At 38.5% G+C, this 144,179-nt stretch overlaps 1 pseudogene; it reads right to left on the bottom strand.

Annotated features, from left to right (window-relative positions):
- Positions 1 to 42,140: 42,140 nt before the first annotated feature.
- Positions 42,141 to 143,977, bottom strand: LOC132520263 (uncharacterized; annotated as a pseudogene).
- Positions 143,978 to 144,179: the final 202 nt, after the last annotated feature.

The raw sequence follows: 144,179 nt of genomic DNA, 5'->3' as shown, positions 1-144,179 counted from the left end.
TTGTTTCCTTAGTGCAGCAAAGGCAGGAAGACAGAAGATGAAGCTTGGACCTGGCACACATGCAGCCCGATGTTCACAGAGTTTGACAAGATCAAGCATGCTTCAGGCAATGGTGAGCACTTTATTGCCAAGAGAAGGTCAGAAGTTTCCAACAAGTATGCACTTTTCCACCTAGGAAATCCAAGGCAGACACACTCACGGTCTGCCTTCAGTGATGGAGGTTTATTCCAGGATACAAGAACACAAAGTCACACGAAAGTTACCCCACCAGCCTAAGAATCATACTGAGATTCAAATGTATAGGATATTCAGGAAGCCCATAGAAACCCAGAAAATATGTTCAACATCTGCTAGAGGACATCCTGAATACTGGGACTCTCCCAGAAGTTATACATCTCAAAATAATAGATGTCATTAGGATGGTTTGCCTTCATTATCTATCGTACACTCTTTGGGTAAGTTTTACTCCAAGCCACCCTGGAGGCCCCTGAGCTCCCTCATATGCACCCTTTACATTTACCTCATGCCTCCATCTCTAACTCAATTGTATCTCATTAGTGTACCAGAGCTATTTTTGTTAAAAAATCCATACTGCAGGAAAGAGCAGTTTCTGGCTACCTTCTCTTTCAAAGGTATTTGCATATGAAACAAGCCTTTGAGGCAACACGGCCTCCACCAGCCTGAAATACGGGACAGCACAGAATGAGAGGTGGGGAAGAATCCATGAGTTCACGAAGCAGGAGGTCACTTAGACAGAAGTCTGCCCATGGGTGACCTCATTCAATGAAACTGAAGGGAACGGGTATCACCTATCAGGAACCCAAGCAGAATCTCAGTCCTGGAAAGTGAAATGCCAAAGCCAAGGTCTTCAGTGGGGCACCAGAGCTCAGCCAGGTTATAAACAAGGTCTTGGGTAGGGAACAGTTAAATCTTCAGGGGGAAAGATGGATGAACTTAGCTGAAGAGCTGGGATGATAAAGGCAGAGGAAAAAAGATAAAATTAAAAGAAGCCAAATGGAAGAACTACAAAAACAGGTGAAAAGCTAAATAACAGTGTGAGCAATAAATCACGATTCATGGCACCAGGCTGTTACTGGTGCCCTTCAGTCCTCCTCCAGTCACTGCCACTGCCGTCACCACTGGAGCCACCATCGCAGATTAAGCTTAGGCTTAGTCATGAATGAATAGGCACTCGTCAGGCAGTGGGGGAAAAATCAATGTGACCACAGCGAAGGGTGGGCATAGCACAGTCGCAAAGATAAACCTTGTATGAAGAAACAAAAGATGAAAGTAAGTACACCACTGGAATAGACTTTCATAAAGCGTGCCTCAGCTCCATGAGACCTAGGTGATAAATTCTTACTTCATGCCCACATTTATTTGAATATTCAGTAAGAACATTCGGAAGAAATTTCATAATCACATTACATTCCTCACACTAAACTTAAAAGATACAAGAGTCTCCAGATGTAGTCAGTGTTAAGTCTGCCTTAATGAGGCAAGGCAGAGTCTGTCAACTGATGCTGAAATTGAGCACTCCCTGCCCCCCGCCCCACCAGCCAGGCATGTCAGGAAAACACTGCATTCGTTGTCTTACTTCATCAATCTAATAAATGAGTTCTCAAATGTCATTTTCCCTCCATATGCAGCAAACATTTCTCTATTATTTAGTTATGCTGTTTTAACTGGGTTAACTCTCAGTGCACCAGCACAGTTCCATCTGTGAGAGACGCTTATGCCATTTAATGTAGAGAAAGAGAGCAGCAAGAGAAAGGGGAGGACAGTTCAGAATGACATGTGGTATATGCTTGTCAGGATGGAAAAGAAGCATGCTAAATTCACATTTTTCAATTAGAGATCATAAAATCCACTGGTGATACGCCTTTTATTTCATTAAGAGAAACATTATTCATCTAGAATATCCTTCAAAGCAAAATAAGCATTTTAATTAAATCCTACAAACTGGATAGTTTCCTGGTCTATTTGCCATATGTAACAATTGTAATGGAGTTATGGAGAGCATTTGAGAAAAGAGTACAAAATGATATATGTAGGGTTTAGACCTGGGTGAAATAACTATAAGCTGGTACATGGAACTGAAGGGTAACAGAATATGCCACCACAAAATATGCTACTTTGGCATATTGATTATTTTTAGCAAAAGACAACTGAGAAGAAGCAGACATAAGAAAAGCTCTCTGCCCTTCACATATTTGCCTAAAAGCAGGACATAAATTTGTAAAGACGTTCCCCCTCCCTTCTCTACCACAAAGGATAGAAGTTAACCACTGGAGACAACTCCAGACCCTTATCAACCCAGAGGAATCTACATAACAAACCTTGATAAAACTAGCCTTTAGTTACCACTAGTTTACCCATACGTGCCTTCCCCCAAATTTGCCATCCCTAGAAACTCAAAGTCCTTTTCCTTTGTCTTGTCACCTCTCTACAAAAATTATTTTTCTTCACTAAGATGCTATGTAAGCTCAAGTGCTAACCACCCCTTTGAGTTATTCATCACTGAGTTCTCCCATGTTTATGTGCAATCCGTTATTAAACTTCTGTTTTTCTCTTGTTAATCTGCTGCGGGTTTTATTTCCAGTCTAATTTCAGGGCCCCAGACAATGAATCTAAGATGGTAGAGGAAAAATAATTTTATTCTTCCCTATGGAAACTTCTCATGTGTAGCAAAAATCCTGAACAGACACTTAAAATGATTACAAAATTAATTATTAAAACATGTGCTACTTCAGAAATGGTTAAGTCAATAGAAAAATATTTATTATTGCAATCATAAACCAAAAAACATATTCATGTAAAGAAATTTTTGCCAAGCCCCAAAATGTATTAACTTTTTAAACTTAAACATGTTGTAAATCATTTTGCTTTATCATTATGAATCTGAATCGTTTTCCCAGCACTTGGTGGCTTTTCTATACATGAGCTTAATATACCCACCACTTTCACATGTATAAGTTTTGGGTGCGTATGATTCACATGAAATGTGGATCAATCCATTCAGAATCTACACCTGACTGCAGATTGCTGACTTCTCACATAGGGACCATGGTTACCTAATCACACAATTTATGTGATTAATATAGACAGCCAAACTGAATAAAATTCACTTTAGGGATTGAATTACCTCGTTTGGCTGCCTGCATTGATCAGATTTACCGTATGATTATAAAATAGTAATTTCAATTTGCACTAGCTCAAATATATATACAACATACACAGTACATTACCTTGTTCACGAAAATTATATAATTTGTGTGCTAGAGGGAACTTAGAGCTTAACCCCTTATTTTACAGATGAAGAGACTGAGGACTCAAAATTTGCCCAGTTCAATTAACGTAGCTAAATCCAGAGCAGAACACTTTCTGGACTCTGAATCATCTCAATTAGATTTTTAGAACCAGTGTGGTAAAACAGCATGTTATGCCACTTCGCTTCTAATCTTGAAACTACTGCTGTCATGATTTTAGGCTAGATGTTCTCATACTAGATGGCATGAATGGGTGAAGAAGTTGATCCTTTAGGCCCTAGCATGCATGGGCAGGACCTGAGGCAGCCTGAACTCCTGGGCCAGCTGCCCAAGCAAATGTGCCTATTTATCCAAGTGAGCCAAACAAACACTGTCATCTATTAGTGCAGTGATGTGAAAGAATTGGAAAGAACTTGATCTTTAGTACTTGAGGCAATTAAATCTAATCTATCCATACCTCAGACACCTCCCCTGTAAAGTGATGGACTTGGACTATATTACTTGCACAAATACTTACCAAACAGTTCTTTCATTTATTACATTCTGCTAGATTCTAGGGATGATACAGTTATGAGTAAGACACAGTACACTGTATTAGTCAGAATATGCAAGGCTATGCTGTGGTAACAAATACCAAAACCTCAGGGGCTTAACCTAAGTCAAACCAATGTAATTTGAGGTGCCCTCCTCTATCTGGAACATGTGGCATCTGAGATGATGGCAACAGGGGAAAAGAAAAATGCGGGAGACATACCAACTCTTAACTGCTTGACTCAGAAGTGATGCACATTAATTTTGTTGTCATTTCATTGGCCAGAATTAATTACATGTTCCTATCCTAATTGCCAGGGTGGAAAATATAGGGAATCATATAGGTATTTGGTGACCACTAAAAGCCTCTCCTTTATTCATGAAGAAAAAGATAGATGAATATACTTTATTTTATACCAACTTTATTCTAAGTTAAGATGCTATACTTCTGTTTTTCCTTATACAGCTTCTAATAAGCATTATATATGTTCACTCAATGAATCCTGGTTTATCAACCTCAAAACACATGGCAGTTGGGGGGATTCCTATCATAAAAACACAGTCCTTTGATTAGATGAAATATGACACTAATAATAATGGCTCACATCACTATAGCTCTTTGAATTTTTAAAATTCTTTCAAATATATGAAAATAACACCAACCTTGTATGAATCTTCAACAATAAAAATTTAAAACGTGTGTAAAACACTTAACACGGTATCTAGCCATGGAAGGGCTAAATAAATATTAGTTATTATCACTGTCACAAGTGACATCATTATTGTTTTGTTAGGTCTCATTTGATTCTCTGCAAGACATGTTTAACCTCGCTAAGGGAAGTTAGATTCAAGGGGCTGTCATTTGCCCGAGAATACACAGCTTAAATACAAGAGCAGAGCTGTAAATCTAACTATGATACCAAGTCCAGTCATCTCTGCACTTTTTAACAGGAAGAAGCAAAACAATTCTTTGTCTGGAGCCCTAGTTTATCTTTCTGATTGCTGAACAATATTTTAGTTGCACAAGATAGTGAGTTAACTAGGATATAGTTTGAGTCCCTTTTCTATTCTAAGATTTTAGCAATATCGAATTATTTTAGAATCATATGACTAACAACACAAACATAACAGGTATAAAAGAAGTATTTTACAAGGAGTAATGAACAAGTGGTTTCCTCCATCTTACCTGCTCATCTCTCCCATATTTGTAGAATAAAGTATTATTAGGGTGACTGTCTGGCACATAAGAGAAAATGGCCAAGGCAGCATGGGCACAAGATTGCTGGGGTAACATAGAAAACAAACTTATGGTTACCAAAGGGGAAAGCTGGGGGGAGGGATAAATTGGGAATTTGAGATTAACAGATACATGCTACTATATATAAAATGGATAAACAACAAGGGCCTACTGTATAGCACAGAGAACTATACTCAATATTTTGTAATAACCTATAATGGAAAAGAATCTTAGAATATATATATAAGGAATATATATACATATATATGTGTGTGTATATCAGAATCACTTTACTGTATACCTGAAACACTCTAAATCAACTATACTTCAATTTTTAAAAAAAGCAAGATTGCCGGGGTAGCATTCACTGGAAAAAATTCACAAAGGCAGGAATCGCCCACTTTTTCTGGGGTAGTGAGTGGAGCCCTTGATTATGAAACACTAAGTGCATGACTATGGGTGTGTCAGTCCTTCCCTGGTGTGATCAGAACTAGAATATAATAGCACTATGATGACAGAGGCTCCCTGGTCCTTGGAAGAAGCCAGGAAGCTATGTGCTGGTCATGGTTAGCTTGTCCTCAACCTCCACATTGAGTACAGATAATGGCCGTTACGCTTTTCAACTAGATACCTCCAGGGCTACTCAGTCGATAGCCCTTTCCACTCTGCCTTAGATGAACATGAACTATTCTTGTCAGTTATTACTCAACCATTCCTAACTGTTCTCTAGTGTCAAACACAGTGATGCTGTGACTAGCCACACAACTCTTAGTTTAGAATGATAGATTAGGATGCCTAAACACCACTTCTTGATTTGGGGAAAGAGGAGAGAACTGAGTAAAAGGTTAACTTGACTGATCCTCTGAATGCTAGTCTCACATGAAAAGAGTTGACCTCTTGCAAAGTTCCATGGAAACTGGCCACAGCCAGTGACTGATGGCCAGATTAAGGCTATCAGTCACTGTCAACTGCAATGACTTGGTTGGGCCCAACAAGTCAGGGAAGGGACTGATACTACACCCAATCCGAAACTCACAGACATGGCAGGATAAGGCTGTAGTCAATGTGCTGCCATGTCCTGCAGCTTTTGTATCTCAGCCTCTGAACTACACCAGAAGAGCTGGCACTTCACTAATCATGCAGTTTAAAAGCCCACAACCCAAAGGGTGGGGATACCTCTGGTGGAGTCTGATGAAGAACGCTGATAGATTTTTGTGCACTGTCCTAAGAAGAATGGGTGTGAGAGAAGCACAGCCCACACATCTGCTATCTGTACATTGGTACAGATCATGTACCAATGAATTTTCCAGAATGCTACTCTGGTAGGCCTTATGTGACAGCAGTTTTGCAATTCATCTTTATTTGCACAACAGAAACATTACAATTTATCATTGAAACAAGAACATGGTAAGGGTGAAAGAGAGCATTGTTACTATTTACACCTGGACAACAGTACTGTCCCTGGAAATCCAGGCCATGTGGTCACCTTAGACATATTACCTTTCAGAGGAAAAAAATCAATCAGTGAAAGGCCTGGAATCCTGGAAATCATATCAGCACACTGAAGACATTCAGATGGAGAGAAATCTGATAGTCCAAGGCCATTTATGTGTGTTTGTGTACATTGCAAAGGAGGACAACATACACTTACTCAAAGGGCCATCAAATGGCAGAGTGAAAGGTTTATTCTCTCCTGCTCCGAAAAGCAGAATTATGCTCAAGATGCAGATTCAGGCTCAGTATAAGGAATCAAGCATCAGAGCTACTCAACAACAGAGGAGGCTGCCTCACCAGAGTACTCTCCTCATACTCGGGAAGTATTCAGTCTGAGGAAGAGTGGATACCTTTCATGGGTACAGTGGGATATTTTCTACAATGAGCAGGGAACTATATACATAGCTCCTAAGACTCTTTGAAGATTTTAATTTGCAAGTGGCTACTATCATGAAAAGAATATGGGATCTTGTTGGTTTTGTAATATCAAGAATCTCATGCACTAGTAAACAGTCTACACTCAAACCAAAGCAGAGAGATAACCTAATGCAGGAAAGGAAAATGAGAAATTTTCCGGTGTGTGAGACTGGTCATCCAGGACAGGCCACAAAAGGTAATACAATTCTGTGTCTGATTTGCATGCATGAAGGAAAATCATAGCAATATATTGTTACCAAGGAGGTAATTAACTGGTTTTACCTAAAAAATGTGAAAGTTCAGAATTCCATTCAAAATCTCTATTTACTTACATGAAATTAAAAGATTTAAGCACTAATTGAACAATGATGAATTTTACTAACTCCTGAATCCTTTAACTAAATGGCGTATTGTATATAATATTAATTCTTTTGAAATAGGGTTGAACTTTGGCTAAATTATGAAAGTGGTAAAATTTGTCTTCAAATAAACTTCACCTCCTTATTCTCCACATTGTCTTCCTTGAGTCAACCCTTCTTCAAAACTTCCTAATGTTTCCCACTTCTCCTCTTTTCTCTTTTACTCTCAGGAAAGGATGGAATCAAATAGGTTCCCTACAATTAAAATGACTAAAAAGAGTGACATCTATCATCTGTCAATTATCTTATATTTTAAACACATTAAATTCAGTGTGATAAAATTCTAATAATGGAATTCCAGGAATCAGTCTTATCAACTAAGAGCTGTTTGATGGAGAATTCTTGGCTTCTGAATTTTTGCCATGTAGGAAGTTACCAATTCTTCATACTAGTTAATACTGTCCTACATTTATCTACTCCAGTAACACCAAAGTAAGGCTATTATGGTCTTCATTGATTAATAATAATAGCTGGGTATTTATTCAGGATTCTATGTGCTAAGCATTGCACTAATCTTATATATTATCTCATCCTTTAATCTTCACAACCATATAAATTATACATTATTGTCACAGCACAGATAAAACTAAAGAAATTTAGGTGAAAAAAAAGGTTGAGAAATGTGTTTAAAATTATATGGCCAAGTGGTATGGTTGGAACTTATCACTCGATGTGTCAAATTCCCAACTCTGGGCTCTCAACCTATGGGTTCTATGCCACATTAGCATGCTGAAATTATCCACTAGTATTTCAAATGTGGGTATTGAGAAAAACGCATAAAAAGGAGAGAATGCCCTTTCTCTGTAACTTGTCCAATGTCTCATATCTTGTTTTCTTCCATTGATGCTTATGCCTGTGGCAAACTTAATCAGAACTCAGCAGATACTGCAGGACCAATTAGAGACTATTAAGCCCCTCTCAAGCTTCAATACTTTCTCCTCCCATACCACACACCTTTCTTTTAGAAATACATGAGTTTAACATCTCATTCTTCTTTCTGATTAAATTCTTTTAGGTGAAAGTGATTTCTTTCTTCTGAAAATTGAAACCTATGATTTCCTTCCTTAACTGGTCATTTTAAATAGAAGTTTGGGTGAGTTAACAGAAGAACAGAATCAGTTATCTCCATATTAATCCAGAGGGGAAGACAGTAGAAATGGAAAAGTTCTAACTGATCAGTACCGAATATCTGACCAAATTGTGTGGTCAACTAGGCACTAAATGGTCCTCCACTTTATTGCCTGGTAATGAGGAGAAATTGAAGAGATGGTTGCAGATTGAATAACAGAAAGTAAGTTTAAAGAGAGATGCCCATGAGGGGAGGAGGGAGACTTGCTCGTCATTCTCACAGTCGGCCTCAGGTTTTATCCCCAATGTACTAACTAGTAATAAGATTCATCCTAGGTAAGTACAAGATGGTGTCCCCTTTTAGACAAATTACAGAGAGGCACACCCACACTGACTGTAAAAGGAGGGAAATTTGTGACCACTGTAGAGAGAAAGCAGGCAAATCTTTAGAACCTTAACTGGGCCAAGTGGAAGATGACAGAGGGAAACAAACAGTGCTTGGTAAGAAAGGATGGCAACAGTTGGGCTGTATATGGCTCAGCCCCTCCTGCAGTCTGATATGGCAATCTTAGATCCATTCGAAGGCAACAGGAATAAGCCTCAGAGATTTTTCTAGTGGATCCAGGCTGCTAAAGGGAGCTTTGGATCTTCTTAGGGAGATTTCTGTGAGACAGGCAAACATTTGTAGGAAGACATGAATGAGGCATTGACTGGTATCCAGGCTCTTAGTGCTCTGGATTGAGTTTACAATGTTGATGAAGGAAACTCACTAGACAATGAGAAACTGACCCAAAGAAATTTGGATAAATGTTTGCCGTCAGCCCTGCTGCCTTGGAAGACTCCCCTAGTTCTATGTTGAAACCAAGTGAGAACTTAAGAGAATTGGTGATGTGGCAGTAAGTACTACATTAAGGTAGACTTCTTTATAAAAACTGTCTTGGTGAGAATAAAGACCAAGCCAGGCAACAGGCATAAGCCCCAAGAACCACAAATAGGAATTAATCTGTCTGTGGTTGTTGAGTTAAAGGGTCTCCAAAGCTGATGTTGATGTTGTTGGTTATGATGACCTTGCTGCTTGATAATGGATTTTGATGGGATCAGAAACACTGGAGGTTCATTTGGTTATGTGTAGCTGCTACACCACTCAAAATGGAAAGTAAATATGACTTGTTCACGGAAGCTGAGTCATTCTCTCCCCTACAAGATCCTTGATCCTCTCTCTTCCTCTAATCCAAATTTAACTGTTTTAAAGAGAAAGCTGATTAGGGGTACAGCCAAAGTCTCCCTGTTCCCAAGGGGTACCAAAAGCCATATGCACCAGTCCAAGTATGCTGAGGAACAGTGGAAAGAGAAGGACCCAAAGTTGTATGCTTTGTTGGTTACATAGAACAAGTCATCAGACTATCCTTTCCCAAGAGGGGAGGAAATGCCCAGATTCAGATCATGGGGTTTGGGCAACATTCACAGAGAGGAAGGGAAGCTAATCTGACCTTGTAGGTGGGGCCCTTTGGGATGATTCAATGTACTGTCACTGTGGCTTGCACTGCAGAATGTATAATTGATATTGATATTTTACATGCCTGTACTATGAATGCTTATAAGCACCAAAAGGGATTCTCCTATTCAGGAACTACTGCATGTAGAGAAATGCTAGAGAAACATGTAAGTCACTCTCCGATCCATGTTCCCTCTCAGGTGGTTGAACAGAAACAATAGAATTCCAGGAGAAAAAGAGAAATTACAGCCCTGATTGAGGACTTAAAGGCAGCAGGTGTAGTGAAAGATGCTACATTCCTGAACGGCTAATGTGAAAGACCAACATGAGCTGGAGGTTTAGAGTAGCTTCATTGTCAACGAATTCAGTAGTTGCTCCCATAGCCCTGGCTGTTTCAGACACTGTGACTGGAACTGAATCTACTGCACAGACTAATGACACTTGATACGCTGCCTAGGATGTTTCCAATGCCTTATTTTCTAGTCACTGGCGCCTGATTGCCAAAACCAATTCATAGTCATGTGGCCTCCAATATATATTGGTCAGGGCTAACTAAACTCTGCTGCTATTTGCCACCAAAGAGTGGGTCAGGATTTAGCACAAGTACCTCTACCTTCTGGTATCCAAAGCTTTCACTCTACAGTTGATGTCCTGTGGGTTGGCAAAGCAGAAGCCTCAGTCTAAACAGCCCTGACTGCATTGTTATCATAGCTCTACCAGGACGGGTCGCTGATAAACCCCAATGAAATTCAGGGGCTTATTCATCAAGTGAACTTTCTTAGGACTACGTGGACAGATTCAAAACACAGTCTCTCGGGCAGTCAAGGAAAAACTGTTGTCTCTTTGCCTCTCCCATCCCTCCACCAAATAGAAGGCTCAGCACTTTATTTACTCTTTGAACATTGTAAACAATATGTACATCACTTGGTCCTTTTATCTGAGAATCTGCAAATAAATATCTTTTGAATGGGGACCAACCAATAGGCTGAACTGGAGGCTGTACATCAAGGTAGGGCACATTCTCTACTTTTGGGGCTCCAAAATAATAATGACCTCTTTGAGCTACAATTTTCAGTGACTGGTTGAAGCCTCTGGCAACGGGCATCTATAAAACTGTGGCAGGCTATCTTGCTAGCCTGCAAGTGGGGTAAAATTTTAGACCCTTTGCAGTTTATGATACCTAATTCATCTTGAATCCACATATTAGAAGTTTGTGAAAATATACACTATACTTATTTATAGTTTTGAAAAAGTATTGCTTTTGGGGGTGGAACATTCCAGTACACTATTTTTTTCAAAGCAACATTAACACAGTCACTCAATTTAAGTAAAGCTTCTATCTCAAGTCTCCTCTGGTAAGAACAGAAGTTTACATATCAGAATAAATTGAGAAAGATGTAGAAATGGGCATTGAGGAGAACAGCAGAGATCTTCACCTTATTCTATTTTTTAAGAAGCATTACTAAAGACAAATGATTAAATATTTTATAGAAATTACCATTTTAATTAAAATGCAGACTAGAGAACTTAGTAGAAGAGGAAACACTGGGGGCTTAAAATCCTTGAAAACATCAGAATTTAAAGCTATTAGTTTTCACATTATCCTTTGAGCCATCTATTAAGTTCCTAGCTGAATATTAAAATATATTAATAAAAGAACAAAATATTGAATCCCTTCATTTAGTGTATAACTACAGATTATAAATAGAGCTGAGAATACATTTATTTCCCCAAGTCTGTTCCATTAAACAGTGCTGATGATCCAGATGAATTTCTATTTTATTTTATTTTATTTACAAACAGTGAAATTCACTTTTTTGGATGTACAGTTCTGTATGTTTTAACACATATAGATTCTTTAACCATACTGCAAAAGAATGCAGAAGAATTCCAGCAACCAAAAGAGTTCCCTCAGGCTGCCACCTGTATTCAGGCCCTTCTTACTCCTAAGCTCTGGCAAACATTGATCTGTTCTATTCCTTTTTAGCGGGTGGGGGAGCATTTCCAGAATGTTATGCTAATGGACTCACACAGTATATAGCCTTTTGAGTTTGAATTCTTTGACTTAGCATAATTCTCTGGAGATTCATCCAAGTTCTGGCATGTATCAACAGTTCATTCCTTTTTATTGGTGATTAGTACTCCATATGTAGATTTCCACAGTTTGTTTCTGCATTCACCCATTGAAGGACATTTGTGATGTTTCTGGCTCTAGATGATCATTAATAATGCTACTATAAACATTTATGTACAGGTTTTTACATGAACATGAACTTTCATTTCTCTAATATACGTACCTAAAGGTGGGACTGCTCAGTCATATAGTAAGTGTGTGCTTAACTCTTTGAGAAACTGTCAAACTGTTTCCCAAAGCGACTGTACCATTCTACATTCCCATCGGCAATGTATGAGAGCTCCTTTTGCTCTACATCCTTATCAATACTGGACATCCTCCGTATTTTTTATTTTAGCCAAGGTAATAGGTACGTAATGCTGTCTCATGGTGGTTTTCATTTTTATTTCCCTAATGATGTAGAACATCTTTTCTATTTGCCATCTATATGTCTTTTTTGGTGAAGTACCTGTTTAAATCTTTTGTCCATTTTTTAAAATTGGGTTCCAGTACAACATTGAATAGAAGTGGTGAGAACAGACATCCTTGCCTAATTTCTGATGTGAAGGAGAAAGGAATCAGTCTCTCACCAGTAAGTACAGCGTTAGCTGTAGGTTTTTCATAAATGCCCTTTATCAGATTGCAGAACATTTCCTTCTTTCCACGTGTGCTGAGAGCTTTTATCACAAATTGGATGTTGAATTTTGTCAAATGCTTTTTCTGAACATATTGATATGATCATTTGTTCTTTTTGTCGTTAAGTCTGTTAATGTGGTTTCGCGGATTGACTGGTTTTAGATAGTTAAACCAGGACTGGAGGACTGATCTGACATTTCTAATATCTGGGAGTTTCCCCAGGATAAACCTCACATGGCTGTGATATGTCATTCTTTTTATACATCACTGGATTTGACTTGCTGATATTTTGTTGAAGATTTTTATGTCTATGTTTAAGAAGAATATTGGTCTGTAATTTTCATTTCTTGTGCTATCAGGGTAATGCTGGCCTCATAAAATTAGTTGGAAAATGTTCTCTCCTTTTCCAACTCAATGAGAGGTCGTTAAGAACTGATGTTACTTCCATCTTAAATATTTAGTAAAGTTTTCCAGTGAAATCATCTGGGCTTGGAAATATTTTTTGAAGGTGTTTAATTATGAAATAGATTTTTTCAATAGATGTAGGATGACTCATCTATTTCTTTTTAATTGAGTTTTGATATTTGTGTCTTAAGAATGATCTCTTTTGACTAAATTGTAAATTTATGTGCTTAAAGTTGTTCATAATATTCCTTTATTATCTTTTTAATGTCTATTGGGTCTTTAGTAATAGCTCTTTCATTCTTGATGTTGACCATTTGTGGGCTCACTTTCTTGGTCAATCACACTAGGGGGTTATCAATTTTATTGTTTATTTTTTAAGGAAGCAAATTTTGGTTACATTGATTTTTATGGTTTCAATTCCTTTGACTTCTGCCTTTCTATTTGTGTTGAGTATATTTTTCTCTTTTTTAATTTTTTAGGTAGAAGCTTAAATTATTGATTTGAGACTATTCTTCTTTACTCATATAAACTTTTAATGCTATAAACTTCCCTCCAAGCGCTGCTTTAGCTGTATCACATAAATTTGGGGTGTTTATATTTTCATTTCTTTCAGTTCAAAATCATTTCTAATTTCCCCTGAGGTTTCTGCTTTGACCCAATGATTGTTTAGTAATGTTTTGTTTAACTTCCTATCTAGGAATTTTACAGACATAAATCTGTTATTTCTTTCTAGTTCATTTTTTTTATGATAGAGAACACACTGTCAATAATTTCAATTCTTTTCAATTTAATGAGGTCTTGTTTTGTGACTCACAATATAGACTATCCTGGTAAATATTCCATTTATGCTTGAAGAGAAAATGTATTCTGCTGTTGTGAGGTGGCATGTCCTATAATTGTCAATTAGGTAAAGGTGGTTATGGTGCTGTTCAAGTCTTCTATAAACTTTTTGGTATTTCTTTGTTTGTTTGTCTGTTTGTTTGTTTTTGCAGTATGCGAGCCTCTCACTGTTGTGGCCTCTCCTGTTGCACAGCACAGGCTCGGGACGCGCAGGCTCAGCGGCCATGGCTCACGGGCCCAGCCGCTCCGCGGCATGTGGGATCCTCCTGGGCCAGGGCACGAACCCGTGTCCCCTGCATCGGCAGGTGGACTCCCAACCACTGTGCCACCAGGGAAGCCCCTTTGTTTGCTTTTTTTACACATTTTCTCTTCTCCTTTTACAACATAAATATTAGACCTGTTGATATTGTCTCACAGGTCCCTGAGGCTCTGTTCCTCTCTCTTTCTCTCTCTTTTCAGATGGGATAATTTCTATTGCTCTATCACTGACTCCTTCCTTTCACATCTACATTCTGCTTTTGAGCGCCTCCAGTGATTTTAAAATTTTTCCATTATTGTAATTTTCTGTTTGAAAATTTTCTTCTGATCTTTGGGGTATAATTTCTATTTCTTTGTGGAGAATGTCTATCAATCCATTCTTTTCAAGAGTGTTTCCCCTTACTTCTTAGAACATGTTTATAATAGCTGCTTCAGAGACTTTCTGACAATTCAAACATTTGGGTCATCTTGTGATTGGTATCTGTTAATTTCCTTTTCTCTGGATAGTTGCTCATATTTTTATGGTTCTTTGTATGTTGAGTAGTTTGGGGTTGTATCCTGGACATTTAAAATACCATATCATGAGACTGGATCCTATTTAAATCTTTTGTAGAACATCGATTTTTTTGTTTTGTTTTGTTTCATATTATTTAACAGGCAGTCAACACATATCCTGGCCCACTTTCTGCCTTTCAAATGTTGATTAGTTTTCAAAGAATTTGCAGTGATATATGGTGCACAGTTTGTGAGCCACCTACAGTTCAAACTGAAACCTGAGCAGTGGTTCAGTGTTCAAAGCTTTTGCTAGCTGATTCCTTTTAGTTTCACGTGTGCATAGATCATAAGTTAGTCCTGGACTTTAAACATAGATTTAAATGCTCATTTTCTGCAGCTACTTTCTCTCCACTATCCTTTCCCTCACTGTGGTTTCAGGGTTCCATCTTCTTGGAATTCTTGTTAAAAAGATGAGAAGTTAGCCTCCTCACACTGATGCCAAGGTGTTGCCCTACAAGGTCTGCCTCTGCCACACCAGTGAGGGGTATTTTACCATTACACTGTAAAGCAATAGGGCTAGGCAGTTGTACAAGTATGGCCCTACAGTGTTTACTGTTGACATGCTCTTGGCAAGCTAAAGGGGTCTCACCTCTTTGTCACCATTCACTTGGCATATAGGGTTTAGAGTAAGAAGAGTCCACAGAGAAAACTACTAGAGCTAATCAATGAATTAGGTAAAGTTGCAAGATACAAAATTAATGCACAGAAATCTCTTGAATTCCTATACACTAATGATGAAAAAACTGAAAGTGAAATCAAGAGAACACTCCCATTTACCATTGCAACAAACGGAATAAAATATCTAGGAATAAATCTACCTAAGGAGACAAATGACCTGTATGCAGAAAATTATAAGACATCGATGAAAGAAATTAAAGATGATACAAATAGATGGAGAGATATACCATGTTCTTGGATAGGAAGAATCAACATTGTGAAAATGACTCTACTACCCAAAGCAATCTACAGATTCAATACAATCCCTATCAAACTACCACTGGCATTTTTCACAGACCTAGAACAAAAAATTTCACAATTTGTATGGAAACACAAAAGACCCCGAAGGGCCAAAGCAATCTTGAGAACGAAAAATGGAGCTGGAGGAATCAGGCTCCCTGACTTCAGACTATACTACAAAGCTACAGTAATCAAGACAGTATGGTACTGGCACAAAAACAGAAATATAGATCAATGGAACAGGATAGAAATCCCAGAGATAAACCCACGCACATATGGTCACCTTATCTTTGATAAAGGAGGCAGGAATGTACAGTGGAGAAAGGACAGCCTCTTCAATAAGTGGTGCTGGGAAAACTGGACAGGTACATGTAAAAGTATGAGATTAGATCACTCCCTAACACCATACACAAAAATAAGCTCAAAATGGATTAAAGACCTAAATGTAAGGCCAGAAACTATCAAACTCTTAGAGGAAAACATAGGCAGAACACTCTATGATATAAATCACAGCAAGATCCTTTTTGACCCACCTCCTAGAGAAATGGAAATAAAAACAAAAATAAACAAATGGGACCTAATGAAACTTAAAAGCTTTTGCACAGCAAAGAAAACCATAAACAAGACCAAAAGAGAACCCTCAGAATGGGAGAAAATATTTGCAAATGAAGCAACTGACAAATGATTAATCTCCAAAATTTACAAGCAGCTCATGCAGCTCAATAACAAAAAAAACAAACAACCCAATCCAAAAATGGGCAGAAGACCTAAATAGACATTTCTCCAAAATGGATATACAGACTGCCAACAAACATATGAAAGAATGCTCAACATCATTAATCATTAGGGAAATGCAAATCAAAACTACAATGAGATATCATCTCATACCAGTCAGAATGGCCATCGTCAAAAAACCTAGAAACAATAAATGCTGGAGAGGGTGTGGAGAAAAGGGAACACTCCTGCACTGCTCGTGGGAATGTGAATTGGTACAGCCACTATGGAGAACAGTATGGAGGTTCCTTAAAAAACTACAAATAGAACTACCATATGACCCAGCAATCCCACTACTGGGCATATACCCTGAGAAAACCATAATTCAAAAAGAGTCATGTACCAAAATGTTCATTGCAGCTCTATTTACAATAGCCAGGACATGGAAGCAACCTAAGTGTCCACTGGCAGATGAATGGATAAAGAAGATGTGGCACATATATACAATGGAATATTACTCAGCCATAAAAAGAAATGAAGTTGAGCTATTTGTAATGAGGTGGAGAGACCTAGAGTCTGTCATACAGAGTGAAGTAAGTCAGAAAGAGAAAGACAAATACCGTATGCTAACACATATATATGGAATTTAAGGGGAAAAAATGTCATGAGGAACCTAGGGGTAAGACAGGAATAAAGACACAGACCTACTGGAGAATGGACCTGAGGATATGGGGAGGGGGAAGGGTGAGCTGTGGCAAAGCGAGAGAGAGGCATGGACATATATACACTACAAAACATAAGGTAGATAGCTAGTGGGAAGCAGCTGCATAGCACAAGGATATCAGCTTGGTGCTTTGTGACCGCCTGGAGGGGTGGGATAGGGAGGGTGGGAGGGAGGAAGATGCAAGAGGGAAGAGATATGGGAACATATGTATATGTATAACTGATTCACTTTGGTATAAAGCAGAAACTAACACACCATTGTAAAGCAATTATACCCCAATAAAGATGTTAAAAAAAAAAAAAAAGAAGAGTCCACAGGACTCCTCTCCTCAGAGTTTGCCACCATGAGCTGATGGGGAAGGAGAGTGGTATTGAAACTCATTGTCAGATCATTCCTCCAGGCCTGAGATCCTTAGCCAGTCTGCATGCTTTTATGCATCTTTCAGTCTTACACTAGTTGCTTAATGTATTTTATTCTGGGACTTTTAGTTGTAGTTAGTGAAAGAGATAGTGTGGAGTGTGTGTACTCCACTATGTCTAGAATCAAAAGTCACATTTTTAAAAAATTTCTAAGATGTGAATAATAGAGGAAAAAAGAAACCTACTTTGTGGGAGTACGTGTAGCAAAGAGAATAAATGATAGAATATGTTCTGCAAGCTATAATGCTAAAAATAGAGTAATGTATGAGAGGACAGGGTGAGGCACTTTCTTCCACTCCTCCTGTGCCCTCCCATGTAACACACATGCTTCTCTCTTCCGCCTTACCTACTACTCCCTAAGGAATTAGGAGGGAGTTAAAAAATCACTGGTGAGTTTGGAAGGAAAAGCAGGGCATGCACAGCCTAGCCACATGCACGTTCCCTTCTCTTGCCCACAGAAAGCTTGTGTTCTTAATTTCTCTAAGTTACATGATAAACTTGGTGGCAAAGGCCTTGTCCCTATGGAGCAGGTATGCAATTGTGTAGCACTTATTGTGACTCACTGAGTTGGTTTCACTAATTCTGGAGTTCAGTATTGGGAAACTTACAGATATGAGCCACATTGTTTAATTTCAGTAAATTACATTGGATATTTTGGTCTCTATGATTTATGCATTCATCTCGGTACTCCAGTGAGGGGAAAAAAGGGGGTTAATTGCTGGGTCTTCTTAAACATGCCAACATACACTAGTAAAATTTAATTAAATTATTGAAATAGCTCCCTTTGAATAACAGGATACAGTTATTATGTGACTATAGGGCATGTTTCCTAATGCTTTATTTCAAAGGAATCTAATTCACCTTTTTATCCCTAGTGCTTAGCACACTGCCAAGTCCAATGAGCACACAATAAGTGCTTAACGAGTACCTATCAAAAAACAAATAAGTGATTCAATGAACAAAAGAATTCCAGTATACATAATGTTAAATGTACCATTCATAGGAACAACATTCTTATTTTAATGGTGGTGTTTCCATCTCAATTAGCTCCTACTTCCTCACAGATTTAAGACTTTGGTGAATATCTAGTATTTACTTTACCCCAATTAAAACAGTTGCCAACTCATTTAATCCACACAAAACTCTTTTGAGGCAGATACTATTACTGTCCTTTTTTTTGTCTTTTTAACAAATAAAGAAGTGATGATCAGAGAGAATAAGTGACTTATCAATGGTCTGAGAGCTAGTAAGTGACAGACCTGTGATTCAAACCATGAGAGCGTGGCCCTGAAGTCTGCACAGATATTAAACACACCAAACCAGCTCTGAAGGCAGACTTTACAAAGCCGTCCTCAACATCTTACTCATGTGTGGCCTAGCCCTAGGCTTACAGTCAACAAACCCACCTCTCTTTGCCTTCAGTCCTCCAACATTAGCGCACCTTGGACCCAGCCTGGCCACATTAACTACACCATTCCTCCCCATGCTTCTACCAATCAGGGCTACACAACCACAGCCAACACTCCCTCCACAAACTATTAAGTCTCCATTTCAAAGGATTAATCTCCCTCCCTCCCACAACTACCAGGTCTGCTGCAGGGCTATTAAAAGCCCTTTGGTTCTTCGGGTCTTACCAATTAAGAATAGGACCCAGTTAGGAATAGGACGTAGGGAATTGAGAGCAAATAGCCACTTGGACAGGAATGATAAAGCATAGTGCTGATACAGCAGTAGAGAAGTTGGAGCACTATAACATAAGGTCTTAAATTTCTCAATACGATTTCTCTTGACTTAAATACCTGTATACTTACAAATTTTGTGTGTCACTACAGAAAGCTGTGATATTTTTCATCTGCTACCAAAGTCAAAAGAAAGGTGTAGCAGCTTAAAATGAAATCATTAATAGAATTCCCAATCCTAATAATTTGTCATTTCATAAATTAATACAAGTATAATCCAAGTCAATTTTGAATATTTTCTAGAATACTTATGCAAAAAGTAAAATGTGAACCAACTAATCCAGAAGCCAAATGGGTTTTATATGTTTCATGTAGACCACAGACTCTAGATGAGCTCTGACATTTTTAAAGGTATAAATGTTTTCCATTCAAGTGCCATGGTCTCCTTGGATATTGTATGTATATGTTATCTGCTCCAATAGCTCTCAGACTTGGTGTCCATCAGAATCACATTTGGGAAGTAGGACAAAGAATGATGTTAAAAATACTGGTTCCTGAAGCCTAGTCTCCAAAATCTTTGAGGGTAGAGCCCAAGCAAAAATATTTTGAAGAAGCTTCTCCAATGATTCTGAAACCCATAAAATTTGAGAAACGCTGATACATACTTGACTTTCAAGGCTGAAGGATCCAGGGATAGGTGAAATTTAAATTAATTAATCTTTAGAACATCTCTACTCCAACATTAAACTCTTATTCATATTGACCTTTGTGTTGATGTCTTTCCTAATTTTCTACTACTTAAATACCTCTTTGGAGAAAAGTATAGTGTTGATTCTCCAATATATATATGTGTTTTCTCACAGTCCTTCCTAGAACAAAATAGTATATAAAAGCATATTTAGGACTTAAAGGAGAATCTGGTTCTAATTGATACAGATAAATGTAATACTCCATTTTATTTATTATTTATTTACTTGTGATTTACAATCTTTTTCGTCAATTTATTTTCTAGATATACATATATATATATGTGTATACACATGTATTTGAACACACAGGCATTTAAAAAGATTGGCATCCAGACCATTAGAAAGCTTTTCTTACCATGTAGCCTTTTGGCTTTTTATATATCATCTGCTGAAGCTCAACCAGCTAACAACAACAAAAAAAACTGTGCTGAAACCATTGAAGAAATACCGAAATATGCCATGTGCATTTGCTTCAAAAGCATCTTTAAGGGCTCTATTAATAGTTGTCAATCACCATGTGTTTTTGATCTTCTTCGTTATTTAAACATAATTTCCAGTTCCTTGTTGAAGTCTTTTTCTAGTATCTTTGGTATCTTCTACATAACTGCACATTTTCCATGTTAAACCCAAAATTCCTTTCCATTTGATTTGCCTTCATAGCCCTTCAGTTGCTAAAGTTGCTACTACAATTCACAAAATATTCAAATTTCAAACTTTCTTGTCATTTGATGAATCAAAACACTCACCTGAATGCTTTTTGAATAATTTTATTGTGTGTTTATTTCTGCCAGGCAAATCATTTCAGAATGCCTAACAATAAATTACCACCTGTCTAAAGAAGTCATGCTGTTTGAAGGGTTTTTCTAAGCTTAACTCCTTAAAGTAAAATTTATCAGGTTCATTTAACATTTCTTCAGAAAGAAGAGCACACACAATGTAAAACCTAACTGTTTATATAGCATGTCATATTAGTATCTTAAGACATGTTACCATGAATTTTCTGAAAGCAGTGGTAGTCATTGAAAAACAGAAATGGAACTTAGAATATAATTAAACTTGAAGAAGAGAGGCAGAGCACCGAGCTGCAAAATAACTCCTTTTGGAGCATGCTTCCAAACACAATATTAAGTGCATTAGATCAGTTCCAGGTCAGAGGTTAAAGAACTTGTGGAATTCACAGAAAATGTACAATTTTCAACTCCATAAACTGTCATCACTACAAGGAGATGAAATAAATACTAGAAGTTTGCTTTCAATCTCTGCCTAGTGTCAGAGAGAGTAACCCCATCTGCACAATTTCTATGCCCTGGCAGCATCAGAAGGTATTGAAATTGAGGTGCTGTAATCAAAGCAATGCCTTTAATCCTGCATATAAAATTGTCTAGACTCAATAAGTTATCCGATACTAATCAGTAAATAGCGAGAAGGCTTAAATGACATTGGCAGTCATACGATCCGACTCCTAGGGCTCTGCCTCAACTCTCCTAGGTAAATGAGCCCACAGCTCTATTCACAGAAGTGCCCAGGTAATGAGATAAAAATCCCACTTTCGTTGCATGTTCCCAATTCTTTATGTCTAGCATTTTCCATTCTGGTCAAACTATCCCTGTCCTGACAATAGTGGTCAGACATAAGGTACACATAGTTGTCACAAAGACATCATCATTTAACTACCCCTGATTCTTCATCAAGAGGCTAAATTATTAAACAAAAGAAAATTATGGAAGCATACGGTATCAGTTAAAATAATAAAATTGTGGAAAATGAATGATGGAGTGCTTTTCAAAGGCTAGTAAAAAGACCAATCATGATTATCCTCTCCTTTGCCAGGGCAGATTCTATCTGCCAGATTAACATTTCATAAGGAGAAAAGAAATGCCATGTTGAATCATAACTTGTCTTTGACAGTCTTCTTTGGGTGGAAGGAAGCAAATTGAAAGTAACAAATATATTTTGAAGAAGAAAATGTATTGTTATTGGTCTCTCTTTTCCACCCCAAATCCTAGACAGAGAAAGGATATGGCTGTGGGGGAAGCTATCACTTGTATGCTATTACTTCATTATACAAATCAATAGCAGTTCAGTTGTGAATAAAGCGGATGCAGGTGGAGACTATGAAAAGTCATCCAGGCCAGCTGGTATCGATTTTAGCAAACTGATTTTGCTGGGTTTCCATGCAAAGTCCTAAAATAGATAATTTTAAAAACCATTTAAATGCCTCTCCTCTGGCAGAGAGGTCAAAGCTGCTGTCATTTGATTTGTTGAATACTGCTCTCAGATAAACTCTAATCTGCCTTGAAGGAAACCTGCAGTCATTATTTATATTTCACCTGTGAGAGCGAAATAAATATTTACTAACAAAGAATGTTGATACATACTTCAGATGTAGATTTTCCTACAATTTTCTACTTCCAATTTGGTGGGTAAGATTTTTCTGAGCCTTTAATCATGATGGAAAATTTTGTTCAGTCACAGATAGAGAAAAATTAGATTTAGCTATTCACACTCTGCTATATCAAAAGAGTCATAGCTGTAGGTCCTTGATTGTTCAGAATATCCCCTTCTGGTATTAAGAGACACAAACCTCCAGTTATATAATAAATAAGTCACAGGGATGTGATATACAGCATAAGGAATGTGGTCAATAATATTGGAATAACTTTGTATGGGGACAGATGGTAACTAGACTTATCATGGTAATCATTTCATGAGGTATGCAAATATCAAATCACTATATAGTACACCCGAAACTAACATAATATTGTACATCAACTATATTTCAATTAAAAAAAAAGAATTTCCACTGGCATCAACAGGACAAGGTGAGGACTCCTAACTTTAGTTTTTAAATTGTTGACACTCAACTCTTCATGCTAAATTACCTAAGCCAGCTAACGTCCCCTTCCCTTTGTCCTATTCAGACTGTTGGGAACTTTCTTCAAAGGTAAGTACCATGGCACAACTTACATGTAATTGAAACTGTCTTTTCCAAATCTCAACAAAAATGTCTTCTCCATTTGAGTATGACTCTTCCAGAAAATATTTCCTACATACCAGAATATTCTTGTCACTTTGGGACCTTCAAAACTTGAATTAGCATTTCTCTAAGCATTAACCATACTTTCTCCAAGGAGACCACAACAAGACCTCCCATTCCACACACTCTTCTTACCATGTGACATTGACACTCCTCCTCGGGAGCTTGGGGGGCGGGGCGGGGTGGGGTAGGGGGTGTTATGGGGAGTGTCTATATTTCTTTGAATCTGGTGGTCTATATAGAATTGACATTACCTGCTTTCTGAGACTAGATCATGAAACCTAGCATCTACCTGGTTCTCTTGGGAAGCTCACTCTTGGATCACAGCCACCATGCTGTGATGGATGACAGTCTATGAAGAGACCCCATGTGGAAAGGAACTTTGGCCCTTGGCCCACAGCATGGCTGAGGAAGCAGATGACAGACAGCAATAATTTGTCAATTATGTGAGTGTACCATCTTGGATATGAAACCTTCAGTCAAAAATAGAGCTGCCCCAGCTACACTGCATAGAACAAGAAGAGACTTCCCTGCCAAACCCTGACCAACTTGCAGATTCATGAACTAAATGTATGTCATTGTTTTAAACTGCTAAGTTTTGAGGTAGCTTGTTATACAATACAACCCAAATTAATAAAGGGATATTGTAACTGTGCTATATTTGTGTTTTGTGCCTGTGCAAGTGTGTTTGTGTGCACGTGTGCATTTTAAAGCAAAGAACTGAGACTGCTGGAAAGAGGAATGCATTAGTTCTTCTTAATCACTGAATATAGCAGTTCTGAATCTATTTTTTTAATCAGCCTAAAGCTGATCCCATGCTCCATCCCACTTAACTGATGAAAACTTCATACGCAGTCCCTTTGGGGTATCTCCCACTATGTGTCATGATCTGAGAGTTGTCTTCAGTGCCAAACACTGCAAAAGCTATCTGAGAGAGAAACAAAATGTTGTTTGTGTGAATGGCACATTTAATTTTGCATATACTGAAATTCTGTTCTTCAGTGAATTGTTCACTCATTCACTTGACAGACATTTACTGAGAAGTTATCGTGTACTTACTGTGCTTGGCACTGTGCTGAGCACTGGGGATAAAGGATTAATTAGACTCCTTCACAATTAGATGCTAAGAAAAATACCCTATAGTCACGTAATAACTATCTTAACACAGAGAATCTCTTTAGGTGTGGTGATGAGCCATGCTCAGAATGTCTGGTGAGGCTGGGAGCCTCTACATTTAGGGTCAGACTCCCCAGGGACCTCATACAATCCTCTCCCTTTGAAACCTTAACACCTCTTCCCATGCAAATCAGTACTTTAAAAAGGATCCTGCCCATCTGATGACAACAGATGCATATTTGTTGAGCTTGCACTTTGTGTGCCAAGTTCTAAGTTCTTTAAATGTGTTACCTGATTTAATTCTCACCAAAGCTCTATGATGAAGTATAATTATTCTTTTCAGATGAGCAAATCAGGGCACAAAAAAAAAAAGGAATTTGAGGTACATAGTTACTAAGTGGTAAAACCAGGAATTGAACCCAGGCTCTGTCTGCAGTGGGATTCTCAAATACTAGGTTGTACCACTCTGTTGCTGTCACCAGCAAAGCCCATTAACAATTCCCAGGAAATAAAAATAGAAACTAGATAATAAAATAAAGTCTAACCTTTTCTTTCCCTTTGTGCTTAGTCTCATTTCACTTGCTTATAGAATGCCGCGTGCAGAGGCCTTGCACCCGGTTCTTCAGCCCTGAGTTCCTCGTGTGCAACTGCCGTGCCCTCACCTCAGCTCAGCGACTGCGTGCAGAAGTGCTGTGCTCCACACTGCAATTCAGTGTGGCGGTGGCGGGTCACGTGCAGAGACGTTGTGCCCGCACTGCGATCTGCAGCGAGGGCAACACACCTCTCACCAACGGGTGAGAACTCTGCCCCCTCCCCGCTGAGAGGATCTCTATAAAGCATTCCCGCCCCCAAGCCTGTCAGGACAGCCTGTGCGTAAGAGCGAGAGAGCTCGCACTTCTCCATTCTCTGACCCAAGAATAAAGCTTTCCTTTGTTTCTGAACTGAACTCCATCTCCTTCTATTCGCACCAGAGACACTGGACAGAAGGACCCTTCCTGGAGACGAGCTCTGGAGGGTCAGTAACATTACCTTATGAATAAGCATTTAGACGTTTCCACCAAATGTATTATGTTTAATTTTTGACTAATGCAGAATGTGAAACCTAAGTCAGATCATGATTTTCTACATTCTTCATAATACAAACTACTATGTGTTTTCACATAAGGGTTCCTTCGTAAGCATTAATTTTATCTACCATTCTTACAAAAATATATTATTTGTGGGACTTCCCTGGTGGTCCAGTGGTTAAGACTTTGCCTTCCAATGCAGAGGGAGTGCAGGTTTGATCTCTGGTCAGGGAGCTAAGATCCCACATGCCTTGTGGCCAAAAAATAAAACAGAAGCAATATTGTAACAAATTCAATAAAGACAAAAAAAAAAGGTCCACATCAAAAAAACTTTTAAAAAGTTATATATATATTATTTGTAAGCAAGTGGTGAAAAAGAGGCAATCATCTAGCCCAGATGTATAGTAGAAAGCAGCTAACCAAACAACATATTCTTAGAGGTCATTGCTGAATTTAGGTTAATGCCCTTGCACATCTCTACTCCCACACTTGCTCCTTCTTAGGCTTGCTAACTTGGGCAATGTTACCTCCTTAGAGAAGATCAACAATTTACAATGGCTCTCTCTGAACTATGAATCAGAGCCAAGTATAGAATACAATAATGGGGTTCAAATGGCCCCATCTTATTTCTCATTACTTTCCACCACACATTTCTAAGCTACTCCATGTCCCCCATATATGACCTAATAATGCCACATTTGTGTCTTTCTTCATGATGTCCTCGATCTGAATCATCCACTTTCATCTCCTTCAATGTTATCCACCCTGTTTTCCTTTGGAGGGGACCTTCCCCCCAAAATGCTTCATGACCAACACACCATAGCCCTTTCTACTGTTCAGGTAAACGTCTTAGACCCTCTTTATTCTCTCTTTTGTGACTGCCTCTGTACCATTACTGCCTTTACTCAGGGCCTAACTTTGTAGCTCTGTCTTCTGTTCCTGACCCATCTTTTAAACTGCCTACCCTTGAACAAAGGACTCGTCTGTAATGGCTTCACCATTTCTGCCAGCTTTCTATTGTATCTGGTCACACCTGGTGCTCTGGCTCCATCCAGCCTCCAGGACTCCATCCAGTAAAGTAATTTTAACTTGTTTGGCTGTGGGACTGGATAAAATCTAGCCCATATTCTTCCCTCAAATTCAGGTCAAAATTTACCTATTCAAAGATGGCATCTCCTATATTCCACCTTGCAATATCCTTCCAATACAAGGCATCCTATCAGTTCTTACTTAAACATTGTCAAATGCTCTCTTAAGCTCATTTGGATGCTTTTAATATCGTTTGGTAGTCACAGTGTGAGTGCTTGTCTTATTTTCTCTGAACAGTCTGAAAATTATTTGATAGGACAGACAGGTTCTTCTACTTTTTATGTATGTTTCCTTTGCTTTACTTTGAGATAAAATAGCTTCAGCTTAGGCACATATGTTCCATATATGCTTATTGAGTAGAACAAAATAAAATTTCAGATCACAATCACTGGAATCTAATGGTCCTTTACACAGTCTTGTAGTAATAGTCAACAGATAGATAAAGGAAATGGTAAAGGAAGTTATTAAAATACAGGGGAGGGGGGCTTCCCTGTTGGCGCAGTGGTTGGGAGTCCGCCTGCCGATGCAGGGGACACGGGTTTGTGCCCCGGTCCGGGAAGATCCCGCATGCCACGGAGCGTCTGGGCCCGTGAGCCATGGCCTCTGAGCCTGCGCGTCCGGAGCCTGTGCTCTGCAACGGGAGAGGCCACAGCAGTGAGAGGCCCGCGAATCGCAAAAAAAAAAAAAAAAAAAGATAAAATACAGGGGAGGGGGCACTTTTCCCAGTGATAATGTCTCCAGAATTCTAATACAGCTGGTAGGTGTCTCTATCATCATTTCATTAAACATTCAATAATCATTGCTATAGTGAAGTATTGTTATTGACAGGATATCTCCTATCATTTAGGAGGGTTTAAGCAGAAAAAGTTAAGAACCATCACTCTATAACAGCCATTGAATAAACTGTCTTTACAATGAAGTTTTCTTAGAAAATGTTAATGACTTACAAAAAAAGATGTTGCATTAAACCAGTTTATGACTAGATGAGTATCTATGCAGCCCTACCAGAAAGAATAAAGGCCCTCAAGAGGCACATGAAAAGATGCTCAACATCACTAATTATCAGAGAAATGCAAATCAAAACTACAATGAGGCATCACTTCACACCAGTTAGAATGGGCATCATCAGAAAATCTACAAACCATAAATGCTGGAAAGGGTGTGGAGAAAAGGGAACCCTCTTGCATTGTTGGTGGGAATGTAAATTGATATAGTCACTATGGAGAACAGTATGGAGGTTCCTTAAAAAACCAAAAATACAATTACCACACGACCCAGCAATTCCACTACTGGGCATATACCCAGAAAGACCATAATTCAGAAAGACACATGCAGGACTTCCCTGGTGGCACAGTGGTTAAGAATCCGCCTGCCAATGCAGGGGACACAGGTTCGATCCCTGGTCCAGGAAGATCTCACATGCCGCAGAGCAGCTAAGCCCATGCACCACAACTACTGAGCCTGCACTCTAGAGCCCATGAGCCCGCATGCCACAACTATTGAAGCTCACGTGCCCAGAGCCCGTGCTCCACAGCAAGATAAGCCACTGCAATGAGAAGCCCGCACACCACAATAAAGAGTAGCCCCCACTTGCCACAACTAAAGAAAGCCCATGTGCAGCAACAAAGACCCAACAAAGCCAAAGGTAAATAAATAAAATAAATAATTTTTTTAAAAAAAGACACATACACCCCAATGTCCACTGCAGCACTATTTACAATAGCCAGGACATGGAAGCAACCTAAATGTCCACCGACAGACGAATGGATAAAGAAGATGTGGTACATCTATACAATGGAATATTACTCAGCCATAAAAAGAAACAAAATTGGGTCATTTGTAGAGACATGGATGGACCTAGAGAGTGTCATACAGAGTGAAGTAAGTCAGAAAGAGAAAAACAAATATCGTATATTAATGCATATATGTGGAGTCTAGAAAAATGGTACAGATGAACCAGTTTGCAAGGCAGAAATAGAGACACAGGTGTAGAGAACAAACGTATGGCCACCAAGGCGGGAAAGTGGGGGAATGAATTGGGATATTGGGATTGACATATATACACTAATATATATAAAATAGATAATTAATGAGAACCTGCTATACAGCACAGGGAACTCTACTTCACTTCACTATACATCGGAAACTAACACAACATTGTAACACAACTATTCCCCAATAAAAGAACAAACCAAAAAAAAGAATAAAGGCTGAACTAATATTGATTTCACAGATTGTAACAATAAAGGGGTTTTGACTTAAATTCTGAGATAAAAATTTTCTCAAGAGACACTCAAATTGGGATTAAAGAAATATGAAAACTATTTGCTCCACGTGGTACCCCCAGAAATGAACTTAGCTCTGAGAAGTAAAGATTGCCATGCATTGCTTACCCTTGTACAGCACTTAGTGAAGTTAATGTTTTGTTTTGTTTTCTAAGAATTCAATAAGCATTACCATGTCAAAAGCTTTCTACTACAAAACAGTCACTAGACTTTTTCAGAGATATTATCTCATGAAGTCCTCAAAAACACCTTTGGGGTGTTACTATCTTCCATTTTTAGACGAGGAGACCAAAGATTAATGAGTTTAAATAAATAGCCAAAGTTACACAATAGCAAATGGCAAAACCAGGATTCAGTATTTAAATTTTTCAACTTTTAAATCCAGATTCAGGCAGATATTTCCCAACTACTTATTATATAATTATGTAACAGGTAGAATTAGACAACTTACAGAGTTAGATATAGACCTTTGCTTCATAATTTTAATTTTAAAATGAAACCAAATTTTAAATTAAGATGAATGGTAGCTTTTAGGAAAGGGGTTATGGGATAACCATATGGGATCTATTATCTTCTATACATAATTTTTATCCAGAGATTCTTATTGAGCATCACAGGCCAAGTAGAAGTTTTGGTACTAAATGCTGATTGAAATGTACTATTTTCCTTATTTTTACAGTCATTATAATTCTTCTTTCTTTCAAGAAAAGGGACAGACATTAAGGGGCTATTTCTCACAGCAGTTATTAAAAATCCCAGTTACTGTTTCATCACTCTCTGTGAATGGATCTATTGTCCTGCTCACCAGAAGGGCTACCATTGTAATGAGCCAGAGCTGTGTATTTTCACAGGCATCCAAGAATCAGAATGGTGATTACGACCAGGAAAGAAGTTCACATTAGAAATCATTTCTAACAGAATCCCAGAATTCTGAATTTATCCAAAATTATGTAACTTACTTAAAGATTCTTTTAATCTGTTCTGGGTTTTGTCCTCATGTAGACTATAAACCTCTATAAAAATAGTGTTCGTCTAATAAAATAGCCTTCCTTGAGTCTCTTACCAACTGCAGGACTGATTCTAAGGCACGGGGGTTGGTGGGGAGAGGCGGAACAAGGATCCTAGTCAAAGACTTACTTCCTCTAGCACTGTGAACCAGGAGAGTTTTAACCATGTGTCTGAGACAGTCTATCACAGAGCTTCCATGATGGGAGCAGTGCTGCAATTCTTTACAGTTGACAGAATATAGTACAAGAAATCTGTACCAAGCTGATCTCCCATGTACAACAGCTGTCCTCACGACCTGAATTTGAAAAAATGAAGAACAACATTCCTTGGCCACACAGTCCAGTGGCTTGAATCTTCCAGTTTTGTTGTTCTTTCCTTTTGTCTTGAAAGAGGCCTTGTCAAATCAGAATGAAAAGAATGTTTTAAGGCGTGAGAAAATTCAAATTTCCTATTTAAAGCCTGGAGTTCATTAGCAGGAGTATACTCACTTATTTCAAGGGTCACTGGGTTACGCAGAAGAGCCTGTCTCTCTGCTACCCACGTCCCAAATCATTCACCTGAAAATGGGTTAGAAACACTCTCAAGTCTATTAGCTCTCTGTGGGACATAATTCACCTTTGCTGTGCTTTATCTTGTGACCCTGTCAAGTGAAGGGCCCTGCTTTGATTGTGTACTATCCCTTTTTCCCTTGATTGTTTTTCAGTTAAGTAATTGTCTAAGCTTAATTGGTTGTAATGATTAAAACTTTGTTTATATTATACTGCAGTTTTCTTTTATCAATGATACTTAGGTTAACTATTTTATTATTTACTACCAAATATAGAAATTTTACCTGGAAGAAACAGTCATATTAATTAGACTCTTTTTATTGGACTATTTTTATTGCAGATGTGTAAAGGTTAAAAATCTAAATTCTGGCAAATAAAAAAAATTGCCTGTTCTTGACATTACAGAGTTAGACTAGAAACAAAGAGATTTTATAATATTATAATACTGAGAGGTAGAATGTAATGAGTATAGGCTTTGGAGACTAATAAACCTGGGTCTGGATTTCACATCAAGACTTATCAAGTTCTGGGACCTTTATGAACTTAAACTATCTCATCTTTAAAATGAAAATATTAATATCAACCATACACAGATTGCCTGAAGATCATAGATGATACATAAAAAGTACAATATTTAATCTATTAGCTATTACTTGTTTTAGCTTTGCCCCTAACCAGCTATGTCATCTTCAGAGAGCTACCTGTGTTTCAGGTTCCTTGGATAAATAGGAGGGTGGGGCTAGACAATTCCTACTTTTTCTGTCAAAACTCATTTTAATAAGTAAATCAGTTACTTACAGTCTGTGTTGTTCTTTGTACAACTTTACATCAGCCAGAGTTTTTTCATGTTAAAATTTTCCAGGTAAGTAAAGATGACATTAGTTGGAATTTGGACAGTAATGTGAGGACAAGGTGAAAAAAACAAAATGGTTAGCAGGAAGTATTTCATATGGCATGCTGGAACAAGAACAGAGCAAAAGCAATCACATATAGAAAAGAAAACCATAGATTTGTGGTTAAATAATCTGTTTAAAGAACTTGTATTATGATTTCCTATCAGATTTAATGAGTGATCTTAGGAAAATCACTGGAAAAGTTTAATTGACCCACTTAATCTCAACTTAATTGACCTATAGCAATAAGTACACCTGCCACCTACCTAGTTCTTAGAACTCCCATGAAGAAATAGGGAACTAAACACATTAAATATGATCATTTTTATACTTGTCAATTATTTCTGTTTACAACACATTTATAATATGTTTATCTGCCTTGCTGGAAAACAATTTTAAAAAATGACCCCTAAGATTTATCTCTCATCAATAATAGTAGATTTTATTTTTAAATTTCTTTTTACTTTGATACAGTTGTACTAACTTTCTAAATATATTTAATAAAAGCAACTTTATTAAGCCATAAACCATGTCTAGTAATTCAAACCAAAAAGACAGGACGAGGGGAAGATGGCGGAAGAATAAGACGCGGAGATCACCAGAAATACATCTACACGTGGAACAACTCCTACAGAACACCTACTGAACGCTGGCAGAAGACCTCAGACCTACCAAAAGGCAAGAAACTCCCCACGTACCTGGGTAGGGAAGAAGAAAAAAATAATAAACAGAGACAAAAGGATAGGGATGGTACCTGCACCAGTGGGAGGGAGCTGTGAAGGAGGAAAGGTTTCCACACACTAGGAAGCCCCTTCACGGGCAGAGACTGCGGGTGGCAGAGGGGGAAAGCTTCGGAGTCGCAGAGGAGAGCGCAGCAACAGGGGTGTGGAGGGCAAAGCGGAGAGGTTCCCGCAGAGAGGATCGGTGGCGACCGGCACTCACCAGCTCGAGAGGCTTGTCTGCTCACCCACCGGGGCGGGCGGGGCTGGGAGCTGAGGCTCGGGCTTCGGTCGGATCCCAGGGAGAGGACTGGGGTTGGCGGCGTGAACACAGCCTGCAGGGGGTTAGTGCTCCACGGCTAACCGGTAGGGAGTCCGGGGAAAACTCTGGACCTGCCGAAGAGGCAAGAGACTTTTTGTTCCCTCTTTGTTTCCTGGTGCGCGAGGAGAGGGCATTAAGAGCGCTGCTTAAAGGAGCTCCAGAGACGGGTGCGAGCCGCAGCTAAAAGTGCGGACCCCAGAGACGGGCAGGAGACGCTAAGGCTGCTGCTGCCGCCACCAAGAAGCCTGTGTGCAAGCACAGGTCACTGTCCACAACCCCCTTCCGGGGAGCCTGTGCAGCCCACCACTGCCAGGGTCCTGGGATCCAGGGACAACTTCCCCGGGAGAACGCATGGCGCGCCTCAGGCTGGTGCAACGTCACGGTGGCCTCTGCCGCCGCAGGCTCACCCCGCACTCCGTACCCCTCCCTGCCCCCGGCCTGAATGAGCCAGAGTCCCCGAAGCAGCTGCTCCTTTAACCCCATCCTATCTGAGCGAAGAACAGACGCCCTCCAGCGACCTACATGCAGAGACGGGGCCAAATCCAAAGCTGAGCCCCCCGGGAGCTGTGAGAACAAAGAAGAGAAAGGAATATCTCTCCCAGCAGCCTCAGAGGCAGCGGATTAAAGCTCCACAATCAACTTGATGTACCCTGCATCTGTGGAATATATGAATAGACAACGAATCATCCCAAACTGAGGAGGTGGACTTTGAGAGCAAGATTTATGATTTTTTTCCCCTTTTCCTCTTTTTGTGAGTGTGTGTGTATGCTTTTGTGTGAGATCTTGTCTGTATAGCTTTGCTTCCACCATGTGTCCTAGCGTTCTATCTATCCGGTTTTTTTTGTTTTAATTTTTTTCTTTATAATTATTTTTTATTTTAATAAATTTATTTTATTTTATCTTACTTTACCTTCCTTTCTTCCTCCCTCCCTCCCTCCCTCCCTCCTTCCCTTCCTTCTTTCCTTCCTTCCCTCCCTCCCTCCTTTAGACAACGAATCATCCCAAATCGAGGAGGTGGACTTTGAGAGCAAGATTTATGATTTTTTTCTCTTTTCCTCTTTTTGTGAGTATGTATGTGTATGCTTCTGTGTGAGATTTTGTCTTTATAGCTTTGCTTCGACCATTTGTCCTAGGGTTCTATCCGTCCATTTTTTTTCTTAATAATTACTTTTTATTTTAATAACTTTATTTTACTTTATCTTACTTTATTTTAGTTTATCTTCTTTCTTTCTTTTTTCCCTTCCTTCCCTCCTTCCTTCCTCCCTTCCTCCCTCCTTTCTTTCTTTCCTTCTTTCTTTCTTTCTTCTTGAACTAATTCTTTCTTTCTACTTTTTCTCCCTTTTATTCTGAGCCGTGTGGATGAAAGGCTTCTGGAGCTGCAGCCAAGAGTCAGTGCTGTGCCTCTGAGTTGGGAGAGCCAACTTCAGGACACTGGTCCACAAGAGACCTCCCAGCTCCACATAATACCAAACGGCGAAAATCTCCCACAGATCTCCACCTCAACACCAGCACCCAGCTTCACTCAATGACCAGCAAGCTACAGTGCTGGACACCCTATGCCAAACAACTAGCAAGACAGGAACACAACCCCACCCATTAGCAGAGAGGCTGCCTAAAATCATAATAAGTCCACAGACACCCCAAAACACACCACCAGACATGGACCTGCCAACCAGAAAGACAAGATCCAGCCTCATCCACTAGAACACAGGCACTACTCCCCTCCACCAGGAAGCCTACACAACCCACTGAACCAACTTTAGCCACCGGGGACAGACACGCAAAACAACAGGAACTACGAACCTGCAGCCTTCAAAGAGGAGACCCCAAACACAGTAAAATAAGCAAAATGAGAAGACAGAAAAACACACAGCAGATGAAGGAGCAAGATAAAAACTCCCCAGACCTAACAAATGAAGAGGAAATACGCAGTCTACCTGGAAAAGAAGTCAGAAAAATGATAGCAAAGATGATCCAAAATCTTGGAAATAGAATGGACAAAATGCAAGAAACATTTAACAAGGACCTAGAAGAACTAAAGACGAAACAAGCAACGATGAACAACACAATAAATGAAATTAAAAATACTCTAGATGGGATCAATAGCAGAATAACTGAGGCAGAAGAACGGATAAGTGACCTGGAAGATAAAATAGTGGAAATAACTACTGCAGAGCTGAATAAAGAAAAAAGAATGAAAGGAACTGAGGACAGTCTCAGAGACCTCTGGAACAACATTAAGTACACCAACATTCAAATTACAGGGGTTCCAGAAGAAGAAGAGAAAAAGAAAAGGACTGAGAAAATATTTGAAGAGATTATAGTTAAAAACTTCCCTAATATGGGCAAGGAAATAGTTGATCAAGTCCAGGAAGCACAGAGTCCCATACAGGATAAATCCAAGGAGAAATACGCCAAAATACATATTAATCAAACTGTCAAAATTAAATACAAAGAAAACATATTAAAAGCAGCAAGGGAAAAACAACAAATAACACACAGGGGACTCCCCATAAGGTTAACAGCTGATCTTTCAGCAGAAACTCTGCAAGCCAGAAGGGACTGACAGGAAATATTTAAAGTGATGAAGGAGAAAAACCTGCAACCCAGACTACTCTACGCAGCAAGGATCTCATTCAGATTTGATGGAGAAATTAAAACCTTCAGAGACAAGCAAAAGCTGAGAGAGTTCAGCACCAACAAACCAGCTTTACAACAAATGCTAAAGGAACTTCTCTAGGCAAGAAACACAAGAGAAGGAAAAGACCTACAATATCAAACCCAGAACAATTAAGAAAATGGGAATAGGAACATACATATCGATAATTACCTTAAATGTAAATGGACTAAATGCTCCCACCAAAAGACACAGATTGGCTGAATGGATACAAAAACAAGACCCATATATAGGCTGCCTACAAGAGACCCACCTCAGACCTAGAGACACATACAGACTGAAAGTTAGGGAATGGAAGAAGATATTCCATGCAAATGGAAACCAAAAGAAAGCTGGAGTAGCACTTCTCATATCAGACAAAATAGACTTTAAAATAAAGACTGTTAGAAGAGACAAAGAAGGACACTACATAATGATCAAGGGATCGATCCAAGAAGAAGATATAACAATTGTAAATATTTATGCACCCAACATAGGAGCACCTCAATACATAAGGCAAATACTAACAGCCATAAAAGGGGAATTTGACAGTAACACATTCATAGTATGGGACTATAACACCCCACTTTCACCAATGGACAGATCATCCAAAATGAAAATAAATAAGGAAACACAAGCTTTAAATGATACATTAAACAAGATGGACTTAATTGATATTTATAGGACATTCCATCCAAAAACAACAGAATATACATTTTTCTCAAGTGCCCATGGAACATTCTCCAGGATAGATCATATCTTGGGTTAGGAATAAAGCCTTGGTAAATTTCAGAAAATTGAAATTGTATCAGGTATCTTTTCTGACCACAACGCTATGAGACTAGATATCAATTACAGTAAAAGATCTGTAAAAAATACAAACACGTGGAGGCTAAGCAATACACTACTTAATAACGAAGTGATCACTGAAGAAATCAAAGAGGAAATAAAAAAAATACCTAGAAACAAATGACAATGGAGACACTATGACCCAAAACCTATGGGATGCAGCAAAAGCAGTTCTAAGAGGGTAGTTTATAGCAATACAATCCTACCTTAACAAACAGGAAACATCTCAAATAAACAACCTAACCTTGCACCTAAAGCAATTAGAGAAAAAAGAACAAAAAAACCCCAAATTAGCATAAGAAAGAAATCATAAAAATCAGGTCAGAAATAAATGAAAAAGAAATGAAGGAAACGATAGCAAAGATCAATAAAACTAAAAGCTGATTCTTTGAGAAGCTAAACAAAATTGATAAACCATTAGCCAGACTCATCAAGAAAAAAAGGGAGAAGACTGAAATCAATAGAATTAGAAATGAAAAAGGAGAAGTAACAACTGACACTGCAGAAATACAAAAGATCATGAGAGATTACTACAAGCAACTCTATGCCAATAAAATGGACAATCTGGAAGAAATGGACAAATTCTTAGAAGTGCACAACCTGCCAAGACTGAATCAGGAAGAAATAGAAAATATGAACAGACCAATCACAAGCACTGAAATTGAAACTGTGATTAAAAATCTTCCAACAAACAAAAGCCCAGGACCAGATGGCTTCACAGGCGAATTCTATCAAGCATTTAGAGAAGAGCTAATATCTATCCTTCTCAAACTCTTCCAAAATATAGCAGAGGGAGGAACACTCCCAAACTCATTCTACGAGGCCATCATCACCTTGATACCAAAACCAGACAAGGATGCCACAAAGAAAGAAAACTATAGGCCCATATCACTGATGAACATAGATGCAAAACTCCTCAACAAAATACTAGCAGACAGAATCCAACAGCACATTAAAAGGATCATACACCATGATCAAGTGGGGTTTATTCCAGGAATGCAAGGATTCTTCAATATACGTAAATCAATCAACGTGATACACCATATTAACAAATTGAAGGAGAAAAACCATATGATCATCTCAATAGATGCAGAGAAAGCTTTCAACAAAATTCAACACCCATTTATGATAAAAACCCTGCAGAAAGTAGGCATAGAGGGAACTTTCCTCAACATAATAAAGGCCATATATGACAAACCCACAGCCAACATTGTCCTCAATGGTGAAAAACTGAAAGCATTTCCACTAAGATCAGGACCAAGACAAGGTTGCCCACTCTAACCACTCTTATTCAACATAGTTTTGGAAGTTTTAGCCACAGCAATCAGAGAAGAAAAGGAAATCAAAGGAATCCTAATCGGAAAAGAAGAAATAAAGCTGTCACTGTTTGCAGATGACATGATACTATACATAGAGAATCCTAAAGAGGCTACCAGAAAACTACTAGAGCTAATCAATGAATTAGGTAAAGTAGCAGGATACAAAATTAACGCACAGAAATCTCTGGCATTCCTATACACTAATGATGAAAAATCTGAAAGTGAAATCAAGAAAACACTCCCATTTACCACTGCAACATAAAGAATAAAATATCTAGGAATAAACCTACCTAAGGAGACAAAAGACCTGTCTGCAGAAAATTATAAGATATCGATGAAAGAAATTAAAGATGATACAAATAGATGGAGAGATATACCATGTTCTTGGATTGGAAGAATCAACATTGTGAAAATGACTCTACTACCCAAAGCAATCTACAGATTTACTGCAATCCCTATCAAACTATCACTGGTAATTTTCACAGAACTAGAACAAAAAATTTCACAATTTGTATGGAAATACAAAAGACCCCGAATAGCCAAAGCAATCTTGAGAACGAAAAACGGATCTGGAGGAATCAGGCTCCCTGACTTCAGACTATACTACAAAGCTACAGTAATCAAGACAGTATGGTACTGGCACAAAAACAGAAAGATAGATCAATGGAACAGGAAAGAAAGCCCAGAGATAAACCCACGCACATATGGTCACCTTATCTTTGATAAAGGAGGCAGGAATGTACAGTGGAGAAAGGACAGCCTCTTCAATAAGTGGTGCTGGGAAAACTGGACAGGTACATGTAAAAGTATGAGATTAGATCACTCCCTAACACCATACACAAAAATAAGCTCAAAATGGATTAAAGACCTAAATGTAAGGCCAGAAACTATCAAACTCTTAGAGGAAAATATAGGCAGAACACTCTATGACATAAATCACAGCAAGATCCTTTCTGACCCACCTCCTAGAGTAATGGAAATAAAAACAAAAATAAACAAATGGGACCTAATAAAACTTCAAAGCTTTTGCACAGCAAAGGAAACCATAAACAAGACCAAAAGAGAACCCTCAGAATGGGAGAAGATATTTGCAAACAAAGCAACTAACAAAGGATTAATCTCCAAAATTTATAAGCAGCTCATGCAGCTCAATAACAAAAAAACAAACAACCCAATCCAAAAATGGGCAGAAGACCTAAATAGACATTTCTCCAAAATGGATATACAGACTGCCAACAAACAGATGAAAGAATGCTCAACATCATTAATCATTAGAGAAATGCAAGTCAAAACTACAATGAGATATCATCTCACACCAGTCAGAATGGCCATCATCAAAAGATCTAGAAACAATAAATGCTGGAGAGGGTATGGAGAAAAGGGAGCACTCTTGCACTGCTTGTGGGAATGTGAATTGGTACAGCCACTATGGAGAACAGTATGGAGGTTCCTTAAAAAACTACAAATAGAGCTACCATATGACCCAGCAATCCCACTACTGGGCATATACCCTGAGAAAACCATAATTCAAAAAGAGTCATGTACCAAAATGTTCATCGCAGCTCTATTTACAATAGCCCGGAGATGGAAACAATCTAGTGTCCATCATCGGATGAATGGATAAAGAAGATGTGGCACATATATACAATGGAATATTACTCAGCCATAAAAAGAAACGAAATAGAGCTATTTGTAATGAGGTGGATGGACCTAGAGTCTGTCATACAGAGTGAAGTAAGTCAGAAAGAGAAAGACAAATACCATATGCTAGCACATATATATGGAATTTAAGAAAAAAAATGTCATGAAGAACCTAGGGGTAAGACAGGAATAAAGACACAGACCTACTAGAGAATGGACTTGAGGATATGGGGAGGGGGAAGGGTGAGCTGTGGCAAAGCGAGAGAGAGGCATGGACATATATACACTACCAAACATAAGGTAGATAGCTAGTGGGAAGCAGCGGCATAGCACAGGGAGATCAGCTTGGTGCTTTGTGACCACCTGGAGGGGTAGGATAGGGAGGGTGGGAGGGAGGGAGACGCAAGAGGGAAGAGATATGGGAACATATGTATATGTATAACTGATTCACTTTGGTATAAAGCAGAAACTAACACACCATTGTAAAGCAATCATACTCCAATAAAGATATAAAAAAATAAACACTTTATGTTAATTTTCTTTATGAGCAAAGGACTAAAATCAACAAGAAATTATTGGATCACTGCCTAACTCATTTTCTATTGCTATTTGTCTGCTACCTGTACTGTCTTAATTCCTTTTGTTTGGTGCTTGTCAGAACCATCAGTGTGAGAATTTATTTGGGACCTTGACTTCTAGATCACTGTGGGCAAGTTTCATCTCTTTTTGAAGACTGTACATGAGGAGATGGCATGGAGGAGTGAGTGGATACACAAGGCTCTTCACAAACATGAGAACCTGCAGAAACCATTTATGACTATCAACCCTTTTTCATCTAAGAAAATAGACTTTCTTTTATCCTCTAATCTTCCAAATGTGAATTACCCGTCTTTCCCTAAACTTTCTTTCTTTGGAAAGAGTTGAAGCTCCCATCTCTTCTCCCTGCCAGTATTTCATCAGTGCTGATAAAGCTGTAGAGAAAAAACCTCCTTGAGTCTTCCACCATCTGCAGACTTAGAAAACTGCTTGTGTAGCAGTGGAACATAAACCACAACTGGGAAAGAGCAAGACCTAGACACCAGCATCTGGAGTGGAAGACAAAAGACCAAGGCTATTATTGTACTGGGGGCTGGGGATGGAGATTTGGATTAATAAGTGATTTTTTTTTTTAGTTTGTTTAAAAAAAAGTTCCATTATCTTTACAACAAGAATACATGTTTTGAAAGCCAGAAATTTTGGCTTCTTAACTATGGTCATTTGTTCTTGGGTAAAGAAGGTCATGGTTAATGCGCCCATTGCATCCTACATAACGTGAGGATAATAGCCACTGTCAAGGAAAACCATGTGAACTTATTCATCTAATATGTATTAAATTTTAATCAATAAAAGAAGAAACCTGTAAAAAAAAAAAAGATAATGAAAAGACAAGCCACAGAGTGGGAGAAAACATTTGTAAAAGACACATCTTGTTAGGATAAAGTGGCATCTTGCAAGCTTCTTACATGTGCAACTGGTTTAACTTATTTTGGTATGTAGTGTGAGGTACAGATTTTAGTTTTAAATGGGTGTGTAGTTTTCTAGGCATCAATTTTAAAGATTATACTTTGACTTTGTCACAATCAAACTTCCCAGACATACTTAGAACTATTTGTGGATATTCTTTTCTGTATAATTTGTATATGTGCTCATTCATGTAGTAATGCTACAATGTTTGAATTGTAGTGGCTTTATAGTTAAGTTAGATAGCTGCCTGCTAATTAACAGATACTCAACTTCTAATAAAGTTTATTACTTGTAAAAAAAAAAAGCAACACAAAATCTGAAACCAGAGAACATGCACTTCCTCATTTACAAATGCGTCAGAAGAGAGGTGGACACCCTTTCTCCTGTTTGTGAGCAATGGGTCAAGACACATGAGCAAAAGAGTTTCAAAACGAAGTGCTTATACAGATCTTTCCTTATCTGAAACCTGTCCTCTAAATTGGGAGTAAATAAACCTCATGTGAAAATCAGTATGGGAGACGGGTTGGAGATATGGCAAACTAGGCTCCAATTGATAGTTTTTCTATGACAAAACAGCTCATCCTGAAACATCTTATGATAAGAAACAATAACAGTACTAAAGTATTAATAGCAACACTAATATCTACCTTCCTTTGAGCCTTTAATAATAGGCTCTATGACTCAAGACTTTATGTACATTATGCCTTGCCTGTATTAAATTGAGAAAACATGCACATAAATATAGTTTGGATAATTTGAAATTCATGTAATAGCTTCAGCCCATTTCTAATGGTCTATTAACTCTATTAAAACTCCATACTTTCTAAAACAAGAAATCAATGACTTTTTTAAAAAAATAAAGGTTTCAAAGCATGACTGATTTAGAAATGGGCCCCAGTTTACTCCAGGCACTGAGTATGACATTTAGCAAAATTCCTAATTCTAATTTGAAACCGTCAACACACCATAACACAAAAGACTTCTTCAAGGTCAATTTTTACCAATTACCTCCAAGGGAGTCTTAAGGATCTTTGCCACTGCTCTTGCAACTCATTCTATTCCCTTTCCAACTACATTCTCTCAACAGTACAAAGCCCTGTTCCAGGAGAGAAAAGAACAAAACAAACATATTGGTCATCTTCTCTAATTCCAATATAGTAACCATCAAGGTCAGTCTTAAGGAAGAAAGAAAATATACAACTTCCTTCCTATGCAGATCCTTTACACACTTATTGATATTTCTACTTTTATTTATTAATCTTATATGAGTTGGGAAACTGGGACAAGTAAGAAATAACAATAGGTAATTAAAGTTACAGAGAAACTCTCAAACTCTTCTTAAACCTACTCCCTCCTCCTAGGAGGGTATAAGATTAATTTAAACTCTTATTTTCTATCCTGGGAAGAGGATTAACCCAGCATACCAGAACAAGGGGGAAGTGAAATGATCCAGAACTTTTTTTTAAAGTACTTATTGTATTTGGGATTCTCAGAAGAACTCAGGATTCTGTGAGAGTCTGGCTAAAGAATGACAAGGAAGGAGCATTACCTAGTGTGACTATGTTTTCAATACAGAGAGAACACCGCAGGCACACTTCAGAAGCCAGGTATCTTACTAACAAGTAAGAAAAAGAAAATGAAACAATGCTTAGAGATGGGAGAGTAATTGTGGCATCATGTGAAAGAACAGTAATAACCACCACCCGCTGATTTGGCAGAGCCAAATCAAGTAGAAAGTGGCAGAATTTCAACGAAGTACTGAAAATGAAGAATGCAAAATGAATCTCTAGCTAAAGGTTAAAAAGAAAAAATGAGAGGAGCTGGGCATAAGAAATCTCTACTTGGTGATAGATATCAGGAGACATTACTCAAAATGATGAAACTGTACAACTTCCATCCTCAGGGAAGTTAGTGAAAATTAAGCCAACTAAATACATGAGTGAAATATACATGAATTTGGGAACCACTGCTCCAGAGTGAATCCTACTTCAGTCTAATGGGAGGAAGTAAGAAGCAATCCCACTCCTGGGCACGGTATTAAAAGCCTCAAAGTTACTTTGCTTTTACTACCTCTTTAGGCTTGAGGATCTCAACTTAAAAGCAGCTCTTTTAGACAGACAAGAGCTCAACTAACAGGAACAATGACACAGAGAAAACTATTAAACTAAACACAAGGGAAACCTAAATCAATTTCAACTGGCTACAGACTTCAGTGAGGCTGTACTTTGTTTTTGCCTAGAACCCTCAGCAGACCAGGTCTCAGAGCCTTAGCATCACCTCCTGTCTCAGCTTGCCTGGTGCCCTCTCCTCCAGGAGATTTCCTCTTCCTAGACCTTGAGAACGTCTGGCAGACACAGCTTAAAAAACAACGAAGTCAGAGTGGTGGTGATGCCAAGGATGTCACTGCAGGAGAAGAGGGCCTGAGCTCCTGGGACACTGAGAGCTCACAGGGCTGGATCTGACATTCCTGATGCATCATACAGGTACCTTCATCCTGCTGACTCTGTAATCTGTCCTGCAAGTAGAAGAAAACGTTTAAAAGCCCTCAATGCAAACGCACTATACAGAAAGAACCTGATCTTCAGGAGCAGTTCTTTCATGCTCTATCTGGGCCCAAGGATCCTAGTTTGTTCTCAAGTTCCTTATCCCCAGCTCCTCCCACCCCAGGTGAAGAGTTGTCGTTATTTTCCCTTCTGGAGTAACGCAGGATCTCCCATGGAAACTGCATGCTGAGGTTGGCAGAGGCACCATCAGCCTGGATCACTGAATGCCTTTGTGGTACCCACATCCTCTTCCTTCAGCCTCCATCCTTAGAATTGTTATTAGAATTACTTAGAATTGTTATTTGGGAAAGCCTCCATCACTTAGAATTGTTATTTGGGAAAGAAATACATTTTTAGAGTATTGAGCTATTATACGTTTGGGTATATGCTTGGTGTGTGTGTGGCAAGCCCAGAATTTTTCTACCCCATGCCTCATCCCTACCTCATTGGGAAGGTCAGGATCACTTTCCTTGGCACTGAGTAGGGTCATCTTTTTATCTACCACCTCATCTTCTTCACTTTGTGGTGGTAACAAAGGCGTTGGAAGAATGTCAGGGCAGTGGGTTTCCACTTTCCTCTTCCTCTTTCTCATTCTCTTTGTCCTTATGACCTTTCTAAGATGTCTATGTTTTTTTGGAAGTGGATCTAGCTTTCTCTTCTGGACTGGAGGCCTGACAGGATCTTATGAAACATCACCCACATGACTTCCAGATGTCCCCTCCCATGGCTCTGATGATAATTCCAAACTTCTCTTCAGAGGGTCATTCTCCCATGGGTGGAATCTATCCTCTGTATCTTGAGTATCTGGTGATATGCTCAAGTCATCAGCGACATGGTTTGGGATGCAGACTGGAGATTCCCAACCTCTCTCATCTAGGGTTTTTTTTTGACCACTATGCTGACCCCAGCCATCTTTGCAGAAACAAGGAGCTCACAACAAAAGGACCAACAGTCAAATGCTAATGGAAGTAGTTAGTTCCCTGACTCCAATGATTTACCCTCAGCTATCATAGACAAACAGCTGTACTGATCTCAGATTTCCCCTCTGGACTTATCTAAAGGAGTTCAATGGCCTTCAGAAATAGAGTCCTCAAGTTGTTCTTCTTGGCCTGGGAGATCTCAGATTCCCTAAAAGGAGAGAGCAAGTCACTGAAGTAATTGCTCCATGGACAGTGGAGTTCCTCCTGGTCACACAAAATCCATGATTTAATAAGACTCGGCCAAACCTAGCATAAATTCCTAGGCAGAAGCTTGCCAAATTTCCAGAGCAGTATTCTCCATGTATATCAGAATCACCTGGGGTACTTTTTGAAAAAGCAGATTTCTGGGACATACCCCAGACCTACATTCAGAATCTCTAAAGCTGGGTTCCAGGAATTTACATTTTTTCCCAGTAACTTAAGTGATTTTCCTGCACTATAAAATTTGAAAACTACTACCTTAGAGGGACACTAAATCCAATATTCTATGGAGTCACAGAGATGACTATTCTTTAAAAACATTCCACTTTTCCCCTATAGGTTTTCCCTAATCATCTCAGCCCATAATGATTTCTCTCCTCTGAACACCTTTAATAATAATCACTAAATTTGGAATGTTATCCTTTATTATTTTCTATTATAATTTAACTTCTGAACATTGTAACTATGTCTCTAACCAGATTATAAGCTTCTCAAGGGCAGGGAGTCTCTTAGACTTGTTAGTTTTCTACAGAGGCTTGCCAGGTGCCTAATGAATCGAATAAGTGAATGAAAACATGAATAGGTTTATATCCCAGTGTACAGTGATTGTATTAGATGAGGCTTTTCTGTGGGAAGAGCTATAGAGTAACAGAATGCTAAGAAGGACATGGGCCCTGGGGAAAAACCTAATCCAATTCCTAAAGTTTACAGATGGGGAAGCTGAGACTCAAGTAAGATAATGACCTGAGTAATGCTGAGCTTGGAGTCTTTTTTCCATAAATGACCTAATAGTAAATATTTTAGGCTCTGTGGGGCATATGGCCCTGTTACAAATATTCATCTCTGCTACAGCACGAAAGCACCCACAGTCAATACGTAAACAGATAATCATGACTGTGTTCCAATAAAATTTTATTTACAAAAACAGGTGGTAGGCCAGATTAGGCAGCAGGCTGTAGCCTGCCAACCCCTGGCCTAAAGTCATACAGCTAGTCAGCAGCATAGCTGGGATTAGAAATCAAGTCATCTAACTCCCAGCAAGTGCTCTTTCCATAAAAGAGTAGAAGACTATAGAAAGAGAAAGGCCTTCTTCAATTAAAAGCAGGACTTTAAAGTAGGAAAAGATCAAAATATGTCTGGGTATGTAGTATTTCTAAGATGGTCTCTTATGACCCTTTACACAAACAACTAGTAGCTAAATTCTGAAACTGGGTCACTTTTCAAACGAATCCATCAGTTGGGAAGTGGGAGGAGTACACTGAATATCTTCTATCACACCTGCCTAGAAAAGCATACTATTTGGTCCCTTTTTGACTGAGGAGAAAATCCTATAGAAAGATAATGGAAAATACTTTCATTATTCATTTCTTGAAATTATTGTGGCCTGATGAATATAGTTCCACAGTCCAGTGATCAAAAGCTTCAAGTAACTACCAGAGAAACATGGAAGCAAAGATAGGAGAGGTTATCTAAGGAGCTAAAACATCACTTTCTAAACCAAGATGCTTTTTAATAATGAAAATGACCCTAGTATTAAAGAGTAAGTTGTCCAGAATCTTGAGGTTATTTTTATATTCTGGACTTTCTGAGAACTGTGAGCTCCACCCAAATTCTGTTCTATTTTTATTTCTACCCCTAATGTGTTCCTCCTTTCATTCCTTTGCCTTCACAAAGTATATACTCAACCAATATATGCTGACTGATGGATTAATGGATGGATGAGTAAACGTATGAATGAATGAACCAAGTGCTTTTAGAAAGTTCCTTGCATTATAGCTGTAAAGAATAAAGCAGTGTTGGTACATTCTGCAAGAGGTCATTCAGTACTTTTTATGTTACCCTTCAGTAAAGCTAACAGTGCCTTCACATGGTAAATGTCAATAAAAGTTTCATGAATGAATTAATGCATCTAGTGTAAGCCACTTAGATTACATGTCAAGTCCAAAGAATACTGCTTATCACAAAAGATGGTATTTAAGGACAGAATTTATTTACTAGTATATTAACATAGGATTCTTTGTAATTAACTTTAGTTCCACACTCTTAGGAAAGTTTGTAAAATCTTTGAGAGACAAAAATGTTCCATGGAATAAATGAGAGAATGTAGGCTCAAGTTCTATCTATCTGCTGTATCAGAAGCAACTATGGAGACAGCAACTATAGAAGCAGCAGCCAGAGCAGCCCCCAAAGAGGTGAGGATAGAACTAAAAAAGAGAAGTCAGCTGGGCAAAGAGTCCAAAAGTCAACTTGACTTCTCCACTGCCTTGAAATCGCCCTGAGTCAAACCCTCACCATGCCTCAACCATACTTTGACAAGGCTCTACTCCCTCTAATTCATCCTCCACAAATGAGCTAGAATAATCTTTCTAAAATAAATCTGATCATGTCTCTCTCCTATTTAAAGCTCTGCTGCTCCCTATTCCCCCAGAAAGATACAGGTCCTCTGTGATCTGACTCTACATCACCTGTCCAACTTCAGGTCCACCAGTCACCCTCAGGTATCTTCTGCTACTGTGAAAACGTAACATTTGCCATTTCCTGAGAGCACTATACTTCTTTAGATGCTTTTCATTTTGCCTGCAGTGCCCCTTCCCCTCTTTGCTACCTGGCCTAGTGACAGTATCACCTCTTCTAGGAAGACTTAGCTGACTTCCTCAGGCAGAAAAAAACTGAATTGATTCAGGTAACATTCTGTGTCTACAAAAATCAACCCACTGGATTATAATAACCTGTTTAGATATCTGTCCCCTTCACTAGGCTCGGCGCTTCCTGAGGGCAGGAAGTCTTGCTTGTCACTTCATCCCTAGTGTCTTCAAGGTTCTTGGCACCTGGAAGGTGTTCAGTGTTTGTGGACTTCAAAATGCAGGTCTTTACAGGCTGCCTCCCAGAGCCTGGGCTCTACAGTTTCATTCTCCCCTCTCTCTGAACGAACTGAAGTTTGGGGTACAAAACTGAGCAGTGCCGGCCAGGGCTCAGCTGTAAATCCAGCTACCAATCTGGAGCCTGTGATGTCAGTAGCTGGCTTCACTCAGGAAAAAAAAAAAGAGCTACTCAGGGAGTGGTTAGCCCTACTCAGCACAACTCTAGACTAGCAGCATGCTCCTACCCACTTCCCCCCTAGAATCACAAGGAATGCTACCCAGGGAGGCCCTATAGTTATTCAGATCCCTGGGTCCCTGCAGGCCCATTTCCCTCCCACCCCTACCACACTTTTTCATCTTCCTCATAGAGTGTCAGCACACCCTGGCCATCCTTACATCCCCACCCTGCTTCATGCCGGGCCTCCCCCAAATCTCAGTGATCCCTGGACAGCCAATTTTTACCCAGAATCTGCTATTTCATTCCCATAGGACACATACACAATTTCAGGCCCTGACTCTCCCTTTTGATGCTCCAACCTGAGGAACCTCTCCACAAGAGCTAGATGTGCTCATATGCAGGGATGCTGTTCAACCCCACCCCCAGAGGGCATTTGCCTGACAAGATGCGAAAGAGATTTGTACCACATGAATGTCACTCAATCTCAAGTCCATGATTCCTCTGAATTTCACAAATCAAAAATTATTTGGATATATAATACACATGAATTCACATGTCACAGTATGAACCCCTTTGTCTCCATAAACCTATTGCACTTCAAAATTCTCTGTGATTGATTTTTCCTCATTTCACATATTACATGAAGCAAAGCTGAGAGTATTAAAGCCCTTGGATGAATTTGCTGTCTAAGCAGACTCAAAGCCAATTTAGAAGTTCTAAAACAACAAATTCGTGGCCACTGAACTTCTGGCTGGTCCTGCAGAAGAGATTAGAAAAAGATTCACTAATCATTATTGACAGTGAAGTGACTATCCCTCTTTAAAAATGGGAAAGAAATGATTGGCATGAGCCAACTTTGCTTCTCAGTGACTCTCCAGAGAATTAAATAACTGAAGCATTGGGCAACGATTTTCTTTGAAGATAACCTTTCATATTAAATAAAAGGCTGAAGAGCTAATCTTAAAGGGAAAGAAAATGAATAATCTGAGGGCAACTACTCATTCCTGAGTACACAGTTACAAAGGAACTAAAATATGATAGTAAACATTATAGAATGTAGCATTACAACTTAAGTATATTTTCATTTTCAGGGTAATATTTAATGAGAGCCTACTATGAATCAGACATTGGGAAAGTCACTCTTTGATATGGTTACCAAAAAGCATACACTGATCAACATAAGTCAGTTGTTTTTTAACTTTAGCAGGCATGAAAATTACATGGAGGGCTTTTAAAACAGAATGCTGAGCCCCATCCCTAGTGGTTCTGATTCAGTAGGTCTGGATGAACAAATGAGAACATATACTTCCAACAAGTTCCTAGGTGATGCTGCTGGTCTGGACACTGCACTTTGAGAACCACTGAATTAAATAATCTCAGGTGTAAAATGAGACACACTGACTCGTAATAAGCTAAAAAAGGGAGGGGTCACTCCTAACCACTTATTATGACTAATGAAGACATTATAGACTCTGAAAAGATTATTTGCTGGGTTGAATCCTCCAGCCAGGCTGCCTTCCCACCCACATTTTGAACTTTTAGAGGGATATGGCCAGAAGGCACTATGCTTGAAATGTGGATACTGGGTTTGCCAACAGGTCTTTTCTCTCCATGAGCACCTCTGTCCCCCTACAACTCTGCTTCCAGTTTCAACCTCAGACTAGTTACAAGCTTCAGAATGTGAACATCAAAAGAGCGAACAATTAAAAAGCTAGGAATGCACATATAAAGTAGTCATGAAAGCTTTATTTTTCTAAGGAAAATAATTGAGTATTATCCTTCTATTAAGTTCTTGCTCTTTTCTAAAATTTCATCATCTCATTTTAAAACTTTACCCCTCTGGGCTGAAAATCAATGCAGAAAAAGAGACGTGTGACCTTTGATTTAGCCTAGTAAAACAGTAACAAATAACACACTCAGTGGGTGGTTAAATCTGATAATATTTTGTGCTGAATTTTCTGTAGTAATTCAATTAAAAATCCTACGGCCAGCCAACAGAAAGCATACAAATCACCAAAGTTTTATAGAACTGCATATTTAGTCTTAAAACGTATTAAGCTTATATTAATGTAGTGTCTTTATTTATTAACCTAAATAATTCAAGTAGAGTTTCTCCCTAATATAATTTAGGATAACCATTTATATTTGTGCTGTTTAAAAGCTTCAGCTGGCTCACATCATTATGGTGCTTAAAATTCCAATTGAAGAGGGAGAAATACTAACCAGAAAGAGAGTACATTACAAAAGCTGTATTAATATGACCACCACAATATTTCTTAAATATAAACCACCACCTGTTTCTTAAAGGTTCTGGGGAACTAATTCATGCCGGCTCTTCTAAGTCCTCCTTCAAGCAGCAGGACCCCTGGAAAAGGAACACTGCCACACAAAGCAAGCTGAAGCCATTCAGGATCACCGAGTCGTCTGGTCACATCTAGTCCTGCCAGGGTTCCTAGCCAAAGAGTCAATGATCCTGGGCTGTCTTCATGCCTTCTCTAATGACAGCCTTGGAGCATTCCAGAAAACTTTAGCACTTCCTTTTTTTAACTATAAATTGCACATAACTCTTCCAAATTCTTAGTCTATAATTTCTCATAAAACTCTTTGAGATCCTCTGGTGAAGATAAATAGCAAAGAATTATTGGACTTTAAATTGTTATCCTTCAATGTTATATGCACTAGATCATAATTCTATGGCTTTGGTTCCCCCATAAAACGAAACCACGAAGCCATTCTTTTCATTTCAAGCTTAGCAGCACACAGGCCCATGGGTGAAGCAATATAAACACTCTTGAGTAATTTCTCAAAACCAAATCTCTTCTGCAGAAACAGACTTGCAACTCAATGGTGTAAAATCCTCCTGTGAAGTTTGTAGATCTCAGGCCACCCAAGTAGAATGGTGAGAATGATGTTCCTGTGTTAAGGTGGGACAGGCCTGGGAACTGTCTGGAATTACAGAACTTAGGTGCAGTCAGTCCCAGCTCCACCACTCTGTTGCCCTAGATAAGTTACCAAGTTAGGTGATTGTCTTGGGGGAGAAAAGTGAGACCTCAGGTTTACAGAATTCGTTTTTGACCTTAGGTGCATAGAATTAATTTAATCAAAATTGCTGGTTCATGACACACTCTCATCATTGCTCCACACATGGCTTTTTTTTTTTTACTTATTGTCTTAAGTGTTCAGTTTCAACATATATACTCTTAGGTATATACCTAAGAAAAGGCTATGCAAAATGTGCACTAGAAATATGCATATGAATGTTCACAGAGGAACTACTTACAATACAAAAAGTTTGAAAAAATCTAAACGTCCATTGTTAGGATAATGTGGTAGAGTCTCACAATGGAATAGTAAACAATAGTCAGGTAAGGAAGCTACAGCTACCTACGACAATATGGAGTCATCTGATGTTTCTGTTTTGCCATCTTAAATGGAGACAACAATAACACTTAACTTTTTCTGAGGACTAAGCAGATATTGTATGTAAAAATCCTCAGAAAATTGTAACTAGTAAACGTTAGTTATTTTCCTCCCACATTCTCTATTACTTCCCTGGTTATGCAAAAATAACCTGGAGACGTCTTAGTGAAGAACAGGAAAGCAGAGGATAATCCAGAGGATACAAATTTGGACCTCACTGCAGGGAAGCACATCTCTAATCCAGCAATCATGTTGTGTGTGGAGTCAGGTAAATTAATTAACCTCTCTAAACCTCAGTTTTCTCTCATGTGAAGTGGAAACAAAATTAGTACCTAATTAAGGGGGCTTTAATGAGGTAATTCAAGTGTCCATCATACTGCCTGATCCAACATAAGTATTCACATAATTGATAACTATCATATGAACAGGGATCCTTTATACATTTGTCAAGTGAATGGAGTTGCTTGGCCCTGCCCTTTCTCACCGTTTACTCTCTCAAGGCGTGAGCACAGGCGCACACACACACAGCCACACTCAGGCACAGATAGATTTTCTTTGCTTTTGCCTGTTCGATGACTCTTCACATTTAGTTTAGGATTGAGGGCAATAGATAAGCATAATAATTAGGCCCAGGGTTTCTCCCATGGACAATAGGACAGAAATAGGCACAATTTCAATAGATCATATCACTCTTAAATATAAAGTTATTCTCGGAAGAATTTTGCTCAGAATGTCCATTAAAAGCAAGGTTCATTTGCATTTTATTATTTAAAAGACCTGCAAATAGGTAAAGGCAACCATTTTCACAATCCACATAGAATAATAAAAAAGTGTGGAAATAATTCTTTAAGTGTAACACAACCTAATTGGAGTAAAAATGATTAAACTACAGTATTTGAAACATAAACATTTTAAAGGGCATATTTTACATTTGTTGAATTTGTTAAGCTCGGCCTGGGCAGGTCATAGTGGAAGAATCTGGGACCTGAAACTAAACCTGCCACCAGGGAGGATGGCCCAGCTGCAGGTGCTGGTAGGATGTCCAGTCTGGCAGACAGAGCAAAGTAGCTGAAGAATATGCAATACATAAGAGTTGATAATGCAGCCAGGAAACTGGAATCAGGAGACAAACATAAAACAGTAGAAGTTCACTCAATACAAAATTACAGCGTGGTGCCGAGAGATCCAGAAGTGAAAAATGCCCCAGGATTCAGGCAGGCAGCATCGTACTGCCTAATCTGTGATAGTGGAGCCTCAGTCAGCCTATGGTGCAGAGGCTGGACCCTGGTGACTGAGAAAGGGGAGGAATGGCAAGGGTAAGGTTGAGTCTTATGTGTCCTTAGAGGACTTGGGCACACCTGGCAAGTTCCTGAGACAGGAACTCAGTCCTTGGTAATGAGACAAAAATCCGGGCACAAGAACTAAAGTACAAGGTAGATACTGAATCCAAGGAACAAAAGACATATATGATTTTAGAAATATGGCAGAAGCCAAAGGCAGACTAGAAGCCAAACTAACGATGCTGCGGAACAAAAGTGTTGGGTTAGAGTTCCTTGAATGCCTCCTCTTCCAGGTCAAGTCTGGCCACAGCGAGCTTAGAAGGCTCAGTCACAGGGAGAGGAGGGTGGCAGAAACTGGAGAATAGGAAGGACCTGACAATAACCAGATCAGGAAAACCAGGCCCGCAGTTCGGAGATTACAATCAATATAATTACCCTGAAACTTTCTAAACAACAAGTAGCAGCACTTTAAACCAAATCCCAGTACAACAACCACAAAACAAAAATTAGGAAAGTCCATGTGAGTTTGTCTTAAAGAACTTGACCTAGAGTGAAATGATAGGCTTTTTAAATTTGGTACAGCTGCCCTGCCCACAGAAAATGAAAAAGCATCTCTTTTCCTATTTTCCCTCCTTTTTATTAGTATGTGAATTTAACCTATAAGAATGAAGCACCTTTTGAATTTCTTCTCATCTCTGAGACACAAAGGCTTTTTTTGTCTTTGTCCTCCTTCTAAAGAACAGTAAAGAGATTTTTCAGGTCTTGGCCATTCTTTTGAGAGAAACAGATTCTAACAAGGCCCTAAAGCATTAAACTCTGATAATAAAAATCCAAGATAAAAGTTATTTATGTATTTAGCACACCATTATGATCTGCTGCCTGCCACAAAGTGACAAACACACACAAATGTCTGTCACACCCATGGCCCAATTCATTTAGAAGAAGAATCGCCACAAAGCCATCCTTAGAAGTCAAGAATCTCCTCTTTTAGATGTGAACGTTTGTGAAATGGAGAAAGAGTATCCCTTACAAGTGCCATGACCACCGGCAGCCTGGACCTCTAGACTATGCAGATGCAACCAATCCACAACTGGCAAATGTCTCCATAGTTGATGTCAGCATGTCCTAAGGAGCAAGGGATCTTTATCTAAATAGGTGTTCATGAACAAATGCTCCTGGAATGCTCCAAAGCCTGATAATTAACAGCTGTGTGCTGCAATTAATTTTTATTTATGCCTTAGATATTCGGGCAAGATATTATTTCTTGGTTATGACAGATTCATACTTCATGCCGAGTCTCAAAGCAGCAATAAGGAAACAACACCAATTTTGTTTTTGTTTTGATTTTCTTCTTAATTCAACTGCTCTGCCATTTTTATCTCAAAACACCACGTTGCCTTGTATTCAGCAAGCAAATTACAGAGTCCATGCAAAGGACCATGGGGGAAAGGCTGGCAAAGGCATCCAAGGCTTTCCACAGGCATTCACAAACCCTTAGAGGGTGCCAGAAGGGACCATCTAAATTAAGGCAATGACACTGAGGTCTCAGCAGTCTTAATTCACCCCTGTGACCCCTGAGGACATGTTATTTCATTTAGCAATTGTTAATTGAATGTCCACTATGCACACGGTACTGTTCAAAGGTTTGCAAAATGAAGACGCTGGATAGTATTTTTCCAGTTTTATGATTTCACAAGTTAGTAAATCCAGAAAACGCACAGACCAGGACCCCAAGGAGTTTACAATTCTGAATTTGAAATCAGATCACACTAACAAAAAAACCATAATACAAGGCAGGATCAAGGAACACCAAATACAAGAGGCAAGCATCAGAAGACTGTAGAGGAAGGAGTGCTGTGAATGCCAGGCTGTCTTCAATGGCAAACTCCAGCATGCATCAGTGTTGATTAAAACACACCAGTGGACCCCACTACCAGAGTTTCTAATTCGTAGCACTGAGACGGGGCCACCAAATGTACATTTCTCACAACTTTCCACGTAATGCTGATGTTGCCGATTCTAGAGCCACATCTTGAGACCCAATGCTCCATGGGTTTACTGCACCAAAGTTTACTGCACAGGAGAAAAACATGATGGAAGCAGTGTTTTTGTTAAGTTAATCTAGAAAGAGTGGGTAGGATCAACTAGAAGGAGGTTGACAGATTTACAGCAGGCCCCAGGAAGGGCAACGGTACAGACCAGAGGACTTGGATTTCAAAGAACTGACCTGACTAGCACAGAATTGACTGGACTAGCAAATTGGCTATTTGGTAACTTTAGCTCAAAAGGACTCCCGATGCACAGGATGGAACCTTGAATAGGTTAATTTAGCAATGCTGTGTCCAAATCTCTCTAGGGATAAATAATCCCTTGGAAACCACATCTAGCCTTAATATGGAGCTGTCCAGACTGTCCAGATATGAGAGGTTCAGCAGCCCCAATTCATTATTCCTCTCAAGGTTCTCACTTCAAATTCCCACCACAAGTCACCACTTAGGTCAAGGTGCTGACTCCCTAAACCCTGTTTAATTTAGCGTGTATTATCGTGCAACTCAATTAGAAACTCTTGCTCCTCTGTTGCCACCAAGGGACAAAAGTGGTTTTTCTCTTGAAACCCTAGCTTTGGGAAGGCAGATCTCCTTCATGCTATCTTTCCTAGTGAGTCATCTGGATCCTCACACATTCCAGCCCGTAATTTAAGATGCAAAAATCTCTGCAGCTTTACTACATGGAGAGGAATTTTGGAACACAAGTTATATGCATGTCAGCAAACTGCGGGTATGTGGTGGTTACTGAGTTGTCTTCTCTAGCTTGCCTTCGAAGGATCTTCCCTGCTTTATTGTTTCAGGTCAGGCAGCCAAGGCCTCTGAGCACCCACCCCACACCATCCACCTCTTTTCTCAGTCTCTCCAGACTAAATGTCCCAAGAGCTTTAGTTACTTGATTCCCATTTGCCCTTCCCCACATCCCAAACCCAAAGGTCATTCCTAACAGAGTTTAAGCCCAATAACAAAGGAGTTTATCTGAAGTCACACTGAGCCTCTTGTTCCCAAGGCCTGGCCCCTCCTTGCTTTGCTCACCTGTTCTGGTAATCCAGTATATGCCAAAGTCCCTGGCTCTATTTCTGGCGGAAATGGGGTCTACTGACTCTGATATTTGTCACTTTGTCAGCCCAGGCCCTGTCCCAACCCTTTCTCAAACATTTCAGAGTGAATTTACAGCTATCTGTAATCCACCCCATCCCTTCCCCCACCCCCCCAAAAAAAAGCAATAAGCCAAAGAGCAAGCACAAAGCTTCCACAGTTCAGTAACAATGTGGAGGAGATTCCAGCCGGATTCCCTAGCCTGCCTCTACCAACTCCTCCCCAGTTTGTCCATATTCTGACAGAGTCTACTCAGTCCCCTTTTGCCCAGGTCTCTTAGGGTTTCTCTGTCCTTTATTCAGGCATCCTTCCCTAGGGAGAAGGGAAAGGAGCTCTATTCTGTATCCTGGTCAGCTGGCTTAAGGGCTTGTTTCTACCCTGTTCTATTGGTACTTACTAAACGTTAGGCCTTAAGCCAGATGCTGAGGTGAGATCCAGAGATGAATTAAGAACCGACAGACAAACATCATTCCTACTTTCATAGAGCTTTCAGTCTAGTGGTCAGGTACCACTGCCCTGACTTCCTAAATTTAGATAAAAGACCAGAAATTAATGTGGAAGTGAGAATCTTAATACTATTTAAAAATAAGCTAGATTTTTAAAAATAATCAATGTGTATCCCAATGTATAAGAAGTCTGCTTGAAAATTACTTTAAAAAAGAAAAAGAATTTACACCTGTTGCAGTCTGTTTGCCGGCACAGAAAAGTAGTTCTAAAGATTTTGTCACAGTGTAATTCAATCTCCCTTGATTGTTGCCCCAGGTGCCTTTCCCTCATTGAAATCTATGATTAATAGAGGCTCCTACATGTCAGATGAAATGAAATGGGAAGAATAAAAGAAGGTCCTTTTCCCACCTTCAGGAGTTGGTGCTAGTAAAAACTGTATTCATGAAACTGTGTTTCTAATACAAACATCAACTTTTCACCAGCAGCATAGTTAAAGAACTTTGCTTTCTTTCATTTTCTTGCTAACATGTTTCTGATTACAAAAGTAATACATGAATATTGTAGAAAATTTAGAAAATACAGGGAAGTATAAAGAGAAGAAAACACCTGTAATCTCACTGACTAGAACTAATCGCTTTTATATTTTGGTTTATTTCCATCCAGTGTTCTTTATTTTTCTATTTACTCTCACCATTAGACAAAAGAACATGTCCTTGTATAATTAAATATTATTTGAAAACATCAGCAAGTCTAATTTTTATATTTATAATGAGGTTATTTCTCCCATGAATCTAAGCCCCAATCTTTTGTGACAGAGACCTACTTCTCATTTACTCTAAACTTGATCTTAAGATCACACCAGAAGAAAAAGAAGAAAAGAGGAAAGTACTGATAATAAAATCTCTGAAATGAATTGAGGAATAAAACACTCCTGCAGCTGCACTTTCCTCCCTGAAAAGAATTCCAATAAACTCAAGAGAGGTGAGGGTGCTGTCCAATTCTCTCTTCAGACCTAACAGGTAAGTCGTTAAGATTTTTTAGTAGTCCAGTCTCCTGGCTATTGACCCTCATTCTGGAAGCATGAAAGGTTTTTTGGTTTTTTTTAAAGTTCAAAATTCGAGTTTGCAAACTCAAGGTAACCCGGCTTGGCAAAAATCTATGTCAAAAAAAACCTCAGGGATTTTTATTAAATTGACATGAGTTTTATATGAGCCTATGTGTGACATGTTTTTCTATAAAAGCAAGAGAAAAAAACTTTAAAAACCTAATAACTTTTATTTTATATGGAATTTTCAGGTAACAAGCCATTTTCTTTTTTTTATTTTAAAATATATCTTTTTTTGCGGTACATGGGCCTCTCACTGTCGTGGCCTCTCCCGTTGCGGAGCACAGGCTCCGGACGCGCCGGCTCAGCGGCCATGGCTCACGAGCCCAGCTGCTTCGCGGCATGTGGGATCCTCCCGGACCGGGGCACGAACCCGCGCCCCCTGCATCGGCAGGCGGACTCTCAACCACTGCGCCACCAGGGAAGCCCTTAAAATATATCTTAACTATTATTTTTAACACAGATTCATAGCTATGTTGATTTGGTCATAAAAGTAGCACATAATTATTCAGACTGCTTTCTTTTATATTTTATCCTCTGAAGAATCCTAGGAGGTGAACGGGTAGACAGAGGAAGATCGCTATCCCAGTTTCAGAGATCAGTCATCCAGCGTCTGGATATGCTAGACGACTCATATAAGGTCATGCAGGAAGTCAATGAACTGGCAAACTGGCATTAGAAACCTTTCTTTTAACTTAAGTGCATCATTCTTTTCAGATAATCTATTTTGAGCATTTTTTATAGAAATATGTTTTGTCTATATTCTGTGCTACTCAGAAATTTATAGCATTCAATCCAATTCTGTCACAAAACACATATGAAGAGGAAAATTGGTGGTCTCAAGTTGGATCCAAAGGAGGGTGACTAAGGTTGTGAGAACTATAGAAACCATGTTCTATGACCAATAATGGATGAAGGAACTTGGTATATTTAGCTTGGAAGGAGAAGATCAAGAGGAGACAAGAGACCTCTTCTAATGTTTAAAAAGTCTGTCGAATGGACGAGTAAGTAGACTTGTTCCATGTTGCTCCAAATAGCAGGCAAGAACAACAGACAAAACTTCAAAAGAAACAGATTCCGGGCTTCCCTGGTGGCGCAGTGGTTGAGAGTCCGCCTGCCGATGCAGGGGACGTGGGTTCGTGCCCCGGTCCGGGAAGATCCCACATGCCGCGGAGCAGCTGGGCCCGTGAGCCATGGCCGCTGAGCCTGCGCGTCCGGAGCCTGTGCTCCGCAACGGGAGAGGCCACAACAGTGAGAGGCCCGCGTACAGCAAAAAAAAAAAAAAAAAAAAAAAAGAAACAGATTCCAACACAATAAGAGATTTGTCTTTTGAACCAATGGAACTGTTCAACTGTGGAGAAAACTGCTTTCTCTATAAGACGGTGAACTCCTCTTTACTGGAGGTGTTGAAAAAAATTGCCAGACATGCTGTGATGACTTGTTTGGTTCTGTATCTTCAGTCTACTTTTCCTTTGTTTTTCTTGGCTCACCAATACAACATATAGTGCACAGAGTATGACAGAAAAGAAACTACTATAAGCCAGGTGCCTCCAAACTGTGTTTCCCAGATGATAAGAATCCCCTGGGGGGGAGGGTGCTGGTCGCCCCCACTGAATCAGTAGGTGCAGAGGCCTCAGAGGATGAGCCTGGGAAACTTTTGGTTTTAACAAGTGCCCCCAGGTGATTTTTATCATCATGGAAGTTTGAGAAACACTTTCAAAGTATCATTTTATCCATTTAACTCTCATAACAATCCTGGAGAGCAAAAGAGAAACTAAGGTTCAGAGACAGTTAGCAATGTGCCCAAAGTCACATGGCTCTGAAGTGGTAGAGCACTCAGGGGATGGCACACTTGGGGAGTTTGATCTGGACCCTGAGATCTTTCTTACTGTCCATGAGTCTGAAAGAAAGACATGAAGCAAGGAAATGGGTACCTTGAAGCGGGGGGGGGGGGGGGGTGTGTGTTCTTATTAGATGTGCATTTTGTTTTTTTTAAAACTAAGTCATGAGTCCTTGGTGTGCATGGTAAAATTAGGAGGCTCATAATTGGTAGTGTTTCGGTTTAGGCAAGGACTATGTTGAAATTCACATTTTTGTCTTCCATGAATAATTGTGAAAAGGGTGTACAAACCAAATAAATAATTTCAACATGATTACAAAGAGAACAACATTTTAATGTACTTAACAGAAGCAATTTACATGCATACAATTAATGTGCTAATTTCAATGATCTTTAGCTATTCATTAAAACAGGCCTGGCAGGTCTTGCACTTGGCAACACTTTGTTAGTCATTTCCTGCCATTATTTTATGTACTCAGAAGTAATCAGCCATCTATAATTTAAGACTTTTCACTAATTAAATAGCCCTTTCTCTAATTATGTCCAAATTAGAGAGGTTGGTATGTGGATAAATATGTTTGTATTTGGTACATGTATTCAGAGATTGTGATTTCTCTGTATGTGGCAACAAAAACCAATATGTGATCTACAGTCTTTACACACAGTAGAGGGAAATGTTAGAATGCATAAGAAAGACCTTTTGACTTAAAGTCTGAGCAGCAGAGGAGAAGTATTCTCTTTGAGATGGGCTTTATGTTCAGCCTTGTAAACCTAGCAAAGTCTGGATTTGTTGACCTTCAGGGAATAATACAAGGATCATCTGTTTCTTCAGTCCTTTGCCCGAGAGATGAAATGGAATGACGGTTCAGAGAGAAAAGGAGTTAAAGGTTGTGTTTGCAGGAATGTGTTTGCTGACATTGATCAATGGGTAATTTTGTGATTGTAGGTTTATTCACAAAGAGGGTTCAAAAAACAGATCAATAATAAAGCAATGGTGAAAATGCCAAAGAAAAGGTGATTAATGAAAAATATGGTGGAGGTGCAATCTGCCATGCAGTATGAACACTCCTTCATTCAGCACCCTATAAATAAATATGCATCAGATGGAAAGAGAACACTCCCTTGGAATGTCATTAGCACCAGGCAGAATCTCATCAGAGCCCATGCTTCAAAGAGCAGTTCCGCATGTCCATAGAAGCAAGTTTAAATTATCTTGTGTAAAGTCTCTGTAAGCAGTTCCACTCTTGCATTATGCATGATTCTGACATCTTGTAACATGAGCAGTGTTCTAATAGTGATTTCCAATTTTATTTCCTGTGTTACATTTTAACGATGCTATTTAGGTTAGCATTTTCCTTTGGCCACATAATATCTTGTTACATTTTCTCATATAGCATTTAATTATGGTAGCAGTACTGTAACGTAGTAAGGCATGGACAAGGATTTAGTGTAGCCTTTAAAGAATTTGTTGCTTTTAAAGCCAGTGCTTTGTTCCATCATTTTCATTGTGCTAATTTAATATGTAATGATGAGTGTTAGGCAGGATCCCAGCACCTTACATCAGGGAACTGATAATAAGTCCTAACGAGCTGTGCCAGAAGTGGATACCAAAGTCTAAGACCAGCAAACATGACACATGACAGGAGGTTGTATGCCTTTCCTAGAGTGAGAACACTCAATTTCTTAAATGTGAAAATCCAGGAATGGTCAACCCTATGTAAATTTGTGAAGAAGCCAAAAACTTCACTCTTCCCCTTCTTATATTTCCCTCTTCATCCTCTTTTTGCAGAAGTCCAGGCTTTTCTCCCTGTTGACCTTTGCCCTTAAAAAATGAACCGAAACCAGTCTTCAGCACCTAGATGATATCATGCCAGGGAATATCCTCTCCCCATTTCATGTATCTAAGTCTTATCTACTATTTTGCAATGTCAGTCCCCTATTTATATTATTTCATCAGTCTGTAGATAAGTCATGGATAGTATATGAGTAGCAAATGTGAAACCAGTTTTCTTTCCAGATGTTGCTTTTTAATGGTCCAGAGAGGCTAAATCTATACTGCATGAAGGGTAAAATTAAATGATTTCAATTAACCTGTTAATTTGATCCATATATCACAGCATTGAGAAATGCAATGATTCTTCTTAAACTTTCACTGGACAGTTTAAGCATCTTCACTGATAACCAAATGACTACCAAGTACTATCCTCTCCATGAACTGTGACAGATACATATAAGAAGATTATGTTCACGTGTAATATGTGTTATGTATGTAATATACTGTATAAAAAGCAACTCATATGCCAGGTGCTTTACACACATTATCTCATTCAAGAACTCTGCATATACTTGTGCCCTGGACAAAGGAGTCCAGCAAAGCAGACAGAAGTCAGGGCTGAAATCCAGGCCAGGTTCTCCTTGCCAAATTTAGGAAGACACATGGACAATGTTACCCAGCCCCCGACACCCCGCAGTGCGGCACCTTCTTCTAATTCACATAAAGGCACTGTGTGTGCTGGAGTTTGCCAGATCTCATTTCATACTCAAAATAACTCCATTAAGAATGTGCTTATAGGTGAACACAAGAGTTAGAGGGGTTAAGCAACTGGTTTCAAGCCCCACAACTACTAAGACACATCAGAACTTGAAATGAGACCTTTAAATGCCTGCCTTTAAATACCATGCTTCTTTCCAAAAAAGGGAAAGTGGGGGGAAACGCACACATTTCCTTTATCATTGACTGCTTAGCTCAATTGTTTGGAGCATGGTCCTTATGAAACTACAAAGGTTTAGTGAGAGGCGGTGAACTACACTTTGTTCTAAGTCATGGCTGCACGCTATGCTTAGAATACAAAGCAAGGACAGGAGGGTGTTGGGTAGCATAGTTCAGTGGTTCTCAAACTTCAGTGGGCTTCAGAAGCACCTCAGAGGGCTTGTTGAACAGAGATCGCCGGGCCCCCTCCCACAGAGTTTCTGATTCAGTAGGTCTGGGATTGACCTGAGAATCTGAACTTTTTTTTTTTTTTTTTCCTTTGCGGTACGCGGGCCTCTCACTGCTGTGGCCTCTCCCGTTGCGGAGCACAGGCTCCAGACGCGCAGGCTCAGCGGCCATGGCTCACGGGCCCAGCCGCTCCGCGGCACGTGGGATCTTCCCGGACCGGGGCACGAACCCGCGCCCCCTACATCGGCAGGCAGACTCCCAACCACTGCGCCACCAGGGAAGCCCGAGAATCTGAACTTTTTACAAGTTTCCAGGTGATGCTGATGCTGCTCACCTAGGGACTGTACTTGCATAGTGTACAGGATCTGTTCATTCAAAAATATAAAACTATAACGAAAGAAAAAAGCCACTAGTCTGCAAGTCAGGAGTATTATCTAAGAACATAAAAACAGCACAGGTCTTGGGTCTCATTGTTCTCTCTGTTCAAATGAAACTGCTTATAGGATTATAATGGTATCTCTAGCTTCCTACTTACAGCCAAATAGTATTAAAAATTGAAATAACAATAAAAGATAACAGGGTACCAAACTAACTAGTTTGGGTGCTTAATATTATTAACTTTGGGAGAAATGGTACTGGTAGAAATCTTAGAAAATGAATAAAGAATTGGAAGCTTGCCCTACGAATTGCATATTCATTTTTGTCCCTTTACTCATTTTTCATATGTGGGCAATCACAGTTAATCACAAAGCATTTCTCTCAGGATCATTCCTAAAGTGTGAAATAAATATTCCAATAAAATGTTTAGTAGAGTGTATCCAGTTTCCAATTAAAGAAACATGCTCGTATGGTGTCATGAATTCCTTCCACAAAACATTTCCTTTGTGCAGAAACACTTTATGATAAATCTGAAAATAACCCTATTTTGTCAGGATAACTTAACGCAGAGTGTCTGGTGAATCCCCCTATTGCCACCTCCCCTGCCACACATCCTAAGAAATAGCCTATGCAAAATAACTTGATCTTGTCTGTACATGTAGTCAGCCAGTGAGAAAGGCACTATCAGTCATCTTACTAATCTATACATATCACTCCATAATCAATATGGCTCATGTACCACCTGAGTGATCACGTGAACCAATTCTGTCAACACATACTGAATGGTTACCTAGGGCCACCATCCACTTGTCCAGAAGAGATCCACAATAACCTTGTCCTTGCTTTCTTTTCTTCTTTTTTTTTCTTACTCTACTTCCTTTTGTCCCTTCCATATTTTTAATCTTCTTTTAAAGAATCTCAATTGTCCTACTCCACTAGTAACATGAAACAAAACAAAAACAAAACAAAATGAGGCCATCCATTTTCTGAATGGTGGAACAGTAGATCCACAGCATTTAACTAGAGCTCATTTAAGAGTTTTCTTAGTCTTCAGGACCAAACCCCTTAAGGGAAATAGTGATGCAATTGTTTGATGTCTTTCACTCAGCTGGTTGGTTTATCTTTGGAGCTCTTAGTTACATCTGGGAAAAAAAATTCAGACAGGTGGGCTAGTCTTGATTCCCATGTAAGCAGCATTGTCCTGACAGTTTGACCACAGTTCTGAAAATCAAGTTTTTCTGGCTCTGAGTCGCTGACAAGTCTGTCTCTGGCTTTAAGGACAGCCTTGCTTGGAGAGCTGTTTTCTTTGATGAGAATGTCAAACTAACAGTGATAATACTGTAACAACAAGGCTTTTTCTCCCTTTATTAAAGCCACAGGTAGAAGGTGGTTATCTGGTTTTCATATGAACTACGACAAATGAGAATTTCCTAAGGCTTTTTTTTTTTTTTTTTTTTTTTTCGGTACGCGGGCCTCTCACTGTTGTGGCCTGTCCCGTTGCGGAGCACAGGCTCCGGACGCGCAGGCTCAGCGGCCATGGCTCACGGGCCCAGCCGCTCCACTGCACGTGGGATCCTCCTGGACCAGGGCACGAACCCGCGCCCCCTGCATCGGCAGGCAGACTCCCAACCACTGCACCACCAGGGAAGCCCCTCCTAAGGCTTTTTTAAAGGGACAAACTACTGAGAAATTTTTAATTAAAAAAATATTATGGGGACTACCCTGATGGTCCAGTGGTTAAGACTCTGCCTTCCGATACAGGGGGTGCAGACTTGATCCCTGGTCAGGGAGCTACGATCACACATGCCTCATGGCCAAAAAACCAAAACATAAAACAGAAGCAGTACTGTCACAAATTCAATAAAGACTTTAAAAATGGTCCACATCAAAAAAATCTTTAAAAAAAATTATAATTATGGTCAACTGATATGGACCTAAAATTCAATATATCATACAAGAAAGCCTCATTATAAGGCTAGGACATCTTCTTGTATATGACAGACCAAAGCTAGAATGGTAATTGACTTGCGTACAGGATTTTTAAAAAATCAGACTTGCCTTTCTCTCAAGTTGTCTTCCCAAGGGGCTATTTAGCTCCTCAGTTCTGAAACAACAATAATAAGAATAAAAATAATAGTGTAGAGGGATGACTGGTAAGGCAGAACTTGAAGTTTTCTAATGAGAGAATATGTATTTTAAAAACTGCCAATCCCTTCAGCTTCTACAAGGGAAGACATCAATTAGCTGTGGGAAGAACCATTTTTCATTAAGTGGTGTAAAACAAATAGGCATCCTGTGTTATGGGGTAAAAGTGTAACAGGCTTCCTTTTTCTTTTTCCCCCATGACTGAAGCTGCTCCACCATAAATCCCTTGGAATAAGGAGCTCTAAGAATGCTGAGATAGGGACTTCCCTGGCGGTCCAGTGGTTAAGACTTCGCCTTCCAATGCAGGGGGTGCAGATTCAATCCCTGGTCTGGGAGCTAAGATTCCACATGCCTCACAGCCAAAAAACCAAAATATAAAACAGAAGCAATACTGTAACAAATTCAATAAAGACTAAAAATGGTCCACACCAAAAAAAAAAACTTTAAAAAGAATTTAAAAAAAGAATGCTGAGATAGAAATGTACAAATTGCTGAGGTGATTTCCGGGAAAAAAAGAGATGGAAAACTTTACCCTTGCTCCTTTTGAGGTTGCAGGTTATTCAAACACCTCTAGCTGACTACGGCTGACATGGCTGAGGTTAGCTGGTGCTTTCGTTGCTCAGAGAAAACTTGATATGAGAAACAGATTCTGAACTAGAGAGCCAGATTCCCGACCTGGCCTGAGTTGTCTTAGGCGTGTATTACTTCTGTGGAAAAATTGCCTGAACCCACCGCCCTGACACAGTGGGTTTGCCACAGGGAACAACAACAAAAAGCTGTGTGAGCAAGTTTGAGTGTGTGTGTGTATGCAAACCTAAATAGCTGCCTGATATTGGAGGTCCAGTCATCTGATGGCACTGGGTGACCGCCATGGCTGGGATGACCCTGGCTAGGAAGGCTTCCTCTCCCTCTACAGACCTGCACCCTGAGGCACCTCAGCAGGGCACAGTGGAAAGGCAACACAGTAGTCCCTTCTTAGCTGCAGTTTCACTTTTGGCAGTTTCAATTACCCACAGTCAACCATGGTCCAAAAATATTAAATGGAAAATTCCAGAAATAAACAACTCATAAGCTTAAAATTGTGTGCCATTCTGAGTAGCATGATAAAATCTTAAATCAGCATCCCCTTGTCTGGCATATCCCACACGTTAGTCACTTAGTAGGCTGTCTTGGTTATCATATCGACCACCACTGTACTACAGTCCTTGTGCTCAAGTAACCCTTATTTTACTTAATAATGGCCCCTAAATGCAAGAATAATGATGCTGGCAATTCTGATATGCCAAAGAGAAGCCATAAAGTGATTCTTTTAAATGAAAAGGTGAAAGTTCTAGACTTACAAGAAAAAAAAAAATCGTACGCTGAGGTTGCTAAAATCTACATTAAGAACAAATCTTTCCATGAAATTTTGAAGAAGGAAAAAGAAATTCATGCTAGTTTTGCTGTCATACCTCAAACTGCAAAAGTGATGGTCATAGTGCATGATAAGTGCTTAAGATGGAAAAGATTTCAAGTTTGTACAATAAGATATTTTGAGAGAGAGACAGTATTCACATAACTGTTATTACACTATATTGTTACAATTGTTGTATTTTACTACTAGTTGTTATTGTTAAGCTCTTACTGTGCCTAATTTATAAATTAAACTTTATCATGGGTATGTATGTATGGGAAAAACATACTACATATAGGGTTCAGTACTATCCATGGTTTCAGGTACCCACTGGGGGTCTTGGAATGTATCCCCCACAGATAAGGGGGGACTGCATTACCATTTTCAACAGTGAACACCTACTCAGTGAGGCCAAAGGATGCAGACAACCAACCAATTTCCTCTTGATGGGATTTGATTATAATCCTAACTAAGCACAAGATCTAAGATAGCCTCTGGGTTCCTGGGCTCTGAGAGGACAGAGTTGTTCTTACAATGCCAAAATGGCTTCTCCAGGTCATACTGAATAGGATATTTAAAGAAACATGACTTTATTTTGTTCTGGGGTTCATAATTGCTGGTGAGTCTGTGTAAAAATACATCACAACATTTATTCAAAGCTTACCAGCTTATGCCAAACACTACAACAAGCCCTTCACACATATTAACTCACTTAATCTTCACCATGTCTTACTCTACAAAGGGACCCACTTTGATAAAAGATCATACGGTTATTAAGTGGAGAGCAAGGATTCAAACTCAGTCCCATTTAACTCAATAACAGTTTAGCAACAGAATTCAGCTAGCATTACCAATCTCAAATTTCAGATGCTATTTTGAAAATCTTTTAGTAAAGAAAATAATAATTAGCTGAAGCCCTGTTCATTAAGGAGTTAGCTACTTAATCTTTTAAAACAAATCCTCTAGAGACAGTACTGATTTATTAGAGAAAAATAAATGCAATTCCATATAAAGGTGACATTTTCAGAGAATAATTTCTTTTTTTTTTGCGGTACGCGGGCCTCTCACTGTTGTGGCCTCTCCCGTCATGGAGCACAGGCTCCAGACGCGCAGGCTCAGCGGCCATGGCTCATGGGCCCAGCCGCTCCGCGGCATGTGGGATCTTCCCGGACCGGGGCATGAACCTGTGTCCCCTGCATCGGCAGGCAGACTCTCAACCACTGCGCCACCAGGGAAGCCCTCAGAGAATAATTTCTAACAAATTCTGAGGGTAGTCAATGATGTCCATATACTTAATACTTTACCTAAATGTTTTACATGGTACAACCCACTTTCACATACCTAATCTTTTTTTTTTTTAACATCTTTATTGGAGTATAATTGCTTTACAATGGTGTGTGAGTTTCTGCTTTATAACAAAATGAATCAGCTATAAGTATACATATATCCCCGTATCTCCTCCCTCTTGCGTCTCCCTCCCACCCTCCCTATCCCACCCCTCTAGGTGGTCACAAAACACTGAGCTGATCTCCCTGTGCTATACGGCTGCTTCCCACTAGCTATCTATTTTACATTTGGTAGTGTCCATGCCACTCTCTCACTTCGTCCCAGCTTACCCTTCCCCCTCCCTGTGTCCTCAAGTCCATTCTCTACATCTGCATCTTTATTCTTGTCCTGTCCCTAGGTTCTTCAGAACCATTTTCTTGTTTTTTAGATTCCATATATATGTGTTAGCATATGGTATTTGTATTTCTCTTTCTGACTTGCTTCACTCTGTATGACAGACTCTAGGTCCCTCCACCTCATTACAAATAACTCAGTTTCGTTTCTTTTTATGGCTGAGTAATATTCCATTGTATATATGTGCCACATCTTCTTTATCCATTCATCTGTCAATGGACACTTAGGTTGCTTCCATGTCCTGGCTATTGTAAATAGAGCTGCAATGAACATTGGGGTACATGACTCTTTTTGAATTATGGTTTTCTCAGGGCACATACCTAATCTTAATTGTTCTCAACAGATGGCCTTTACAGGTCTTGAGATTTGTACAGAAATTAAAGTTGGCCAAGTTGAAAGATTTATTTCTAAAAAAGGACATTTAGGAAGATTTAGCAATACTCCAAGCAAAAACTCCTTTCCCCTCTTGATTTTCCCACTTTTATTATTGGTCCCACCATCATCCAAGCTTAAAACGCTGAGGTCACTTCTCATTCTCCCTCTTCCTTCATCTTGGTAAGTCACCAAGGCCTGTGACCCTTTCCATACATGTTTACTTATTTAATTATTTATTCCCACATTATTGAAGAGGTTTTTCTTCCTAGGTCAACCATTAGCCATTATAAACTCTAGCAAAGCTCACCCCACACAATATTCCAAGCCTCTTAACTGGCCGGCCTATTTTCAGTCTCACCTCCCTGATCCATCCCTCACAATTTCAAGATTGACTCCCCAAAACACTAGTTTGTGTATATCCAAGAAAGTACATTTCAAAGCCATCATATACCAATCGTTCAAAAAGGACTCCAATACAGAACACTCCAGGTTCAACGGCGCTCTTTTTGACTGCTTGAGAATATATAAAATCCTTAGCCTAGCACTCAAAAGAATTCACGACACAGCTTCAACCTGCATTCCCAGGCTTCCCTCCACTGCTCTCCTCCTAATTCACCCCTCTGCTCCAGCCTAAGCACTCTACTAGTAGTCCCTCCCCTCCCCCACCCAAAACACCTGGTATTTTCCTCTTTTTTGTTTTTGTACTTCATATCTCTAACAGAAGAGTTCCTTTCTTCTTACTATCAACCTATATTCACTTTTCCCATCATTCAAAGACCAGCTTAGATCACATTTCCTCTAAGAAACTCTCCTGGCCATCCCAAATAAAAGGAATAGTCCATCCGAAGTGTCAAGTGTCTCTTCCACTTATTTGCCATGGAATTATCTCATGGAATTACCAGTTCCTTTTCCATGTGTATATCTTTATTCAAACTAGATTGTAGAAAGTTGCAAGTAGGAACTAACATCATATATGTTGTTAACCTCGTGTGGCACTTCTTGTTACATATATATTTAAACTCATAATATTATATATCAATATTCATATTTCTGCCTCACAAAATACTAATTAACTTATTTTGGGGAATCCACTCCTTTGTGAGGATTTGTCTCCATGACCCTAAAAGAAATAACTAGACTAATGGCAGAGGACTGGAACTAGTCAGGTCAAATGTAGCTTCTATTTTGGTTGTTATTTAACATTAAGCTCTTTTTCTTAGAGCCCTAAGGTGAGTTACCTATCTAGTGGCTAAATCAGTTCTGTTCTTTCTCATGCGCTGAGTCTGTAATTGGCATAAATGTTCATGTACCAAGGGTCACCTGTTTGACTTTGTGACTCAGATAGGTTTTACAGCTCATACCAAAGAAAAAAGGCTCTTTGATGACCAGTGACACCCTGTAAGCTGACAAATCACCTCCTTATTATCCCTGGCATCTCCCACACCTAGCCCACTAGTAAGTGGCAGCTCTAAGAGATGCTGAAGGTTGAAGCCAAAAACGAGAACCAATACGAGTCCTTGAAATACTGACAGGCTTTAGGCAGACCAGACTTTTAAATTAGCCATTCTGAGACAGATAAAAGATTTTGTGTTAAGATAAAAAGAAAGTTAAGTCTCATAGCTTTCTTGTGTGGCAGGTTTTAATGCCTGAGAGAAGTTTTAACTGTGACTCGGGTGGTGGCTGGTCACAGACATTGTGCCTTACACCCTCCTCTTAAATGAGTTAACATCTTCCTTAACTTCACTCAGATGAGTATTACTGCTCTGAATTCTGCCATTTCAGATTAAATGAGCATTAGCACAGGTCCCGCAGATGAGAGTCAAACATGCTTGGGGAAATCTTATAAACTAGAGACTTGGCTGCTAAAGTTTATTTTCCAGAAGGGCTCTGGAACCTCTTGGAAGATTATTTTTTTCTAGGAAAAGAAGGAGTCAGACCCAAAGGCTCAGATGATAAAACCAGCTTGGTTTCTGACATTTCAGCCCTCCAAGGACTCAGATCTGGAGACGGAAGCTATGAGTAAAAACTAAAAAGACACTGGCATGCAAGTTACTACTACTTTTAAAGAATTTCTAATAAAAGATAACCCTCCCAAAAATGGGAGAGAGGCATTCCCCCCACCCCAGTTCACTACAGAATAACCCCCTGCGTCCGTGGCAGCCCCCAGCAGAAGAGGCCCAGTGAAGCAGCTCCATGCAAATGTACCATATGATAAATACTCAGTCTTGTTGAGACTGAGCACAAGAGAGAAATACCCTTGTTGCCTCCTCATAAATACTGAGCTGGGGCAGTAAAGCTGTTTAGAGGGCTAGAGTCCAGCAATGACCTGTAAAAACCAGTGAAATATGGTAAAACTATCAAAGCGACTCCATGTTTACTCAGGATTCCTTGGGTAGAAAAAAACATAGTTAATGTTTACTGAGTGCCTTGAACATGCCATTGCTTTTGACTTCCTAGTTTACTTGATCCTCAAGTCAATTCTGTGAGGCAGGTACTAATATTTTCTTTTTATAGATGAGAAACCTGAGTCTTAAAGAGATTAAGGTCCCAAGGCTACAAGCTGATCAGTGATAACCTGGGGATTCAAACCCAGGCTGTGGGGTTCCAGAGCCTGATGGGTAACCACTAAGGTACACAGACTACTTGCTTGCACTATAGCAGGAACCAGGAGGGCTTGCTGTGAAGCTAAATGAAAGCTCTTTGTTCCAACAAAGGCCAGAATTGGTGCAGCTGTTTAACATTAGCTGAGAATCCACTACAGCCAGGTGGGGATCAGGACCCCCTTTCTAAAGTGAACCAGGGAATCTCCAGAGCCTAACAAGAGGACATCCCAGAGCAGACAGCCTGACATCCAGCCAGACCAACAGAGGCAGGTGTAAGATTCTTGACAACTCCTGCAGCTGCTGCCAGACCGTCTTTGAGACTTCGTGGCAAGTGCTCACAGAGGTTAGCATACTGGGGTAGCTCTTATCCCCTTCATTTGGACAGAGGGGGAGCGAGACAGTGTCATACTCTCTGCATGCTGGGAACGCTCATTATTGCTACTGTCCTGGGCTAGGCTTTAGGAGATTAGAATTCTTCCTCCTGATTTTTTCCTGGAAAAGCACTTCCTCATTCTGAGTATTAGTTTCCTATGTTATAAAATGAGGGAGTTGGAACAGCTTACCTCTGAATTTCTCTGTTTGAATAAGACTTTGAGTTAGGAAACTGGAAAAACAGGTTTTATATTTGTATTGTAAAATTTTACTATGTAAAAGGAAGGAGAACGGGAAGGGGAGGAGAAGAAGAAGAAGAGAAAGTAAGAAAGAAAGAAAGAAAGAAAGGAAGGAAGGAAGGAGGGAAGGAAGAGAGGAAGGGAGAAAGAAAGAAAGAGAGAAAGGGAGAGAGAGAGAGGGAGGGAGGGAAAGAGGGAGGGAGGGAGGAAGGAAGGAAGAGAGAGAGAGAGAAAGAAAGAAAGACAGAAAGACAGAAAGAAAGAAAGAAAGAGGAAGAAAGGAAGGAAGGAAGGAAGGAGGGAAGGAAGAGAGGAAGGGAGAAAGAAAGAAAGAGAGAAAGGGAGAGAGAGAGAGGGAGGGAGGGAAAGAGGGAGGGAGGGAGGAAGACAGAAAGAAAGAAAGAAAGAAAGAAAGAAAGAAAGAAAGAAAGAAAGAAAGAAAGAAAAAGAAGGAAAGAGAAGAAAGAAAGAAAGAGAGAAAGAAAGAAAGAAAGAAAAAGAAAGGGAGGAAGGAAGGAAGGAAGGAAACATTTTAAAAATAAACCAATGGAGGGAGGGCTTAGAGACTGTAAGAAAGGTAGAACAGGTAACAGAAAACAAGAGAGAGAGAGAAAGAAGGCATCCCAGGGTTAGTAGCTCTTGGAGAGGACTGAAAGGTTTCCTCCAGGTTTTAACAAAAATAGATTAAACCTTTTTTCAGTGTGTTAAAACATCCTGCAGGGTATTTTAGGGGCCAAGATAAGTCAGTGCCTTCCCCATTCAAGATGCAATGTACAAAAAGAATGAGGTATGAAATACTAGGAAGTTCTGAAAGTGACTCTGTCGCTGACAGTCAAGGACACATTTCTTGACATTGTAAACAATGGGATTTTCAGATTCATCTCCTTTAGAAAAGAGTGAAACCTTTGTTCCTTAGAATGTTTTAAACTCAGCGAGACAAAGAGTGTACTGTTTCAGAAATGTTCTGTATTGTGTCAAAGAGCCCATGGCTGAGAATGGTCTGATGGGGATCCCCAGGGAACAGAACTGGGTGACCTATAACTTCTCTACTCTTGTGGATTTCTGCTATCTTAAACCTTTTGCTGCAAGCAGCCAGGTCCCTGAGGAATGGAGAACTGAAATACAACAGGTGGTTTGGCTGGCTCTTTCCAACAGATGTAGAAGCATGCCAAATGTTTTATCACATCACCCAGTGTGCTTGCACTCCCTCCCCACCCCCGGCCCCTGTCTCTTTCTCAGACACACACAGCACACATGCACTCATCACCCACACCTTTTCGCCTGCACTGCACTTCTGGAAGGGGCCTACATAGGCAAAGTGAGGAAGAACACTTCATTGCTGTGCAGTGCTATAGCTCCCCATAAAGCGGGGCCCAGGGAAGAAACCAGTCATGCTTTTTATCTCATCACTGCCCTAACAATGTACCCAATTTAGATCTACCTGCAGGTGGTCATAGACAGAAACCTAACCTAAACAAGAAACCAAAGCATCCTGAAATGTAATAACAACCTAAGAATATGTTCACTTAGGAATGATTCAATCCTCTGATCCTAAGATACAAACAAAAAACAAAACAAACCACTAAGTAGACAAAATGAGTTGAGATGATGCTACTGTCTGTCACAACTTCAGTGTCATATGTATTTATAACATCAGATCTTAGAAAATGCCTAAAGATGATTCTGGGTATAGAAAATTGGAAGAGGTGGGACAGAAGTATTACATAATTTCCACTTTACTAAATGCCATCATATTTTTACTGAATGTTTAGTATGCACTAGGCTAAATAATGTCCCTGCCCTCAAGGGGCTTTCAGCTTACTACAGAAAGTGGACACATAAACACTTAATTGTAATAAAAGAGAGTACTTTTATTATTGAGGCAAAACAAGTATGGTAACACATAGGAAGGAAGGACTCTCTATGAGGTACTGATGAGGGTCATCAGAAAAAGCTTCACAAAAGAAAGAGGCTGAGGAGGAAAAGGAAAATACTTTTTTTCCTCACTTAATAATCTTATATTATCCCTAATTTGCAGAAGAGGAAATTGAAGTTCAAAGGGATACAATAACTCGCAAGAGAGCTAAGCTGTGAGAGGTAGCACTTGTGCCCAGGACTCTTTATGTCTGCCATGTCCTTCCACCACACCTAGGCAGTGGCCCTTGAGTTGATCCATCAGGATGTAAAGGGTTTGAATAGATGGAGACTGAGAGACCAACATGAGTCAAGACACAGGGGAGTGAAAGTGTACTGCAAACTTGGTGAACTTCAAGAAATCTAATGAGCTTAGAGCATCAAACACATGGGTGGATACAGAAAATGAGATCGGAAACATTTTAAAATAACAAATGGAGATGCAAAAGGTTCAAATCTCAAAAAAAGTAGAAATTATAGGTCACTCTCTCAGCTGCTTATCTACATCTCCCTTTTCCTAAGATCATTCTTGGTTTAAGACAATTCCCCTACATTAGCAGCGTGTATGTTAGATACTCAATATGACTAAGATGGTGACTTTTTAAAAATAATCTTCTAACAATCAGATGAGAAATTAATGGGATGTTTTTAACTTTGACTTATTATGTGACTTGAAGAAAGAGAGAGGAAGGGAAGAGGAAGATCAGAATAGGAAAATGAGAGCTTAGAGAAATCAAATCCACAGATTATCCTAAATCTACCATGTACTTATATAATCCTCAAGGCACTTGAAATTCTATCACTGGCACATGTTAACCTATTGCCAAAGCTTTATAAAATGGGGTAGGAGGAAGAAAGGCATTTGGTGTACATAATTTGTACCAAAAAAATTAGAAAATGAATCTCTCTTTGGTTGCTGCCAGAAATTGAACTTTATATGGAACCTTTAAATTCAGCCTAATTCGTAGACTTCTCAAAATACTTTATCTCGTGACTCAATTTATTCTCAGGCTAGGATTACACCAAATCTGTGGTCTACACGCTGTATGTACAATGTGATCACTGTAGTAAACCATATCCACTCTACATGATAAGATTCTTCTGTACATGATAATCAAGTTAACTCAGCATATGTCCAATATTTCCTTTTCAAAGACTCTGCTTTTATTCAAAGAATTAAATATGAATATATTTTTCCTTAGTACTACCTCATTACTACCAGAATATGGAAGTTCTTGTTTATATGCTTCATTATCCTTATAAAATATGAAACAAAAGTGCTTTCTGTATTTCCCTGCCAAGTCAAAGAGAAATCCAGAAATTTATTGGGTTTCTATTGACCCAGTAAATGTAAGACAGAAATCTAAATGCTCTTAACATTGTTTATGCTGAAAATGTATCAAATTCTATTCTGAAAGTACACTGACCTATAAAAAGCATTTGTCTTGCTGTGGTAAATAGGAGCCCTAGATATCTCAGCTCAAACTGAAGTTTACTTTGTTCTAATCAGAACTAATGTATCAGATCACTTAATAATGTCCTTGTGACACAAGAGAATCATCCATTCCCTAGTTTGTTTGCACTGCAGCGTAAGGTACTCCACCAAACTCAAAATGAATAAATAGAAATTTTTAATCCTACTAAATTGATAAATCTCTCTGAATATGGATAATAAAAGATACTTTGTTGAAATTGTCACTCTCAAAAATACATTGCTCAGAAATAAAACTAAGAAAACAACTTTCAAAATGAATTTTTTACAAACTTGTAGCCCAGAAGATCAAGAATATAAGGCATTGTGGATATTCAAACTCCAAGAGTAACTTTCTTTCACTTTCTCTTGCCCTTTGCTCCATGTACACCAAAAGTGTAATGTGGATTGAGACGTTCCTTTAAGACAGCTCTAATGTCACCTGTTTGGCAAGTCCTCCTTTAACTACCAAGTTCCATTGAAACATCTCTCCTCGGTGCTCCTATAGCCCATTACACACAACTCTATAAAGGTGCAGTTACTTATTCTACCCTGTAGTCTTTGACATACATATCTATTTGTCCTTAAGAACTAGAAGCATTACTTACTCAACTTTGTTTTCCCAATGCCTAGCTCAGTATATGGCACACAGTAGCTGCCCAATAAATGTTTATTTGATTGAATAAGTGACAAATGAACAATATCTACTCGTATAAAAGATCATTCTGTACATACGTCCAAAATTGCATCTTCAGATCTATTTATTCCCTATCCTATGCAGGTATATACCTCATTTTATTGTGCTTAACTTCACTACACCTCAACAGATAGTGCATTTTCTTTTACAAATTGAAGGTTTGTGGCAACCTTGCATTGAGCAAGTCTGTCAGCACCATTTTTCCAATAGTATTTGCTCACTTCACGTCTCTGTGTCACATTTTGGTAATTCTCACAATATTTCAAATGTTTTCATTATTATTATATTTGTTATGGTGATCTGTGATCAGCGATCTTTGATTTTACTCTTGGAATTGTTTTGGGGTGCCACAAACCATGCCCATATAAGACATGAAGTTAATAGATAAATGTTGTGTGTTCTGACTACTCTACCAACTGGCCATTCCCCCATCTCTCGCCTTCTCCTCGGGCCTCCCTATTCCCCAAGACACAACAATATTGAAATTAGGCCAATCAATAACCCTACAATGGCCTCTAGTGTTCAAGTAAAAGGAAGAGTTACACATATCTCACTTTACAACAAAAGCTAGAAATCTTAAGGAGGAAGACATGTCGAAAGCCGCCAAGATAGGCTGAAAGCAAGGCCTCTTGCACCAAACAGTTAGCCAAGTTGTAAACACAAGGAAAAATTCTTGAAGAAAATAAAAGTGCTCCTCCAGTGAACAGAAGAATAAGAAAGCAAAATAGCCTTACTGCTGATATGGAGAAAGTTTTAGTGGTCTATATGGAAGATCAAACCAGCCACAACAGTTCCTTAAGCCAAAGGCTAATCCAAAGCAAGGCCCTAACTCTCTTTAATTTTATGAAGGCTGAGAAAGGTAAGGAAGCTACAGAAGAAAAGTTGAAGGCTAACAGAGGCTGGTTCATGAGGCTTCAGAGAAGACGCCATCTCCATAGCATCAAAGAGCTTCTGTGCATAACCTGGCTCATTTTGACTTTCAGCATTATGATTTCCATCAGGCAACATATCTCACTAAAAGTGTAAAAAAAAAGCTACAAAATGTACATATATTTTACCTTAATAATTGCTTGAAACAATGGCATGGGCTTACGAGCACAGTGATGAATTTATAATCTGAAACTCAGTGACTGTGTTACACTGTGACTTGGGTATATAATTCATTCTTCAGGCAAGGGGCTGTCAATAGGCAGCTTCAAAAAATAATGAATGTTTGCAGTAATAATTTCATGGGTTGACTGAAACTTAATAGACTTTATTTCCAATTTAGGCCTGTGATATGTTCCAGTAGAAACAGTCTCAAATGAAATATAGTCTATTACAATACTATTTAACCCTCTCTTATTTTGTTAATCCTTTGTTGTTCTTTTATTTGGCTTTGTGTTTACAGCTGAGGCAGACTGTGTTAGCCACCTCACTTTTCACTTTACTGCATCTGTCTCAGCCTTTTTCAGTCTACTCTCCATTACCCAGGGAGTGGATGCCCAATGACTAGTTATCTGAGTGGTGAGGATCCTTGCTTCAGCTCACTACTGCCCACCTCCCTCTTGGCCCTTTTATTACTCAGCATTGGGTAAAGGAGGAAATAAAAAAGACTAAATCTAGATTAGTTCATCCTGCTATCGCCAGAAGATCAAATTAGGGACAAGGTTAAGGTTCACATATCAATAAAAGTCTTTGATATTCATAGTTATGGAAACATTTGACTACCAGGAATAAATAATTCGATGGGCTTGAGTTTGCAGGCCCACATGTACAGAGACAACATGTACAGACTATAATCTTAGAATTTAAGAAAGAAAAAAATGAGACAAAAACTAGGAGAGTATTGAAACCTTTCAGTTGCTGAGTGTATGATATACACCAAAACATTCTTTAAAATAATGGCTCTTATTCAGGGGTATATATCAGGTTCACCTGAGATGGCTTTGCAAAATTACACATAGCTGGTATCTACCCTAGAACAAATGAATCAAAAGCTCTAGAGGTGGCCTAGACACAAGTATTTTAAAAACAATTAGTCAAACTCCCCAAGGGGATCTGATGTGCATTTCTGGTAACAATAAATCATTGCTTACTTATTGTCCAGTTAGTACCCAAACCAATTAATTTGATGAGAAAAAATTGAATAAAATGGTTTAGGGTAGTTAAAAATTCATTGGCAGGACTTTTCCTTTGGGTCCTCTGTCATGGTGCTCAGAGCAACAATGGCTACTTACGCTTTTCATGATACTAATGCACAGAGAAGTGTCTAACACCACAGACTCATTCTGCAAAAGAACAGGCCAACTCAGTAAGTACAGTAATCATCTTCAATCACCTCTTATCTAAACTAGACTTAAAAATCACATATTTTAACAAAATTTCACCAAGAGCTTATTTTTAAACTCAGTGAATAAACTATAGTAGATAATGAGAATTCGTTCAAGTGCTACCCTTTGCCTGCTCTAAAATTAAAGAGGTGCTTATACAAATCTAGGAACTAGATAATCTATAAAAGTGAAGTAATAATTATACTAAAACTACATCATTTCAACATATTGTAGATACTAATAGGAAAGATGTGGATGAACCAGGGGATGTTTCTTTTCTTCTAGAGTTGATACAAAAGTAATTGAGAGGAAAGAAATGAGAATGGCAACATCAGAAGAAAGAAATTTTCAATGGAAACATAACATCTGAGGTACGACTGACAGAAGAAAAAGGTTGGTCTCTTTGGTTCAGGTAAAATGACACCTCTGCAGAGTTAAAATATAAGGGACAAGAATGCCAAAGAGTTGACTTCTTTACCAGAATAAATGATTCCCTGAACAGAGATCAAGAATGCTTCTATGTTCTCAACAGTGCTCATCATCTTGCTGCCTTCAGTCAGTGTTAATAATTATAGCATGTCTGTCCCTGCTGTGACCTCTGAAAGAACTTATCTTCCAAATCCTTTCTCCTGAGGAGAGCATCCCTTTCCCTCTGCTCGAGGACCAACCCACTTCCTTAGGCAGGGATGGCCCTCATCCAGATCCAGACCATTCCTGCTGGCAGCTCTTGTCTGGATCCAATTGTCCTCAGCTGGAGGTCCAGATGGCTCATTCCTTATTCCCCAGCAGGGTTTCAGCAGCATCCACCCCTTCCTGGTCTCTCTGCCATTAATGCCACCAGGCCTTGAATGTTTTCCCTAAATCCTAACAGCAGATTAGTAAAGCATGTAGATTTTATTCCCATGGAATAGAAGTCGGCAATAGAAGGAAGACAGCTTCAGAAACAGTACAATATCTTTATACAATGTAAATAGCGAGATCCAATTGTGAAGTATTCTGAAAGTTGGTTTTTATTCATGGCATTTCCTACATATATAATGACCTGTACATCTATATATGAATGTCTATCAACATCTATTGATCCATCTATCAATTGACAGATAAACAGATATGTCAGAGTAACAGATGGATGGAAATTGTTTGAAAAATACCATATATAGATAGAGATATAGACATAAAGATAGATAGATGAGACAGATAGATATCCATATCTATAGCTGCATCTATACAGAGATATAAAATTTTTCAAACAACTAGATAGACACCCTGTTTAAAAAGTTATAATAAGTAAATCTGTATCCATATTTATCTGTCTATACAAACATTTTTAAAGAGTTTCTGACAACTTGTCAGTTTACCTGAAGTTGCCATACTATATGAGATTTTCACCAAATTTGAAAGGTATGATTGGGATGATCTGACTTAAAATACAGACTCTGTGTCAAATGCAAAGTTCAATCTGGGAGACTTTCTAAGGTAGCCAAAATTGAGGATATATTTTCACCTCATTTGAAGTATACATTTTGGATGGCCTGACTTAAGACTCGGGTTATATAGGATATACAAATTTCACTTTGTGAACCCCAAAGAACCTATCTGTCATCTTCCAGAACAGGTGAATTGAAAAAATGTGTTAGTTTGCTAGGGCTCCTGTAACTTATTAGTACAATCTGAGTGGCCTAAAACAACAGAAATTTATTCTCTCACAGGCTTGGAGACTAGTGAAATCAGGGTGTGGGCAGGGCCACGTTCCCTGTAAACACACTAGGGAGGGATCCTTCCTTGCCTCTTCTAGCATTTGGTGGTTGCTGGCAATCCTTTGCATTCCTTAGTTTGTGGCAGCCTAACTCCAGTCTCTGCCTCAGCATTCACATGGCCTTCTTACTGTGTCTTCTCCGTGTCTTCAAATCTCTCTCTCCTCATAAAGACACCAGTCACTGGATTTAGGGCCCACCCTAATCCAATATCACCTCATTTAACTTGATTACATCTGTAAATACCTGATTTCCAAATAAGGTACTGAGGTTAGAACATTAAACTTTCTTTTGGAGGGACAAAACTCAACAAACAACAGGAACCATTAACCAACATGGGTGGAGAACTCTGCTATGCCAGGCGCTTAAATAGCCATCTGGAGAGACAGGACCCAGACTATAAGATGCTATGAACACAGAAAACAAACAGAGCTGCAACTAGGACCCTAAAAAGAATTTTTAAAAATTTATTGTCCAAACTAAAATACATTTGATAGTGGAAGTGGGTGCGATGAATGATTACGCCAAGACAATAGGTATGAACCAGCACTATCCTGAACAAACTGTAATATATATTTGCCTTAGTCCTAAAGGGAAAAATCACAATACCAGACTCTTGAATCACAAGTATCATTTTGCATTTAAGTTGCTTCTCAAATGGGCAACTCCATATAATTAAGGTGCTCTGGGGTGGGGCACACAGGGATTTGTGTATTTAATGATGGATGATAATTTCTTTAGAGAAATAAACAATTGAAAGAAATTGTTTATATGTTTTTAAGTGCTGAGGTGTTTTAGTTTATCTAACAATCTGTAACTTTTTGCTGTGAACTTTTTTATGCACTTATAAATAGACTTAGCTAAATTTAAGCCTGACTCTCATCTTCAATTTATGTTGGTTAGCAGCTCCCAAAGAACCTTCTCTATGTTGTCTTCCCTCAGTGTATTTGATCACAGTTGGCAGGAATGTTACTGGTTATCTTCCCTGAAGCTTGTTTCTCACACCACCAAAATTAAACCCATCGTCTAAATCCTTATGAATAGAGTAAGGGGCTGTACAATAATTGCTTAGCTATCCGAAGTCACGGAAATTCAAATGTAATAACAGGCTGAGAAATTTGGGGTTTGTTTGGATCTTTCCAGAAAAAAAATGTGGGAAAAAAAGAAAACTCAACAAGCTGATAGTTTATCATAAAAAGTAGGTCAGCTCCCAGAATGAAAGGATGACTGTGTAATTAACTAGAAGCTTGAAACCCCAAAGTGGGTAAACCACTGTGTTTGTCTTTTTAGAGATTAGCCTTTTCGACATCTTTTCAACATCTTCGACATATCTGCCTGAGTCCTAGATAATAATAATCAATTACATAGTTTGGAACCCCTAGATTACCTACCCACAATGTTAGATATTAGGGTAACTATATAAAAATAAAACGCCACAAGTCTACAGACATTTTTGTTGTGTATTCAGTATATACTTACATGTATAACTAGAAAAATGCAATAATAAACCAGTGACCCCAACTAAAATTAAGTGCATCTTAAAGCAGGATGTGACTCAGTGTGGACTGGACTCATAAAGAAATTCTCAGAGTGAGTGTTGTTATAAGTGCTGTTCCTTGAAAGTGAGAAGATAGAAGAGCATATACCAAGCGGAAAAGATAATGTGCAAAGTCACAAGCAGAGGAGAGAGGAAGGAACTAATATTTATTGAGTAACTGCTATGTGCTGGTCAGAGTACTTCATACCTCACTTATATTATCTAATGTGACCCTCACAGCAAGCCTGGGAGGTAAGTAGAAGTGACAAATCAATCACTAAGTGACACAGCTAGAAGGCAGCAGAGAGAATATCTGAACAAATATTCTCTGATTCCAGAACCTAGCCTTTTGTGCCAGGCTCCCCCAAGGCACCTATTCTACAGAGTAAGGAGACTGGCCTCGCAGGAGGCAAGGCCTTAACGCTGGACAAGAACAGGATCTCCCAAGCGAGAGGAGCCTCAGCTCTCTGGAGTCCCTCTTCAGGAAATAGTCACCGCACTGAGGTGAAGTTTCCTAATTTGGAAATTGGCACACAATCTTCATTTTCTCCTCTACAGCTATTTAAAGGAATTACTCTAAGACTTTGTTTATTACAAGGAAATGTGTAGGGAAAAAAATGACTTTACACAGCTGCCTGTGGGAGTAATTTTTAGCAGCTTGAATTTATATTAAAATAAGCTACAATGTAAGTGTAAATGTGATAAGTCAGTATACTGCCATTTTGTACATTTCAGGGCCTTTCTTTACTTTTTTGACGTGAGCTACCAGATTCTTTTCCCCCTTCACGTACAAAGGATCTTGCAGGAAAAAATAATTGTTTAACTATTCGAGAAGTTGTTCAGCTTGGCTACCCACTCAGGGGTCAAAGTTTCAAAAGTATTCAAATAATAATTACATGGATAGTCTACATAGGAATGACTGTCAGAAGGCAGGAAAGCCTCCTGGATAAAGAAAAGCCTTGGACTAATATAACTTTTGATGTGCATTTTCTCATTAGTGGATAAGAATCTAGGGGTTTCTTAGTTCACAATGATCAAAGGAGCTATCAATGCCATCTCTTTACCTCTACACATGGGACCATGTTTCCATCAGTTAATTAGTATTGATAAAGCCATGTGAAATCCTAAGCTAAAAAGTATATATATTATACACAGGAGACATTGGTGAATGTGTCATCAGAAGCATTATTTGAGTTTTCTTAAAATGAAATATGAGTTCTGCTAAAGGTGCTTCATATTCCTTAGGATGAGGGTTTTAGCAAGGTAGGTTTCATACTCCTTAAACTCAAGGTTTTAAGCCAGGTAAACCCAAGTAGCTAAAAACATGTAAAGATGTTTTTCTCCCTTGGTTAAAGTGGGCAGAGGTGCAATGTATTAACTCATAGAAAGGTTAAGAGCAAAAAACTTTCCTTGCTCTGCAATTTGCTCAAGAAAACTGTCTAGGAAAAGAAGAAAGGGGAAGTGGGAAAAAGGTAAATGCTTTTGCCAGGTCGTTGGACAGAGAAAAATAAGAGCCCCCGCAATCTAGACCACTGGTTCACTGGAAGATTTTTACTATGTACCAGACTCTGTGCCAGGCGTTCAAGGTACAGTCTGAACATGACAGACACAGAGCTTGCAATCTCGTCAGGACAGCACAAAAGTAAATCAGCAATAAGGACAGAATACAGTAAGTGACGAGGAGATTTTTCAGACTTGGAATATCTAGGAAGATCCCTTGGAAACAGCATTGTCTAAGCTAAGACATGATATATGAGGATGAGTTATCCAGATGAAAATTTGGGGTGAACTGGGATGGGAGTTGGAGTGGGGGAAGGGTTTATGTTAGGGATGCTCCAAGCATGGGAAACTGTGTGTTCAAGAACCTATGGTATATTCATACTGTATTCAAGAAACTAAAAAAAAAAAAATTCAGTATGCCTGTGGCACAGAGGGCTCCTTAGGTAGGGCCTGCTTCACACAACTACACTGAATGACACAGCCATGAGCCTTACCCTCAAAGACATTAAATCCACTTGGACAGACAAAACTAAACTGTGAATGAATCAAGGACCAACTACATAGAAAAGAAGTATTCTAAGAAGAGCAAATCAGTGGTGGGGGAAACAATACCTTACTTCTCTGCCTCCTCTCTTCAGTATCCCTTGTGCATGTGAAAGTTTTGTGAAAATGAGAGGAGGATATTCATAATGGCTCCTTGGAAGAGGTTTGCCATTTGTCTGAGTATAAGCATGCTCTTTGGTTCTCTTGCAAGAGGAAGAGGTAAATCAAATGTGCACAAGGAAATACAAGTGAGTGTCAGTATTTGACTGAGGGTAGGAACATGTGGTAAAGAAGGCACATGGTAAAAGCATCAGGTAACCTAGGAGAGGGCAGGAGTTGGTCAAGAATTTAGTGAGTTAATACATATGGCCCTTTGATCTGAGTGGGAGTTCCGTAAGTGGACCAGAAAATTACAACAGGAGGTGTATACAGTACAGAGATTATTCTCTAGGGAAATTCTAAGACCTAGTCACAAAACCACTGGGGAAAAAGTGAACTCCTTTTAGATGTCGAATCCCTTACAACCCTATGCAAGTTGTAGTCAGAAACTCAGCTGCTTCCATAACCAGGGAAGACGCAAATTAAGATAAGACTGAGACAGCCACATTAATTTTAACGCACTAGTCACTGCAGTGGTCAATCCTCAACAAGGCTTATATATCACTCTCAAAGTGGTCATTTTCCACAAGAAGATTTATTAGAGACTTTAGTTAGTCAAGAGGTTGAAGACTTCATGCTCCTTTACTTATCCTCCTTTGGTGGTGTAGACTTACTGCACTTTTGGTACATATGGGAAGGTCCACCAGCAAGCAGATGGGTAGGGCTTGCTGTGAAGGGGTTTTTTTTAGTGTACAGTTTAGATAGTCATGTGCGCGCGCGCGCGCGCGTGTGTGTGCTATAAGTAAGATAATAGCGCAAGGATAAAGAAGGAGAAAAGTGAAGGGACTGGAATGAGACAGATATAAGTATAAATGAGGAGAAAAAATATGCAAGAAAAAATAAAAGGAAAGACAGGGCTACGAAAGTATAATATAGAGAGCAGGGAAATGATTAGGTAAAGTATACAAGGCTAACATTCATGTACCTTTTTACACATACAAAAAAATTATGTGTATCAGGGCTATATTTATAAGTAGTTTAAAAAAACTGACTGGAAAGATCACATCAGGTTCAGAAAATGGTTCTCTCTGTGAAGGAAGTAGGGAGGAAAATGGAACTGGTTAGGTGGAGGAAAGAAAGTCAACTTTATCTGTGCTTTAAGTTCAAAACAATGTGAATGAAAACGGCCCCATTTTTAAATTCCAGGCAGGTACATGTGGATTTGTTATATTCTCAGCAGTTTTATGGTAATGATGGTGTGTGTAATTTTTTAAAACAGAAAAAGAGAAAGATGGACAGGGTTTTGATGACAAAGTATAAAGCAGTGGTCCCCAACCTTTTTGGCACAGGGACCGGTTTCGTGGAAGACAGTTTTTCCACTGACGGGGTGGGGGCCGGGGGCAGGGTTCAGGCTGTCATGTGAGCGATGGGGGGCGATGGGGAACGGCAGATGAAACTTCGCTCGCTCACCCACCACTCACCTCCTGCTCGCCTGGTTCCTAACGGGCCGAGGACTGAGGACCATCAGTGGTCCAAGGCCCAGGGGTTGGGGACCGCTGGTGTAGAGCATTAAGGTACACTGCCTGCCAGCTAATTACCAGCCATGTGAGACAGGCAGGTATTTAATGTCACAGCGTCTGGGAGTGACTGGAGGGCAGCTGGTTTCCCACCCAGGATGAAGAGAATCATCTTTGGTTCCTTCTAGTCTCCGTATGCTTTTCCTAGCATCACCTCTAGGAGCCACGCTGGCTGCTTAGTCGCTCTCCGCGGCTCAGCTTTGTTTACTTTCTGAGGTTGCTGATTAACTGATGTGTTTTCTGTCAACTGAAATTTACAGACACATTACCATGTTTGACAGGCACTGTGAGCTACAGTACAAGAATTTCCTGAGGAGAAAAGTGCAGCAAGCTTTACTGCAAGGCTTTTAATTCCCTTCTAGCTAAGGCAGTGTTTCCTACCTCTATTAATACCATTGGTGTGAAATGTTAAAAATCCCTCACTAAAATTCTTGTTCACCAGGTGCCTACATTTCCAAAAGGTAACTTTTCTTCTAAACCAAGGTAGAGTATAATAGATACTTGCAACACAGATTCTTAATAACAGGCTATGTTGACCCAGCAAGAGAAGCTTTTCATATTTTATGAAGGGGAGCAGAAGTTAAAGCCTCCAGTCAACAAGTTACCCAGGCTCTGAATAAGTATAGACCTGGGAAAAGAGAAACTGAGGTGCTTTGAAAGACAAATGAACAGAAGCAAGTACACAGAAAAAAAGATTGATTTGTGTATTTTATTGTGCAGGAGCTATACTAGCCCGAAGGTGTGGACTGGTTAATGAATTTCCTGAGGTCACACAAGATGAGGTCAGTAGCATATAGAATCAATGGATAACCCTACATCCAAAGAAGAAGAAAACAATGACAGGTAGAATGACTTTTAGAAATCCTTCAGGCACAAAAGGAGCCATGAACATAAAATCCAGATAATCTCAGAAAGTGTCACCGAAGGTTAGAACAAAGTAGGATTCTGTGATTTAAGAAGTACATAATATTTTTGTCTATTTATTTAATATAAGCCATGCCAATACTCACTATCAACCCACACTGGCCCCAGCTTACCAAAAACGAAACTAGGCAAAAAGTAGCTGAGGGTCACAAAGCACTGCATATTATAAATGATCACTTCTACACATGTGGCTTGGCTACCACACCAGCCTGTCTTCTTACCCTTATACTGCCTGCAGCAGCAGCATTTGCAGTTATTTAATTATATTTGAGCAAATTCTGAAGAAGAGACCAAGAAATTATTATATGGATACAATTAAATGAAAAAAACTCTTGAGTGTTTAAGATAAAATCTGGGGCCTGAGCTAGAGTCTGAAAGTACTGAAAGGGTAAACTGTGGCTTTGGAGTATTTCTGGTTCATGATAGAGATTTCACTAGTAGAACTGGAAGCAGAGGAACAATTGATCATTCACCTGAAAGCAACTGCCAGACAACACTAACTCTTTGGTGGTTTTGTGCTAAAGAAGAGACCGGTTTGTTTCCTGCTTAACAGGAATAGAAAGCTAAGTTGCCAGTCTTCTAACCTTATAATAAATATATGTTATATACATGACCATGTGCATCCATCCATGTGAAATACATACACATGGAGAAATATCACTCCCCAAAATATTTACACAGGTATAAATTTATTAAGGAGGTACTAGTACCTTGTTTGAGATGTTAAGAGCCAAGTATTATGCAACCCCGGTGTAGTTTCTCTCATTACTAGATGAGTTGAAGAAAGAAAAGAAAAAAACAAGCACAATGAAATTGAAGGAAGAACTGCAGCTCTGGCAGATGCTTCTCTTATGTGAGCTTTCTTCTAAAGAGGATGAAATGCAGATGCAAATGAAAAGTGAAAGTTTCAATGTGTTTTGTATAAATGTGAGGAGTAAACACGTCGAGCAGCTAAATTAGTTGCATGTGTTGAGAGAGAAGGGTGATATCATTTGAAGAGCTAAAATTGGAGGTGAGCAGTGACAATGACCGAGAAACAAACTCTCTAGGTGTTAGTGTCAATATAGGAGATGAGAAACAGAACGGAGAGTCTAGAGAGGAAGCAGGGAAACAGTCTGATCAAATTATGTTTGGTCGCGTTTAAGAAGTATGTGCCTGAGAAAGGGAAGGAAAGAGGGAGAAGTTCATACCAACACACTTTAACAAGCAAGCAAATAAATATAATTTTAAATTAACTTGCCATGGTGATATTAGTCCACTGTCAAAAGGACAGATGCAAGCAGATTAGATGAGGAAGAAGCATGCTATTTGGTAACTAAGAGAGAACTAAATATTTATATCATGACATCTAAGTTACCCAAAGTAGTATCCAGGAAGATGGAGGGTAGGTCATCCAAGTAAGTGAATATTTAGAATAATGAAATCTTAACCCGTTACATGTGACTACAAACAAGGCAATCATTTTGTTGAAAAGCTCACTGAGATATATAGGACTCCTCCCTGCTCAAATAACATACACAATAGCATTTACCCTTTTCTTGGTAACACAGAAATCCTATCATGAGCATCCTGCTGATGTTCTGGATGTCGCATAGCAATTGAGGACTTCGGATTTCAGAACGGACTCACTGAATTCCTCCCACCTACTAAGTTAGTCTAGATGCCAATTTTTAGCATCTCTTCCTCTGTGGCAAGTCTAATGATATGGAGGGCAGCCTCTTCACTAAATGTCCACAGACTGCTGCTCTAGTTATTTAAGCAGTTTCTTCCTTTATCCCTAGGCTGGCTTCCTAGACATCCTTTGCTCACTTTCTGGGTGGAACCTAACATGAAGTAAAGGCTGATAGAGGAAAAATTAGTTTTAGTCATTTTGTGTCATACTGACTCACAAAGGAAAAATGTGGTTCTACTCGGCTAAACAGCACAATGTATGAGATTCATGCATAGGCTGATTCTGATTTAGAGAAATTTTATGCTAAATTTTGATAGTGAAAATTATATACTACTTGACAGGTAGCGGGAGAGTGCCTTGCTATTATCATCTTGCCTTCTCTCATCTGATTTTTGCCTTACACTCACCCTTGTGCACACTGTCCACACTCAGCCTTTAGCCAATTTTTCACATTGACACTTCTGTGCAACAGCAAAAGCTCCAAAGAAGTCCCACTCTATTATGTGCTTCAAGATAAGATATACACAAAAATAGCATTTTTTGGAAAACATGTCACCACCTTAAACACAAAATCTTTCCCAACTCCTACGTCTAGTCCATGATTCCTTCTTTCAGAAAGGAGGCAGGAGAGGTTAGATGAAATGAAGTAAGCATTTCCTCCCTTGAGAATCTGCTTGCTCAATATCTTAACCTTGCAACTATACTTAATATTTTCTTTGGATTAAATGTCATAGATATAAGATACAGCTACACTAAACATGAATGTGTACCTAAGTTTAATACAAATGACCTGGATGCCTCAAGGGGAGTTTTTTATACTTCCCTCTGAAATAAGAAGGTGTAGATAAATGACCCCTCTTATTTCAGAGGGAAAGAGAGTTCTAGGTTTGTCATTTGGCTTTTTTTATGTTTGTCTCATTATTCAAAAGAAGTAATGCACTCCCCATTTGTCTGCTCTGAGAAAAAACACAGATGGCTTCTTGGAATTGTGTAGATCTAAAGTGCTTAAAAGGGAGGGAGGGGATATGGGGATATATGTATATGTATAGCTGATTCACTTTGTTATAAAGCAGAAACTAATACAACATTGTAAAGCAATTATGCTCCAATAAAGATATAAAAAATTTTTAAAAAGTGAGTCTCATTTTGATTGAATTAACTAGAGATGTTATCTGAAAAGAATTAACTCAATCATATATCAAATACTTAAGACAAACAAGAATAAACTTTTCCTTCCTGCCTTCCAGAAAAAGGGAGGGGCATATATCCTTCACTCAGCAATCAGAAAAGTTTCTTCACTGCTTAGGGGTGACTGGATGTAATGACAAAGAATCAGAGATAAAAAGTTAGAATGAAAAGTCTTGGGTTTTCCAGTTTAAAAATGGTGGTGTAGAAGACCTTGAACTCACCTCCTACCACAGACACAGTGAATATACACCTACACATAAAGCAGTTCTTCCTGAAGAAGAACTGAGAGCTGATAACAGATTCTGCACAGCAAACAATAGAGGGACTACACAGAGATGGGTAGGAAAGACAGAGACATGGTACCAATGGGAATCCCACACCCAACACAGCAATCTGCATTAGGGAAGGATATCACTGAGAAGCCAGGTTGTAGACTCACCCTGGGACACAGTGAAAAAACAGTGATTTTAAAGGGCACCTAGACTATACATTAAGGAAATCCATTTACTAACCCCAGAGGATCTGCCAAAAAAGTGGGGAACTGCTGGAACTCTCTCTGTGGTCAAAGGTTCCAGAGAGCACCATATTTTGCATTCCTCCTCCACCTTGATAGCAAGGTGGAAATATGGCTCACACTCTAGGTGGTCTGCCAAGGCTGCCCCAGTGCACCCCAAGCCCTTCGATTGTACCAGCTACAGCAATCCAGCTAAAGGTGGCCCTAGCACAGGGCACCACAAGACCCCATGCCTGCATTTTTCCAAAGAAGACATACTAATGGCCAACAGGCACATGTAAAGGTTGTCAACATGACTGATCACCCAGAAAATGCAAGTCAAAATCACAACGAGATACCACATCACACCTGTCAGAATGGCTATTATCAAAAAAAAAAAAAGAAAGAACAAGTGTTGGCAAGGATATGGACAAAAGGGAACCCTTGTGCATTCTTGGTGGAAATGTAAATTTGTACAACCACTATGGAAAACAGTATGAAGTTTCTTCAGATTAAAAATAGAACTACTATATGATCCAGCAACTCCACTTCTGGATATTTATCTGAAAGAAATGAAAACACCAATTTGAAAAGATATATGTACCCCAGTGTTCATTATAGCATTAGTTACAATAACCAGGATATGGAAGCAACCTAACTGTCCACAGAGAAATGAATGGAAAAAGAAGATGTGGTATATACATACAATAGAATATTACTCAGCCATTAAAAAAGAATGAAATCTTGCCATTTGTAACAACATGGATGGACCTAGAGGGTAAGTGAAATATGTCAGACAAAGAATGATAAAAAGCATATGATTTACTTATATGTTGAACCTAAAAAACAAAACAAATGAACAAAAATAATAAAACAGAAATAGATTCATAGGTACAGAGATCAAACTGGTGGTTGCTAGCAGGTAGGGGAGTAGAGAGATAAGCTAAATAGGCAAAAGGGATTAAGAGGTACCAACTTCCAATTACAAAATAAATAAGTCACAGGGATGTGATGTATGGCATAGGGAATATAGTCAATAATAAGGTAATAACTTTGTATGGTGACAAATGGTAACTAGACATCGTGGTGATCATTTCATAATGCATAAAAATATCAATTCACTATGTTGTACACCTGAAACTAATATGATCTTGTAAGTCAATTTTACTTCAATTAAAAAAAGAATGAAAAGTTTTACTGCCTTAATAACTAGACATGAGAATCTGAAAGTCCCTCCAACTATTGGACAACATATAACAATAAATGGACAACCTGAAACTCAAGAAGAAGGCAGCATGATTGAGCAAAAAGAAGGCTAGATGACAAAAAAGCAAGAATGATATACTGACCTAGATTCAAACTGGAAAGATATTACTCATTCCTGAAGAAGCAGCTGGTGATCAAAGTATAAACTATCCTTATACGATAAGTTTATTTCCCAAATGACTGATAACAAGATGCCGCCATCTTTAAGTTCTCCAATTTTCTGGGGTCACTCTTCCTGTAGTTTATATTTTAAGTAGGTCAAGGCCTCATCCTTCATAATCCTCGGAGGATTTTACATATTTCACAAGAATTCTGAGAACTACTAGGGTCAAATGCTCTCATGGTCACCTCTTATGCTGCTTCACAGCAAAGTCAACAACCTGAAACCAAATATTACCCATCTTTGTTTTTAAAGTCCTTCAATCAACCTCTATTCTTCCCTCCCTACCACCATGGAAATCTCTCATTGGAAAAACTTTCCTCTCAAAAAGCCCAGCTTCCTAACACATTGCTGCATCAACCAGCATAAGCATCCTTAAATCTCACCTTTCATACCGTCCCTAACTTCTATCTCCCAGGCTACCTGAGTTACCTCTAGATTCTCTTTTATGCAAAGTTATTCAGCACTCAGCTTTGCCTTCTATTTCACAACAGTGACTGTACATTGGAATCACCTGAGAAACATATAGCATACCAAAGACCAGGTCCCATCCTATACCAAATGAATTACCATCTCTGTGGGTGAGACCAGAATATCATTACATTTTAAAAGTTCCCCAAGTGATTCTAATGTACAGCCAAAGTTGAAAACTTTTCTAGCCCAGTGCCCCTTGGGCTTTAATGTGCATAGAAACCACTGGGGGGTCTTGTTAAAATACCGATTCTGATCAGTAGATGTGAAGTGAAGGCCCAAGATTCTGCCTTTCTAATAAGCACCCCGTACTACCCTAGTAGCAAGATTCTAGACCAGTAATTTCCAAACTTGTGGCACACTGAAATCATGCGGGGAGTTTTAAAAACTGATGCCTGGGCCCTCACCCCAGCCATCAGAATTTTTAGTTTTCTAGGTGTTTCCAAACCCCTGTTTTAGACCATGAATTCAGGAAGAGTGAGTCTGTCATATCTGTTATCGCTTCCATTTCCAAACCAAAGCCATCTTTCCAATATCAATCTGGCTATTCCCCTTGTGTGCAAAAGCTTTTGTAGTTGGCTCTTATTTTAAACAGCATTTTTCCATCCCAGTTAAAGAATGCTGTACATGTGTCTAGGACAACTATTTATTAACTAGTATTAGTTACTGTCCACTAGGAATTGATATGCAAAGACCCAATACAATAACACCTTTGAGTATATCTTTACCTAAATAGACATTTCTCCAAAGAAGACATACAGATGGACAACAGGCACATAAAAAGATGCTCAACGTCACTAACTATTAGAGAAATGCAAATCAAAACTACACTGAGGTATCACCTTATACCAGTCAGAATGGCCATCATGAGAAAGTCCACAAATAATAAATGCTGGAGAGGGTGTGGAGAAAAGGGAACCGTCCTGCAATGTCTGTGGGAATGTAAATTGGAGCAGCCACTATGGAAAACAGTATGGAAGTTCCTTAAAAAATTAAAAACAGAGTTACCATACGATCCAACAACCCCAATCCTGGGCATATAAATTCAAAAACTCTAATTTGAAAAGATACATACACCCCGAAGTTCATAGCAGCACTATTACAATAGCTAGGACATAGGAGCAACATAAATATCCATTGTTAGATAAATGGATAAAGAAGATGTGCTATATATACACAATGAAATATTACTCACCCATAAAAAAGAATTAAATAATGCCATTTGCAGCAACATGTATGGACCTAGAGATTATTGTACTAAGTGAAGTAAGTCAGAGAAAGAAAATATCATGTGGTATCACTTATATGTGGAATCTAAAAAATGATACAAACGAACTTACAAAACAGAAATAGACTCAGATATAGAAAACAAATTTATGGTCACCAAAGGGGAAAGGGGGGGAGGGATAAATTAGTAGGAATTTGGGATTAACAGATACACACTACTATATATAAACTAGATAAACAACAAGGACCTGCTGTATGGCATAGGGAACTATATTCAATATCTTGTAATAACCTATAATGGAAAAGAATCTGAAAAAGAATATATATATATATACACATATATATATATAAAACTGAATCACTGTGCTATAGTTTCCCTGAAACTAATATAACATTGTAAATCAACTATACTTCAATAAAAAATTGTTTGTTTGGGGGAAGAAAAAATAAGTATTATCGTTAGCAGGTATTTCTAAATCCAGGTGGACTTTATCAGCCATCAGATCTCAATAATAAGACCAACTGGACATTGCTCCATAATTGGTATCACAATATGGGCTCTTGTAAAATTGGTACTTAAGTACCAGGAGTGCCAAAGTCTTACCCTGGGGGGTAGTTAATGGGTTATTCATTTAATGGAAGCCCATCCGGATGTCAAGAGAATCACTGGTGAGTCTATATGGGGAGTCAGAGTCAGTGGTTGACTATACCACTAGCTTTATAGGCAGACACTCCTATGTTTAAATTCTCTCTTCAATTTTTGAGCTCATTTTTTCCCATCTATAAGAACTGGAATAATTCTAATTCTGCCTTCATTACGCACATATACACAAACACCACATATATATGGAGAGAGAGAGAGAGAGAAGTTAAAGAGAAATATATATATATTAAATCATTGCCTGTCCATAACCCTTTGCTCAATAAAAATTAACATCTTTCCTTTGCATATTACACTCCAACCAGTTTGCAATTATAATTGGCAAGTAAGATTTTTTTCAAATATCAGTACTTTCATAGCTTGATTTTATATCATTCTATTCGTAATTCTACTCCTAACACTATTAAGCAGAACAGTATACTAGATGTTGTACAGAGGTGTGAAGGAAGTAGATATGTTTTAAGGTATCTGAAAAGCATATGACTTACTGTCTTACAGAATAAACATAAATATATGAATATATAAAAACATATACTTACACACACAGCTAGTTTCAGCTGTGCAAAGAACCAGACATGAGGTCTGTACTGTTGCTGAGAGACCAGGCCCTGGGGACATCTATCTGTGAAAGCTGCATAAAAATGATGAGTTTGTATAGAATTTTTAAGCCACAAAGGAGGGGTCTTGGTGTGACAGAAAAGCGAGAGAGAGCAGGTAGAACAAAGAAGAACACTATTTAAACAGTGTCATTGTCAGTGTTCAGTGGCAATACAATCCCATCAAGAAAACTACAGATCAGGATTTAAGGACCTACATTTTTTAATAACTGAATATAAAATGAATTAGCTTTTTAAAGCTTAAGGTTCAAAGGTACTATGGGATTCTCCTTTCTCTTCTCTGACAATTCTGTAGTGTTTTATACAAAAGAGACATAGTTCAAGGGATTTAAAGGGTATCCTATTACCTTGAAGATCAGTCTGATCTGCAATTGCCTTGCTGTTGTGAGTTCTTTCTGCAGAAACTGGAGACCTTTGAATAGTTTTCACCTCAGAGTACTTTTAAGTCTTTTCCAAAAGTGAAATGTGTGTTTGTCATGTGTATTTGGCAGGAAGGACAGGAAAGCAGATAAAGCTTTTATTGTACTTGATACTCTGACAATTTGAGTTTCATTCACTTATAATGAGATGGCTGAATTTTGCAATAAATAATAGCTGCTCCATTCTCTGATCCAACCAGGCTCCATGCTTGTATAATCAGATGATATAAATGAACAGACCAAAAAGTCAGCAGTCTCACCATGTACTATCAATGTTAAATTGGTCAAATACCCTTTAAGACTATCAGTAAATGGATGCCATGATATGAGAGAACTGAGATGGCCAGCAGGTTTTCCAGCACTGTTCAGCACTATTCTGAACTCAGTTGTCTTTTTACCATTGTTCTTTTTTATTTTTATGCTTTTTAAAAAATCACCTATCAAGGATACTTGAAAACAAGGAATATTGCAAAATCCAACTCTTTCACTACATTGTTTCTACTCTAAAGAGGTCAAGAATCACTATTCCAACCTCTTAGACACAGAGCCTTAAATAGAAGTATCTTCTCTACCAGAAGAGGAACAAGAATTTTCAGTTTGGGAGCACTCCAACAGCCAAGTGCTATGAATAGAACAACAGTATAGATTGGCTGTCCTGCTTGAGTCCTTATGCCTTCAATACCGGCTTCAATTCTATACTCAAGGTGCGGTGGTTCAATTTTTAAGTTCCATATAATCTCACACTGAGTATGCAACAATAGATGCTGGAAAATCTTCAATACTTGAACCCATCATTTGGCTGAGGTTGCAGGGCAACGAACTAACCTGAAATCTAAAAAAAAAAATGCACTCCAAGGATAAATGGAAAGCAAGAACTTGATGAGCTGGGGGTAGATGCTCCTGGACACATGTAATAAGAATTCATCTAAAATATTTAAAGAATTGTTACAGGCTGAGTGTTGGCTAGTCGGAGAATATAGAACCCCTATGGGCTGCAAACATAAGGGGTAATTGCCCCCACTTGCAGACCCACTCTGCAGAGACCGTGCAGAATTTTCACAAAAACACTGTGAGAGTATTAAGTAAGCTTCCCTTGAGATGCACTCCTGGTGAGGGAACAGTCTGTTGGAAAAGCACACCCCTACTTGGATCCTTTTCTCCAATCTCTCCTAGGATTAAAGGCCTTCAACTGTTGAAGAAGGGAAACAAGCCCTGTCTCCCTTCCCCTAAGGCACTGTTGAAACCCACTGTAGCTAAGGGACTGGAATAGAAAAACAACTCTCTACCTTTAAAGGAGGAGTAAGAACAAGTGCTGGCCCAGACCACAGAAGCTCTTCTTCAGCTAGGTGAGCAACAATATCATGAGGTCTCACTCCTATGACACAGTACACTGCCTAAAACTAAATCTTAATCAAAACAACAGAGAATATGCCACCACAACCACACACACACACACCCACCCCAACATGCAACTAGAGGTGAGTAGCAAGGAACACCAGTATGCTTTTGGGAAACAAGCAAGATCATGGAGGGAGACCCTCTCAAAGGGAAGATCTAAAGCAGAGGGTAGAGCAGCCATCATAAAAACCTGACAAACCAGCCTCCACTGTGGGTAGAAGGTAATGCTAAAAGATTCAAAGTTTGTGTTGCACAGAAGGTAACCATAGCAACAACGAAATACAAATGGAGCTCAACTCCTGACTTCACTGACCCAACCTCTCTCCATACTAAAGGCCTAGCAGAAGAAAGGTGTTACATCATCCTCAAGCATAAAAATTATTTATCTCAGTCTTTGCTATCCTATACAAGATATCCAAATGCCAACAAAATATTAGAAGGCATCAAACAAAGTAAATAAAAAACAATGCATTGTCAAGAAACAAAGCAACAAACATACCCAATCTCAGGTATGATATAAATGTTGAAAACAACAGACTAGGAATTAAAAATAACTGTTATTAATATATAAATTAAGATAAAAGAGCAAAACACAAATATATGCTGTCTAAAAGATACCCACTTTAAATATAAAGCCGTAGATGGATTAAAAGGAAATGGAGGGCTTCCCTGGTGGTGCAGTGGTTGAGAGTCCGCCTGCCGGTCCAGGGGACGCAGGTTCATGCCCCGCTCCGGGAGGATCCCACATGCCACGGAGTGGCTGGGCCTGTGAGCCATGGCCGCTGGGCCTGCGCGTCCGGAGCCTGTGCTCTGCAACGGGAGAGGCCACAGCAGTGAGAGGCCCGCATACTGCAAAAATAAATAAATTTAAAAAGGAAATGGAAAAAAAAAGATATATCATGCAAATGCTAAAGATAGACATCTGGAGTACCTATATTAATACCAGACAAAGTAGACATGAGAACAAAGAATATTGTTAGGGATGAGGAGAAATGTTAAATAACAATAAAGGGGTTAATTCTCCAAGAAGACAAATAATAATCCAAAATGTTTATGGACTTAACAACAAAGCTTAAAATATATAAGGCAAAAACTAATACAAATAAAAGGAGAAATAAACGAATTCACAGTTGGTGATTTATGTCTCTCATTAATTGAAAAAATAATTAGGCAAAAAAATCAATACAGATATATAATAGAAGACCTATCAACCTTATTTAACTTCATTTATATTTATACAATACACTACTAAACAACAGCAGAATACACATGATTTTCAAGAGCACATGAAACATTCAACAAGATAAGCCATCTTCTGAGTAATTTAACAAATACAAAAGAATTGAAATTACACAGATTAGATCCTCAAACCTCACATATAATCAAAGAAACGCAATTAAAAATAAAGATAACATTTTCTACCTACTCACTTGGAAATGATTTTTTTAATACTAAAATACAATCTTGGAAAAGACTGCTAGAATACACACTGCTAATGGGAGTGTACATTGGTACAGTCAAGAGAATTTATCAAACAATTTATTACAAACCTTAAATTTTGCAAAATTTGACTTAGAAATTCACCTTGTAAAAACTAATACTAAATAAATCATAAGAAACCTGCACAAAAATATGTATAAGAATTGTCTTGAAGTATTATTACAATGGTAAAAACTAGAAATAATTTAAATATGTATCAATATATTAACTCATAACAAATAAATATCCCTTCATTGAGTACTATGTACCAAGAACTGCTCTAGGCACTGAACCGGGAGGAGTAAGACAATCAAGTTCCCTACTTCCATAATAGTAGGGAAAACCAACAATTAAAAAATAAATAAATATATGATATAATTTCCAGTAGCAATAGAAAATTTGTGAATTCACCAAGTAAATTTGGTACATTTATACAATAGCATGCTATGTAGTCATTAAAATCAAATTGCAGGGGAAAAAAAATTGACGTAGGAAGGTATTTCCACTATATTGCCATTTGTAACATGCAATAAAAGACACGTATATAAACTGAATTGTACCATGTTTATCACAGAAAAAAAGGCGCAGTATGAAAAGAATGATGCAAGAATATACCCTAAAATATTAATAATTATTATTTTTCAACTGTGAATTTTTTACTTTAAATTCTGTTTTCCAAATGTTCTAAACTGTACTTACATTACTTTTGTAATCAGAAAAACATGCTCTTCAAAATAAGATTAGGCCATGAAACAAAGCAAAAATATAAAACAATTGAGGGGAACGTTTTTATGCTAGTAGTTGTTTGTAGTTCTTTGTTTATAATTTAGGATGGGGGAAATTTAATAAAATGTATAGGTCTAGGAGAAAATAAATACAAAAAAAGATGGCTAAAAAAATGCAACAGAGAGTGGTTGTTTAGACAAGGCCCCCCAAAAGATGGAGGTTATGGCATCCTAGGCACAGTCTTGAAGAGGAAAAGAAACACGTATTTTTTGAAATAGGAAAAATCAGAAGATAAATAAAACTTCAAAGACAGTTTAGATGGTGCATAAAAGCACAAAGATAGTTTAGAAGGAAATAAAGTTGGGAAATTTCATAATAAATATGTACAGTTTCCTTCATTAAGAGTTAATCAATTGTGTCAGCTCACACTTAAACAATCAGGAATGAGTATACAAGCCTGGCAGAACAAAAAAGATTTGCATGGCTAAATGAGATCAATGTGAAAAGGAGTCAACTTAGATGAATAAAGGATTACTCAAGAACTATGAGGCACCAACTACATTCAGAGAAACCAAGTAATAGTGAGATCAACCAATATGGCCATGTGACTTTGCCCAGACTCCCTTTGTACTATGGAAACAGGAGCAGAATTGAGATTAAAAGTGAACTGGTTCTCTCCACTAATCCTTGCAAAACATTTTAAATTCATAGGTGAGTTATACCATAGGAAAGGAAATAAGGTTCTTAAGTGTTTTTTATTTTGCAACAGCATAGAAATAAACTGTTTCCTAGGTGGGACTCTTCTTTTTTTTCATCTTGCCTTTAAAAAGAAAACCTTTTCTCATGTTTCTGAATGAAGCTCATCACTTATAAAAGGAGGCGTGTCACATATCTGAGATATATTTGAATTCGCATGGGTTGATTAACTCTAGGTGGAATCAGTAGAAGCCAGTGGTTTCACGTATTCATCTCTTAACTCCAAAACTTTCCCTTATTTATGGTAAGGAAAACAAGGCAGAAAAAAATATATTTCTGGGACTTCTGTAGTGGTGCAGCGGTTAAGAATCCATCTTGCCATACAGGGGATGCTGGTTCGATTCCTGGTCAGGAAACTAAGATCCCACAGGCCATGGGACAACTAAGCCCGCATGCCACAACTACTGAGGCTGAGCACCACAACTAGAGAGTCTGCATGTCGCAACTACAGAGCCCATGTGCTCTGGGGCCTGTGCGCCACAACTACAGAGCTCACACACTCTGGAGCCCATGAGCCACAACTACAGAGCCCATGTGCCACAACTACTGAGCCCATGTGCTCTGGAGCCCATGCACCACAACTAGAGAGAAGACCACATGTCACAACTAGAGAAAAGCCCACATACCACAACGAAGAGCCCACGTGCCACAACAGAAGATCCCACGTGCCACAACTAAGACCCGATGCATCCAAAAGAATAAATAAATATTTTTTTAAAATTTATATATTTCCTTCATATTACCTCAAAATATCTTTGATTAGCATAAAAGCAGCTATATCAAATGTCAATGTGCTACTTTGATTCTTCTTGCTTCTACAAACACCATATTTAATCATGATCATAACTGTCATCATGGCTCTTTACTAAACCCAGATGTATCTTTCTGTTTGGAATCTTCCACTACTTCCCTATGTCTTACAAGTTCAAATTTCTTAGCTGCAATCATCTTTCTTACCTAAAGTTACCTTATGTATTCTTTGGGCCCTAGAAGAAAGCCAAGACTGTGATTTGCTTACCATGGCACAAAAGTTGGCACATGGAAAAAGCTTAAAAAACACACCATAAACAAAAATTTTGAACACCAAAGAAAATCACATGCAGGTTGATCTTCTCTTATTTGTGTCCAAAGCTTGTATATGTTTAGCTGATAAATCTTTTCTTGGGCTTCTTCTTGGCTCTGTGAAAAAGTGGTGGTTGAAAAGTACAGCTAAGAGAAGCACATCTAGACTGGAAGAATAAGGACCTCTGAAAATCTACTCCTCCATAAAAGTTCCTCTAAAAAAAGAACAAGAATACTGGCAAAAATTGTAAATATCAACTTTTTTTAACTCTGGAAAGTAAGAAAAGGCTTTCAACAATCTGAGGAGTGTTCCATCAAGAAAAATGGCTGAATCTCAAGAATAACAAACTTCATGACATTTTAACTTGTGCTATTCCCATGCTTCTCTCCCAGCTGCATTATAGGTTTATAAACCAGTAGTCTTAGAACCATGGTAGTTATAAAAAACCAGCAGCCTAGCAGCCATTTGGAGGAAACAAAATGGGTTTGGAGCTCCCCCAAAAGTCCCATCCCAGAGAGCTATCAGTATTAGATTTATTTGGCAGCTCCCTAAGAAAGTCCCATTCACAGAGCTTGTCTTTATTTCATTTAATTGAAAATTTCCTCAGTGAGGAAAGCCTTATAACCTGGATATTTGTCAAAAATAAAATGTTCTAAGAAAGTAGTATGAAAATCTTTTGTCAACAAATTAGACAACTTAGATGAAATGGACAAATTCCTAAAAAGATACAACCTAAAAAAAACTGATTCAAGGAGAAACAGAAAATCTGACTAGAACTGTAACAAGCAAAGAGACTGAAATAGTAATTATAAAACTTCCTGCAAAGAAAAGCCCGACCCAGATAGACAGCTTCAGTGATAAATTCTACTTGACAATTAGAGAAAAACTGATACCAATTCTTCACAAATCTTCCAAGAAATATGAGAATACTTCCCAACTTGTTTTATGATTCCAAAACTAGATTAAGATGCCACAATAAAACTAGATTAAGATGGAAAAAAATAGATTAAGATGCCACAATAAAAGAAAATGACAGACCATTATTGTTAATGAATACAGATGCAAAAAGCTTCAACAATATACTAGCAAATGAATCCAGCAATACGTAAAAAAAAGAGATTACACACCATGGCCAAGTAGGAGTTATTCTAGGAATGCAAGGTTGGTTCAACATCCCAAAATCAGTGTAAAACACCAGATTAATTAATAAAATGAAGATTAAAACCACATGGAGGTCTCAATAGACACAGAAAGGATTTGAAAAAACCCAACCACTTTCATAATTTAAAAAAAAAAAAAAAACACTTAAACTACGAACACATGAAACTTCCTTACCTTTATATAGGACGTTTACAGAAAACCCATAGCTGACATACTTAACAGTAGAAGACTGTTTGCTTTCCCCCTAAAAACAAGAAACAACACAAGGATATCACCACTTCTATTCAACATCGTACTGGAAGTTTTATCCAGGAAAAATAGAAAAGAAAAAAAGGGGGGGGCTCCCAGATTTGAAAGGAAGCAATAAATCCATCTCTATTTGTAGATCATGCAATCTTATATATAGAAAATCATAAAAATCCAGCAAAAAAATACAGCTAATAAACAAGTTCAGCGAAGTTACAGAATACACAATCGATAAAATACCAACTTGAATTCTATACACAGCAATGAACAGTTCAAAAATGAAATGGAGAAAAAAATTCCATTGACAATAGCATCACAAAAAATAACAGTAATTAGGAATACATTTAACAAAAGAAATTAAATACATGTACTCTGAAAACTATAAAACGTTAGTAAGAGAAATTAATGAAAACCTACGTAAATTAAAAAAACATTTTATTTTCATGGATTGGAAGACAATTACTATTAACAGCAATATTTCCCTAACTAATCTACAGATTCAATGCAATCTCTACCCAAATCACAACTGGCATTTTTGCAAGAATCGATAAGTTTATCCTAAAATTTATATAGAAATTCAAGGGGCCAAGAATAGCCAAAACAATCTTTGAGAAGCACAAAGCTGAAGGTCCCAGTAAAATGGGGGAAACAACAATCTTTTCAACAAATGGTACTAGAACAAATGGGTATCCACACAGAAAGAAATTAATTTGGACCCCTACATCACACCACATGCAAAAATTAACTCCAAACTGAGCACAGACCTAAATATAAGAGCTAAAGCTGTAAGACACTTAGAAGAAAATAGGAATATATCTTTGTGATCTTGGGTAGGCCAGAGTTTCTTAAATAATGACACCAAAAGCACAAGCAACAAAGAAAATAAATTGGACTTCATTAAAATTAAAAACTTTAGTTGTAAATCACACCATCAAAAAAGTGATGTGACAACACAACCCAAAGAGTTACAGAAACTATTTGTGGATCACAAATCTGATAAGGGATTTATATTTAAAATATAAAAGAAATCTTACAACTCTATAATAAAAATACAAATAATTCAGTTGAAAAATGAGCAAAGGATCTGAATAGACATGTCTTGAAAAAAGATATATAAATAGCCAATAAACACATGAGAAGATGTCCAACATCATTAGCCATCAGGGAAAGTCAAATCAAAACTGCAGTAAAATACCACTTCACATCCACCTGATGGCTAAAATCAATAGGACAGATGATAACAAGAATGTGGGGAAACTGGAACTCTCATACTTTGCTTGTAGGATTATAAAATGATACAGACACTTTGGAGTACTGCTTGGTAGTAACTCAAAAAGTTAAAGATATAGTTACTACAGGACCTAGCAATTCTGCTCCTAGGTATATATCCAGTAGTAATGATAACATATGTCCATGTAATAACTCATACACAAATGTTCATAGCAGCATTATTTGAAATCATCAAAAAGTAGAAACAACCCAAATGTCTATCAATTGATAAAGGGATAAACAAAATGTGGTATATCCATACAACAGAATATTATTCGGCCATTAATAAGAATGGAGTACCAATAGGTACTGCAACATGAGTGAACGTTTAAAAGATTATGCTGTGTGAAAGAAGTCACACACAAGAGACCACTTATTGTATCATTTCATTTATATGAAATGTCCAAAATAGGCAAATCCAGGGACAGAAAGTAGACTAGTCACTGCCAGGAACTAGAAGGAGAAGCAATGCAGAATGAGTATTAAAGGATACAGGATTTCTTTATAGTGCAATAAAAGTATTCTGCATGTTGTTGAAATGGCAAAATTTCATTCTTTTTTACAGCTGAGTAATATTCCATTGGATGTATTTATGTCTGTATATAAAAATACAAATAACTCAATTGAAAAATGAGCAAAGGATCTGAATATATTTATGGCACATCTTCTTTACCCATTCACCTGTTGATAGACACTTAGGTTGCTTCCATATCTTGGCAATTGAAAATAGTGCTGCTATGAACACTGGTGTGCATGTATCTTTTCAAATCAGTGTTTTTGTTTTTTTCAGATATATACCCACAAGTGAATTGCATGGATAGATTTAGAGGGTATTATGCTAAGTGAAATAAGACAGAGAAAGACGAATACTATATGTAATCACTTATATGTGGAACCTAAAAAATACAACAAACTAGTGAATATAACAAAAAAGAAAGAGACTCACAGATACAGAGAACAAACTAGTGATTACCAATGGGGAGAAGGAAGGGGGTAGGGGCAATATAGCGGTTGGTGATTAAGAGGTACAAACTATTATTTATAAAATAAGCTACAAGGATATATTGTATAATACAGAGAATATAGCCAATATCTTAATAATAACTATAAATGAAGTATAACTTTTAAAAATTGTGACTCACTATATTGTGTGCCTGCAAGTTATATAATATTGTACATCAACTATACTTCAATAAAATAGAAAACTTTTAAGTATTCTGCAAATAGATATTGTATGGTTGCACAACCTGTGAAGATACTAAAACTCACTGAATTGCACACTTTTAAGGGATGAATTTTATGATATGGAAGTTATATATCAATTAAAGTTTTACCAAAAAAAAAAGAACAGCCAGTACCCGAGATAGCCAGAACCAATATGATAAAGGAGTCAAGGAAAGAAGCTGGCAGCTTGAGTGATGGGGGAACTATTGAACCATGGAAATGGTGGGGAATGACAGGAGGGAAGACTTAAAATGTAGGATGATGGTACTTAAAGGATTATGAAGATTACTCTGTATGTGGTATAGAGTCCATAAAAGAGTTCAGGTGACTTGATTTCATAACCATAATCACAAGGATAAATAATAAAATTTAATAAAACACTACAGCATGTTGGAAAGTAATATAAAGGAAATAACTTACATGTTCTCTGGCTTTAAAATTCTCCAATAACAACAAAGATAAATTTGCAACCACAGTGAAAATTGAAAAAAAAAGGTTTTCTTTTCTTTTCAATGTAATAAAGCGTAGAGAGATCAGTTTGTTCATTGTTTGTAATGAACAATGTTTCATTGTTTCATGTTTTGGAACAAACTACCAAAAAAAAAGTCACACAAAACACATAGAACTCAAACTAGGCCTTCAAGGGTGAGTAGAATTTAGATAAACTGCAGAGAGGAATTATCAGAGGACAGGATATTAGAAGGTCAAGTCCATTTGTCAAGCCACAACAGATTTGGATACAGTTACGCACAAAGTCAATTTCTGGGAATCCATTAACTTTTTTTTTCACCATCTCTGGATATGTCCATGGGAATTGTCTCTTAAGTGCTAAATCTCCATCCTACCCCATTCAAAACTACAAGGTCACCAGAGTTATATTACTAAAACATCATTACCATAGCTTTGATGGTTCTTTCTTATCTCCATTATAATGCTCACATACCTGATAAGAAATCATAGCTCCTTAAAGATGGTCATCATTTCAACTTCCACTTTGCACTTTCTTTCCACTTTCTTCTCCCAACTCCTGTCAGCAAATCTTGCTCCTACCCCTACCCCAACCAACCCTCCTTCCAGGAACACTCAACTAGTCATCAGTCTCCAAATCTGATTTTCTTCCACATGCCTCAGTCACTGCCATTGTGCTCACTTTTACCCGTCTAAAATAATCTGCTCATCGATGTGTTACTTATTCTTTAATGCCAAGTTCAGTTACTAACCATCCATCATTAAACCTTCCTAAGCCTCTCTCTTTCTCTGTACACACGCCCAGATGGTAAAGGGCCTCTATTGGCTGCTTCCACAACACTTCCTACAAACTGCTTTGCTGTTTCTTCTTCATCTCCCTTCACTTCATCTCCAACACTTACTACTGGAGTGTCCCAAGGTTCAGTCCTTTGACCTCTTCTTTATCTCACTCCCTTAGTAACATAAATAGCATGTTTAAAGATGATGAAAATATGATTTGTCACCTCAATTTCCTCCAGGTGTTTACTCAAATGACGCACTATTTTAAAACTGCGATTCTCATCCCCAACCTCAACACTCATTATTCACTATTCCTATTTTATTTTTTTCTCCATTAACACTCGTTGCCTTCTAACATACTATATATTTTACATATTTAGGGTTCATTATCTTGCCCATTAGAAAGTAATCTCATTTGTTAATTATACCTCAATAAAGCTAGAAAAAAAAGTAATCTCCACAAGGGTAGGGGTTTTTGTTTTGTGGACTACTGTATCCTTATCATTAAAACATTGCCTGGCACACCGAAGACACTCAATTAATTTTACGGTATAAAGCATATTTGTTATATAAATCAATTTCCTTATGTGGGTTGAACTCATTCTCTTGGGATACAATGGGAAAGTATACGGCATTTTCATCAACTTTTCACTTTACTGAATCCTCATATTCCTAACTTCCATGTTTTCCCAGAACAGTGTTACTTATCTCAACTGACAACTTTTATTTACATTTTCAATATGAGTAGCTTGCAAATAAAGATTTAATTTAATCTCTTCATTTTTCTCGTTATATAGTTGATTTATTACACAATGCAAGGAAGTATTTTATAAGGCCATTAAATTTAGTATTTATGTAAATGGTATTTATACACTGCCACCAGGTTGACCACAGAAAATTACACAGAACTGAGAAAACCAAAGGCACTACAACCAGATATCTGATAGAGTTAATGTGGAATTAGACTCAGACCGATAAATAACTAAACTAAACAGGATAATTGGCTGATGGAACCAAAATATCCTCTTTACTACTACTGAAAGCTTGAGTAGAGGTATGGGACAACACAGGCTTCCTAATTGCGAATAGAATAACCCCACGCGGTTACTGGCAGCACTGAATAAACGGCCACACTTCCCATTCGGGAGCCTTCCGGGTAAAAGAGAGACTCTACCTGGCAGGTCAAGGAGGCGCTGGTCTCGAGATGAACACTCCCAAGACATGAACATTCCCAAGACGAGGGGAAGAAGCAGCCCAGACACACCCTGTTCCTCCCCTCCCTCAAATCCACCAATAAGATGAAGTCTTTCTCCTTGCTGAGGGCAGAGCTAGTGGAGGGGCGGGTAGAGAATAACGGAAGCATTAAGAGAAATGCCTTCCTCCCAGAAACTAGAGGAGCAGGAAATGAGGATTCCTCCCAACAGGGGTTCTCAGGCTTGCCTCTGGTAACATGAATGCTGCCTTTACAGAGAGTATTTGGAAGAAGAGAGGACCCTCTGGGCTGATCTTTGAGATCAAAGCATGCAGGTCCTATGGAAGCCTCTAGTTTTCACTCCAGGCAACATTTCGGTGTGAAAGGAGAAAAGGTGCACTCCTTTTTGTAAGGTCGGATCTTAACAAGTGGCACCACGAAACAGAGGAAAGCTTCAAGTGAGCTTTATTAGGGAGCGCTCCCGGGCGAGGTTCACTGGTCCGAGAGAAAGGGGCCAGAGAAGTCGCACCGGGGCGAGGGTCGGGCAAGATTTTATAGGGGAAGAAGGGAAAGGGGTGTGGTGAATCTGGGAGGGCGCAGGGTATTCCTTATTTGGTGGTCTTTTCGAGTATCCTGGGGGACAGTTAGTCCCGCCCCTCGAAAGGCGGGAAGGCTGGGCTGGGTTCAAAGTCCCCAGGTCAGTTCCTGGAACTGGGTGGTCCGGAATGTCTCCAGGGCAGTTTCTGGAACTGGGTGGTCCGGAGAATTTCGGTCTGATGCAACCTGTGAATCTGATTGTGTTCCCCTGCCGCGGGCCAGTTGGCCTTACACTTTTTTCGCCCTTCCTTTAGAGTAACAGACACTTTTGGACATTTTAAACACCAAGGTAAAACGGGTTGAACCTTCTCATTGGAAGTAAATTAAATCCCAGTATTCAAAAAGTAATTGTTAATTTTTGTATTTATCCTGGAAACATGCGGAATTGAAAGGCTTGTAACAGAAACAGCCCCCTGACTCCAACCTATCCTGCTACCAAAGATAGTCACATTCAACGTTGTGGCTCTTTTTTTCTGGCACTTAACTTCATATTGAAAAATATATCTAATCTGTTATGTCTTATCAATTTAAACATTAGTTTTTAACTTCCTCATAATTTAAGACATTAGCAGTTTTACTGTGCTTTCTCTTTTCCCAGCCCACAAAATTAAAAATACCAGACTGTTTATTCAGTATTTAGTACCTACATTAATATTTTCTGCCAGATCACATCATATTACATTTTTTTAAAGAGTATGAACATTTTTTCAAATTAATTAATTATTTATTTATCTTTGGCTGCTCTGGGTCTTGCTGCACACGGGCTTTCTCTAGTTGCAGTGAGCGGGGGCTACTCTTCGTTGCGGTGTGCAGGCTTCTCATTGCGGTGGCTTCTCTTGTTGTAGAGCATGGGTTCTAGGTGCAGAGGCTTCAGTAGTTGTGGTTTGCGGGCTCTAGAGCACAGGCTCAGTAGTTGTGGCACACGGGCTTAGTTGCTCCGTGGCATGTGGGATCTTCCTGGACCAGGGCTGAGACCCATGTCCCCTGCATTGGCAGGTGGATTCTTAACCACTGTGCCACCAGGGAATTCCCTACATTTTTTCCTTGACTGAATTTTATTTTCCCCTATAGTTAATAATTTCTTAGCTTTTTTTCCAATTTGGAGTTGCTAATTTTTCACACAACTTCCAGAAGTCTCTTGTTTCACTTTTCCACACAGTCAACCCTCTTTTTAAAACATATCTATCAGTTCTTTGCTTTTCTGGAAGTCACTATGACCCCTCTTACCTTGTTCCTTTTCTTTGTTTTGCTCTTTCATGTTGGAGGAATTCCCCAACTGGCAGGTGATCCTTGATGACATATTCAGATTTGAAAGTCATGTACTATAAGACTTATTGGAAACTCCATGTGTGCGAAATTCTTGTTGAGAGTAAGCACTTCACTGTGGGTGGCCAACTAGCCTTTTTGCTAGGTCATACAAAAATGTCACTCTCACTGGCTATTTTCTCTGTGTCTCTTCAATTTCCTCAGAGAAGGAGCCTCCCAATTCTTGCTTCAGGAAGGAGGTGAGTGCTGATTTTCTGGGATTTGAGCAGGGAAGGCAGGGAGGGCTGTGTTCTCATTCATTATATATGCTTTGAATTAGCCAGTTTACCCACATTCATCTTTGTGCCTGACAACCACAAGTCTAGAGTCCCTATGGCTAACTTTCTTCTGAACCCAAACCTTTTATTTCCTCTGGAGGTGACAGAAAGGTGGGCACTTGCTGCATGGGGGAGGGGTGGGACCTAGATGACTGTCCAATCCTAATTTATATCTTAAACCCATGCATTTGTTTTCACTCCCCATTGTACCCCTTGTCATTCAGGCTGCTATAACAAAACACCATAGACTGGGTGGCCTATAAACAGCAGAAACTCACAGCTCTGGAGGCTGGGTGCCACCACGGTTGGGTTCTTGTGAGAGCCCTCTTCCAGGTTGCAGATTTTTCATTGTACCCTAACATGGTAGAAGAGTCAAGGAAGCAGCCTAGGGTCTTTTTTATTAGGGCACTAATCCCATTCATGAGGGCTTCACTCTCATGACCTTTCACCTCCCAAAGGCCCCACCTCCTGATACCATCACCTTGGGGGTTAGGATTTTAACAGATGAATTTGGTGAGGACAAATATTCAGACCACAGCACCCCTTCTTCTGATTAACTGGTACCTTTAATGTCTGAGCCTTTCTATGGCTTGACAGATGAATAAGTTTGTATTTTGTTATCTCCCTCTGCTTGCTTTTAAGAGTCATCTTCCCCTGCCCTATTAAGTGTTCCATCCATCCACTTGTCATATTTCCCCCAATTTTTATCTTTCTTGTTCACTGCTATCTTCTCTCCCATTCTCATTGTCTTGTATAAATCAATACCTTTTTTATTCCTTCCTGTAATTTTGCTGGAAATTTGGGAGGGAGCAAAGATGAATACTTTTGTTCAATCAGCCATGTTTACCTGACAGGTTTCAATGAATTTTAAAGTACCTACACTGTGCTAGGCAGATGGGGGCATACAAGCAGTAAAGGATTTGGTTTCTGCCCTGAAAATCTTAAGAATTAAATTGCACTTTGAGGTAATAGTTCAGAAATATCCACAAGGCAGTACTAATGAATGGTTTAGACAAGAAGTAATATGGCTGTTTAGATGAAAGCCATGATGATGTTGATGTTGAAGGATCAACAGGCTCTGGGTAGGAAGAAAGAAAACCGTGTTCCAGGCCTAGGGAAGTCAAAAACTAAGTGTCTGAAAGATTGCACCAAGTTGTGATGGAATAAAAACTCCAAATTCCAGTACGTGCTTTTATACTGATGGTTGAAGTCTATTTGATCTACTTGATCTATTGATTCATTAGCATGCATAACTCCTAAAATGCTTTAATTGACTTCCTGTAATACTGTAGTTTAAATTTTTCAGGCAGACATCTGAAATTATAATTTTTAGCTAGTCCCTGCCTAGTATTTATCTCTAAAATGTTTTGTTAAAACTTTCTCATCCAGGGGGCTTCCCTGGTGGCGCAGTGGTTGAGAGTCTGCCTGCTAATGCAGGGGACACGGGTTCGAGCCCTGGTCTGGGAGGATCCTGCATGCCACGGAGCGACTGGGCCCGTGAGCCACAACTACTGAGCCTGCGCGTCTGGAGCCTGTGCTCCGCAACGGGAGAGGCCGTGATAGTGAGAGGCCCGCGCACTGCGATGAAGAGTGGCCCCTGCTTGCCATAACTAGAGAAAGCCCTCGCACAGAAACGAAGACGCAACACAGCAAAAATAAATAAATTAATAAACTCCTACCCCCAACATCTAAAAAAATAATAAATAAATAAATAAATAAATAAGTAGTTGGGTAGGAAGATATCACTCTTCATTTAAAAAAAAAAAAAACTTACTCATCCAGGCTTATAGTCTTAATTTTTTCCTTAATCTTCTGACTAAAAAATGTAATAGGTATATTTAATATAATAAGTATATTTCTGATAGCTTTCTCCCCATTCTCCCAAAGTGTCAATAAAAATCACATACACACATTGATTTCTTATGGGGTATGTGTGTATAGATATGTTTCTCTAGACCAAGAAAGGGATACTTTCAGCTGTATTTGAGGAGATAAAAGAGCCAGAAGTTGCTGTTGTTTGATTTTACAAAACAAAAAATACAAGAACAAATCTTGTCATAGCTTCAAGTTTTAAAGTTTTAGGGCTTTACAGAAACTTTCAGAATTTCAATTTCAATCACAACTTTCTAATATTTTACAGCCCTGCCAAGTTAAACAGCAACAGTTGTGAGATTTATCTACAGAACAAATGGCTAAATGACCTTTAAGGCAACTTGCCTCATATGTCAACTTTGGAAAAAAATAAATAAAAGAATAAAGAAAGAAAAAGAGCTATAACTATTGAGATTAGTTGCTTTTCTTCTTTTTGCCTGTAACTCAATATCTGGTATAATAGATGTAACATAAGAGCATAGAGGTGTTTTTAAGGAATTTTTCTCTAAAATATGTCATTTTAAAAATTTATTATTAAGACACTTGGAATTTTTAGGCATTTTGATCTAAAATATGTCAGTGTTTCTCAAAGTAATTGGGTTGAATTTTTCTACAAATGTGTGTATTGGCTTATGTTAATCTTGGCTGAACAAACTGTTACTGTGAGACTGCATTTAAAACAACTGGTGGGATTTGTGGAAAACACATTTCAATCACTAATAATTTGCTTTCATATTACACATCTCTTCAAGCAGCTCAAAGGAGTTTATAAGACATCTTTTAAATTATAAATATCTTGTAATATCTTACAAATACCAGACATTACTTTCATTACAAAGAATTTTATTCTTCCCATAAGGAATGATTATCAGTAAAATGTTACAGATAAGAAAAGTGGAATATTTGATGGAGGTTTCATTCACCATTAAGAGAGCTTTGTTCTAAAACAGGTAGCAACAACATTTACATTAGGTTCTGTGTTTATGATCCATGGTTATCACCATAATTAGGATAGGGTCTAGGTTAACAACCTTCTAGAGCATGAAAACAGGAAGGGTTCTGGTACTCCAGGGTGTTAATTGGGATACTTGCAAGCTTTAGCCACACAGGCCTGAAGTTAAATACTGGTCTACCATCTCTAAGCTATTTAACCTGAGGCAAATTGCTTCACTTCTCAGTTTGTTGATATAAGTAAAGGTGCCATATCATGGCAAATAACAAATGGAGACTATTATTAACTTGTACAAAAGAGGCAGCAGTTAATGGGTCAAGTCTTTCCAGTCCCTGGTCAAAAAAGCAGATATCTGCCTGTCTCAAAGGAGACACATTTAGATGAAGAGAAATTTTGACAGACCTCTTCAGGAGAAATCTGCTCTATTCCCTTCTGGTCTATATTTTAGACAGCAATTTGAAATTTTGCCTGACAACCTAAGTTTTTCTTTTTTTTTTTTCATTCTGTACTTTAAAAATGGTTGCCTTCACTACTGCTAAAAATTACAGGGCTAACAACAAATCATAGCAAACTATAACTTCTATTATTCTGGATAACAAGGTTTTCTGCATTTCTGAAGATATGAATCATGTTTAAAACATTAAGTATTTTGGACAGAAACACTTTTAAGTCATTTTATATATTTCCTGCCTTCTTAAATATAGTATATGATATATAATTTTAAATCTTTTTAATGATCCATGATCTTAACTGTGAACAGCTATTGGACTGTGCTCTATTTAATCTCCCAGTAATCAATTCCTTTGATGAAAGGAAAGTTCCTTTTTTTTTTTTTTGCGGTATGCGGTACGCGGGCCTGTCACTGTTGTGGCCTCTCCCGTTGCAGAGCACAGGCTCCGGACGCGCAGGCTCAGCGGCCATGGCTCACGGGCCCAGCCGCTCCGCGGCATGTGGGATCTTCCCGGACCGGGGCACGAACCCGTGTCCCCTGCATCGGCAGGCGGACTCTCAACCACTGCGCCACCAGAGAAGCCCGAAAGTTCCTTTTATTGATGAATTTATACGATAGTATGAGAGATAAACAAGAGAATAAAAGTTCTAGAGCAACTTTACAATAACTATGCTATAGATAACCACAAGGTACTGTAGGAGCTCAGAAGTGGAGCCGCACCTCATTTAAAGTAGGGGTGGGCACTTTGAGATAAGGGATAGGAGAAGTTTTCCAAAGACAGTTGAATTCCAAAGAATAAAGAGAAATTAGCCAGCTAGAGAAGAGGAAAGGGCACAAAGAAAACTGAACTCAAAGGAGATTGTCTGGCACAATAATGGGGTGCAGGTGGCAGAACTGCAAGATATTTAATGATAGAGAAGTAAGCATAAACCGAATAATGAAGAATTATGAATGCCAGGATTCAGAGTTTAACATTGATCATGAAGGCTAGGGACTTCCCTGGTGGTCCAGTGGTAAAGAATCCACCTTCCAATACAGGGGACACGGGTTTGATACCTGGTCGGGGAACTAAGATCCCCCATGCCACGGGGCAACTAAGGCTGCGCACCACAAGTACTGAGCTCGCAGGGCTCAACTAGAGAGCCTGCTTGCCACAAACCACACAACCCACGCGCTCTGGAGCCCCCGCACCACAACTAGATAGAGAAAACACGCATGCCACAACTAGAGAGAAGCCCGCGCGCCGCAGTGAAGAGCCCGCGCACCACAACGAAAAGATCCCGCATGACTCAACCAAGACCTGATGCAGCCAAAATAAATAAATTAATTATTAAAAAAAAAACTGTATCACGAAGGCTATTAGAAGCCATTGGAGACTTTAAGAAGGAGACTTAGAATTATCAGACTCATATTTTGGAAGGACTATTCCAGCATAAGTGTGAAGAATACATAGCAGGAAAATGAGACCAGTGATAAAAAGATAAATTAGGAGCCAACTGCAAGATTCCTGGTGATGCAGGTTTTTATGACTCTGGAAGTGTGGTAGCGGCTGTGAGCATAAAAAAGAGGGGATAAACCCAGGAGTTAAGAATAGTACTGATTTCTTGGGCTTCCCTGGTGGTGCAGTGGTTAAGCATCCACCTGCCAATGCAGGGGACATGGGTTCGAGCCCTGGTCCAGGAAGATCACACATGCCGCAGAGCAAAAAAGCCCAGGCGCCACAACTGCTGAGCCTGCACTCTAGAGCCTGCGTGCCACAACTACTGAAGCCCACGCACCTAGAGCCCATGCTTCTCAACAAAGAGGAGCCACCACACTGAGAAGCCTGCACACTGCAAGTAAGAGTAGCCCCCACTCACCACAACTAGAGAAAGCCCGCGTGCAGAAATGATGACCCAATGCAGCCAAAAATTAATTAATTAATTAATTAATTATTTAAATAAAAAGAAGTAATGTGACCTTGCTAAACACTGTGGGCATTCTGAGGTCTCAGAAAGGCCATGCTTAGAAGTAGGGCTTTTCCAGTTCTAAAGTAAAGATTGCTCTAGATCCATCCTAATAAAACCTAAAATAAAAATTACTGTTTATCAAGCAAAGTTGCCAGTAAATTAATTCACCTCTCAAAGGGTCAACACTCTTTAAAGAAAGACAACATAATCCAGATTCTCCACATGTATCTTCCGCAACATCAAGTATACAATCAAAAATTATAATACATATGAGGCAGCAGGAAAATGTGACACATGACTCCCACTCCCCTAAGAAAAAGCAGTAGAAACAGAATAAGAGATTACAAAAATGTTAGAATGACCAAACAAGCATTTTAAAACAAGTATTATAAATATATGTTCAAAGATTAAAAGGAAAATATGGACATAATGAGTGGAGAGATGGAAGATCTCAACTGATAAATGGAAACTCTAAAAAATACTGAAATTAATTTTGGACCACAAAATTACCATATTTCTAATAGGGCGAAAATTTGCCAGCTGGTCTTAACAACAGATTGGACTCTGCAGAAAAAAAAACCCAGTAAGTTTGAACACAGGTCACTAGAAACTGAAGCACACAGAGAGGAAAAAAAAAAAAATGTCTGTGACTTGTAGAAGATTATCAAGAAGTCTAGCACATAATCAGAATTCAGAAGAAGAAGAGATTGGGCAGAAAAATATTCAAATGAATTATGACTAAAGTTTTTCCAAATTTAATTTAAAAAATCAACCCACAAAGCCAGGAAACTCAATAAGACATTGATATTCTAAATGCTGACATGTTAGAGGCAATCAAGAAAAACAAGACCTATACAGAGGAATAGCAGTAAGAATGGTCATTGACATCTCCTTAGAACTAGTGCAAGCCAGAGACAAGGGAGTGGAATCTGTAAAGCACTGAAAGAAAAAACTATTAATCTAGAATTTCATTTATGCTTTCCCAAAAAATTCTTCAGAAATGAAGGCAAAACAAATACATTTCAAATAAACAAAAGTTAAGGAACTTTTTTTTTATAAGCAAACCTGTACTGCAAGAAATCATAACGGAAGTTCCTTAAGCTGAAATGAAACGAGACAGGACAAAAACTCAAACTTATATCAAGGAATGAAAAGCACTAGAAATGGGAGATGTTTAGGCAAGTATATAACAGTTTTGTTCTTGTTTCTTAATAGCTTCAAAAGATAATTTACCTTTTAAAAGAAAGAGTGATAACGAATGTGGAGAATCTCATAATGTAATATTTCTACATGTTCATTATTAGATGGTACACAAGTGACACTCCATATATTCCAGAAATATTTTCCTTGCTGTGTTATGAAAACAATTCAATACATTAATCTTATTTTTCAGTAATTAGTAATTTTAGCTTGAACTGAAGATTATGCAGAAGGAACAAACTTATGACAAGGGACAGTCATCAGTATGAGCCACATCTGGTTCAAATACATGAAACTTCAAAGATAATTCATTCTTTGCTAATGTTAATGGCTCTACTGTTCCCTTTAAGGAAAAATTAAAAGTTGCATTCTAATAAATAAATAAATAAAACAGATAACTGCAATGGCACAATAATTTGGAAAGGATTAAGTGTAAGTATAATATCTAATATTCTTAAATTATACATCCTATGATATTATGTTAGTTCCAAGTAGACTGTTATAAGTTAAGGATGCATATAGTAAACCCTAAGGAAACCACACACACACAAAGAAAGAGTTATAAGTGAAAAGCCAAGAGAAGAGATACAATGGAATACTTATAAGTACTAAATTAATCCAGAAAAAGGAAAGGGGGAAAAATGAACAAAGAACAAACAAGACAAATAGAAAATGAAAAAGTGAGTGGTAGACAAGCACCAAAGTATCAATAATTATATTAAATATATTAGTACTGAGCATATAAATTAAAAGCAGAGATTGTCAAGCACAGTAAAAAAGTAAAATCAAAATATACTCTTTTTAAAGGAAATGTCAATGAAATAAGTAGGTACAGACATTAAAAGTAAAAGAATGGGAAAAATAATATTATGAAAACATATTAATGACTCTCCTTGAGTCATTAATAGAACAATCAGTTGGGGGGAAAAAAGTAACTACATGGAAGATTTGAACAATAGCAGCTACCAACTTAAACTAATTGGTTTAAGTTGGTTTAAACTAATTGTAGAACACTACATTCAACAATGGGAGAATATACATTCTTTACAAATAACTGTAAAGTATTCACCAAGATAGGGCATATAGACCTTATAGACCTTATAGACTGCCACAGTTTCAAGGATGCTGGCAGAAGACATAACAGTCCAGGGTCAGAGATAAAGGACTTTATTACTCATGGCAATAGCTAAAGCTAGAGTATCTCACAGGATATCACAAAAAGGGTCAGATGATAATTGTATACACGGTAGAGTGCATTTACAGGAGAGGAACCCTGAGTTTAGGGAACCCAAATCTTTTTATAATAGGCAGTAAGCCTGCCTGACCTTTCCCTAGGAGGGAGACATTACTTTTATTATATTTATTGTACTAGGCAATAAACAAGCCTGGCTTTTACTCTAGAGGGAGACACTATCTCTTATCCTTGAAAAGATATTCCAGAGAAAAGGCCATCAGTACTTCTGCTCACAAGACATACAGAAATGCAAGGGACCATACAGATGTCTTTTCTAACAGTGTATTGGCATAAATTTAGGCAAACAGATGAATGTAATAGAATAAAGCATCCATAAAGAGATACACACATTTGATCAACTGATTTTCCATACAGGTGCCAAAATAATTCAATAGGGACAGAAACGTCTTTTCAACAGATGATGGCAAAACAACTAGGTACATGGAAAAAAAGGACCTTTTGCCCTACTTCACACAATACACAATGATTAATTAGAGATGGATTTCTGATCTAAATGTAAAAGCTAAACTTCCAATGAAAATATATGAGAAATTCTTTGTTATTGATACTATGGAATAGGCAAAGATTTCTTAGGACACAGAAAGCACTAACCACATGCAAAAATAGAATGACTTCATAATTTTAAACTTCTGCTCATCAAAAGACACTATTTAAGAAAATGAATAGGCAGGACATAGATTGAGAGAAAATACTTGCAACAAGTATATGTGTTAAAGGACTTGTATGAACAGAAAACTAGTTTATACATAGATCAGGAGTTTTTTGAGTCAGTACACTAGAAGGACAACGGGCAAGACAGAAGAGAGTACTGCCTGAGTGTTTGAAGTCTTGAATCACCAGGTGTAGACTGGATAGGAAAAAAGTAAGAAAAAGAATTTGATATATTGGAAGACAATTAAGCAGTCATTTGACTAGAGATATTAATGCTTTCTGAAAGCAAATATAGACACAAGAAAAGAATGAGGATGGAGGAAAAGGAGGCAATAATCAGAAAGAGCATTACTTGGAATTTAAAATTTCAGACGTAGAGCAGACCTAGGAAATAGTGAAATAAAACGGATATTACTGATACCAAGGCACAAGTCAACACCTGACAACAGGATGCTGAAAATCAGTGAAGTAACAATGGCATGGGGTTATTGACGGGATGATGTCAAGCCCTGAGGAGGAAAGGAAGCCAGTGAGCCAGGTGCCAAAGCTTTCCATGATTATGGATTAATGAGAAAGTCAGCAGTTAAGAGTGACCAGAGGAGAGTGAGGGTAACTTGTTTATAATGGCATAATGGACACATATGCTATGCATGGTTAGACATTTTCATATTAAATTTTCACAGTACCCCTATAATATTATTACCTTATCCTCATTTCACAGATGATTAAACTGGAGTTCACAGATGTTAAGTAATTTGCTCCAGGTTATAGAGTTTGTGAATAACAGAGCTCGATTCAAAACCATATCTGCTTGAATGAAAAGTTAGTATCCTTTCTACCATGTCATACTAACAGCAGATAACCTGGGCTATAAGTGAGAGGGTATGTGAAGGAACAATGGTGCTGGTCAGGGAGGGACTAGAGGGTCAAAAATGTGGACAATTTACTCTCAGCCTGAGTAGGACTAAAAGCGCCTACTACTGAGAGGGTTGAGAGAACTGGGAAGAGATCTTTTACCTTTAAAAAACAGCAAGGTAGCAGTTAATTTAATCTGGGTGATGAACTGTTCTACAAAGACCTTGGGTGTATAAGAGAGGTTTTTGTGATTCTTAGGGTCTACCATGGACCACTCAAGGACTTATTACTCCAAACCTAAATCGAAATATTTTTAATAATTAGGTCTGTTATTTATAATTTTTTTTATTCTTTTTTCTTTTTTTCAAGCTCACAGTTCTTACTTCTTACAGTTGCCAATATCTTTGCATGTAGAAGCTCCTCTCTCCTCTCCTAACGTGTTTCTCCTAAACTAGGAAAGGATTATAAGCCAGATAGCCAAGCTTATTAAAATCATAGGCTATATAAAGCTTAGTAAAAATATGTGCTACATAAGAACAAATTGTTTCTGACAGAGGCCCTGAGAAAGCCTTCTATAAATGAGGAGCAAGAGCTTTTGTTTAAGTGATCCATTTTTGTTTATTTTTAGTTTCAAGCTATGTTACGGGTGGGTGAGGTTGCTGGCTAACTAAATTCCAGTAGGTAAGGTCTTGCTATACAGAATCAGAATAATAAAATTATTAAATATAATTTGTTTAAATATTATTTAATTAACCTTTAGTAAATGTTAAATGAATTATACTAAAACTTTTTCAATTATAAGTCTTCTTTTTGGCCTATATATTTGTTCATCATTTGGAAGGTAAAGATATTTTTAATGAGCCAAGATCTAATTCAAACAAAATGAATTTGTTTTGGGCAACTGCTGACAGCATCTTTGGATCTTTGAGCTGAGCCTGGAGCTCACTGGATTGAAAATGGTGGTATCATAAAAACAAATATCGTATATTAATGCATATATGTGGAACCTAGAAAAATGGTACAGATGAACTGGTTTGCAGGGCAGAAATAGAGACACAAATGCAGAGAACAAATGTATGGACACCAAGGGGGGAAAGTGGCAGGGTGGTGGTGGTGTGATGAAGGAGATTGGGATTGACATGTATATACTAATATGTATAAAATGGATAACTAATAAGAACCTGCTGTATAAAAAAATAAATAAAATAAAATTCAAAAAAATACTTAATAAGTTTTCCTGAATATGCAAAACAAGCACTTTCACCTATTTCTGGAAAGCTTACAGCATTGCAGAAAGCAAAATCAGGAGACAATAAGCATACACCGGTGGTAAAAGAAAAAAAAAAGAAAGAAAATGGCGGTATCATAATTTATAATGTGAGAATAGACTCAGAATGAGGCATAAGAAGGATAGAAGAGATTTATTAAACTTTAGGTCCACATATCTTGTGGTAACTTCTGAGAAACCAGAAATTCTATTTGTCCATACGTATTATCTTTCTGCATAACACAGACTGTCATCAGACCATTTTAAGCTACGCAGTAAAAGTCCACTGGCCTAAACTATTCATGTCTTTGGGAAAGCTTAAATGAGACATATTTCTGTAATGTTTGGGTTTTATATAATGAACATGTATTATTCCTATGCTCAGAAAAAAACAAAGTATGATAAAAAAAATTTTTAAGTATGAAAAATTTATATAGAATTTGCTAGTTGTTCAAAATACACTGGAATAAAATTGAAGTTCTACTAAGCCAGAAGTGTTTAATAAACTAATTCTTGAAGCAAGTGGTCTTTATCACAAGAGCTAACTCTAAACTACTGTGTGGGCTCCAGCAAATCAATCTAAGTGCCTGCTATATTTTTCTACATATACCTTAAAAAGAGGATCCAGAAAAATTAAATCCCTCTCGACACGTGGGCGAGAAGTTGATCTGTGTACTTAGTTCCCGCTTCTCCATTCTGTGGCCACTGAATAAAGCTGTACTGTGTTGATCGAAGAAGAAGAAGAAGAAGAAGAAGAGGAAGAGGAGGAAGAGGAGGAAGAGGAAGAAGAAGAAGAAGAGGAAGAAGAAGAAGAAGAGGAAGAAGAAGAAGAGGAGGAAGAGGAGGAAGAGGAGGAAGAAGAAGGAGAAGGAGAAGGAGAAGGAGAAGGAGAAGGAGAAGGAGAAGAAGAAGAAGAAGAAGAAGAAGAAGAAGAAGAGGAAGAGGAAGAGGAAGAGGAAGAGGAAGAGGAAGAAGAAGAAGAAGAAGAAGAAGAAGAAGAAGATCCAAGGCTATTTTTAAAAGAAAAAATAAAATCGACATAAATAAAGACCATCCCTGCCCTGTCTGTGGAGGACATAAGAAAGGCAAGGTTTATAATCCCACCAACTTTTGTTTGGTAAAAGCTTGTATATGAAGGTAGGAGGACAGAGAGAATGGATGCCATGGGCTTTCCTTTTTTCCTCTCTTTTATCCTTCTGACTGTTCCCTGGCATACTGACAAATCATCAGATTCTTCCATCAAAGTTCTAATATAGACAGCATTTGCCTTTATTTTTAAGACCATCATCACCTACAAATGAAAGAACTGTTAACTTGCTTATGTTATCTTTTTTTCAGCTCCTCAAGAATATGAAGGAAATTGAGTTAAGACAGGCATTTTTTCCCCTACATTTCATAGAACAAGCCTATGTAATTTATAAACAAACCAAACTGTCAGTTGCTTTTAACTCATTATTTAGGTAGAAAACAGTTGTTTGAGGTGGTTGCTGCTTTTAATTTTTTTACATTGCATCTGTAACAAGTTCAAGGTAATTTTGAATTCCAGGTTTGATTCAGTAATCAGCTGAATAAATTTTCAGTTGAAATTCTAAAGAACTGTATGAATAAATGTTACTGTTTTTTTTCTCTTTTGAATATGTGTTATATTTAAATTTGAAATCTTGGGCACTTCATACATGAAGTTATAGAGATTATATGATAATCAACATATTTAAGTTTGTATTTCCTAACTGTGTGCGGTTATGTTTACATGCAGAATATAAAGTAGAGGGCCTTCTAAGAAGGCGTTATAAGTAAATTTAACCTTGAAAAATGAATTGTCTCTTCAACTATGCTATATCCTCTCGTTAATGTTTACAGTATTCATAGAAGAATTGCTAGAGAATGTGCTGGAGAATCTAGGGAAATGTTTTAAAAAATAAGCTTAAAAAATATAAAATAAAATAAAAAAATAAGCTTAACATTTAACATTGCCTATGTTATATTGATCTTCTTAGTGGAAGTTTCATAAAGCCAAATTGCCTGTCCATGTTTTCCAGCATGTAGTATTTGAAAAAATTTATCCCACTGGAAACAATAATAAATGAATTTTCCTATAATTACCCTGGCCACAACCACTTAGTCTAGCTGCACTAGCATGAATGTTGGTGCAAGGCCCAGGAGGTCGGTACAAAATCAAACCTCAACAACTACAGCAACAGGCAGGAGCAGGCATGGGAAAATTGGAATCCTAAAATTAGATTCTTTCTAATGGGCAAAACAAATGGGCAGAACAAATAACTGCTCACAAAGTTTGACTTAGAATCGTGGAATGTTACAGCTTATGGTAAATCTGAGGACCAAACAGATGAGTGCAGCGATGAATTATTAATTGCTCCTCCCACACTCTGTTTTCCTACTCACCATCTCGCCACTTGGGCCACTCTATGGAAGGGCCCTCACTGCTTTTTGATTACCAACAGTGGAGTAACTGAAACTCTCAAATGTTCATTTTGTTAAGATCAAAAGCCTTGAGCCAAGAGTAAGGCAGGAAAGATCGAAAAGGTGTATCATAAGATATGTGCTTTCTCCACCCTTCTGCAACCCATCTAAAAGGCCTGTTTGACCTTTATTGTTGCTATCGTTATCTCAGTGTACCACAGTCTTCATATCCCCCCAGTGGTGGTTTGTGCTGAGCGTGAGGCCTGGGGTGCTGGAGGGCTTCTCTCAGTGTTCCCGTTCCACCCTCAGATTTCATCAGTCCCTGCACACCTGCACCTTGGAGGGCATTTCTCTCCAAACACTGGCCCCCTGCCTCAGCAGGAGACTGCTGTTGCTTATTGGGGGTGGTTTTGATTCTTCTAGTCTAGCCCCCAAATTAGGCAGTCTGTGCACCTGGGCCTTGGGGATGGGGCCTTTTCAGCGCTCCTGCTTCTCTCCCCATGGCAACCAGACCTTCCCTTGTTTCTAAGGCTCCAAGAACAGCTCTCTCTGGTCTCCTGCCGTACCCTAATCTTTCTTGTGCGCATCCAGGGTAAGCCTATGGAGAAGAGTTTGGAAAAGACTGTGAATTCCCCTCATGAGCCAGGCTTCCAGTTATCCTAAACTGATATGCTAGCCCACACATGGCCTATAGGAATTTACTGGCGTTTTAGCTGATTTCTTCTTAGCTGCTTCCCTGAAGGCTACCTCTTCCTCCTTTGCTCTGCTAAAAGTAAAAGAGTTTGTATGTCCCATCCCTCCTCAAAGGGATTTATCACTCTTTGAGATTCAGTTGCCTTAGCTGCCTTGCGACTTGGTTCTCTGATAGGTTTAAGAAAAGATAGGCTCTTTTAGACTATCTGGATTATTCCTGTTGTTGGTATAGAGACAACATTTTTTTTTTTGTGGTACGCGGGCCTCTCACTGTTATGGCCTTTTTGTTTGTTTTGTTTTGTTTTTTTGCGGTACACGGCCTCTCACTGTTATGGCCTCTCCCGTTGCGGAGCACAGGCCCCGGACGCGCAGGCTCAGCGGCCATGGCTCACGGGCCCAGCCACCCTGCGGCATGTGGGAACTTCCTGGACCGGGGCACGAACCCGTGTCCCCCGCATCGGCAGGCGGACTCTCAACCACTGCGCCACCAGGGAAGCCCCTGAAGGTCTTCTTTTTAATTTAACTTATTCATCTAACAAATATTAGTGTTTACCGTGTGCCAGGCACTGCCCTGGAAGGTTGGAATATATCAGAACACAGAACAAAGAGCCCTACATCTAGTATGCAGTTTTCATTCTAGCAATGGGAGACAGAATTAAACAATATATGAGATACATAAGTAGATGATATAAAATAAGGACATTTATAGGTGTTACAGAAAAAAAAGAAAAAGTAAAGGGAGTCAGAAGTGGTGTGGGTGATAAGTTACAGTTTTAAGTAGGGTAATCAGTATAGACTCCACTGCAAAGGTGGCATATGAGCAAATAATTCACTGAGGTAAGGGAGCTAGCCAGGCAGATAACTGGGGAAAGAATGTTCCCAGCAGAGGGAGCAGCCCACAGAACAGCCCTGGGTGAGAACGTGCTCAGTGTGTTCCAAGAACAGTACAAAGACCAGCAAAGAGGAGAGTGGTGAGAGTGAATGTTAGATAGGCAAGGGACGAGTTGGCAAGTTATAAAATTACAAGTAGCAGGGCTTATCTGTACATATTGTTTCTAAGCTCCATGCTGAATGCCCCTCCTATTGCTGAATGATCCCTCTCCTTTTGTATCTGGCTTCTTAAATAAAGAAGACTATTATAGTGTTCATGCTGGGCGTCACCAGAGGGGTTGATTGGAGGGAGGCAATAGTTCAGTCCCAGATTAATAATACAGCAGTTAATAGAACAGTTGTTACCAGATCATTGAAACAGGTCCCAGTCTAGATGATCAATAAGTAAAATGATTTTAAAAATTCAGTATCATTAGTAATCACCAAGATATAATTTCCTACTATTAATATAGATTATTTCTATAAAATCTAGTTGGACATATTGTTATTTAGTATTATCAAAGATGGGGAAATAGAAACTCTCCAATCAGGTAATTGGAAGCATAAATAGGTTACAACTTTACTGAATGGCAATTTGGCAATACATTAGCAGCTCCCTTAACTGGCCTCTCTCTTTTTTTTTTTTTTTTTTTTTTTTGCGGTACACGCGGGCCTCTCACCGCTGTGGCCTCTCCCGTTGCGGAGCACAGGCCCCGGACGGACGCGCAGGCTCAGCGGCCACGGCTCACGGGCCCAGCCGCTTCGCGGCACGCGGGATCCTCCCAGACCGGGGCACAAACCCGTGTCCCCTGCTCCGGCAGGCGGACTCTCAACCACTGCACCACCAGGGAAGCCCTGGCTTCTTTTTAACCAGTTTTCTGAGTTAACCAGAACCCACTGTTCTCTCTACAAAGCACACTGTCTAGTACCATCTGCACACTGAATGCTTGAAGCTAAGGGGCTTCTCTCAAAACTACCTAAGTACTGCTGCTTTCTCAATGTTTAGTAACCAAAGGGGTTTATCAAGAGGATTATGTTTTCTCTAAACTTATCATTTCAGTTCTAGTCATTATCATAACTGTTATTTATTAAATATTATATAATCTGATGAAATGAAAATGATTTTTTTTTCAGTGGGAAACGTGCTTTGAAATGACTCAACGAATATACATTTTTTAAAGAAAAAAAATTGCTGTCAAATCAGATGTGGGTGAATCAAATGCAAAAGAAATTGTAAAAATTTTGAAAAGCTGCTTTTCAAGTGTTTTAAGTTCTCTCTCCATTTTAAGCAAAGTGAAACTAGAATCATAAATGATTTATTAATTATAGTTGTGAGTTATGGAAAAAAAGGTGGTTCAGAGTTCCAATCAATAAAATGTACTGTAAACAGAAAACAAAACAAACAGACAAAACTTTGGCCCAAAATTAAAATGCTGGCACATGGAAGTACATAAAGCAAATAAAATAAATAAGGTATGTATGTATCATTTTAATAGATTTCCTGCCTTCAACAACTTCTTTCAACTAGCCTATCACTCACAGGCAACAGGGCTTCAAATGTATAGGTCAAAACCTTAAAATCATATGGTCACATTAGCAGTCTAATAATGAGAAAACATCAGACAAATACAAACTGAGGGACATTCTAAAAAATAACTAACTTGTACAGTTCAAAGTGTCAAGGTCATGGAAAACAATTTGAAAAAGATGAGACATAGTAACTAAATGCAACATAGTTATATGGATTGGAATCTGGAACAGAAAAAGAAAGATGTTAATCCTGAAGCTCAGTTTAATATTTACCAATGTTAATTGCTTAGTATTGGTAAATGTGCCATGGTTATGTAAGATGTACATTAGGGGAAGCTGGCTGAACAGTATATAGGAATTTTCTGTACTATCTTTGCAACTCCTGTGTAAATCTAAAATTATTCAAAATAAAATTTTTTTAACTGTATGGGAAAAATCCACTTTACCCAGTTCCAGAAATTCTACTGCTGATGGCTTACTCTAAGGAAATAATTTAAGATGTATGCAAAGGTTTAGCCATAAGCTGTTAATTGAAAATAACTTAAATGTACAAAATAGGTGATTGATTAAATATAATTATGTATTACAATCAATAGCATATTTCCTAGCTATTAAAATACTATTTTAGAAGTATTTTTAATTATATGGAAAAATATTTATTATATAATATTAAGTGAAAACAAAGGAGATTTGAAACTAGGCTGTAGAGTACGAACTCATTTGTATGTGTGATTATATATACACTCCCACAGAATGCACAAACACACACACACACACACACACACACACACACACACACACACAAGCATGCACAGAAAAAAATCTTTGGAGGGCCAAAGATTTTAATAAGGGTTATTGCTAGATTTTGAGATCAATGTTGCTTTATTTTCCCCAAATTTAAAAATGTATTGCATTTTATGATTTAACTATGTCCAATGAACTTCAATTTTTTTTCTTTCTTCCTTTTTTTAAATGCCCAGTGCAGAGGTAGAACTTTCTATTTTTTTCTTTCTCTTCTTCTTCCCTTTCTCTCTCTCTCCTTCCGTCCTTCTCCCCCTCTCTTACCCTTCCTTCCTTTCTCCCCTCCTTCCTTCTTAAGGTAAACTACTGATATTATCAATATCTTTGAAACTGCCTGAGGGAACCACATTTGCATAAGATTAGTGGCTTCCTGGGATACAAGAGTACAGGAGCTCAAACCACTTTGCCCCAAGATTCAAGATTACTGAAATTTGTTAGAATAGATTAGGATAAGCCCAACAGAAGCCCAGTGACAAGGAAAGGCAAAAAAAAAAGAAAAAAAAAGCCATGGAAATAAAGTCACCACAGAGGCAGGAAAAGATGGTACCAGATGACATCTCTGACAGCAGATAGGTTCTACATAAAGGAACCTATCCCAAATCAGTCTTGCCACAGGCAGGCTGTGTCCTCCTGAAGTAATTATGTGAATGAATCTAAAACGCTGGAATATAAGGGCCCCAGGGTAATTTTACCATGAAACACCTTTGTCCTAGTGCAGCACTGAGGAAGGTGTTGGGGAGTAAGATGATCCTTCTTTGAAATCTTAAACAATCAGTGGACAATAAATAATCTGCACTGACTGATGCAGAAGCTGCTGGAGCATAAAGTTCATCCTAAACATCGTCTTCGCAGACACCAGCCGTTCTAAATGATTACCGGACTTCTGGTTGTCGCCAGCTTCAGCTGCAACATTACAAGGCAGCAGCACAGCGCTGGAGCAGGTAGTGGCTTTTTAACAAGCAACCAACATCTGTTGGCAGTTTTGAAGTCTGCCAGCTCAAGGGGTGGCGCTGCCAGATTTAGCAAATTAAAATATGGGACTCCCAGTTAAATGTGAATTTCAGAGAAACAATAAATAGTATTTTAGTACAAGGTTTCCCACATGTTGCTTGGGACCTACTTATAATAAAAAGATATATATATATATATATTATTGTTTATCTGAAACTTTACTGTTAGATTTTGTTTGTAGTAGCTCTAATGCCTTAGCAGGCTGATATTATAAAGAAGAGAAAACAAGGGAGGAGGCAGCTGACCTCAGGCACTCTTCTATTAAGGCATCTTATTACCCTTGAGCTAGAAGTCTCTACAGATTGGACTGGAGGAAGAATTTTCACCCACAGCAATTATTTATTTATTTTTGGCTGTGTTGGGTCTTCATTGCTACCCGCGCGCAGGCTTTCTCTAGTTGCAGTGAGCGGGGGGCTACTCTTTGTTGCGGTGCACGAGCTTCTCATTGCAGTGGTTTCTCTTGTTGCGGAGCATGGGCTCTAGGTGCGTGGACTTCAGTAGTTGTGGCATGTGGGCTTCAGTAGTTGTGCAGGCTTCGTTTCTCCACGACATGTGGGATCTTCCCCGACCAGGCTTGAACCCGTGTCCCCTGCATTGGCAGGTGGATTCTTAACCACTGCACCACCAGGGAAGCCTCTAGCCATAGGAATTATGTTAGGCATTGTTTGCAAGAAATATAAAAGCAATAAAGCTGGCAAGAAGACAGGAACAAGCAGGACTGGTCCTTGGAATATGAAAAGGAGTTTGGGAGGGAGATGAGTGTCAGGGAGAGAAATTGGATTTCTTGCTAACCTGCTATCTAAGTACGTAAAGTCAAATATAACACTTGGAAACGTGGTTCACTGCTGGGAGAAGTTATTCACACCTCAACTGTAATTTGGGACACCCGGAACTGCATCTGCAAGAATCATTTGTCACTTTGGCAGTAAAGAATAATGATTATTAAGAAACAAAAGAAATAAGCCAAGCTTTTGAAGTCAGGAACTCAGGCAAGAAAAGTGACAGAAATCAGATAGGTTACTGATGTCAATCAAGGCAAGCAAATCTGGAATCTACAAAACTGTTATGATCAACACCCCTGCCATAAGGACATGGAAGAAGAGCCTAATTGCAAGGCCGGAAGTATTTGAGCTCTTAATATTTCCTGCCAAAGGCGGAAGATGGTGGGCAAACTCAGGACTCCCTGGGGCTGCAGGGGACTGCAGGGACATTAGAATAGTTACCCTTGTGTTCCTACCGTCTAGGCCTTTCTTGCCATATAAATCATTCAAACTGTTTGGAAAGAACTGATATTACAACTAGAGTCCTAACATAAGATATAGGTTAAACAAAGTTATTAAGCTTTCTTCAGTAACAAAGGATACAGCCCTTTTGCACTAATCCTCCTTGCAACCATGATTCTATTTGCAATACAGTGAATAACTAAGTGCTTAATAAATGCTTTTTGATGGGAATGAGAATGTTTTGAATGGTAACAGAAGGGCCAGAAGGAGACCTGAAGGGAAAATTGACTGCCACCCATACAGAGACCAACTTGACAGAAAAAGTCAGCTGGGCAAATATTTGACTTACTGTACTTGTTTCTATCTATCTGTCTTTGTCCCAAAAAGTTTTAAGAGGGCTTAGCTGGGCAAATGTGTTCTTGCTTGGTAGCCTAGCAAAGGACACACATGATGGGAATGAGTTATCCCTTTCTAGTTATGCTGCGTTTTCTTCAGCAAGGGTGCAGTTCCTTCTGGGATGGGTAAATCCAATTAAACAATTACTAAGTCTCCACGTTACATTCCATCTATAAATATGTTCTTCATATTTGTTCCTCAGTACGTTATTTGCTAGGAAATATTAAAAGACTTTAAATCAACTGTTAAATTATAGAAATTAATTCGCTTAAGCATTTCTCAGGTCCTACTATGTACAAGGACCTTTGCTTGTGTTAAAAAAATATTTTTTGGTGGAACCAAGCAGTCCATCTTCTAGGCAAATAATTAAGAAGTTCATGAACATTGTCAAAAGTGGCAAAAAACGGAAGCAACCCAAAACTTCATCAATAGTAAAATTGATAAATAAATTGTAGAATATTCATTCAATGAAATATTATTCATCAATGAAATGAATAAATGCAACCTGTTCTCATCAACATGAGTGAATCTGAAAATCATTTGGCTGAAATCATGGACAAATTCATGCAGTGTGACTCAATTGGTATAAAGTTTAAGATTTGGGGAAACTAAACAACATAATAATGTCAAAGGATAGATATCTAGGTGGCAAAATTATAAAGAAAATCAAGGGGAATAAAAATTTAGGATAGAGGCTACTTCTGTTTCAGAGGTAAAAGAGATACATTTGGCAAGGTGTCTCTGAAGGGCTGATACTGTCCTATTTCCTAAGGCTGGGTGGTGGGTACAGAGATATTTATTTTACTATTATTTAAACATTACATATAGGTTTTATACACTTCTTTGTATGTATGATATATTTCAAAGATTATTTTTAAAACAGAGGTTTAAAAAATAATTGAAGGGGAAGCCCCTAAGGGATATTTTTTTCTATTTGGATATCTCAGAAATACCAAGTCTATAAAACATATTTTAATTAACTACTATATGTAACATAGATAGCCAGTGGGCACATGCTGTATAGCGCAGGGAGCTCAGGTCTGTGCTCTGTGATGACCTAGATGGGTGGGATGGTGGGGGGGAGGGAGATCAAAGAGGGAGGGGATATATGTATACGTATAGCTAATTCACATCACTGTATAGCAGAAACTAACACAACATTGTTAAAGCAATTATACTCCAATAAAAATTTTTTTAGTTAAAAAAAGAGCTTTCTCTAGGTTTTTATAAGTATTCAGATATTGATGTACAATGGGCAATTTAGATGATCACTATTATGGAAGGGATGTGGAGCAATGAAGAATATCTCTAAGAATATATGTTCTCCATCTTTGGCTTTAAGATAGTCAAATCTTGTTAAATAAGAAACCGTATTTATGTTTAGGATAAATTTAAATAGAGACAATGAATTAACTGAGATGACATCATACTATACATGACTATGATATCTATTAGCTGAGAGTAATCAATTGAATGCCAAACAAAATTAAGCCTCAAAACCAACTGGATGAGTCAACGATCCTATTATACAGATGGTGAGACTTTGATACAGAGCTAGCCAGTATTAAAAATATAATATTTGTGTTTTTTTAAAATGTTTATTAGAGCACTTAATTCAGAGACCAGGTTTTCTTTTGTAGTGAGAAAAAGAAAAAATAATGTTTAAATATATTTACCAAAGCAAAGGTAATGGAATTGGAATTGTTTTACCTGGAGAAAAAAACCCTAAAAATCAATTGATGGCTGGCCTCAGACCCATGAAGGGTTTATACAGGAGAACCCTGAGCAGATGTTTCCTGTGTCTGGAGAAGAATAAACAAGAGACATTGTATTTAAGTTGAACAGGAGTAGATAGATAGATAGATACATACATACATACATACATACATACACAGACATATATACATGTCCGTTAATGTATGTTTGTTGTTTGTAAATACATAAATCTGGAAGGATATGTAACAATGGTTAACCGGAATTTACTTCTGAGGAATAGCATCAGGAGAGAGTCAGACTTGGGATATGAATCTTTAAATTTCTATACTTCTGTATTATATGATTTTTTTAAATTAACAAAGTATTACTTTTTACTTTTCTAATTTAAATTGTTAATAAAGAAAAAATTGGGATTGGGTTGGACAACATGGTAGCTCTGATATTGAGTCTGTTATCCTTGTTACCCTATTATCCCTCCAACTGGAAATAAAGGACTCTTAACCATAAGCATTGTCTTAGTCAAGCATAATTTAGTTGTAGGAAATAGAAATTCACTTGAGCACGCTTAAGTAAAATGATTCCAGAGGACAGGAGTATATCTGGGATGGTCAGGAAATGGAAAGCTGACAGGAACTCTCCAGCTCAAATGTTATCTTTTCCCTACTCCCCTGTGCTTATTTGCTTTACTCTTCTCTTTTTCTACATGTATAGAAATGGTGTCCTCCATCTCTGAATCTACATTATTTTCCAAGACTAGCTTCTACAACCAACTACCTAAAAATTCTAAATCATGTTTTCAAGTCCCAGATTGTCTCCTAAAAGTCAATCATCTGTACCAGAGTGTTAGATTTACATGTCCATTTTGCCAGTTCACAGGGATGGAGCGTGAGCTCTGAGAATGAGAAATGGGCAGGTTTTCTGAGATTGAATGTGGGACAGGAAAGGAAGAATAGCATCTTTTCTAAAGGGTCCTAAATCATTGTAATGGCCTGCTAAGGTTTAACTTTTGGGAATATGCTATCTACGCCATATAGTCCAAGGTTTAATACTGTATATATTTATAATATCATACTTATATGTGATTTTTTTAGTAATATTATCTTTGAATTTTCATCAGACTACTTTATCCATGAAACTTTATATCAAAATTATTCAGAAAAGATATACTTAAAAGGATATGGGCTGCTTTATAAATCAGAAGCATCTCTGCAAATTCCAAAACCTGGGAGAAGCCTAGTAAACATAAAATACCGTTCCAACAGGAAAGGTGCAAATAACAAAAGTCACCTTGGGACGATAGAGGAAGACGGCAGGTCATCAATTCCAAATAACTTTAATGGTGGTAGGTCCATGGAAATGATGTCAGTTTCCTCTAGACAAGACAGACCATCTCTGGTGTTTTGGTGAATGTCTGAGGTGGAGGGACAGGCTGAAAATAGAAGTCATAACATCAGTTATATTGGTGAAGATAATGTGTGCAAAATGAGCAAAAGAACATAAAATTGAAAAGTTCCTATATTAGGTATAGACAGACAATGGCAATCAGGTCAAATTAAGGAAAAAAACTTTTTGAGGGGATAATTTTTACTGCTATGGCCCTGGAAGTGAATTTTCTACTCCTTTGTTTCTCATCTTTATTTCAATAGTATCTTCCTTCAAACTGGACATGTAACTGAACAAAAGATAATTGAGATTGTGAGGAATTTATTTACAATGAGAATATATCCATTGAGAATCATATCTTAATAGCTTGGCATTGTACATTTGATCATGCAAATTTTTTTTCAGGCAAGAAAGATAAAAAGTACAGCCTAGATCAAGGACTCTTTCAAAGTAAGCTAGCTTCAATGTATTAATAAAGAGTTCCAGAAATTGGTTCAGTGTAAATAAAGTATTAGATAATGAATGAATATAATCTAAACTAGAAGATTTTTATTTAATATTATCTATTTTTAAGTCAATTCATTTGATTGGTATTAGGAGATGGAAGTAATGTGCCAATAGTTTTCTAAATGTATAGATTCTTCGCTACAGCTAGAACTTTAAACGTAGCTTAGGTATGCGATCTTGAGGATGTGTGCTATTGGTAAGCTCCAAATAAGATTCATTAAGACACAGTAGAGAGCTCAGTGCATTTTAAAAATCATATCTGAACAATCTATTTTAAACATTTTTCCTTTACATGATAAAAACATCTTTCCAGTTAAAAAATAGACATAAATTCAAAGAAAATGATTTGTTGGGTAACCGCTTCCCTTAATTTAAACTAGCAGTTCACTGTTCTCAGAGTATAATTCCCAGACCGTCAGCATAAGCTCCACCTAGAAACTTCTTGGAAATACAAAATGTTGAGCCCCACCCAGACCTACTGACTCAGAAACTCTGGAGGTAGGGCCCAGCAATTTTAAAAAGCCTTCCAGATGACTCACATGCACACTAAAGTTTGAGAATCATGGCTTTTTATTACCATTCTACTCTGATGACCTTTACTGAAAAAAGGGGAAAAAATCTAGGCCATTTATAGAAATGAATTCCCCATCAAAATGCCTGATTTATAGAAATGAATTCCCCATCAAAATGCCTGTAAATGTATTTTTAAGCCTTGATGGATTAATCATTCAGCCTGGGACATAAAGATTAACCAAAATAATTACAATTCAGCAGCCTTTAAGGATTACATTATTTTAGATAAAAGAAGGCAAGTTTCCATTTTTCAGGTAAAAAGTATTACAATAGTATTAAATAATTTTTCTTTTGCTATTGAAGATTCTAATTATGGCATTCTCTGTAATCATAGCACAGCAGAAATAATCTGGTAAGGACTGAGAATGTTTGTTTAATGAGGTTGTCTAATTCAGAACTTAAATTGAAATTTTTGGAGTAAGTTTTCCCCTGGCTTGAAGATTTTTATACTGGTATTTCATGTTCCAAAAGATCATTCTTTATTCATATCTCATTTTTCTCACCTTCATATTTTTCCCAGGCGTGAAACTTCTAAGTACTTCAAAGGATGTTGTAAATGCTAGTTAACATAGGAAAGTGATTACTATCTACTTTATGGCCTAATTACTCTGTTTCTTTTTCCTGCATCTCTCTCCATGCTTTGCAGATCACCCTTGTTGGTCTATAAGAGCCCTTAGAGGCTAGAAATATTGTCCAGAGATTAATGAAGCTAATTATAGGTTGGGAAGCTAATGTGAGTTACTGAAGATATTAACAAAAATTTTACAAGACTTTCAAAAAAATCTCTTTGGATAGATTTTTAGGCCTAATCAAGCTTTCCTGTAGACAAATGGCCCATTTTAAAATAGCCTTATTTAAATTACATTATTCTGAAGGAAGGTTTTAAATTCACTGTCATTTATACAGGAAATAAATTATTACTTTGATTAGAAAGGAGAAAGACATTGTAGACAAAAGCAGGAAAACAAATCCACACTTACATTTTTTTTAAAAACTATGTAAGTTATGTAAAAAAAAAAATTAGTCCTGCTCATTCACAAATTTTTTTCCCTTTTGGATTTACAAATAGAATAAGAAATTTTCTTTTTTTAGATCTCTGTTTATCTTGAGTATATATTATCAGTTATTTAACTTTGAAAGAAAATATATACAAAGTATAACTTGAGAAAAACCTTAGATATTATTGAATTAAAAGTTGATAACTAAAAATTGGGCTTCCCTGGTGGTGCAGTGGTTGAGAGTCTGCCTGCCAATGCAGGGGACACGGGTTCGTGCCCCTGTCCGGGAGGATCCCACGTGCCGCGGAGCGGCTGGGCCCGTGAGCCATGGCCGCTGAGCCTGTGCGTCAAAAAAAGTTGATAACTAAAAATTATCCTTTATATAAGTTTTATGATGAATATAATTTAGATATAACACATCTTAAGATATTCTTAAGCTACCCAGACTTGCAGCCAAACTTTCCCTAAAAGGTAGCCAAACATTTGAGGCCACTCATTCAGTACCCAATATACATTTCTTAATCACTGGTGGTAGTAGTATTATTGGATATAATAGCTTGGAGTTATAGCAGGATATAATGTTAGTACTATTATATTTAGTCAAAGATCCAGGAATACCAGAATTTTGTCCCAGTAGCATATCCACTTATTTAGTCGATACATATTTATTGAGCTCCTACTACTTGCCAGGTTCTAGGGATATAGTTATGAACAAAACACAGCACATTGCTACTTTCATGGAATTGATGTTCTATGTGGAGTGACAGACCATAAACAAATATATTGAATAAATATTTAATGTATCAGATGTCAAAAAGTGCTGAGATGAAAAAGTCAGTTAAGGGGCAAGAAAGTAGCTGGGATATAAGTGGACAGGGAAAGCTATTCTTTTTTTAATAAGGGAGTCATATTAGGAAAGGCTTCTCTAAGAAGGTGACAGTTGCAGAGAGCAGAAAATTAAGGAAGGGAAGAAGCTTTATGAACATATAAGTTAAGAGTGAGTGATGAGTTAGTGAGGGGGAGTTGAAGATGATGAAGTATTAGGTAGCAAGCCCAATATCACTAAGGGCTGTGTAAAATAAGGTACATCCTTTGGGTTTCATTCTGAGACAGAGAGAAAACATTGAAGTGTTTAGAGCAGAAATGTGACATGGGTTTTTTAATAATCACTCTCGCTGCTGTATGAGTGGCAAAGCTGAAAGCAAGGGCATACATTGGAAACTATTATAATAGCCCAGGCAAGAGATGATAGAGACTTGGAGTAAGATGGTAGAGGTAGATGTAGTGAAAACTGGTTATATTTTGGCTATATTTAAAGGTAGAGCCAAGAAGGTTTACTTATGAACTGGTGTGGGATATGAAAAAAAAAAGAGAAGAATCAAGGATGATTCAGGGTTTGAGATTTGAGCACTAGAAAAATCAAGCTCAGCAGAAAATATATGTATGGCTGGAGCAAGAGAAGTTTCTTTGCTATTAGTGGAAATTCTGACTTCTTAGAAGACTTATCACATCAATTGAAGGAGAACCTAGTAGGAAAAGGAAATAATCTGACAAGAGAGAGAAATGTCCAGAAAAAATGAGGGCCATTCCCAGCAGAGCAGCCTGCGAGAGATGAGCAGGACATTTGTGGGAGACAGAGGCACTCGTGGGCCATCCTCACGTGGCCTATAGACAACAGGCCCCTCAGCATTGAGCATCCTCAGATTCAGGTCAGAGTTGGAGATAGGGAAAATGGATGACACCATATAGTAATATGCAATGGAACTTAGGAATTATGATAAAACATCACCAGGGATCCTTCAGAAATAACTGTAGGAAACTTTGCAGGAGGCTGGAGGTTCTGCAATAGCAGATGTGAAGAAGAGCCATCAAACAAAGGTTAAATTTAGCTTAACATTTATTTCATTTGAATAGAGTACGGCTAATCTAGGATTTCTTACGTGTTTCTTTGGTTTTAGAGATTTTTATAAGCAAGAAATGAGAAATTGCTTTCATGCTGCCATTTTTCGCTAGTGGAATGTTTTGCAATTATTTTTCTATATTATATAGAAAACAAAAATTCTAAAGTGGCATAAAATGTCATTTAAAATACCTAAAACCTTTCTTTCCATATGATTTTATCAACAAAAGATATATACAACTATCAATACAATTTTCAACACTAAAAGAAACAAATCGGATTTACATGTGATGTTACTTATTTTGATATTTCTTATGTACGCTATTTGTGCTCTTCTAGAATCAGATGTATAAAGATAGTTTACCAACAGCTTCATTTGAGATAGGTATGTTCTAAGATGCATGACATCTTTATGTGGACGGGATACACGGTGCATGCTGCAACTGATATTTTAAATCACTACAAATATAGTGAAAGAGATATGAGGCTTTTCATATCATATCTAGGAATATAAACACCTCTTTTCTAAATATACAATAACAACTGTCAGTAAGAGCTGATCATTATTTATGTAATAGAAAAGATGCATTTGGCTTTTGTGATACACACAGCTATTTTTCTCAATTATTCTTGCCATTTCACTCACCATACCAAGAACTACCTCAGAGATAAGAAACAATGGCCATTTTCCTCCAGGAACAAAGTGAGAATTATTTTGTTTCATGACGCGATTTTTCTTTCACAGTTCTCAAAGCCTCGCTGGTGTTGAGGAGTTATTTCTTAAAATCTTCTTCACACCAAAGACAGAGTAAAAAAGAGAGAGAAACCATCAATATAGTGCTATTTTCATATTTTAATGGGGCACTGAAGAGAAATTAAGATCAAAATGTTTAGGAACAGTTTTAAGATCATAATTGATGGAGTCCCAAATAGAAGACTGAGTTTCTGGCTTAATTCACTTTGATGGAAAAAGTGAACCCTATGAGGTAGGTGGGGAGTACAGATCTATTACAAAGCTTTGCTTTTTAGAGCAACCTTATGATAATTAAGAACAATTAGGAACCAAAGTATATTAAAAACCACTGCTTATGTGTTTATCCTGGGTCATGGGCTGGTGATCTTGTCATTGTGAAAAGAAATATAAGGAACACTTTCTACAAAATCTCTAATTAACCCAGGGGACTTTCCACAGAATTTATAACCTAACAAGGATTCTAAATGGATTTAAGACATAGGCAAATATAGCTGTTGCATTTTCATAAATAACTCTCAAGGGATACATTGACATGAAATAAGGATATCACTTCTCCTTTCTAAATATCAGCACCACTTCCAAGATGTGGGGAGAATTTCAGTGGGATACAAGAAGATTCCTTGAGTGCAACTTGGAACATAAACTCCATCATAGTAGGGAGTCTATTGGTCTTGTTCATCACTATATCTTTAGCAGCTGCCACAGTGTCTGGTCTATAATAGGAGCTCAATAAATATATTCAATACATGATTGAGCCTGTTCAGGAAACCATATATATTAGATGTATGATAACTATGAGTTGCTATGATGTATGTATTCCCTGACGTGTGGGAGTGAGCCAAAAGAAAAGATTATCTGCAAGTGTTGGAGTAACTCTCTTCAGGGCCAATTAAAGAACTTCCTATGGGCTTCCCTGGTGATGCAGTGGTTAAGAATCCGCCTGCCCATGAAGAGGACACAGGTTTGAGCCCTGGTCCGGGAAGATCCCACATGCCAGAGCAACTAAGCCCGTGAGCCACAACTACTGAGCCTGTGCTCTAGAGCCTGTGAGCCACAACTACTGAAGCCCATGAACCTAGAGCCCGTGCTCCACAACAAGATAAGCCACCGCAATGAGAAGCCTGTGTGCCGCAATGAAGAGTAGCCCCCACTGGCCACAACTAGAGAAAGCCTGCGCACAGCAACAAAGACCCAGTGCAGCCAAAAATAAATAAATGAAGTTATTAAAAAAAAAACCTTCCTATGATCTCATTTGAAAGGTTAAATTAATTACAGGAAAAGCTATCTACAGGTTAAATCTTTGAGCCTGTACCATGCACTGTTGGTGTCCCACCCATATCCCCTTGAGCTTTCACCAGTATAGTCCCCTCTACACTCCAGCTACCAGCATCTTTATCTCTTTGCCAGAGGGCTCATCTGGCTGACCATATCAGGGCTAGCTTCTTGGGGGTATGACCAGTGCAGCCTTACAGGTTCCTGTACTCAGAAGGGGGCCTCATGCTTGGGGTTTAATTCTCTGCTGTTGCTATATTGAAATTCTTAGTAAGTTTAACTGTGTTCTGTAAGTGAAGTCCAATGGGGCAGTAGAACATGTACAGGGGTTTGGAGGCTCCACTCATAGGCACTCCCTCCTCTTGTTGCTTCCTGCCTCTCCCCTACCCTGACTCAGTGACTTCTGCCACCTTCTGCCTTTGGCCAAAGGTCTGGACACAAGTTGGGTGAAAGTCAGGGTCAGGCATGTGCATACAGCACATTCCATGTGCCCAGTTGTAGGATGGATTGGGGGAGGGACCAGGCAACTGTGAGCCTCTGCATTTGCCCTGTGAGTAGCCCTGTGCCAGAGCGATATATTAAATAACTAGCAAGCACACACACAAACTCACTCCTATACACACCTATGCATGCACACATGTACCCTGTGGGGGTAGGGGGCCTTTTCTTGGCTTTTTGAGCAAGCAGCCCCACATTCTCAGTTTGCTCTGGACCATGCAAGTCCAGTAGTTGATTCAGTGGAGCTCTCTCTGCCCACAGACATGGCAGACCAGCAATGCCAGAGAATGAATTTCTATCCCACTCTTTTCACACCAGCCTTCACTAATGGCTGACTGCTGGAATTGGTGGGAGAATTATGTGTTCTACAGGGGCTCCAGAGGTCTCCAGCAGGATTCACCTCCTTTATTATATGGTAACTTGCTTAATAAAGTGCTGTTATTGGCCACCTTCCCTTCTCTATTGTCCTTCCTCACTTCCTCACTGGTGCTTCCTAAGATCATCTTCCAAATATACCACTTGGATTTAAATCCTTGAACATGTTTCTGGAGAAACCCAAAGTAAGAGATTCCCAAGCCAATATTTGAGACGTTTCTAATATCCTCGACTAATTGAAAAATAAATATCTCCAAAAGAGTGGGGTCCTTTCTCCCACAGATTTCTCTGTAATTCAGAGGCTTTGGGGTTTGTATTTTTATATACCTTTTACTACTCAGGATGCATAACCAAACTTAATCATTTCTCCTTTGTTTACTTTCTCCTTCTCTGGTTTGAATGCAAAGGGTTCAAGTTTCCTAAGTGTTCCTCCACATTCTATAATTCTATAAATCTCCTGTCTTCTTTCTGAAAGAAAAAGAAAAGTTGTTCTATACTTATTACCACAAGAGACAATAATTTTCTGTGGATTTCTGAATTCTGCTGTGGTGGTGTTTGATTTTGTTAAATATGACCCTCATATGACAAAAATTACACAATATATTTCTGATCATTTGTTCTAGAAAACAAATATATTCAACTGAATCTGAAAATGTAATTTCAACATTACTTTCCAGATTTGGGGGAGAAATTGGAAATGGTGGAAAGGTGTAGTAGGTATGGAATTTTTTTAAGACCAAAATATATTTTATATTTAACTTATTTCTGTTTTAAGTCTTTACTTTAAATTTTTATTTTCATACCATGAAACTTGGTTATTATTATTATTCTGCATCTTCAGGCACTGCTGCTTTCTGCTGACATGAAAGCAAGAGAGTTTAGAGAAGGTGCTATCAGCATATTTGTCAAACTTCGCATTTTGGGAATGCCTTAGAGAAAAAAATATGACGCGAATGCCTTAGAGAAAAAAATATGACGCTGAAACTTAGTAGTTAATTTCCACCTGCACCCTCTTCCTTCCAATGACTCATGGATTCTTGGCTAAAACTAGCTGCAGTCATTGATTTTTTAAAAAGTTCCCCTCCCTTGCCATGTCTGGGACCTAACGGATACAGAATGGATAAAACCAAACTAGGTCTGCTGAAGGAAATTACAGATCATCTCCCAACATAAGTACCTTATGCATACCTCATCCTCTCTAGGAATAACAGTGACTAACAAGCCCCTTGACTTTGATCTATCTGCTCCACCTGTCTCCAGTGATTCTTCAGTTCTAACTATCCTCTATACCTAACCACTTCCTTTTCCCAATTCCTTGTCCTGGTGAAAAGTTCATTCATTCATTCAAGTGTTCATTCTTTTAACAAAAATTAATTGGTAACATACAGTGAGATTCAATGATCTGTAACTCAAGTACAGCTGTGGTCTGCGGAATGCCAGCATCACTATCACCTACGAGTTTGTTAGAAATGCAAATTCCTCGTCCCTACCATAGACCAATTGAGTCAGAATTCCTGCATCCAGGATCCATGCCATAACTACCTGTCCAGGTGATTCCTATGCACCCACAGTTTGAGAAGTATTGGTCTTTTTCTGGATTGGGACCCAATAATTGCAGTTCTAATAAGTTTTCAGGTGACATTGCTACCGCTAGTCCAGGGACCACTTTTTCAGGAGCACTGATCTAGAAGTTCAAGTTATTATTCCTGCTACCTAACGAAAGCCTGAGTCTAAATCTCCTCAAATTATAGAGCTTTAACCTCTGCTTTGTCCAAACTAAATCCAATTTTACTGTGAATGTTTCAGTCCCAGCTTGCCAACTCATAGCTTCTTAAATTTGGTAGCAATTTGAGACAGCTGCCCCTGTACCCTGTTAATATTATTACTCTCATTATTTTTGTTTCACTTGCTTTATCTGAAAATCTCATGGTATGTTCAACTAGGCACAAACTTAAAATTAGACTCTCTGAGTTTAAACTATAGATTTACCATATTACCTGTCTAACTTTGAACGGTGACTTACCATTTCTGGAACCTATTTCTTTATCTGCACAATGGAGATGAAATGGATTGGAAGAGATTATGTAATTGAAAGAAGCTAGCAAAAGGTCTGGTATATACTAGGTGCTCAATAAATGTTATTTAAATTTTTATATCACAGTACTCTTCTCTAACACCATCTAACACCAGGTAATGACATGAGATATGTTAAAAATCATTCAACTTTTCAATCTTATTTATGTCTTCAGAGTGTATTTAGTTTCACTTAAAAATTGATTCAACTTTATTGTCTATATTTTATTCCTGGTGACCTCTAGGAAGTGTAAAAATGCTGATTTTCCTTTGATTTTTAAAATTACCTAGAGTTTTAAAAGTAAAGCAGACTATAATAGAATGTTATGTGTATAATAGAATGTGTGGTAGTTCTAATGTTCAGTTTCCTATATTTCCTTATCATTTGATGTCAGATAAAAGTCATAGCTAAATGTACCCTAAAATTTCTCATTAGAAAAAAATAGCTTCAACATTGATGAAGTCTTTCATCCAAGCACCTGAAATCCCTTTATAGGCATTAGCTAATTAAGCTTTAAAACGCCTCCATCAGGAGAGTAAGAATTAGAACACATGGACTAGAACCACATAGGCTAGTTAAGAAACAGGGGCTCATACTAGATCTATGAGTAAACTGCAAAGATTACAGCACAGTCTGTTCACTTCCATCATTTTAATTACTGATGTGGAACTCCAACTTCAAAATGGTTTTTAAAATCCTATTTCCATAAAAGTAATGCATGCATTTGCTTACAAAAATCAAGTAGGATTGAAAGGGTTATAAGGAATATCAACAATTTCTTTCTCCGTTATCTCCCCAACCCTATTCCCTAGAGGCAACCTCTCTTTAACTACTAGTTTTTGTATTTATAAATAGTATGTTTATATTGCTATTCTTGATTTACCAATGTTAGATACTATTTATGCCCTTCTATGATAGATGAGGATTTACCTATCACAGCACAACCACCACCACCCCTCCTCCATTCCTCCCACTAGTTATGTCACTTTTAATTAAATAACCTAACCGTGTTGAGAGTATTTTGAGTGTATATAAATGTTCACTGCAGAGTCAAGTAATTGTACTATCAGTCAAACAGTTGCACTATAGTTACATTTTCTGTCTTACTCACCTTTTAAGTTTTGTTCCTGGAATTCCTATTATTTTACTTTGTTCTTGCAGGTTCTTATAACCATTCTATTTTTTTTTTCTGAAGTCCCATCATATCGGGTGTTTATCAAATGAGTTTCCCCTCTCTCTCCCATCTTGACCACAGCAAGTTTCCATCTCAACTCTCTGCTTCCTTTGGGGCTGCTGCTCTCTAAACCTGCTGCATCGCTATCCTGGGATGATCCTTGACTACTCTCCTGGGTTGCAGCCCCTGGATTTCATACCTTCCTATTTCCTAGTTTATTCCCTATATTGCTGGAGGCAAATTTTCTGAGTCTTTGCTGACTGAAAATATTTTTCTGGTACTTTCTACCCCACACTTGATAGATTCTTTATCTAGGTATAGAATTCTAGGTAGAAAATCATTTTCCATCAGAATTTTGAAGGGATTTATTTGTCTTATAAAGAAAATAAATGACTTGCTATGAGTAAATGCAAAGGTAATCGATTAAATATACCAAGGTCTAGGTTGGTATATATATAAGCATATTTTATATTTATATATATATATACACACACACACACACACACACACACACACATATACACACACACACACATATATATATACACACACACGCACATATATATATGTATGAACAAAAGAAAAATATAGATTACATGGTAACAGCATTTGGGTTTAAGGCAGGACTGGTTACATAATTTGAGGAGCCCGGTGCAAAATGAAATTGTGAGGCCCTTTGTTAATAAATTAAAAATTTCAATGCAACAAAAGTAGAGCATTAAACCAAGCATGAGGGCCTTCTAAATGCAGAGTCCTGTACAGTTGCATAGGTAGCACACCTGTGAACCTGGCCCCAGTTTAAGATCTGGCTTTATAAATCATTTTCTTAATCTCCAATCCCTCAGTTAACTTCATGGAGCCTTACAGTGCCATTTATAAAACAGGAATAATAATATCTGTCCTTCCAACCATCCAGGGTTGTGGGGAAGTTATGCATAACATGGTAAAAACAATATGTGTGTAAGTACTATGTAAATCACAGCAGTGTAAAGAAGAGTAGGTATATGTGGAATATTTTCTTGTATCATTGATAAAAAGTGTTAGGTTGATGCGTGCTTCACTGTGTCCTCATTTATGCGTGGATAACTGACGTGCAGAAATTCACAGCTTCAAATATATATTTTAGAGCCAACCCAACACTAGAGTTTGGTACCAGAGAAGCTACAACTCATTGCTGATTATCACATCATTATCTGAAACTCTAAAATAATGGACTTTTAGTTGAAACTTTCTACTAATTTCACCTTACAGATAGCACTTTAGAGTCAGCACTTAAATCTGTCTTAAGTTGTGACACATGGGTGGTAACTGAAAGTGTGATTTATTATTATTCTGCCCTGTGATTTACCTGGTGTCCCTATTAAAACTATGGGCCTTTACCCAATTTCAAGCTGTATTCATTGGTAAGTGCGTACAGATGCTTGTTTGGGTGTTTGAATCCTAGATTAGTTACTAATAGCATCCATGGTTTTATCATAACCCAGCCACATCCATTCATTTACATATTGTCTGGGGCTGCCTTTACACTCCAACAGCCATTGAGTAGTTGCAACAGAGACCCTATGGCCTGCAAAGCCTAAAATATTTATTATATAGATCTGAAAAGTCTGTTGACCCCCCTTAGACCATCAGTCCTGACTTCTCAACGCATCACCACAACCCAATGAAACCGTCCTAGCACCCTCACATTGTTGCCCCTCTATCTGGAATCAGATCACTCTGCAGTACCGAGCACTCCACTAGTCAAACTATCCTGTCTCCCCAGCTCCTAATCCCTCCCCCATCTCCTGATACCTGCTGCCTCTCTGGTGGCTCTGACCTCAGCTTCTTGTTAAACCACAACTGACACTTAACCTCTGACATAACATCTGCTCCTGACAATCAGAAAGAAGAGACCTGCAAATCCCATTCAGGTGCAATGCCCCACCTCAGCAGCTAATCTAGTAAGAATTTTCAAGTGTTTTCTGGATCAATTTTGGAAAATTTGGTGCATTTCTTCACAGTGTATATTTTTCACTCCTATCCACTCTGGATATTAAACATCAACTTTATACCTAGCACTCTGCTGTCTAAGAGAGAAAGGGCTAGAAGATGGAGAGAAAGCTGATTTAGGGAAGAGGGAACGGACAAAGGAGGGTGGATGAGAGAAAAAAATCAAGAAAATGATCCAGTTTAGTGACAGACTGTAAGACACAGGGTGATTGACTGACTGACTAAATATATTAATAGATAAATAAATGGGGGATTAACGAGAGTGATTGCAAAAGACTTTGCTGAGAAGATAGGATCTGAGCTAGCTAGGCCTTAAAGGATGGTGTGGATTTGGAGAGTGCATATAAGGAGAGAGTAGAAAAAATAAATAGGTAGGTGAAATGAGTTCTGTGTCTGAACACCCGCCACCAGGGGTCACAAATTGTGGAGCTGACTCCCTTCCCCTCTCACACCCTCTATCACCACTGACCCAGTCCCTGTAGCAATAAACTGCAAAAAGGTACTTCTAATGAGTAAACTAGAAAATGGTGACTCTCTGGCTGAACCAATTAGGTAAAGGCACTCTCCTCCAGCGAGGCAGGCAGGCCTGAAGGGCACAGACTTGGGCAGACAGGGATGACTTTGTCTCCATTTGCACCCTCTGGACCAGACACTATCATGCACACAGTACTACTTGACCAATAATACATTGCAGACCAGAAAAGTGTGGATCCCTAGCTGCATCTTTTGTTTAGACATCCTTTGTTGGAATCTTCCAGTGTGTTAAAACGACTTAAGTTAATATCTGACAATATACTCTGTTTGTGAGACCATGGCTAAACAGTTATTCTCATACATTGCTGGTGAGACAGCAAAAATCACACAATCCCCACAGAGAGGAATTTGACTAATTCTAGTGCAGTTACTTATGCATTTACCCTGACACAGCAATTCCAATTCTAGGCATCTGTTGTAAAGATATACTGGCAAAAATACAAAATGACTTGTGTCTAAGGCTATACTTTAAGAATATACTTTAGAATAGCAGTAAACTGGAAAAAACAAAACTTCTATTAATAGTAGAGTGGCTGAATAAACAAGGGTTGGCAAACATTTTCTATAAAAGGCCAAATAGTAAATAGTTTAGGCTTTGTGGGCATACGGTCTCTATAGCAATACTCAACTCTGCCGTCACAGTACAAAAGCAGCTACAGAAGATAAACGAATGAGTGTGTCTATGTTTCAATAAAACTTTATTTGTGGACACTGAAATTTGACTTTCGTATAACTTTTGTGCCACAAAATATTATCCTTCTTTTGATTTTGTTTTCAGCCACTTAAAAACATGAAACTCATTCTAGGCTTGAAGTCCATACGAAAACAGATGGCAGGGACTTCACTGGTGGCACAGTGGTTAAGAATCCGCGTGCCAATGCAGGGGACAGGGGTTCCATCCCTGGTCTGGGAAGATCCCACATGCCGCAGAGCAACTAAGCCCGTGAGCCACAACTACTGAGCATGCGCTCTAGAGCCCGCGAACCACAGCTACTGAGCCCGTGTGCTACAACTACTGAAGCCCGTGCACCTAGAGCCCATGCTCTCGGCAACAAGAGAAGCCACTGCAATGAGAAGCCCGCAAACTGCAATGAAGAGTAGTCCCTGCTCGCCACAACTAGAGAAAGCCCGCTCACAGCAACAAAGACCCAACGCAGCCAAAAAAAATCGGAGAAAAATAACAGATGGCAGGCTAGATTTGGCCCTCAGACTGTAGTTTGTCAATACCTGGAAAAACTATAGTATATAACAATGTTATCTAATATAGTTAGATAAAGAAATGAGGAAGATATCTATATACTGATATGGATCCAAACTGTGTTAAGTGAAAAAAACAAGGGGCAGACCAGTGTTTATAGTATGCTATAGTTTATGTAAGAAACTGAAAGAAATATGAGTACATATGTATAATGTCTATGTTTTCAAAAAGAAATGATGGAAGGATAAACCAAACACTAAGCAGTTACAAGGGGAGGGACCGAACAGGGTAATGTGAACAGAAATGGGAGCAAGACTCCTGTGAATATAACTTATATTGTTTTGACTTTGAAATATAGTTTCGACATAATTGACAAACAAAATGAAGTCACAAAGAAAAAAATTGATTTAGTTATCCACATTTTTAAATGGAGATATTTTACAAAGAATCTACGTTTCCTTTCTCTTGAAATATTGAAAGAGCTGTCTGGCATCACTGAGTCTGCCTTCCCACATGGCAGCCCTCCAGAAGAAGCCACGTTTTAGCAACTTCCTTTTCAGTAAGACATATATTCTGTGTAGGTATTTAAGTTTGCAACTTCTGCCCCAGGAGAAGCAAATGAATTAATACTTGATGCTTAGTATGGTGCTAATAGAAAACTATTCACTATTTTGAGCACAAGCATGAAATGATAGAAGTAGTATTTCAGGGAGATTAACCTGTCGGTGTCATGTGTAATGATTAGGAGTGGGGAAGAGCCTGATTCCAGGCGACAAAGACAAGTTTCTGGAGGGACTGTCCACGAGGCCTGCCCCACTCTCAGACGTACCTAACGCTGCCCTGGGCATGGATCTCACGGGCCGGCGGCGTCAGATACGTCGCTACCATTCAGGTGAAGCTCAGCCTCAAATCCTGGACCCCGAGGGCCTGCTGAAGCCAGCCGCTTGACCACCTCCTCCGCAGGAGCCCCGGGCGAGCTTGGGGAGGGGCCACTCTGATGGGACCGGGGAGCCGGTGTGCCCGCCATCCAAGCCATGCTTGTTAGGACTTGTGGGTGGCCACGTGGCTCCAGGCCAGGCAATGCGCTGTGGCCAAGTTGGGGCATTGGAGTGACCACCCTCAGGCGCCCAGGTGGTCAGGAGGGGGCCCTCACCCATGCCTCACCTTTCCCCATCCTGCACCCAGTGCTTTGAGGAGATGAGAGCTGGGGTGGGAGGCAGGCTCGGGGTGGGGGACTG

This window comes from Lagenorhynchus albirostris, chromosome 5, assembly GCF_949774975.1.
Source record: "Lagenorhynchus albirostris chromosome 5, mLagAlb1.1, whole genome shotgun sequence".
NCBI classification, from domain to species: domain Eukaryota; kingdom Metazoa; phylum Chordata; class Mammalia; order Artiodactyla; family Delphinidae; genus Lagenorhynchus; species Lagenorhynchus albirostris.
The sequence above is the reverse complement of the archived record's forward strand: the minus strand, read 5'-3'. Positions and strand labels throughout refer to the sequence as shown.